Source organism: Bos mutus, chromosome 19, assembly GCF_027580195.1.
Source record: "Bos mutus isolate GX-2022 chromosome 19, NWIPB_WYAK_1.1, whole genome shotgun sequence".
NCBI classification, from domain to species: domain Eukaryota; kingdom Metazoa; phylum Chordata; class Mammalia; order Artiodactyla; family Bovidae; genus Bos; species Bos mutus.
The window spans coordinates 11,760,290-11,880,471 of record NC_091635.1 but is presented as its reverse complement, the minus strand read 5'-3'; the positions used below and the strand labels follow the sequence as shown (position 1 = coordinate 11,880,471).

The 120,182-nt window shown below is 39.6% G+C and overlaps 1 protein-coding gene and 1 long non-coding RNA gene across 3 annotated transcripts; both read left to right on the top strand.

The window, feature by feature from the left end:
- The first annotated feature begins 311 nt into the window (after positions 1 to 311).
- LOC138992074 (uncharacterized) lies at positions 312 to 6,478 on the top strand. Its single transcript, XR_011467920.1, has 3 exons — positions 312 to 614; positions 1,491 to 2,122; positions 2,870 to 6,478. It is a non-coding gene; the product is annotated as an uncharacterized lncRNA (long non-coding RNA).
- Positions 6,479 to 29,916: 23,438 nt separating this feature from the next.
- UBE2G1 (ubiquitin conjugating enzyme E2 G1) lies at positions 29,917 to 119,898 on the top strand. Of its 2 annotated transcripts, none has more exons than XM_070389251.1 (6): positions 29,917 to 30,254; positions 90,301 to 90,403; positions 100,265 to 100,362; positions 103,308 to 103,486; positions 106,220 to 106,342; positions 116,851 to 119,898. In XM_070389251.1, exons 1-5 carry the CDS (start codon positions 30,209 to 30,211, stop codon positions 106,304 to 106,306), a joined length of 513 nt encoding a protein of 170 aa, XP_070245352.1. In that variant the 5' UTR covers positions 29,917 to 30,208; the 3' UTR covers positions 106,307 to 106,342; positions 116,851 to 119,898. The 2 variants fall into 2 exon arrangements, with proteins under 2 accessions (XP_070245352.1, XP_070245351.1); XM_070389250.1 differs by lacking the exon at positions 29,917 to 30,254 and adding an exon at positions 52,915 to 53,066.
- The last annotated feature ends 284 nt before the right edge of the window (positions 119,899 to 120,182 follow it).

Here is a 120,182-nt window from a genome sequence, read left to right as displayed (position 1 = left end):
CCCTCCCATGGAAATATGACCTGTCACCTCAGCCGCTGGCTCAGACCACACACCGGGACACAGCCCAGCAGGAAAAGTCCAGAAGTGATCATCCCCACAGGCTCACGCCCCCTGGAGCATCGCGGGACTCTGAGCACCGCCCAGATCCGCATCCGGAGCCTGGGCGGCGAAGGGGCGCGGGGGGTCCCGGTCTCTAACCCCCAGGTTTCAGGAAGTCTGCCGAGAGGCTGCACGCCCCCTCCTCGCACTTCCCGTCCTCCCCTCTCTCCCCGCCTTTCCCTCCGCCCCATTCCCGGATTGAATTCCGGAAGAGTCCCCGAGCCTGCCGTGGGGTCCTGCAGGCGGTCCCTCTCCCGTCTGCTTTCTCTATTATTCTGATCGACTCTCGGGGACACCGTTTGTCAACTGTCGAGAGCTATGCATATGACCGGGGTTGGTATTGTTATTACTAAGAGGCGCTCGGTTTCGAAATCGCTTTGAATTTTCTGGCACCAAATCTTGGCGGTTCCCGTGCCTGGAAGCCTCGGCCGCGTGGGTGTTTTTTCGTCCCTGTGACTTGCGGAGTGGAAACCCACTCCTGCTTTCCTGCCCGGGAAGACGGTGGTTTGAGACGGGTGAGCAGAGAACTTGAACTTGGAGTTGGCCGGTGGGGGCTGGGACTCTTCCTCTGCGCCTGCCTTTCCCGCTGACCTTAGACAAGTCACGTCACATCTCCGAGCTTCAGTTTTCTCACCCAGAGTGGACTGAACCCCCTCCTCAGAGTGTTGTCCTGTGACCATGTGCCAAGGGAATGAAAGTAAAGCTCCTGGTGCCTGTACTCTAAAGACCTGGTTCAGTGACAGGTCAGGCATGCTGGCTGTCTCCACCGGCTGGGAAAGGGCTGGCAGGGTGGCCTGAGTTAGCATATTTTAAAAATAGGATGCCCAGTTAAAGTAGAATTTCAAATAAGAGACTTTTGTTTTTAAGTATATAAGTATGTCCTGTACAATATTGGGGATATACTTAGACTAAAAAAAGTATTCCTTATCTGAAACCCAAATTTATCTGCAAACCCTAAAAGACTAAGGTACTGATAATGGATTCTCTTGGTGCTACTGGAGAGTTTTTGTCTGAGACAGAACTCCGGGGAAGATGAGGTGAGAGTCTTTGAAAGAAATATGGGCTGAAGTAGAAAGATCTAGAACACGGTCCTAAAAAGGGTAGCAGTGGCCTCCAGGCCTGGTTCACCTTCTGCTCTCAGACCAGCAGCAAACACACCAGCAGCCTGGATGGGGGCTGGGCTTGGCGGTCCCCTGTCTCTCCTCTTCTCCCCCGTTTCCAGTTTACCTGCTCCTCCTCCAGCTCTGGCTGGGGGCTGGCCACTAGGCCAACAACCCCCTTCCCAACCCTGCGTTCCCTACACCAGAAGGACAGCAAGAGATATCACAGAAGAAGCTAGACCGAGGTAGTAAATCGGGAGTAAAGCTTGCTCTGTGTTAATTATCTTCCAGGAAACCAGGACTGTGTCGCTGCAGAAAGCCGGGAGCAAGACACGCCCCAGAGCTGGTTTAACCTGCTGTGACTAGACTGGCTGAATTAACTATCCCTCAACTGGACACATGACCACTCATTCCTATGGAGGACTTTCATCTGACAAACATTTTCTCCTCTCCTTTGTCCATCCCACTGGGAAGCATCAACTGGCTACTCCTCCTCCATCCTGACTCCGCCCCCATCACCTGTCTGCCTCTCCCTCCTCCACCTTACCTAGTCAGTCGCTTGGATCCTCCCCAAGCTCCACTGCTTAGCTCAGGCTCATCAGAGCTCACCTTAACTGCGGTAGCCTCCTCCCCATCTACCCATCTACCCCAGCTCCATTCCCCATAAAAGCAGGTCTCAGCTTGCCACTTCTCTGCTGCTAATCCTGTTTTGCATCAGAGGCCAAGGCCCAACCCTCAGGGACCAACGAGCAGGACAAACCAGGGTGCCTGAATAAAACATGCCTCTTCCAGTCAGTCACCCAGGAGAAACTTACTCATCCCAGGAGGGGAGGCGGGGGAAGAAGCTCTAGGGAGGATTCTGGCCCAGCCAACTCTCATCAACCGAAGTGAGGAAGGGGGACACGGTGGTGGCTCAGCCTGGGGTAAGGACTAGACCCCACTCCACTTACAAACTGCCCTCTGCTTTTCTTAGATGTTCAACCTCATTCATAAAATCTGCTCAGTTGCTCTGTCGTGTCCGACTCTTTGTGACCCCACAGACTGTAGCCTGTTAGGCTCCTCTGTCCATGGGATTCTCCAGGCAGGAATACTGGAGTGGGTTGCCATTTCCTTCTCCAGGGGATCTTCCCGACCCAGGGATTGAACCCTGGTCTCCTGTATTACAGGCAGATTCTTTACCATCTGAGCCACTGGAGAAGCCCCCATTCATAACATAAGAAATGTAAATTAAAACTACAAGATACCATTTTTCACCTATCAGATGAGCGAAACCAGAAACCCAGCAAAAGGGAGCTCATGCCTGTCGAGGTCAAGGTGTGTGAAAACAGTCTGAAAGTTAATTGGCACAGTCTCTTTAAAGGGCCAACTGGTAATACTTGTCAAAAAATTACATATACAAACTCTTCCTCCTAGCATTTCCACTTTCAGAAATTTACCCTGCAGGTATACAGGTGCCCTGGTGGCTCAGACGGTAATGCATCTGCCTGCAATGCGGGAGACCCGGGTTCGATTCCTGGGTCGGGAAGATCCCCTGAAGAAGGAAATGGCAATCCATTCCAGCACTCTTGCCTGGAAAATCCCACGGATGGAGGAGCCTGATAGGCTACAGTCCCTGGGGTCGCAAAGAGTCGGACATGACTGAGCGACTTCACTTTCCTTTCCTTATACAGGTGCCCCAGGGTTTTCCCAGTGGATCAATGGTAAAGTATCTGTCAATGCAGGAGACAGTGCGGGTTCTACTCCAGAATTCGGATGATCCCCTGGAGGAGGAAATGGCAATTCACTCCAGTATTCTTACCTGGAAAATCCCAGAGACAGAGGACCCTGGCAGACTATACAGTCCATGAGGTTGCAAAAGAATTGGACGTGACTGAGCAACTAAACCATAACAACACCATACAGGTGCCCTAACGTATGTATAATATGCATCAGGATATTCACTGAACTATAGCTTTCATAGTTTCCATTTGGAACCAAAATAGGAGGGTAGTTAATAAGTTCTACTTCAGCAATACAATTAAATATTATGTTCTATTTAAAAGAATGAGGCAGCTAAGTACTAAAATTAAGTGATCCTAATTAAGATTTATCATGTGCAAAAGCAAAGTGCAGAACAGTGAGTACAGCATTTAAAGCTTATGATTTAAAAAAAAAAGTAAACGTTTCATAAGTATAGAGTGTCTTTGGAAGGAAACAATCAACAACAGTGTTGTGGAGTGGGATGCTGGGAGACCAAGAATATAAATGGGAGGAAGACTTTTTGGTGTGTGCCCTTTGAATTTTGTGAAATATTATCAAATCCAGCAAAATATCATGAATGTATATTTCATATGTATATTATGTATGTGTGTGTGTATAGAATAATTTTAAGTGTAAGGGACCTTTTAAAAAATATGTTTATTTATTTATTTGGCCATGCCTTGAAGCTTGCAGGATCTTAGTTCTATAACCGGGGATCAAAACTCAGCAGTGGATGTGCACAGTCCTAACCCCTGCACCCCGAGGGAATTCCCTAAAACGAGAGGATTTTTCTACCCTGCTGCCCTCTATGGGGTCGCACAGGGTCAGACACGACTGAAGTGACTTAGCAGCAGCAGCAGCAGTGCTCCGTGAGAGATGGTGATAAGCGTACTGCATGGCCCTGCCCCTTCCAGACCTCAATTTTCCATCTATACAATGGCAGTCTCGGGGACTGCAAGGACATCAAACCAGTCAATCCTAAAAGAAGTCAACCCTGAATATTCATGGAAGGACTGATGCTGAAGCTGAAGCTGCAGTACTTTGACTACATGATTTGACAAGCCGACCCGTTGGAAAAGACCCTAATACTGGGGAAGATTAACGGCAGGAGGAAAAGGGGGTGACAGAGGATGAGATGGTTGGATAGCATCACCAACTCAACGGACATGAATTTGAACAAACTCCAGGAGATAGTGGAGGCCAGAGGAGCCTGGTGTGCTGCAGGTCCGTGAGGTTGCAAAGAATCAGACACAACTTACCAAATGAACAACAGTGAGAGTTTGAGACTAGGTTCCTGCCTTATTTCTTAATCTTACAGCTAACCAACCAAACCAGTACCGATGTAGTGGCCATAAGATGGCCTTTGATGGGCTGGGGAAGGGATGGTATAAAATGGCATTAATGAATGAGCAAAGTCCGGGAGATAGTGGAGGACAGGGAAGTTGGGCGTGCTGCAATCATTGGGGTTACAAAGAGTTGGACATGACTTAGCAACTAAACAACAACAACAACAACAATAAAAGTAGGAGGCACTGCCATCAATTGAACAGGATCACTCCTGTGGCTTTGGAGCAAGTGATCATGGGAAAGCTGCATCTGCCTGTATTGGGGACACCTGTCTCTCCTGCAAATCAGTTCCCTAGGGCTTGGCAGCTTCTTCCCTCCCATCACCTATCTGCTTCTTCCATCACCAATCTGCCCACCTGCCTCTATCCCTGAGGCCCTCAGGGAGGAGCTGACCCAGGGAAGGAGCTAGAGACAGCAGTGGAACAAGTTCTATGGGGCAGAGGGAAGGCGCCTACCTCCCTATTTATTAACTGAGGTCCTGGCCTCCCTCCGGCCCTGATCTAGGCAGATCAGGCTCTGCCTAGCTTAACCTGCCTGCCCGCTCCTCCCCACCTCACTGTGCCCATTCAAAGGAGGCAGCTCTCATATATGCTGGAGCTTGACACACCCAGCTCCTTCCACCAGTCTAGCCTTCTCCTCTAACAGAAGATGTCTGTGCCTGAGGCTGGGAGACCTGAGATGCCTGCTATGTTGAGCCTCCCTGGGAGGTGAGACCTGGCAATCTGAGCCTTCAGAGCACACCCAGAGCCCCAGTTAGCAGGCAGCCACCTCTCTCCAAAGCCTCCTGCTGGGCTCAGCACTGGCCTTTTCTCTCTCTGTCTCTTTACGAAAAAAAAAAAAGTATTTATTTATTTGGTGGTATCAGCCTGTAGGATCTTCAATCTTCGTTGCAGCATGCAAGCTCTTAATTGTGGAATTGTCTAGTTCCCTGACCAGGGATCGAACCCAGATCTCCTGCACTGGGGGCACGGAGTCTTAGCTACTAGACCAGCAGGGAGTTTCCTGGCCTTTTTCTTAATGATGAGAGCCAAAGGGAAAATACATGGGAGTCAGAGGAACTGAGGCTGGATATTTTCCTGGCCCTTATTCTCTCTCTCCGATCCACCCTGGGTTTTCTGTTCCAGATCAGCCCTAGCCCCGTGATGAAGTCACTCTCCTTCTTGGGGCCTTCTAGTCCAGCTTCAAGAAAAGGGGCTTGGGCCCAGGAAGCTGCTTGTTACCAGATGCCCCCAGGTGGTTCCAAGGCAGGTGCTGGGTGGACAGGGTTAAAGAAGCAGCTGTCTTGTACATTCCAGAAAGGCTTTGTCTTACATTCCTCCTGGATGTACCCCTAGAAGCCAAGGGTCTGAAGTGAGCAACCAAGAGGCTGGGGCTTCTGGAAACAAGGCAGATGATCCTCTTTGTGGGACTTGACTCTGAAAGCTGCTACCATCAGTGGTAAGGATTCTGAGCTTCTACTGCCCGGGGCCCCAGTTCAATCCCTGGTCAGGGAACAAGATCATACAAGCAACACATTGCAGACAAATAAATTTAAAAAAAAATTTTTTTTAAAGAAATACCAATCTTACAACCCAGCCATTGTGTCCTTCGATTCTTACCCAAGAATGAAAACATGTCCACACAAAGACGTTACACAAATGTTTGTAGGAGTTTTTCTGGTAATAACCCCAAACTGGAAACAACACAAATATCGACCATTAGAATGGATAAACAAATATGGTATATCCGTACAACAGAATGTTACTCAGCAGTCAAAAGGAACAAACGATTGATTCACACAACATGGATGAACTTCAAAATAATTATGTTGAGTGAAAGAAGACCAAAAAGAGTATATTCTGTTTGATTTCATTTAGGTAAAATTCTAGAAAGGGAATCAGTGGTTACCTGGGGCGAAGGTAGAGAGAAAGAGGGAGAGATTACAAAAGGGCACGGGACTTCCCTGGTGGTCCAGTGGCTAAAACTCCTTGCTCCCAATGCCGGGAGCATGACTTTGATCCCTGGTCTTGGTCCTGCATACTCCACAACACAGCCAAAATAATAGTGATAATGGCATGAAGAAACTTCTAGGTATGATGAGTAGGTTCGTTACCTTTATTAAAGTAATGTTTACACGTGTTGAAACCCAAATTATTTTGTGCTTTGAATATGCACCGTTTGTTATGTGTCCATTGTAATTTAAACAAATTTTATTGGAAGATATTTGCTTAGTATTGTGCTGATTTCTGCTATCCATCAACATGAACCAGCCACAGGTATACAAATGTCCCCTCCCTCTTGAGCCTCCCTCTCATCTCCCACCCCATCCCACCCTCTAGGTTGTCACAGAGTACCAGTTGAGCTCCCTGTGTCACGGCAAATTCCCACTGGCTATCTATTCTACACATGGTAAAGTGTGTTTCCATGGTACTCAATTTTTTAAAAGGTGTTAATGAGTGAACATAGGTTGAGCATATCTAGGTCCAATCAAGCATTGAAGGTGCATACAGAAATCAATCCAGATACTTTTAAGCATGAAGAACAGAAAAACCAACTTAGGTAGCACAAACATAAAATGCTTGATGTCATCTACCTGGAAGGCCAGAGGCTTCAAGTAAAGTTTGACTGATCCCTTCTGAGTACTAGACACCACCTTTACCAATATGATGGAATCCCCATAATTGTCAAGGGACTTAGCTACAAATAACAGAATATACTCTAACTGATTTAAGCAACAAAGGAATGTATTTAAAGATATACATGTAAATAGCTCACACAGTATCTGAGCAGGATAGAGAACTAAGCTTGGAGGCTGCAAGCCAGGAACAATATGTCAGTCTTACCCCAGGACTGTTATCAGCAAATCACATGCTTTTTGCCTCCACTGGGCATTTTCACCCACATAAGGGAGGAAGGATCTCTACTGAGAGTATTCACATTGCCCCACAAAAGCTCTGTATCTCTGCCACTCCCTGCAGCATCCTCTTCCCCATATAGCTCTCTTCCGAATCAGAGTCAGCTGCAGCTGATGGGGCAATCCTGGACCACATTCCTGTGCCCTAACTATACAGGAGGCTACATAGAAGAGTCTTTTACCTTATATTTTCCTAATAGGAACTCGTCTTGGCATGCATAGGAGAAGAGGCTTTCAAAAAGATACTGGGTGACCACAACATAAAAAAATGGCTCACTATAAGTCTTATTTGGGAGAGATTATTTATTTTTTTAATTTTATTTTTTTCATTTTTGGCTGTGCTGGGTCTTCCTTGCTGTGTGGACTTTTCTCCAGTCATGGCGAATGGGGACTCCTCTCTAGTTGTGGTGCGAGAGTTTCTCCTTACGGTGGCTTCTCTCGTCACAGAGCATGGGCTCTGGGGCACCTGGGTTTCAGCAGCTGGGGCACGTGGGCTTAGTGGCTACAGCTCGCAGGCTGCAGAGCACAGGCTCAATAGTTGTGGTGCACAGATTTAGCTGCTCCGCAGCACGTGAGATCTTCTTGGCCCAGGGATCAAACCTGGGTCTCCTGCATTGCAAGGCAGATTCTTAACCACTGAGCCACCAGGGAAGCCCTGGGAGAAATTCTTATTTATCACAGTTACAGTTGAGGAAACTAAGACTCTTAAGAAGTTAAGCTGCTTATCCATGGTTCATGGGGTTCTCAGTGTCATATCTTTTTGCCTTTTCATACTGTTCATGGGGACAATATGTCATGTATGGATGTAAGAGTTGGACTATAAAGAAAGTTGAGTGCCAAAGAATAGATGCTTTTGAACTGTGGTGTTGGAGAAGACTCTTGGGAGTCCCTTGGACTGCAAGGAGATCCAACCAGTCCATCCTAGAGGAAATCAGTCCTGAATGTTCATTGAAAGGACTGATGCTGAAGCTGAAACTCCAATACTTTGGCCACCTGATGTGAAGAACTGACTCATTAGAAGAGACCCTAATACTGGGAAAGATTGAAGGCAGGAGGAGAAGGGAACGACAGAGGATGAGAACGACATAGGTTGGATGGCATCACCAACTCGATGGACATGAGTTTGAGTAAGCTCTGGGAGTTGGTGATGGACAGGTAAGCCTGGCGTGCTGTGATTCATGGGGTCACAAAGAGTCAGACACGACTGAGCGACTGAAATGAACTGAACTGAACTGATCCATGGTTACCCAGCTGAGCCTTCCCAGAGGATTCAAACAAGGTCTTCCAGAGTCCATAGCTCGAGGTAGGGTAGGTAAAAGGAACGAAGACAGCTTCTGCCCCACCCTCACTGGCCTTCTCACAGGAAGACATTGTTCTTCCTTGGACCCCCTAGCCATATCTCAACATCCCTGAAGGAAAATACTGCAGTTTTCAGGGACAGGCTGGTCCATACTACAGAAGCACCTGGGGAATCACCCACATAAGTAACAAAAGTAAGTCACAGTTCTATTTGTCCCATGATAGTGTAAACATCATAGGTTTTTGTTTTGTTTTTTAAATCAAGATAGAATCTAGAAAACAAAGAAAAACCAGTTAGATATACCTCTTGATGGAAGTCCCTAATACTACATATGTAGGAGGCATATGGCAACCCACTCCAGTACTCTTGCCTGGAGAATCCCATGGATGGAGGACCCTGGTAGGCTGTGGTCCGTGGGGTCGTCAAGAGTCTGACACGACTGAGTGACTTTGCTTTCACTTTTCACTTTCACGCATTGGAGACAGAAATGGCAACCCACTCCAGTGTTCTTGCCTGGAGAATCCCAGGGACGGTGGAGCCTGTTGGGCTGCCATCTATGGGGTCACGCAGAGTCAGACACGACTGAAGTGACTTAGCAGCAGCAGCAGGAGTCTTGGACCATAAAGAAGACAGAATGCCAAAGAATTGATGTCTTCGAACTATGGTGCTGGAGAAGGCTTCTGCAAGTCCCTTGGATAGCAAGGAGATCAAACCAGTCAGTCTTAAAGGTGATCAACCCTGAATATTCACTGGAAGACTGATGATGAAGCTGAAGTTCTGGTATTTTGGTCATCTGATGTGAACAGATGACTCATTGGAAAAGTCCCTGATGCTGGGAAAGATTGAGGGCAGAAGGAGAGGGTGTCAGAGGATGAGAGGGCTGGATGGCATCACTGATGCAATGAACATGAACTTGGGCAAACTCCAGGAGATGGTGAGGGACAGGGAGGCCTGGTGTGCTGCAGTCCATGGGGTCACAAAGAGTCGGACACGACTGGGCAGCTGAACCACAGCAACAGGACAACAACAATAGAACAAAATTGAACCCCCTCTCCTCAAAAGAAAAAGAAGACTTGAGACGCAGAACCAATCAAAAATAGGGACTTTTTTTTTTTTTAATGAGAGCTTGGGAACAGGCTGTTTTATTCATTTATTTATGTTTTTGGCCAGGCACATGAGATCTTAGTTCCCTCACCAGGGATCAAACCCATGAGGGATCAAACCCTGGACCACTGGACTGTCAGGGAATTCTCTCTCTATGGGTTTTATTTTAAAATAATTGGGTATAGAGTTGGGCTTCCCAGCTGGCTCAATGGTAAAGAATCTGCCTGCTAACCCAAGAAGACTTGGGTTCACTCCCTGGGTCGGGAAGATCCCATGGAGGAGGGAATGGCAACCCACTCCAGCATTCTTGCCTGGAGAATTCCATGGTCTGAGGAGTCTGGTGGGCTATAATCCACAGGGTGGCAGAGTCGGACATGACTCAACATGCATGTAGGGACATGTTGGCTGTGAGTTGGTAGTTGTCCAATCTGATGACAGATACACAGGGGTTCATTATTCTGTTCTCTCTACTTTTGGATATGTTTGAGATTTTCCGTGGTAAGAAGCTATAAACCAAGAAACAATGAACTTCATGGTGTGAAGAATGGCATTGCTGGCCTGCCGGGTTGTATCTGCTCCTCACCACCACCAACCCTTAGGTGTCACACTCTGTCTCAGCCTAAAAAAGTTAAAGTGAAAGATGCTCTAAAGCATGCACCAAGTTTGCCCTGCAGTCCCCTTTGCTCCCACGAGGTACATGATGAGCAAGTGAAAAACTCTGAGGGAATTCCTTGTGGGTCCAATGGTTAGGATTCTGAGCTTTTCACTGCTCAGGGCCCAGGGTTCGATCCCTGGGCAGGGAACTGAGGTCTCACTGGCCCTACGGTGCAGCCAAAGCCAAAACAAACCTCTTCTGAGATTGCCACAAAGCTAATGAGGTAAGTGAGGGACTGCCTCTGATAACGAGTATCAGTTGGATTTCCAAGGACCTTTGTTGATACTTGTCAGCATGCCCCTGCCTTAGTTTGGATTCTCCCAGAAGCAGATCCTGAGACAAAGATTTGAATGCAAGAGGGTTTATTTGGCAGGTGACCCCAGGAACACCTGTAGACGAGCAAGCAGTTGAAGCAAGGAAAGGGAGGAAGCTGGTAAAAAGCAGTCAGGTAGCTTACTTCTGTGGGTAACAGTGCCTGATTCTTCAGGGGACCTTCAGGGGTCAGTGCAGAACACCCCGTTTCCCCCCAAGGAGTGATGAGCTGGAGTAAATATCAACTCTGATCAGATCAGTTGCCCATTGAGAACAACTAGAAAGGCATGTTAGATCTCCCACACCTTTGGCTGCCATTTGGGTAGAGACTCCAGGCAGGGGAAGAGATCCTCCCACAAAGAGATGTAGACGGCGGCATCCACAGTGCCCCACCTTGGCAATCTCAGTGGGGCTTTGTAGCATCAGCTGCAGTTCCTTTGGAAGAATTCCTGTTAGCATTTTGATCATCTACTTATGCCAACATACACATTGCCTAGGTATAGGGAAACAAGCTGACCAGGTGTTGTTATGCTTTTTGGGGGAGGGGAGGCGGTGGTGGAATTTCAACACACTGAGTACGTTTATGGGCCTTTGTCAAAGATAAATGGTGTGCACTTGCCCTGTGCGAATCAGCATGTGCTGTCCAGAGCCATGGGGGACACAGCCATTCAAGGTCAGCCCTACTGAAGAACCAAAGTATAATTCTATCTCAGAACGGAAGCAGAATCTTTAAAGCATCAGGATAAATGCCTTTGATTTTCCTTGTGGTTTTAAGGTTTTAAGGGCAAGATTTACGTCTGCAAGGAGGGTAGGAATTCGACCCTGAATGAGGCAAGACCACCTTTCAGCTCCAGACTTTCTCATGTGCACACACCAGTCAAATGGATGTGTGAAAAACAAGTGGGGTGACTAAGCGAGTGAATAAGTGCATTTTTAACTGTGCCAGGAGTATAACAGTGTCATTATCCATCAGTCTCCTTTGATCCCCCTGAAATAAACAATTTTTTAAAAATAGACCCTGTTGACTGGAAATGTTAACTTCAGCAGTCACAGTTCAGACTTTGAACAACTGAGAAACAACTCACAGGCTCTTCCTAGTCATCAAACTGTTTCCTTTGTGTGTGAGTGAGTGTGTATGTGTGTGTGAGAGAGAGAGAGAGCCACTTTTATCAACAAGCAAAAGGCCCTGAGATTCCAGAGGAGGGTGGACTCTGTCCAGCTGGGGCTGAGGTATTATAGAAAGTTCATACAGAGGCAACATTAGCGTTAGGCCTTGAAGGACAAAGCTAGAATGGAATTTTTGAGCATCCACAGCATGCCAAGCACCATGCTAAGCTTTTACCTACATTTTCTCATATAGTCTTCACAGTAATCTTGTGAGGTTGTATTCCTCTTTTATTAGATGAGAAAATTGAAAAATTGGCAGGCAGGGAGTAAGGGTGTCAATATTTCAGAGCCAGCCTTTGGTCCCAGCACTGCTCTTTGGGGAAAGGGAGACAAGGGCAATTTCAGCACAGGTGCTACCTTTATGGGTCAGGGCTCGGCAATCACTGAAAAATCAGAAACCCGGTAGTCCTAGGTGGGACATCCTACGCTGGGAGGATGAGGAAAACTTGGCTGTCAACACAGAAGCCAGGAAGAGCACTGTTCCTTCTTGGGCTTCTGCAGAAGTCTCCAAGAGTCAGGGTTGATTTGTAAAAATATTTCTTTGGCTGTGCTGGGTCTTAGTTGCGGCATGTGGGATCTAGTTCCCTGACCAGGGATTGAACCTGGGCCCTCTGCATTGGCAGCGTGGAGTCTTAGCCACTGGACCACCAGGAGACTCCCTGAGGTGATTTTCAAGCCCCTTATGAGCCATTGGCTTTGGTCATGTCACAGAGGCTGACTTTTATGGAGAAGTTATGTTGTCCTGCCCATGTCACCCACAGCACCAAGGCCACCTTTAAAAGTCACATGTGCTATCCTGGAGTTGGTGCTGATCACGACGAAGCCCTAAAGAGATACAGCAACTGCCAGGCAAAGGTAGCCTTGGTCAAGAATTTATACTGGAAGATTTACTGAGGGAAGAACATTTTTCTCATTCAGTCATTCTTTCATTTATGCGTGCAACCAATATTTAAATAGTGAGAGCCAGGCATTGTTCCAGGCCTCAGGGATGTGTGGTCAACAAGAAAGATGATGTCCTTGTGCTCACAGATTTTTCATTCTTCTTCTTCTTCTTTTTTTATTTTTGAGGTATGCAGGAGACCCCGGGTTGATTCCTGGGTTGGGAAGATCCCCTGGAGAAGGGAAAGGCTACCCACTCCAGTATTCTGGATCTGGACAATTCCATGGAATGTGTAGTCCATGGGGTTGCAAAGAGTTGGACACGACTGAGCAAGTTTCACTTTCACTTCACAGCTGATTTACAATATTGTGTGCATTCTTTTTTAATGAACTTTTATTGGAGTATCGTTGCTTTACAATGTTGTGTTAGTTTCTGCTGTATAGCAAAGTGAATCAGTATTACATATACATATATCCACTCTTTTTAGATTTCCTTCCCATTTAGGTCACCACAGAGCATTGAACAGGGTTCTCTGTGCTAGACAGAAAGCTCTCTGTATGCATTTCTCTCAGTTGTGGTTGGTTTCTCCAAATGATCTTTAGTTACGGACAACAGCAATAGCACTTCTTCAGATGTTTATTGACGCTTGTTTGGAAGCTTGGGTAATGTGGAGGATGAGCAAACAGCCCGGCCGGGAGGCTGTAGGTCTGCACCGCATCTACTGACAGTACTGTGGCCACTGACTAGTCTGAGTTATGTGCTTTCAGTGTTAAATACAGAGTGAATGTCAAAGACTTAGTATAAAAAATGGTGTAAAGAATATTTTCGTATACCAAACACATGTTAAAATGATAATATTTTGAATACATTGGGTTAAATAAAATATTGGTTGTTCAGTCACTAAGTCACATCCGACTCTGCAACCCTATGGACTGTAACATGCAAGGCTCCTCTGTCCCCCGATGTCTCTTAAAGTTTGCTCAAATTCACGTCCATTGAGTTGGTGACCCTGTCTAACGCCTCATCCTCTGCCACCCCCTTCTCCTTTTGCCCTCAATCTTTCCCAGTCTCAGGGTCTTTTTCAATGAGTCGGCTCTTTGCATCAGGTGACCAAATATTGATATATAAAATATATTGATATATTAAAATACACTGATATGATGGTCTCGGGACTTCCCTAGTGGTCCAGTGGTTAAGACTCCATGCTTCCAACGCAGGGGGCATGGGTTCAATCCCTAGTCAGGAAGCTAAGATCCTGTATGCTGCACAGAATGGCCAAATATATATATATATATAAAATAATAAGATGACCTCACCTTTAAAATTTTTTTTAATGTGGGGGGCTTCCCTGGTGGCTCAGAGGTTAAAGCGTCTGCCTGCAATTCAGGAGACCTGGGATCAATCCCTGGGTCGGGAAGATTCCCCGGAGAAGGAAATGGCAACCCACTCCAGTATCCTTGCCTGGAGAATCCCATGGACGGAGGAGCCTGGTGGGCTACAGTTCATGGGGTCGCAAAGAGTTGGACACGACTGAGCGACTTCACTTTCACTTTAAACAACTTAAAATTGCCTGTGTGGCTTACTCTAAATCTCTATTGGACAGCACTTCTCTAGAACTAGTAATAATATGCCAGTCATGCAGCTGGGCTGCTCTAGGAAGGAGGCAGGGCCCACAAGCACTGAACACCTGCATATTTACTCACTTAGCAGTTTCTGAGCATCCTCACTAATGCTGGGACCCCTACCCTGAACATCCTGGCAGGCAAAAGGGATTCTTCAAGGCCAGTGCCACCTTCCTTGTGACACTGAAAGGTTTATGCAGGTGCATCTGATTGGCGATCAAGTCACACTTTCAAGCCCTGGCTGCAAATGAGGTTTGACAGGCAAGTCTTGGCAACTACCTTTGGGAGGTGAGAAATTACCACCGTGTAAGAAATAGGTTCAAAAGACACTGGGGGAGCTACACATATAACAGAGTCCATTACAGGCGCCAATCACTGTTCTGCTACATTTTTGGCAGTGTGTGGATCACCAGGTATAAAGTTCCTCATCATGGGATATGTACATACATTTAAAGAACCTTGTCTGAGAGAATTCCCTGGTGGTCCAGTGGTTAGGACTCTGCACTTTTCACTGCAGAGGTTGTGAGTTCAATCCTTGGTTTGGGAAGTCAGATCCCACAAGCCTTGAACCATGGCCAAAAAGCCCCTGAGAGTTGTCTGAGAGCGCCCATCAACCTGCAAGAATGGTGCCAATAAAACAGATTGTTCTGAGTATAGCAGGTTTGTTTATTTTGTTCAATACCAGGAGTCTCTGGTTCATCACTTCAACCCTTTCACCAATGTTTTCAACTCTCTTGCACTTGTCTCTGGCTCATAGCAACCCTACATTGTTCCACCTTCCCGTCTTCTCTGGGTCTACATCTGGACAAATGGACACTGCTGAACAAAATCACATATCTGAGCAGGTTGGTGCTACTATAAATGGGCCCTCAAAATTGCCTGGCCATTTCCCCTTTTTCCCTGGTCAATTCCCCACTGTTCTCCACAATGGCTATTTCTTAAACCTCCACACCTCTTGTCCCCATGCTCTTCCTGCTTCCCCTGTGGTTTCCTGCCTCCTTCCCCCTCAAACTCACCTTCATCCACGGTAGTTCCTTCTTCCCTCCCTCTAGTTACCAATAGAGAAGTACTTCCCTTCCTGTTGTGAGTTTACGCCTCCACCTGTGCTGTGGGGCACAACTCCTCAATTTGTGACTCTCTTGTGCTTTTGAAAGTTTATCATCCTTCTTTTTTTTTTTTCTTTTGGCTGCACTACATGGCATGTAGGATTTTATTAATAGTTCCCTGACCAGGGATCGAATCTATGCCCTGCTGCAGTGGAAGCTTGGAGTCCCAACCACTGGATGACCAGGGAAGTCCCCTATTATCCTTTTCACTGACTCCTTATTGTCAACATTCCAGCGTGTTCTCAATTCCCTCGTCCTAAAAGACAACCGCAACCCAAACCCAATGGCAAAAACTTCTCCTTTGACTCTGCTGTTTCCCAGTGCTTTCTGTCTTTCGATTCCTTCCTTAATGGTCATATTTCTTGGAAAAGTCACTCAGGGTCAGTCCTCCCACACTGTCGTCTGGCTCATCTTCCCACAGCTCCATTATCAACATGCTTATTGAGATCAACAGCAACTTCCTTGTTGCAGAGGCTGGCAAACACCCAGGACCGGTGAAGGGATCAGGGCTCAGAGGTGGGTGACACCTGGGACAGATGAGCTTCCCAGAGTCCTTAATACCCAGGACAGGTGAGGAGAGGTCAGGTTTTCAGGGGAACTAGATCTTAGCAGACTCTGTGTCTCAAGTTCACTGTTTCTGGCCACTGTGTGCTTTGCAATAACAACAGGAAATGAGAACCGAGGTCTGGGTTCTGTTTCTGGATCGATCTCTGCCTCACGTGGGACCTTCCCCTCTCAGCTCTAATGGGACTCTCAGGGTTGCTGTGAGGCACCCAGCAAGCACTGAGGATGGGTGAGCTGCTCTGGAGTCTGCAGGAAGCTTGAAGTCCTGGCAATCATTTCCTCTGAGGGACCCAAAGGCCTCACACTCAATACCTTCAGGAGGCACATGGGTGCCATCCCATTTTTCAGGTGGCAGAACTGAGGCACCAAAGGCTGAAGAAGTTAATTATCATTTAAGGGGAGTTGTAGGCACTTACTATTACTCCACTGTGATCCAAAAAGGAACAGGTTTGCCGCTCAAACCTGTGAGAACAGCTGGGAGGGTAAGGTGTGAGGAGGAAGCATTAATATAACTTAAAGACTAAGTAATTGTGTTCTTCTGGGCTGGGCATTCATCAGTTCAGTTCAGTTCAGTCACTCAGTTGTGTCCGACTCTTTGCGACCCCATGAATCGCAGCATGCCAGGCCTCCCTGTCCATCACCAACTCCTGGAGTTCACTCAAACTCATGTCCTTCAAGTCTGTGATGCCATCCAGCCATCTCATCCTATACTACACTACTATACTACTACTACTACTACTACTACTACTAAGTCGCTTCAGTCATGTCTGACTCTGTGCGACCCCATAGACGGCAGCCCACCAGGCTCCCCCGTCCCTGGGATTCTCCAGGCAAGAACACTGGAGTGGGTTGCCATTTCCTTCTCCAATGCATGAAAGTGGAAAGTGAAAGTGAAGTTGCTCAGTCGTGTCCAATTCTTAGCGACCCCATGGACTGCAGCCTACCAGGCTCCTCCATCCATGGGATTTTCCGGGCAACAGTACTGGAGTGGGGTGCCATTGTCTTCTCCCATCTCATCCTATAGGGAATATTAATATTAATAAAATTTAAGACCTAGTCATTGTCTTCTTCTGGGCTAGGCATTCATGTCCCTCCCCTGAGCTGTTGCCCCACTTCTTTTCTCTTCCATAATTAAACATCTTGAAGGAGGAGAAACTCCTTCAAATGCTGCAATGACTTCCCACTGCGAATAGAATAAAATGCACTCCTTCCCTTGGTCCAGGAAGCCTAGGACCTCTGACATCACAGCCTGTCAACCTCTTCCCTCACACCATTCACCCCAGCCCCACAAGCCTTCGTTATGCTCTCACACCAGCCTCAGGGTCTTCTCACTTGCTGTTGCCTCGGCCTGGATCACTCTTCCCAAGTCAATAATACATGGCTACCTTCTTTTCACCATTCAAGTCTCAATTCAAATGTCACCACCTCAAAGAAGCCTTCCCTGACCACCTTAGCTAAAGAAATCTTTCCCATCAGCCTCTCCCGATAGCCCATTTTATTTTCTCAACAGCACTTTTCAGTATCTGCAAATATTATTTTTTTTAAAGTTTATTTATTTATATTTTGGCTGCGCCCAACAGTGCATGGGATCTCAGTTCTCCAGCCAGGGATCAAACCTTCTTCCTCTCCATTGGAAGTGTGGGGTCTTAAGCTCTGGACCACCAGGGACTTCCTGTTTATTGTTTATATTCTCAGTCTTGTGCTCTTGCTTTTATTATTTTCTTATTTCTTTGGGTATATGTATTATTTTTTATAACAGATTTGTTGCTGTTGTTGTTTAGTCACTAAGTCATGTCTGACTCTTTGCAACCCCACTGACTGTAGGCCACCAGGCTCCTCTGTCCAAGGGATTTCCCAGGCAAGAATACTGGAGTAGGTTGCCGTTCCCTTTTCCAGGGGATCTTCTCAACCCAGGGACTGAACCAGCATCTCCTGTACTGGCAAGCAGATTCTATACCACTGAGCCACCTGGGAAGCCCCAAAACAGGTTTATTAAGATATAATTTGTATGTCATGCAATTCACCTATATTAATGGTTGTTAGTATATTCACAAAGTTGTACAACCATCACCACAATTAATTTTAGAGTGTTTTCATCACTCCAAAAAGAATTCTGTACCCATCGTATGTTCCTCTCCATTCCCCTCTCTCCAACCCCATCCCCAGACGACAGCTAATTTACTTTCTGTTTCTACAGAGTTTTAACCACTGGACCAACAGGTAAGTCCCCCTATTCTAGATATTTTATATAAATAGAATCATATAATGCTTCCCTGATAGCTCAGTTGGTAAAGAATACGCCTGCAATGCAGGAGACCCCAGTTCGATTCCTGGGTTAGGAAGATCCCCTGCGGAAGGGATAGGCTACCCATTCCAGTATTCTTGGGCTTCCTTTGTGGCTCAGCTGGTAAAGAATCCGCCCACAATGTGAGAGACCTGGGTTTGATCCCTGGGTTGGGAAGATCCCTTGGAGAAGGGAAAGGCTACCCACTCCAGTATTCTGGCCTGGAGAATTCCATGGATTGTATAGTCCATGGGGTCACAAAGAGTCGGACATGACGGAGCGACTTTAACGTTTCACTTTCAGAATCATATAATATGTGGCCTTTAGTGTCTAGCTTCTTTCATTTGGAATAATGTTTTCAAGGTTCATCCATGTTGTAACAGTATATCATCTCTTTTTATGGCTGAATAATTTTCCATTGTATGGATCTATCATATTTGATTATCTCTTCATTTGTTGATGGAGACTTATTTCCACTTTTTTTTCTTTTATGAATAAAATGCTACAAACATTTGTGTACAAGTTTTTGTGTGAAACTGCTTCCAATTCTACCGAATTGGAATTGCTGTATCATAATGGCACCCCACTCCAGTACTCTTGCCTGGAAAATCCCATGGATGGAGGAGCCTGGTAGGCTGCAGTCCATGGGGTCTCGAAAAAGTTGGACACGACTGAGCGACTTCACTTTCACTTTCCACTTTCATGCATTGGAGAAGGAAATGGCAACCCACTCCAGTGTTCTTGCCTGGAGAATCCCAGGGACGGGGGAGCCTGGTGGGCTGCTGTCTATGGGGTCGCACAGAGTCGGACATGACTGAAGTGACGCAGCAGCAGCAGCAGCATAGTATTCTGTATTTAACTTTTGGAGAAACTGTCTTCTACAGTGACACTGTTTTCCACAGTGGTGCACCATTTTACACTTTCACCAAACACTTATGAAGTTTCCAATTTCCTTATATCCTCCCAAAACACTTTTATTATCTTTCAGAGGGCAATTCCCCACCCCACCCCCCACCCCCGCCAATCTCCATCGCTGTGTGCTGGCTTACTCTAGTGGCACCTCGAGAGCTTCTCATTGCCGTGGCTTCTCATCACAGAGGACAGGCTCTAGGTGCGGAGGCTTCCATCAGTTGCAGCATGTGGGCTCAGTACTTGCAGTTTGCAGGCTCTAGAGCTCGGTAGTTGTGGTGCCTGGGCTTAATTCCTCCAAGGCATGTGGAATCTTCCCAGACCAGGGATTGAACCCAGGGCCCCTGCATTAGCAGGTGGATTCTTATCCATTGCACCACCAAGGAAGTCCCTATCATCTGTCTTTTTGATTCTATCCATTCTAGTGGTTGTGAGGTAGTAACTCACTGTGGTTTCGGTCGCATTTCCCTTATGCCTAATGATATTGATATCTTTTCATGTGCTTATTGGCCATTAGTATATCTACTTCGGGGAAATGTCCATTCAGATCCTGTGTTCATTTTAAAATTGGGTTGTCTTTTTATTATTGACTTGTACAAGTTTTGTATATATTACGGATGGATATCCTATATCAGATACATGATTTGTAAAAAAACTTTTCTCCTTTTTGGAGGGTTTTCTTTTCATTTTCTCAGCCATGTCCTTAAAGCGTAAACATTTTAAATTTTGATGATGTCCAATTTATCTATGTTTTTCTCTTGTTGCATGTGCTTTTGGTGGGTTATCTAAGAAACTATTGCTTAATCCAAGGTCACAAAGATTTATGATTATTTCTTCTTGTAAGAGCTTTATAGCTTTAGTTCTTAGAATTTGATCCATTTTGAGTTTTGCATAAGGTGTGAGGTAGGGATCCAACATCATTCTCTTGTATGTGGATGTCCAGTTGGCCCAGTACCTTTCTTTGCATTTATTTTGCTATTTTATTTCTAACCTTTTACAATAAATGCTTAGCTTATTATGTTCTCCGTCTTTCTTCTTTCCTAACATAAGCATTTAAAGTTATATGCTTTCCTTTAAGTATTTTTAACTTTTAAATATCAAACAAGTTGGTGAAATTGACAATCCAAAAGAGGCTTGTTCTGACGCTTTAAGAACACCTTCGCACATCACTGTGTGACCACCCTCTGCCAGCTACACAAACCCAAATTCAAAAACAAAGGCCTACACTAGCCTTGAAAGATTATCCGATTGTTAATTTAATAGGATTGACTCATTTATTCAACGGATATTTGTTGAGTGCCTACTGCAGAGCATCATTATATTAAATTCTGAGAACAGAGAAGTAAAATAGAGTCCTGCTATCCCAAAGCTTACAGACAATTGAAAAGAAAAAAAAAATTGAAATACTGCATTGTAAATGTTAGGGTGGGGTATGTAATACATACTAGAAATAGGAAACATAGGAGTAAGATTAATTTTAAGATTGAGAAAGGTTTTCTGGAGGAAATTGCTCCCTTCAAGGACCTGAAAGATGAATTAATAGGAGCTTGCCAAGTACACAGCAGGAAAGTGTGTCCTGGGCCATTGGAGCAGCAAGTGGAAAGACCCAGAGGTGTTAAAAAAAAAACCCTTGACGTTTTGGAGGAAGGAAAAGAAACGCACTGTGCTAGGAACAGAGAGTGTCAGGGAGAGGTGCAGGATGAGAGTTAGGATAAACGTGGAGAGGTCCCAAAGACTAGACTGGAAAGTACAATTAAATCATACTGGGGAGCTTGGGCTTCATCCTACAATAGTTGAGAGGTCATTGAAGAATTTTAGGTAGGACTGGGACAATAGCAGATTTGCGTTTTGAAAGTTTTGCTGTGGCTCCAGAAAATAGATGAAGGGAGGGAAGGTCAAGACCAGTGGCCAGGAGACCCTTACAGAGGTTGTAGCAGTTATCCAGGGCTGGGTTAAGGAGTGTCCAAGGGGGTGGAAAAGAGGGAACACAGATGATGGGGTACTGTCGGTTATGTCGGAACAGGCTGGGGAGAAGATGAGTTCTTTTTTTTTTTAACTAGCCATTTTAAAAAATTGATTTACAATGGTGCATTAGGTTCTGGTGTACAAAAAAGTGATTCGTTTATACATATAAAATATACTTTTTTCAGATTCAATTCTAAGTTATTACAAGATATTGAATTATAGTTCTCTGTGTGGTTCAATAGGTCCTTGTTGTTTCTCTATTTTATATATAGTAGTGTGTATATGCTAATCCCTTACTCCTCATATTTCTCCTCCAACTCCATCCAGAGGGTGAGTACTTTCTGTACTCTGTTTGTTTTTGCCTTTTTTTTGGTTGTGGCAAGGCTTGTGGAATCTTAGTTTCCTGACCTGGGATTGAACTTGGGCTTTGCAGTGAAAGTTCAGAGTCCTAACCTCTGCTGGGAAGACCCAGCAGTGAGCTCTGGTCTGGGTAGTTTGAGGAGCTCATAGGATGCTTCTTCACCTCCTGGCCTTATCTGAACCCAGCAATCTTCTAAAGACTCAGGTTCCTTAGCCTTCTCAAGGGAAGGCTGTCTCCTTCTCTCACATTTCGTGGCTCTCAGGGCCAGCAGGCTTAGCATAGTTTCCTGGTTCCTCACTGCTGCTTCCTAATCTTTCTTCTCCTTTACCTTCCCAAACCCGAGCTCTTTTTTTTTTTTTAATATTTTTATGTGGGAGAATGGATGCATGTATATGTATGGCTGAGTCCCTTCACTGTTCACCTGAAACGTCAGAACATTGTTAATCAGCTGTACCCCAATACAAAATAAAAAATGAAAAAAAGATTTATTTGCATTCATTTATTTATTTGGCTACATTGGGTCTTAGTTCTGGCATGCGGGATCTTCGATCTTTGTTGTGGTACTAGGGGATCTTTAGTTGTGGCACGTGAACTCTTAGTTGTGACATATGGGATCTAGATCCCTTACTAGAGATTGAACCCGGGCCCCCTGCCTTGGTTACTTGCAGTCTTAGCCTCTGGACCCCAAGGGAAGTCCCCAGTCCTGAGCTCTTTGAAGTTAATGCCATCTCTGCTGTACCACTTACTACTCTATTGCTGTTATCTGTGGACCCACATCAATGACTTTGTCTCCTGGTCACAGACTTTCCCTTCATCCTACTCCAACTCCTGTCCTTGAGGACTTACCCATGTGGATGAACTATCCAGTACTTCTGCCTGCCACCCCCTTGACTTCCTCCCTTCCCTTCTCCACCAGCCAGCCTCTCTCAGGTTCACAGGAGACCTACTCACCACCCATAACCATACCTCAACTGAATTCTAAGTTTCAAGCCTACTCTGACCACCATTTCTTATCCTTCCAGGCCCTTTGGTTTAGTGTATACACCACACAACTCTTCAAACTCATCAAGACCCCATTATCTGTATCACTTTTTCACTATCTATCAGCTCCCACCCATTTTCACTTCCTTTTCTGCTCAGCTTAGAAAAGAGTCCATTACTACAGGCACTCTCTTCATACACCCTCCACAAACTCGCCGGTCTCCATCTCAACCTCCATTTACTTGACTGGCTAGCCACCAACCCTAAATGTACCCCAACTATCAGAGTTTTTCACGCCTGCAGCTGAGCAACTGAACACTGCCAGAAAAAAAAATTACTGAGCTGGACCTACTGGTTCCATTTTCTGTTCATGACCACAAACCTCAAATAAGCACTCGACACTGAGATCTCTATTTTTCCATCTTGCAATCAGCTTTCAACCCACTTTGCTCTGTCTACTGTCAAAATTGCTCCATCAGAATCCTATCAAGGTCAAAAACAGTTTCCCAGTTTCAAAATTCAGTGCATGGTTGGGGGAGTGGTGGTAGAGAATGTGAAAGGAATCAATCTGTTATACAACAAGTCACAGGGATGAAATATACATCATGCTGACTATAGTTAGTAATACTGCATTGAATACTTGAAAGTTGCTAAGATAGTACATCTTCAAAGTTCTCACTGTAAGAAAAAAATTCTTTTGTTAATTATGTGTGGTGATGGATGGTAACTAGACTTACTGTGGTGATCTCAGGGTTTACAAACATGGAATCATCATGCTGTTATATCTGAAACTAATGTGTCAATTATACCTCAATAAAAAATTCTAAAAGCACAGATTATATAGAGATTTTTCTGAATAGAGTAGTAGTAATACTGAGACCAACTGCAGGTTAATACTGGCAATTGCTTCATTGAACATTTTTCTAAAAGATATAGAAGGCAAAATGCACAAACATCCAGGTGTGAAGTGTTACTAAACTCTTTCAGGTAGTGAAATGTGAAACTAGTGGTATGGTCATGCCTGAGTGAGTTGTTAAGTAACTTAGTACATTAAGGAGACAAACTGTAGCCTCTTACACCTGCCGTGAGGGAAGGCTGTGCGCTCCAATGGGTAATAACTCAGGCTTTGGCAACAGACAGACTGGGGTCTGAATCCCAGTTCTACCACTTACTATGGTTTAAGAGTAGTCCACTGAATCTAAGCCTCAGTTTCCTTATCTTTCGAATGGAAGCAATAGGGTCAATGTACAGAATCTGTGAGCAAATGCATCAAAGTAGTTCTTTATTTTATACATAGTGAATTTCTAATAAATGCCAGTTGTATCAATCCAAAAAAAAAAAAAAGACAATTCAGTGTATCCTTTTCAGTCCTCATCTTTCTCTGTCTCTCAGTAGCATGTGGCAATTGACCATTCCTTCCTCCTGGGAACATTTGCTCCTGCCTTGGCTTTTGTAACACCACACACTGGTTTTTCTCCTTTGTGTGCAATTTTTCTGACCGTCCATTGCTGGTTCCTCCTCCTCAGCCTGACCTCTAAATGTCTGAGCAGTTCTGGATTCATTTGTATGCTTAAAATCTGAGGAGTTCCCTCATGGTTAGACCTAGTGGTTAGGATTCTGGGCTTTCACTTTTGTGACCCAGGTTCTAGCCCTGGTTGGGGAACTAAGATCCTGCAAGCTGCATTGCACAGCCAAAAAAAAAAAAAAAAAATTTCTGTTTATTCTCTCCATAGGAAGCCTGATCTCTCCAAATTTATAGCCTTGGCCTGTCCTCTGAGCTCCAGTCTTATGCATTCATATGCTAATTTGCCATCTCTGCTTGGATGTCTAATAAAGAGCTAAAATATAACTCATCCAAAATAGATCCCTTGATAACCCCTGCCAAACCTGTTGTTCTCTTCTCCCTATTTGAAATCAAGCCAGTTATTCCATAAACCTAGGAGTCATGTCTCCCCTTCACCGACATCCACCATCAAGCCCTTTGTATTTTACTTGCAAAATGTATCTCAACTTCATTCCCAATCTCCCCTCCCCATATGTGCTTTTCCATCCTTGCCCCCATTCTGGTTCAAGTTACCACTGTCTTTTGCTTCATCTTTTGCAATAGCCTTCTGACTGACCTTCTGGCAAAGTCTTCTCTTTTCTATAAGCATCAAAGGGAGCTTTAAACAATATAAATCTGATTGCCCCCATTTCAAGACTTCCACTGTAACTAAACTAAAATCCATACTGTTTCCTGTGGTCAACAAGGCTTCCGGTATGATAACCCCTATCTGCCTTTCCAACCTGCTCTTAGCACCCTTTTCATCAGGCTCCTGTAGAGCCACCTCACACGTGCTGACCCTCTTTCTAGTCTCTGTACAAGCCAAGCTCTTTCTTCCCATAGGATCTTAGCAGTAGCTTTTCCTCAGCCTGGAATCTCTTGCCCAGAATCCTCAAATGGGACCTCCTATTTGTAATTCAGAACTCAGTTCAAGTATAATCTCTTGAGAGAGGACTCCCTGACTACCTTATCAAAAATAAATCCTTTTCCTTATCCTTTTATTTCCATCATGTGTGTGCCTGAGTGCTAAGTCGCTTCAGTCGTGTCTGACTCTTTGTGACCCTATGCACCATAGCCCACCAGGCTCCTCTGTCCATGGGGTACTCCAGGCAAGAATGCTGGAGTGGGTTGCCATGTCCTCCTCCAGGGAATCTTTCTGATCCAAGAATCAAATCTGTGTCTCTTATGTGTCCTGCATTGGCAGGTGGGTTCTTTACCACTAGCACCACCCAGGAAGCACTTATCATAATCCAATGATGACTTGTTTAATATCTGTTTACCTTTTTAACTGACTGTCCTGTCCCATTGGATGTTCATCCGTGTGGGCAGGGACTTGGTCTGTCTAGTTTACTCCTGGGCCCTAGGTCTTAGAATCAACTCTCGCTCACAGTAAGTGCTCAATAAAACATTTGTTAAATCAATGAACACAGAGTTAGACAGTTGGATGTTCTGACATAAACTGGTGAAAGATCTAGGCTGAAGATACAAATTTGGGAATTATTGTAAAAATAAATCTTAATAAGTAAGGACTAGAAAAGAACTTCCTTAACCTGCTAAAAGAGTCCACAAAAAATCTACAACCTGAAAAAAAAAAAAAAAAGAACTATGCAACTGTGATGGAGATCCTAGCCAGCACAGTGAGGCAAAAAGAGAAATGATGCATCAAAAGGAAGAAATAGAAATGCCAATATTTGGACATATATTATTTATGTATAAAAACAAAATCACCTATACATAAATTGTTAATTTAGAGTTTAGTAAAGTTGTAGAATCAACATATAAAAATCAACCGCTTTTTTGGACTTCCCTGGTGGTCCAATGGTTAAGAATCCACCTGCCAATGCAGGGGACACCGGTTTGATCCCTGGTCTGGGAAGATTCCACATGCTGTGGGGTAACTAAAGCCATGGGCCACAGCTTCTGAGCCTGTGTGCCATACAGCCCACAGTCCACAACAAGAGAAGCCACCACGACGAGAAGCCAACATGCCACAACTAGAGAAAGTCCTGGGCAGCAAGGAAGACCCAGCTCAGCCACAAATAAATAAATAAAAATTAAAAAATAACCCTGCACATCTGCTTCGTGGAGCAGCCACCCACTTTCTCCTAGGTAGATGGGCTCTGCCGCCTAGTGTCCCAGTTCCTGCTGTCCATGATAGCGAGGCCCATGAGGGGTTACCACCAAGGTTTCCACTAGCCCGCAAGCTAGAGCAAGGGAGCCATCCCCCTCATGACTACTACCAGCACCTCCTTGGTTTCACTTCCAGTAACTGCTCCTGCAGAAGCCATACCCCACCACATGGTCTTCCCCCACCACCAGGGTCCCCCCAAGGCACACCCAAGACACTGGTGGGCAAGCTTCTTTTTCAGGAAGTCCACTCTCCCGTTATGGCCACAGTGTTGGAGTCCCCAGAGCACCCCAGAGTCTGCCCAGGCCTCCACCAGCATGATCACCTGTGACCTGGCTCTGTAAGCCATGGGGAAGCAGCAGCCTGGTGGCCAGCCTGGCAAAACGAACTGCAGGCCCCCCATCCTGAGTGACCACCACAGCTGTCAGGCTTCTTTCCAAGACGCTAGGTTCATCAGAGACCTCCCCATCCCCTCTCCTCCCCTCCCCTCCTCTCCCCAAGAATAAGCAGGTTGCAGCCAATGGAAGCAGTTCAGTTTTTAATATTAAAACAGCAAAACACCAAAAAGGAAGTTGAGAGACCTTACTCTTTACTATCCAAGTCACACAAGAGCCTTCTTCACATCCCATAACTCTGTGCCTTGCACCAAGTGGACAATAAATTCCAAGCAGCCAACAAAAACAAAACAAAACATAAGTTTTCCTTTAAAAATCTCGACTGCTTTTAAAAATAATTTTTATATACCAGGAAAATGCAGACCATCTCATTATTCTAAGCTTATCTCTGTATGAAAACAACCATTCTATCACCACAAAGCTCTGTGGACACAGTGAATTAAAAAAGAAAACACCCTATAGACATATGAACACATGTTAAAATACCAAAAATAACAACAACAACAAAAATCCTAAGACTAGCCAGGGAAGAAAAAGAAAAGGTCAGTGACAATAGAATAAGAATCAACAGCAACACTGGATGCTAAAAGACAATGGACCAATGCTTTCACATTTTTGAAGAAAATGTATTTGATTTTAGATAAAATTCTATACCCAGCTAAAGTGGCACTTAATTATAGCTGTTTAAAATAATGGCATTTTCCACACATTGTTATAATATTTGAAAATCTGCCTCATGTGTACTCATCAGAAGTTATGTGATAATATTCTCCAGCAAAAGAAGGGAGTAAACAAAAAAAAATTACTCTTGATCCAGAATGCAGTAGATTCAGCACCCAAGGAGAGCAGCCATGGGGGAGTCCTTAAATTCTTATCAGTTACAATAAGAATAAATATATTAGGTCTAAAATGGATAAAGCAAGAAAAAGCATTCTATCATTTAGAATAAATGAAGGTAACTACCAGAAGAAACTACTAAAAGAGTTAAAAAGGATTGCCTGTGGTAAGCAGGATTTAGGAATGAGGAAGGAACTATGTGAGAAATACATTTTTTGTTTAATTCCCCTCCCCTCCATGTTTGCTTTCCACAATAATCGTTAATACACTGATTATGAACTGTATACTTGCTTTTTTGATAAAAGTAAAAATTTACTTAAAAAGAAAGATTTTCTTGGTCCAGAAAGGACAGTTAGTGTCAGAAATGGATTTTTTTTTTTCCTTTCCGGGTAAAGCTAAAGAATCTTTAGAGTCCCTGTCAGGGCTGGAATTTGTTCTAGGTGAGAGAAGAGACCATGCTGCAGCCAAGCAGAATTTCTGATAACCTGCCTGAAGAGATCTCAGAGAAAGGGAACAATTCTCTAAGACTACAGTTATTTGTGGTTTATCTTCTCATTCTAAATAGACAGTCATATTCCAACCCTATTTAAAAATGTTTTCCCTTAAAGAGAGTCCTTCAAATGGGGTAAATGTTGCTGCTGCTGCTAAGTCACTTCAGTCGTGTCCGACTCTGTGCGACCCCACAGACGGCAGCCCGCTAGGCTCTTCTGTCCCTGGGATTCTCCAGGCAAGAATACTGGAGTGGGTTGCCATTTCCTTCTCCAATGGGGTAAATGTTACTGCTACTGCTAAGTCGCTTCAGTCGTGTCCGACTCTGTGTGACCCCCATAGGTGGCAGGCCACCAGGCTCCTCTGTCCCTGGGATTCTCCAGGCAAGAATACTGGAGTGGGTTGCCATTTCCTTCTCCAATGCATGAAAGTGAAAAGTGAAAATGAAGTTGCTCAGTCGTGCCTAACTGTTGGCGACGCCATCGCCTGCAGCCTACCAGGGCTCCTCCATTGGTGGGATTCTCCGGGCAAGAGTACTGGAGTGGGGTGCCATTGCCTTAGGCTTCACAAAATCTGGGTTAGCTTCTTGGAGTTGTTTCCCACAGGAGTCCAAACTTACTCCTTTTTATTAAACGGTCGATTTATGTTTTTATTCAGATTGTTTATTTGTTCTTTTTAATTCTTGTTCTTGCGGGGAGAGTGAGCACAGTTTTTTCAGTAATTTTTTGAGTCAATAAACTGTATTAGAACCTGCTCCTTCTCTGGCTACCTTACCTGAAGCTCGGAGACTGTAAGCCCTTTGAGGCGAGGAACAGAGCCATCCAGTTCAGGTATAAGGTTAATGCGGCTTTAATAAATATTTGTTGAAGGAACAAATACAAATTTGAGTGCCATTCAGATCAGATCAGATCAGTTGCTCAGTCGTGTCCGACTCTTTGCGACCCCATGAATCGCAGCACGCCAGGTCTCCCTGTCCAATACCAACTCCCGGAGTTCACTCAGACTCACGTCCATCAAGTCAGTGATGCCATTCAGCCATCTCATCCTCTGTCGTCCCCTTCTCCTCTTGCCCCCAATCCCTCCCAGCATCAGAATCTTTTCCAATGAGTCAACTCTTCGCATGAGGTGGCCAAAGTACTGGCGTTTCAGCTTTAGCATCATTCCTTCCAAAGAAATCCTAGGGCTGATCTCCTTTAGGATGGACTGGCTGGGTCTCCTTGCAGCCCAAGGGACTTTCAAGAGTCTTCTCCAACACCACAGTTCAAAAGCATCAATTCTTCGGCGCTCAGCCTTCTTCACAGTCCAACTCTCACATCCATACATGACCACAGAAAAAACCATAGCCTTGACTAGACTGACCTTTGTTGGCAAAGTAATGTCTCTGCTTTTGAATATGCCATTAGGTATCATTTTTTCCTTCTGCTTTGTCTGTTTATTGAGACTGTGTTATGCAAGGCTGTGGGAATAAGGGTGAGAGGAGGTAGAGTGATTTTTTCCAAACTTTAGAGCCCACACTTTGACTTTACATAATAGATGCCTTTCTGGACATTTTGTACTGTGTACAGATTTTGCTAATCTCAACTCACTTTACACATAGAGATTACTAACGATGTTTAAACATTTTGTACTATGAGATGCAGAGCATTTTTCTTGAAGAATCTGTTTATCTTTCTGTAAAGTGAATTACCAGCATATATGAAGTCTATTTTGGGGGTGTGCTTAAAATGGGGCACACCAGTACTAAGTTCGGCTTTAACAATGACTAATTCGCACACCCTGTGTGCTGTTGGGCACTCGCCAGCAACTAGGCACCTATCACTTCTCTTGGCCCTTCGCTCCCTGCTGACCACCTGCTTCGACTCGGAGGCGGCGTCTTGACACTCCGCGACCTCTCTGTCATGGCGTCCGCGGGGCGTCTGCCGCCGGGGCCAGGCACTTGGCCGGGCGGCGACCTTCCCAAGATGGCGGCGACAGAGGCCAATTCGCGTAGGGGGCGGGGTTCCGCCTCCGGAGGCGGAGCAGGAGGCAGAAGGGTCGGGCTAGCGGGCAGGCTGCTTCCGAAGTAGGCAGCCCCAGCGCGCCTGCGCGGAGCGGCCCTGCGCGCTGTGAGGCTGTGGCGGGGGAAGGCACCGGTGGGGCCGACGGGCGGGTTGAAGGAGGGAAGCGGGCGAGCGAAGTCCCAGTGCGCGCCGCGGCGGCACGGGTACCCTCCCCTTCCGGGCGTGAGGCGCTGTGAGGAAAGCTGAAGCGAGCGGACTCGCACCGGCAGCGAGGCGCCGCTACCGCCGCCACAGCCCAGCCTTCCTCGGCTTCGGCGCTCCCGTCGTGGGGGCCCGGGTTCCTCAGCACACCCAGCTCCAGCATCTCCGGAGCCTGTGCCCAGTTCTTCGGAAGCCCCGGCGCCAGCCCGGGCCCTTGGCGGGGAGGATGACGGAGCTGCAGTCGGCACTGCTACTGCGAAGACAGCTGGCAGGTGAGGGAGCGGGCGGCTGGGCGGCGGGCCGGGCCGCGATCGCGGCGAGCAGCTGCCCGCTTCTCCTCTCCTCCAGGGCGCTCCCTGGCTGGCGGGCCGGCGGTCGAGGGGAACGGCAGGCTCCGGCGAGATCGGGCGCGGGCCTGCGAGAGTGGGGAGCCTGGGCGCCGGTCCGGGCCGGGTCCATCACTTCTTCCCCGGCTTTCCGAGGGTGTTGGGGGCGGGGGCGCGCCCCAGCCTCGGCCCCCGGACGGGGCCTGGCACCACCGGGGATGGAGGGGAGCTTGTCCCCTCCCCCACTGTTCGGTGGGACGTTGCGGGGGAGGGGCTGTGGGTACCCTGTCCCGGCGGACCCTCCCTGGAGGGGCGGGTCCGGGCTCAGGTGCGCCCGAGACCGCTGGACCCCCCGAGGCAGGTAGAGCATCTGAGCCCGGCCGGCTGCGCGTCGCGGGCTCGGCTGTCTGAACCGCGGGGCGGGCAGCCGGGGGCAGGGTGGGCGAGAGGAACTGGCCGCGGGGCGGGTAGGTGAGGCGCGCCAAACTTCTGCCCGGGCAGCGCCGGGTCCGCGTAGTTGTGGCGGACAACAAAAGCGCCGGCCTCTGCGGCCTGGTCGCTGGCGCACGGGGTCTGAGAGCCCGGCGGGGCGCGGGACGCCGCCTCGCCTGCCTCCGCCTGGCACGGGCTCCGGCTGCGCCGCCCGGCTGGGGGAGGGTAGGAGCGGGCCGAGCCGAGAGCCGCTCGCTGGCCAGCTCGGGGCTTTGTGCTCCGAGCGATTCTGGCTCCTGTGCAGGCCTGCGGGGCCCCGGGGCTGCGGCCCGCGGGCTCTGGCTTGGGGCGGCGGCCGGGTCTGCCTCCCCAGAGGTGCCTGCGTCCCCCCTCCCCCATTGTCCCGGCCTCCGGCCGTTTGCGGCTTCCAGGTTGACTTTTTAGGGGGTTGGCTCCGACTCTGCTAGGACTGTGTGAGCGGAGCATGCGCATTGGAGACGTACGTGTGCGGAGTGAAAGAGGGGGAGGCGGGTTGGTGGCTTCACAATGCCTCCCCACGTGCTGCCAGATTTAAAGAGAAATGAACCAGCAGTTAGCTTCTGCTGCCCAACGCCCGGCGGCTGTCCTTCTCGATTCTGGCGGATCTTCACCTCTCCTCTCTACCGCCGGAGGCCCTGAGCCGTCGGCAGAACCTAGAGGCTGGAATGGACATCCGTTTTTGCAATAGGTTTACAAAGAGTTTGAGGTGCTGGTTAAATCACCTTTGTGACTTCTTAAGGAAAAGGTTGTCAGGGGCTGTTACAGGTTGTATAGTTAGGTTTATTATTAGACCATGAGCAAGCAAGTTTGGACACATACTGAAGTTCTGGATGGTCAGGGGGAGTGATCTAGACTGAATGGAGAAGTTCTGGTGATCTCTGTGTCCATCGCAAATAATGTATTGGACAAGCACTGAATGAATAACAACTTTATTGTATCTTGTAGTTGCAAACACAGCTTACTGTTCTGTGTTTTTTTTTGTTTGTTTGTTTTGGTGGAAGGAATTAAGATGTTATTTTGTTTCCCTAAGAATTCCTTGATCAGAATAAGTTTTAATTATGTGAACTATTAAACAGTATTAAATATTAAAACAGTACTCAACTTAAATAATGGGAAAGGTGTGTATATATATATATTTATTTAAAGGTGTAAAAGAAGTTAAGCAGTTGCTATGAAAATAAAGTATGACTAATAACAGTGTTAGCAGTAGCAGTATTTCAAAATTCTTTCCAACCTACTTGTGAACAGACTCTAAATTTTGATAGCCAGTTGGTTCAGTTTTGCACTCTTAAAAGATTAATCCCAAATATTGATGAAGACATTTTCCAAAACGCTTTCTTAACGGATGACTTTTTGTTAAGGCTTACCAAGATATGCTTTAAGGTTGGAGGACAGAATGATTTAGTTTGTAATCTTTCATGCCTTATTATAAAATTACTTAGCTGCCGATTACTTTTCTTGCCTTCTCAATCAGAAACAAGGACTGTTGTTAATATTTTCTTAAGTTTTTGAAGGATATTAATTAACATACTCAGAATATATGAAGTAGGCCAAGGCCAGTGCATTAAGCGAAATGTGAAAATATCAAGTTTATTGGAAAGACTTGATAACTACATACTGAAATAAAGGCCCTGTTTAGTCTTTAGTAGTACATTGTTTGAGCTTTTTGGTTCTTTAGATATCATTTGAAAACAGGAAAAATGGTAAACTGTTATCTCTTGAACTCATTTAGAGTGAATTTTTGAAAGGCTTAATAATAAATGCTTTAAAAATTGTGTAATATATTGAACTGAGTAGACACTCAAACCTAAGCCATTCTAGGTGGTAGAATTTTGGAAACTTAAAATAGTGGCCAACAGTGGTTAGTTTACTAAGCCCCTAGTCTACCAGTCCTTAAGGATTTTACTTTATTACTTGAGGGGAGAATTTATTTTGTGGGTTTGTGTTCTTTTGTTGGTAATTGTAATGAAGAACCCGGTTACTTTGAGAGTGAAGTGGAATGGTTCCTTGGGTTGCAGTTACTGTGGTGCAGGCCTATATACTATGTAATAGAATGTTAAGCAGTGTTCTTGGCCGCTACCCACCAGAAGCCAGTAGTATACCGCCTCAGTTGTGACAACCAGGAATGTCTCTGTTGCCAGATGTCCCCCGAGGGACAAAGTCATCCGAGGTTGAAAAACCTCTGGTTTAAGGTGTTTTGGTTAAGACCAGAATGGCTGTTGTGAAGCAAGTAAGAAATACATTCATGAAATCAGATAGGTTGTATTTCTTTGTGGGTATTATTAGACTATGACTTACTCCTTTGCGAATTCAGCAGTCACAGTTCAGCTTTTGCAGTGCATAATGCTAAATACTAAGAAATTCCACAGCGAAAGAGATGATTTAAATTTTTCAAAAAGATATAAGCAGTGGTTAAAAATACAGAGGATAGAAAAGGTATCATCTTTCCACCCTTGACCCAGACTACTTTTTTTTTTCCGGAAGCAACCATCATTGATAGTTTCTTGTGTGTTTGAGTTCAGTTCAGTCGCTCAGTCGTGTCCAACTCTGTGACCTCATGGATTGTAGCACACCATGGGGTCTTGTGTGTTTATATGGGCTAATGTTTACTGAGAACTAGTATGTACCTGGAATTGTGCTGAGAGCTTTATGTATATATCTCATTTAATCCTCCTAATAAGGAAATTGAGGCTAAGAGAGTTTAAATTACTTATCCAAGGTCACACAGGTAGTAAGTGTATGAATCTATTCATATTCAGGACCTTCCTGTTAGAAGCTTTATTTTTAATTTGCAGCGTTGTCTTCCAGGGAGCAGCGATTTAATATAACTGTGAAATACGGTTTTATAAATTTAAATATTCAAGGTTAATTTATCCACTAACTACCAAAATGATTGGGGAAATATTCCCATCTTAATAAAATTTTATGCACAAAATAATGCACCCTACAATCTAAATGATATTCTTAAGGTAATCATAAAAGGATGTTTTAGCCACTGTTAGTTTAGGAGCAGCATTCTGCAGAGTGTCATAGGTTGAAAGCAGCACTAAGCTTTTTGGTGTTAGCAGTTAACTTGGGGAACATGAATTGTACTAATTGGTCATATTCCCTACTCTAACCATACTTACTTTATGACAAGCATTTATAAAGAATAAGAGAATCTTTTTTTTTTTTTTAAGATCACTTGAGGTTTTTTAACAATGACAACATAGATTTTCAGTAGTTGCTTTCTCATAGGTACCTGTCATTCCAAAACTAGGAAGAAGAATCTCTTTATGCAGTAACAATAAATAAATTGAACTCCTTTTATTGTAGAAAGTTTGATTGTATATTTTAAAGTAATCTGGAACATTCCCATATCTCCTTGGCTACCTATGTAAGTAGGTTGTGATGAATTATATGTGTTTCTCAGACTTAATGTGCAACAAAATCACATGGGAGTATGTTAAAAATACAGATTCCTGGCTTTACCTCCACAGAATCTTAGTCTACATGTCCAGATGGGGCCCAAAAAAGCCAAGTCTTTAAAGCAGTTTTTTTTGTTGATTGTGAAACTGTGTTCTGAACCCCACACTTCAACAGTTTCCCTAAGCTATTTTGTCATCCCTCTGGAGGGCCTTCTGCAAGGAGTCCCATTCCTAGTTTTTGTGGGGTGCTGTGTTTTGTTACCCTGGTGTTCATAGGATATTGAAAGAATGGTGTTTAAAAGGAGGAATTAGATTTAATATTTCGTATTGGCCTTTCTATAATGTATTGGCACTGTGACATAAAATTTCATTAATAATCTTAAACAAGAAAAAATAGAGTATTGATTATTGAAAGGGACCACCCTAGTGGTAGAAGAAACTAAGGTGATGAGCACAATATTATTCTTAATGGTTGTAAACTCACATATTTAGAAATGGAAGAAAAGCCTAAAAGTAAGCCTTATATTGCATCAAATTACTATTTATTTTAATAGAGTTTGGGGAATTTTTAATTCCAGAAATCATTACACTGTTCCAGATATAATGCAGCTACTATATGCTGTCAGAAAAAAAGTATAAACCAAACAAACATTGTGGTTGAAGAAGGGATGTTAGATGACTTGTAAATCCCTGTAGTTGAGGGGGAGCATCAAGGAATTAAGCATCTAATGTTTTGTTACAGAATCTTACTTCAAAATATATACATATACATATATTAAATCATTATGTGTATATCTTACATACAGTGTTATGTGTCAATTCTATCTCAGTAAAGCTGGAAGGAAAATCTTTAATTCTTGACATTAAGGAGTAAATATTTTAAGTTATAATTTCTGTTGCTCAGTGAATATTTTTGATATATAATGCAATTTAGTTTTTTATAAGTATTGGTAGTTTAAAATAAATGGTAGTTTAATTTTAAATTTAGAATGAACATACTTTCTATATTGTGTAACAGTTGATTTCACTTTCTCAAGTACACTGAATATATCAAGATGTTGAGGTAAACATTTGTTTACCTATAATTTGTACATATTAGTTTATTAGTATAATCTGTACTTACTGTAAAGTAGTACTAAAGTATATGGTTTTATTATATAGTTTATATAAGTTAATATACTTTATATTTGGTGATGTGTGTGTATATAATGGTGATGTTGTGTATGTTAGTCGCTTAGTTGTGTCCGACTCTTTGCAACCCCGTGGACTGTAGCCCGCCAGGGTCCCCTATCTGTGGAATTCTCCAGGTGAGAATACTGGAATGGGTTGCAGTTTCCTTCTCCAGGGAATCCTCCTGACCCAGGGTTAGAACCCCGGTCTCCTGCATTGCAGGCAGATTTCTTATCTGAGCTATAGGGAAGTCCCAAACATGCCTTAAGTATTAATAGAGTGATACTGAGTATGGAAAACCTGAAAATCCTTTCACTACCTCAATATTACTGTTGCTTTTTGACTTTTCAGGTGAAGCGTGTTTGCAGGTATCAAAATTTTCAATCTTTGGGTTATTTGATCTTGTTTACTTTAGTGCAGATTTTATTGAGCAGGGAATGCTAGTTTATTGTAAATTGTAGCAGGCTATGCTTTTGCTTCAAGCAAATAAAATGCTAAGCATTCTTTTGTTTTAATGAACTGACTTCAATTTAGGATGAAGAATTTTTCATTTCTAGATTATTGAGAAGTATTTTTGTTAGAATTTAAAACACTAGTTGACCTCCAAAAATCTGTTGAACGGCAACTTTGACTGGTTTGTAGGAAATAACTTTTCAGAGAAGAAAGCATAGTATTAATATATGCTTATGGAACCATTCTGGCCAAGCAAACATAATATAATTATATCTTGTTGAAAGCGTTTCAACTACAGAAAATTACAAATAAGAAAAAGCAAATATTTTGCAAATTTTGGTAATGAACATGAATTTTTGGTATGAACAGATAAATGAGGGGATAAGAATAAAATGCATCTTTAGGAAATAAGATGTTATCTCTGTGTGTGTGTGTGTGTGTGTGTGTGTGTGTGTGTGTATATATATATTTTTTTTTTTGCACTAGTTCAAGATACTATTAGACTAATTCAGGTAAATCAGATTTTGTTTTTTCAGCTGTGCCATGCTTGTAGAATCTTAGTTCCCTGACCAGGGATTGAACCTGTGTCCTTGGCAATGAAAGTGCAGATCCTGGCCACTGGACAGCCAGGGAATTTCCTAAGTCAATTTTTTTTATCAGTGCTGTTCCCTTGATAGAGTTTGGCCCTCAGAGAAATTGCTAGGAAAAATTCTGTAATTTATTGCTGTTGCAGTAGACATGTGTACTTCTCTTTATGATGTGAAGTCCTAGAAAATTTTTGAAAAGTCAATTTTTGTAAGTAGAAATGTTTACCTTTTATTAAATGTTTTTATGCTTTTAATTATATTTTCAATTTTATATTCTTATATAAGATGTATTTTAACTAGGAGTTTATGTTTCAAGACAAAGTAATTCTAGACAAGGTAGACATGGCACCAAAAGCATGATCTATACAAAGTAGTATTGGTAAACTGGACATCATCAAAATAAAAAAACTTCTGTTTGTGAAACACAAAAGAAAAAGCAGGCTGTAGACTGGAAGAACAAATTACAAACTATCTGACAGAAGATTGTTCTAGAAAATATAGACCTCTTTAAAATTCAACAGTAAAAGAAAATGAACAGTCTGTTTAGAAAATGGGCAAAAGACATGTACAGACATTTCAGCTGGTAAATAAGCAAATAAAAAGATGTTCAACATCATTAAATACCAGGGAAATGTAAATTGAAACCACTGAGGTATCACCACATACCTATTTAGAACAGCTAAATTAAAACAAGTTAACACCACATGCTGGACAGGAGAAGCAGAAAAACTTCATCTCTCACATGTTGCTGGTGGGGATGTAAAATGGTACTGCCGCTATGGAAACAGTTTGCAGTTTCTTGTAAGACTAAATATACACTTACCATACAACCCATCAAGTACACATTGGGCATTTATTTCAGAGAAATGGAAACTTATATCCTCATAAAAACTTATCTGAAAATGTTCATAGTAGCTTTATTAGTAATAACTGGTAACTGGAAACAACGCAGATGTCCTTCATTGGGTGAATAAACCGTGGTACATCTGTACTACGGAATATACTACTCAGAAATAACCTGATACACAAAACAACTTGGATGATCTCAAGGGAATTATGCTGAATGAAAAAAAGCTAATCTCATAAGGTTGCATATTCTGTGATTCGATTTATATAAAATTCTTTTTTTGATGTAAAAAACATAGAATTGACAGTCAACCATTTTCCAGTGTGGTTTGGTAGTGTTAAGTTTATTCACAGTGTTGTAAAAAAACAACCCTCCATAACTCTTTCATTTTGAAAACCTGAAATTCAATAAGCAAATCTCCCTTTCCACTTTGACCCCAGCCATTGCTAACCACCGTTTTATGTTTACAGTTTCTCTGCATTTGATTCATATGAGTAAATTCATACAGTATTTGTCTTTTTGTGACTGGCTTGTTAGCGTAAGGTTTGTTGTAGCATACAGCAGGATTTCCATCCTTTTGACACTAAATAATACTCCCTCGTATGTATGTATACCGCATTTTGTTAATCCATTCATCTGTAGGTGCATTTGGGTTGCTTTCCTCTCCTGTGGTTATTGCTGCCATGCACATGGGTGTGAGATATCTCTTCAAAACCCTGCTTTCAATTCTTTTGAATATATAGCTGGAAGTGGGTTTGCTAGTTCATGTGGTAGTTTTTTTTTTTTTTTTACAGGTTTAATGGGTTTAATAAGTTTACCCCTTCAGTTCCTATTTGCAGCACCCAATATTCCTTTGAAACACCAGACAGAACCAGCGGTGGCCAACAGTCAAGGTCAGACCTCCAAAGTTTAAAAGTTCAGGTTCTCTGAGCCATGTGGTAGTTTTTTAAAAATAAACTTTACTTTTAGAACCAGTTTTATTTTTTATTTTATTATTTAAGTTAATTTCATTTCTTGGCCATGCTGCAAAGCTTGTGAAATCTTAGTTCCCCCACCAGGGATTGAACCTGAACTCTGGCAGTGGAAATGCTGAGTCCTAACCACTGGACAGCCAGGGAATTCCCTTTAGAGCAGTTTTAGATTCACAGCAATCTTTCTGTTCTATTTTTCCATTGCCCTATACAACTGTATATCAAAATAAAAAGTTTAAAAAAGCCACTTGTAACCAGAGCATTTTTATCAGTCTTTTTTCATGTAAAGAAGTCCTTTTTATTAATAAACTTACTATCATACTTAGATAAGCCTACAGTGTGCCTGCAGTGCCACCTGTGACCTGGGAGACCTGGGGTTTGATCCCAGGGTTGGGAAGATTCTCCTGGAGAAGGGAAAGGCTACCCCCCCGTGCCCCGCCCCCCCAGTATTCTGGCCTGCAGTCCATGGGGTCACAAAGAGTCCTGACAGGACTGAGAGACTTTCACATCATACTTAAAAATGTAGCAACATAGTTGCCATATTAACACTTTCAAGGAATAGGAAGCTGCAATTGAGATACATCTATAGTTTGAGGTAGAAATTCCATCTTAATTTTAAATAATCTTTGTTTAAACTTCTTGTGCTATTGTTTGGAAAATGGGAGAAAGGATCACTATAAAAGCTCATTTATTGAGCACTACTGTTCAGTTGCATTGAGAAACACGGAGAGAATGCAAAAGATAATTGACCTGGTATTCTTGCCTTGAGGTGCTACATTTAATAGGCGTTGATGGACATGTAAACAAAATTATAATGCTGTCAGTTCAGTTCAGTCCCTCAGTCGTGTCGGACTCTTTGCGACCCCATGGGCTGCAGCACTCCAGGCCTCTGTCCATCACCAACTCCCGGAGCATACCCAAACTCATGTCCATTGAGTTGGTGATGCCATCCAACCATCTCATCCTCTGTCGTCCCCTTCTCCTCCTGCCCTCAGTCTTTCTCAGCATCAGGGTCTTTTCCAATGAGTCAGTTCTTCACATCAGGTGGCCAAAGTATTGGAGTTTCAGCTTCAACATCAGTCCTTCCAGTGAATACCCAGGACTGATTTCCTTTAGGATGGACTGGTTGGATCTCCTTGCAGTCCAAGGGACTCTCAAGAATCTTCTCCAACACCACAGTTCAAAGGCATCAATTCTTCTGTGCTCAGCTTTCTTTACAGTCCAACTCTCACATCCATACATGACTACTGGGAAAACCATAGCTTTGACTAGACGGACCTTTGTTGGCAAAGTAATGTCTCTGCTTTTTAATATGCTGTCTAGGTCGGTCATAACTTTCCTTCCAAGTAGTAAGCGTCTTTTAATTTCATGGCCGCAGTCACCATCTGCAATGATTTTGGAGCCCAAGAAAATAAAAGTCTCACTGTTTCCATTGTTTCCCCATCTATTTGCCATGAAGTGATGGGACCGGATGCCATGATCTTCGTTTTCTGAATGTTGAGTTTTAATGCCAAGTTTTTCACTCTCCTCTTTCACTTTCATCAAGAGGCTCTTTAGTGCTTCACTTTCTGCCATAAGGGTGGTGTCATCTGCATATCTGAGGTTATTGATATTTCTCCCGGCAATCTTGATTCCAGCTTGTGTTTCTTCCAGCCCAGCGTTTCTCACGTTGTACTCTGCATATAAGTTAAATAAGCAGGGTGACTATATACAGCCTTGGCGTACTTCTTTTCCTATTTGGAACCAGTCTGTTGTTCCATGTCCAGTTCTAACTGTTGCTTCTTGACCTGCATACAGATTTCTCAGGAGGCAGGTCAGGTGGTCTGGTATTCCTAGCTCTTTCCGAATTTTCCAGTTTGTTGTGATCCACACAGTCAAAGGCTTTGGCGTAGTCAATAAAGCAGAAATAGATGCTTTCCTGGAACTCTCTAGCTTTTTTGATGATCCAGCGGATGTTGGCAATTTGATCTCTGGCTCCTCTGCCTTTTCTAAATCCAGCTTGAACATCTGGAAGTTCACGGTTCACGTACCTTTGAAGCCTGGCTTGGAGAATTTTGAACATTACTTTGCTAGCATGTGCAGAAGGCAATGGCAACCCACTCCAGTACTCTTGCCTGGAAAATCCCATGGATGGAGGAGCCTGGTAGGCTGCAGTCTGGTAGGGTTGCTAAGAGTCGGACATGACTTGAGCGACTTCACTTTCACTTTTCACTTTCCTGCATTTGAGAAGGAAATGGCAACCCACTCCAGTGTTCTTGCCTGGTGAATCCCAAGGACTGCGGAGCCTGGTGGGCTGCCGTCTATAGGGTCGCACAGAGTCGGACACAACTGAAGCAACTTAGCAGCAGCAGCAGCAGTTGCTAGCTAGCATGTGAGATGAGTGCAGTTGTGCAGTAGTTTGAACATTCTTTGGCATTGCCTTTCTTAGGGATTGGAATGAAAACTGACCTTTTCCAGTCCTGTGGCCACTGCTGAGTTTTCCAAATTTGCTGGCATATTGAGTACAACACTTTAACAGCATCATCTTTTAGGATTTGAAATAACTGGAATTCCATCACCTCCACTAGCTTTGTTCGTAGTGATGCTTCCTAAGGCCCACTTGACTTCACATTCCAAGATGTCTGGCTGTGGGTGAGTGATCACACCATCATGATTATCTGGATCGTGAGATCTTTTTTGTACAGTTCTTCTGTATATTCTTGCCACCTCTTTTTAATATCTTCTGCTTCTGTTGGGGCTATACCATTTCTGTCCTTTATTGAGCCCATCTTTGCATGAAATATTCCCTTGGTATCTCTAATTTTATTGAAGAGATCTCTAGCCTTTCCCATTTTATTATTTTCCTATATTTCTTTGCCCTGATCACTGAGGAGGGCTTTCTTATCTCTCCTTGCTATTCTTTGGAACTCTGCATTCAAATGGGTATATCTTTCCTTTTCTCCTTTGCTTTTTGCTTCTCTTCTTTTCACAGCTATTTGTAAGGCCTACTCAGACAGCCATTTTGCTTTTTTGCATTTATTTTTCTTGGGGATGGTCTTGCTCCCTGTCTCCTGTATAATGTCACGAACCTCCATCCATAGTTCATCAGGCACTCTGTCTATCAGATCTAGTCCCTTAAGTCTATTTCTCACTTCCACTGTATAATCATAAGGGATTTGATTTAGGTCATTACCTGAATGGTCTAGTCGTTTTCCCTAATTTCTTCAATATAATGCTGTATAAGTACATAAACACAAGTGGAAGGAGGACAAAGACTGAGGAAGGAGTATTAATTGTGGGAGGGTACAGTGAAGTTGGAAAATCATAGGGAAAGAGCTATATTTTGGATATAGCAGAATCAAGATGTCAGTTCTTTAAGAGTTTAACTTAAATATTTAAAAAATTCTTGGCATTTATCAGTGTAGAAAAATTAGTAATTAGAACTATTTAGCATGACAGAAATTTAATGTTGTGAGACTTAAAAACAAATAGGGGTTTGGAAATGCCGGGCTAAATGAAGCACAAACTGAAATCAAGATTGCCGGGAGAAATATGAATAACTTCAGATACACAGATGACACTGCCCTTATGGCAGAAAGCGAAGAGGAACTAAAGAGCCTCTTGATGAAAGTGAAAGAGGAGAGTGAAAAAGTTGGCTTTAAAACTCAACATTCAGAAAACTAAGATCATGGCATCCGGTCCCATCATTTCATGGCAAACAGATGGGGAAACGGTGACAGACTTTTATTTTCTTGCGCTCCAAAATCACTAAGATGGTGACTGCAGCCATGAAATTAAAAGACGCTTACTCCTTGGAAGAAAAGCTATGACCGACCTAGACAGCATATTAAAAAGCAGAGACATTACTTTACCAACAAAGGTCCGTCTAGTCAAGGCTATGGTTCTTCCAGTGGTCATGTATGGATGTGAGAGTTGGACTGTGAAGAAGGCTGAGTGGCAAAGAATTGATGGTCTTGAACTGTGGTATTGGAGAAGACTCTTTAGAGTCCCTTGGACTGCAAGGAGATCCAACCAGTCAATCCTAAAGGAAATAAGTCCTGAATATTCACTGGAAGGACTGATGTTGAAGCTGAAACTCCAATACTTTGGCCACCTGATGCGAAGAACCGACTTATTAGAAAAGACCCTGATGCTGGGAAAGATTGAAGGTGGGAGGAGAAAGGGATGACAGAGGATGAGGTGGCTGAATGACATCACTGACTCAATGGACACGAGTTTGGGTAAACTCTGGGAGTTGGTGATAGACAGGGAGGCCTGGTGTGCTGAAGTCCATGGGGTCGCAAAGAGCTGGATACGACTGAGTGACTGAATTGATAACTCTACTGAAGATTTCCAAGAAAATAGTCTGGACGCAGCTTTTGAGGGATGGCAGTAATTTGTAATTTAAGAAATTTTGTATAGAACCTGTCTGCTTGCTTACTTCACGAGTATATAAAAGTGGAAGGAGGGCAGAAAGGAAACGAGTCATTCTTCATGATCTTAGGACTTCCCGTATGTGGTCAAATTCAGTTCTTATAGCAAATCTTTGGAGTAAACACCTTTCTGGGATAAGGAAATTGAGGTTCAGGGCTTCCCTGGTGGCTCAGCGGTAGAGATTCCACTTGCTATGCAGGAGACGCAGGTTTGATTCCTCCGTTGGGAAGATCCCCCAAAGGAGGGAATGGCAACCCCACTTCAGTATTGCCTGGAGAATTCCATGGACAGAGGAGCCTAGCAGGCTTCAGTCCATAGAGCCACAACTGACCAACTGAGCACAACTGAGGTTTTTATTATGTCTGGTATTCCCTGGAGCTAACCCCGATGGAGCTGGCTGGCAGAAATATATCTGCTAATGAAATTGAAACCCTTTCCTTCTCAGTGGTTTCTTTAACATTTGGGGCTTCTTAGACGCCTTTGAGAATCTAGTAAGCATTAGACCTTCCTTTAGAAAAGGCACACACAGTTTTGGGTATAATTTTAGAGGGTTTTCTGATCTCGTGAATGAGACTTCTGCACATGTAATGCTGTCTCTTACATCATTCACTCAGCAAATTTGATGACAATTTTGTGTGTTATATAGGGATGCCCAAAATGAATAAATTATTCTTGTGTTCCAGAAACTCATAGTCTATGGAAAATTCTGTCAGAGGGCTGCTTTAGCACACTGTGCCAGAGGGAGTCGGGATGTTTGCTTCTGCCTGGACGTCTTCGGAGAAGTTGGTGGCATTTGTGCTTGACTTGAAAAGGATGTGTAAAATTTGATCATGCAAACTTAAGAAAGGATTTAAGGCTGAGAGAGAAGCACAAGCCAGACATAAGACTTGCGCTGAAAATAAGTCACTGTGGTTGGAGTATATGATGAACCGAACTAGTGGGAAGACAGTATTTGGAAAGGTTGGTTTCATTTGTGGAAGACCATAAAGATACTGAAGCATAGACTTTTACCAAGGAGGGGAGAAGTGATGTGATCCAAGTGTGTTGGACAAATGCTTCTCCTTATCTGTGGTGAAAGACCAGGTTTAATAAATTTTCCAATTCATTATATAATGATTCTTTAAAAAACAATAAACAAATTATTAGAAAGATGAAATAAAGATAGATTCTAGTCAGTACTTTATAATATTAGGTTCATCAGATAAAATGACTGTCATATTGTTCTCTGAGTGTCTAAATGCTTGCTGTGGCTGACGGTCACGGACCAGTAAGTTTGGTACATTGGCACCAGTTAATGGACCACGCTTTAGCACTGCTTTGGGCAGAGTAGAGAGAGATACTAGACTACAGTCTCTCCACAAGGACAATGATTTTTATTTTTATTAACTGACTTATCACAGATGCCTGGAAGAGTGAAACAGCAAGCAACCAATAAGTATTTATTGGATGGATTAAAATTACTGTACTAGATCCACCTCCACCCTCCCCCCACCTGTCTCCCCGCCCCATTACTTTGGCACATGTGAACTGAACCTTTTAAGGTAGAAAGTGAGACAGTTAGAAACGTCCATAAAGTAAACATTTAATTCCTTCTATATGCCAGGCCCTGAGGATCCAAAGATTCATGATACAATTCCTGGCTTCCCTGTCTAGTGGAGAGTGTCGAGTTTTATAAACAAATACTGGTTGATCATTAGAATATATATACTTCATCACATTTGTATAGACATTCTTACCTTTCTTACATCCCCGCCTTCACTTGTTTAAAGTATAGCTTTGACCAAATGGGGCTTCCCTGGTGACTCAGGGGTAAAGGATCTGCCTGAAAGGCAGGAGACCTGGGTTCGAACCCTGGGTCAGAAAGATCCCCTGGAGGAGGGCATGGCAACACACTCCAGTATTCTTGCCTGGGAGATCCCACGGACAGAGGAGCCTCGTGGGCTACAGTCCGTGCAGTTGCAAAGAGCTGGACAGGACTTAAGTGACTGAACAACAACGACGACAGATGTTTTAAAATATAACTTTTCTAATTAATAAAATGAACCTATTTATTATAGACTTGGAAAAGATAAAATGTGATACAAACATCAACCATCCCTTTGCAGCCTCTTAACATTTGATTCTTTTCATTGCATTTTGCTTTTTTTTGTAAATTGAAATTCTGAAAGAAGAACCTTCAATATTAAGGATTGTAGTGAAAATCACGCTCTTCAAAGTAGAGTTTGTTAAAGTTCCTTTTACATACTGATTCTCTTTAAGAAATCTTCAAGATTAAGGAGTTCTTTTTTTCCAAATTTATTTAGCAAGTAAATGACAGAAATTTTAAACTCAGATTTTAAATTCAGGTCATCTTATTACCAGGACTACTGGTTTTTATACAGTAGCATGTTTAAACTTTGAAAACTTTGTGGCTTTTGGAAGGAGAACTAATATTGCTCGTGGCCTCACCTGATATTTTGAGATTGTCTTTCTCAACTTCTATGCTGTAGGATTCTAAGACTAAAATATCTACTTCATGGCTTATGTCAGGAGGGTTGTTACTCTAAGACTTTTCTTAATACTCTTTTACTTATTACGATAATATTTATTTTTCATGTTTAGCAGTGTGTAGGATGGTTTATATTGTCATCACTAGCCGTCTAGGACTTTGGGCTGTGCTCACTTCTGTATTCAAACTGCTGTGAACATCTGTGGTGTGGTAATTCCCCAGGGAAATACTGTATTTTTTTTTTTTTCCTCAGTGTCTCTTCTGGTTGTTTTTACATCTCTCCCTTAGGATTATACCTTTGCTGCAGTTTCTGCCCTTAGCATTTGCTTGGTGGAAAAAGAACAAAACTGTCGTTATCCAGTTTGGTTTATATTTAACTCTTGTGGGTGCAGCTGTGGCACGGGTGAGGATGCTGTGCTTCCTGCTGCCCTCTTCAGGGTCTAAGGCATTCGGTGTGGCTCTTGGGGGAAGCAGTGCCATTGTGATAGGCCTTCCCCACCCCCCCGCCCCCCGCAATAAAGGTAATTTTAGAAGAGTTTTAGATTTACAGAAAAATTCTAAAGATAGAGTTCCTATATACCCTGTACCCAGATTTCCCTGTTATTAACACGTTACATTAGTGTGGTTCATTTGTCACAATTAATGAACCAGTGTTGATAGATTATTATTAACTAAACTCCATACTTCATTCAGATTTCCATAGTTATTTTGGGCTGTGCCATATGGCATGTGGGAATCTTAGTTCCCTGACCAGGGATCGAACCCATGTCCCTGGCAGTGGAAACATGGAGTCTTACCCGCTGGACCACCAGGGAAGCCTCAGATTTCCATAGTTTTTACCTGATATATGTTTTCCTGTTCCTCTTTCCTACCCTAGATAACCGCATTGCATTCAGTTGTCCTAAGTCTTGTCTGTTCTTGGAGAGTTTCTCAGTTTCCTTGTTTTTTGTGTCTTTTACAATTTTGGGGAATACCAGTCAGGTATTTTGTAGGATGTTCCTCAAATTGGAGTTGTCTAAAGTTTTTTTCTTGACTAGACTGGTGTTTTCAAAAAGAATACCACAGAGATGAAGTGCCCTTCTCATCACGTGCCAGTCGATAACCACACAACAGCACTGGTGATGTGAACCTTGATCCTTTGTTTAAGGCTGTGTTGACCAGGTTTTTCCACTGCAGAGTTACTGTTTTTCTCTTTTTCCTATCTTATCTTTGCTACTCACTTATAAATTTCATTCCCCACTCATGTGGGAAGGAAGGACTAGGCCTCACTTCCTGAAGGGGCCCCTATCTACTTATATTATTTGGAATTCATTTGTAAGGAAGATCTGTCACTTCTCCCATTTATTTGTTAATTCAATCGTTTATTCAGCATAGGTTTATATATTTTATAATTAGGGGTTAAAATATGTGTTAGGCGGGGTTCTGCAGGGAAGCGGAACCAGGAGGAGGATATACAGATATATCTGTGTCATGTGATTGTAGGAGCTGGCTAGTCCAAATTCTGCAGGACTGCTTGGAAGCCTGGAGATAAGTCTGTGTGGTAGTGCACGTCCTAAGGCAGAGTGCTGGCAGAATTTCTCTGGGGGGAGGTCAGTCTTTTTAAGAATTATGGCCTTCAGCTGAGTGGATGAGGCCCACTCACATTATGGAGGGTAATCTGCTTCACTGAAAGTCTGCTGATTTAAATTGTAATCTCAAAAAAAAAATAAAATAAAATAAATTGTAATCTCATTTAAAGAAATAAACACCTTCACAGAAACATCTGGAGTAAGTTTGACCACATAATCTGAGTACCAGAATACTAGAGTGGATAGCCTTTCCCTTCTCCAGGGGATCTTCCCAACCCAGGGATCGAACCTGGTTTTCCTGCATTGCAGGCGGATTCTTTACCAACTGAGCTATCAGGAAAAACAGTTACTCTGCAGTGGAGAAACCTGACCAACACAGCCTTAAATAGTAATCTCGTTTAAAAAAATAAACACCTTCACAGAAACAATCTGGAGTAAGTTTGACCACCTAATCTGAGTACCATGGCCCAGGAATGTTGACATAAGTTAGTCATCATACATTTATTTTATTCCTTATATCATTAATGTTGTCTCTAAATTGTTGCAGCTTTGGTCATTGGGAATTCTTCCAGGCTCGCTTCTGTGTTCCTTTGACATGCACTCAGCCTTTTAGTTTTTAAGCACTTCTTGTTTTCTGATGACTCTAGGATGTGTCAGGCCTATCTTATATTTTCTCTGCCCCAGCCTTCAAGTCAGCTGTTTCTCCATGAATAATATCCAGAAACCAAGATCTGAGCATTGAAAGTGCTCATAGCTACTGGACTTCATTACTGTATAGGTCAGAAACACACACACACAGATAACTAACTTAGGTACATACACATCTATCCTGTCTCTGTATGTCCATCTGTGTATGTATTAAGTTACCCCTAGGTTCATACTGATGTTTCTGATTTTTAGTGATTGTGAATAAAGCTGCTGTGAACATTAATATACAGTTCAACTACCTTGAATAAATACCTAGGGTACAATTGCTAATTGTATGGTAAGACTGTTTAATTTGATAAAAAACTGCTAAATTGTCTTCCACAGTGACCATATCACACATTTTGGTTTAAACATGATACTATCCTAATGTGTTGTTCTGCCTCTTGATTTTTCACTTAATCTTTATTGGTACATAGAAACTTGTTCTTTTCAAATACAGTATGCCATTCTATGGCTAAAACAAAATTCAGTTTTTATTAAAATACTTATTTAAATTATAAAAATATTGCATATTCATGACAAAAATATAAGTTCTACCAGAGAGAATAAAATGAAAAGTCAGTCTCCCATCCATTCACCTCCCTCCTTTTCCTCCTCCAAAGGGAATTTCTAGTTCATGCTTCTGGTTACCACGATAGTTTATATGATTCATGACTAATTTCTCACTATGAAAGATGAAGACTTCCCTGGTGGTCCAGTGGTTAAGACTCTGCACTTCCAATGCAGGGGGCTCTGGTTTAATTCTTGGTAGAGGAACTAAGATCCCACGTGTGCTGGCCTGGCCCCAAAATAAATAAATAATTGAGCCCCCCTCCCCCAAGATCCTTGAATAAATAATCCATTAAAAAGAAAGATGTAGACTTTAAACTCTAATTCCCTTTCCTGATTTTTGTTTTATATATGTAGCTCTTCTAATGGTTGGCTTTATTAATGATTTATCTACCTTACATAAGGGCTTCCCCTGTGGCTCAGCTGGCAAAGAATCCACCTGCAATGCGGGAGACCTGGGTTCGATCCCTGGGTTGGGAAAATCCCCTGGAGAAGGGAAAGGCTACCCACTCCAGTATTCTGGCCTGGAGAATTCCATGGACTCTATAGTCCATGGGGTCGAAAAGAGCTGGACACGATTGAGCGACTTTCATTTTCTCTTTCCATAAGAGCTCTTGCTATGAAAGGTAAAGAAATTAGTTCACTTACTGTTTAGTGGTTTCTGTCCCCCCCATGCAGCTTTTAATTGTTTTTATATTGTCAAGTTTTATAGCATTTATATTCTTTTTTTTTTTATAACTGAAATAATGTTTTATGTAGTCTTGAAGAAGAACAGAAAACAGCGTTTATGTAATTTGTCGGGGTATTCATTATAATACCAAATATGGTTTGTACCTAACTAGCTGCTGTAGTTCCAGTCACTGAAACTTTGTTAATGGAGAATCTTTAAGTATCAAAGTCTTACTTCCTTCACTTTCACTTAGTTATTCTGGCTCATATGCAACTATTGTTTTCTCATAACCCACGTTGTCCTATTCCAGTATTTCTTAAATTTATAGTGTATGGGAGGTGAATTTTGAGTCCTTGCATATTGAAAAGTGCCTTTATTTTGTTCTCACATTTGATAGGTTTTCTGGGAATTGAATTCTTGAGTTGAAAATTTTTTCCCCATGGAACTTTGATGACATTTCATTGTATCCAGAATTCCTTATGAGAAGACAGTGAAAAAGAATGGCTCATGTCAAAGTATTGTTTCTGTGTAGATAAATTTTTGAAGTTCTAAAGGATATTCTTCATACTTGGAGTTCTAAAATTTTACCCATATGTGTCTCTTAAGTGTAAATGTTTTCCATTCATTGTTTTAGGCTCTCAATGGGCTCTTTTAGGCTGAAGGCTTAGGTCTGTATTTAGTTCAGAAATTCCCCTGCGTTGTGTTTCGAGCTTCTTTGCTCCAAACACGCTAGTCAGGTGTTTGATCACTTTGTCTCCTTATTACCATTATCCATTTTCTGTTTTTTGTTATTATATCATGGAGATATCCTGCACTTTTTTTTTCCACATTAGTGACTTGGTCTTCAACCATGCCTGTTTTGTTTAGACTGGCCATTTTAATTTTCATTTGGCAATTGTATTTTTAATTTACAAGAGGTTAGTCTCTGCTCCACCTTCCCAGTGAAAGTCTATTTTTTATGACAGATTTATTGAGGCTTAATTTGAATACCATAAAATCTATTCATTTTAAGTGTACAATCAGTATGTTTAGAGTTGTGCAACCATCATCACAGTGTAATTTTAGAGCGTTTCTATCGCCTCAGCAAGAAACCTTATGCCCATTTGGAGACACTCCCCTTTGCCAGCCCCACACCCAGGCGACTACTAATCTACTTTCAGTCCCCCTAAACCTGCCTTTTCTAGGCATTTTATGTAAATGAGATAATAAGATGTGGGTTCTTTGTTACGGCTTTTTTCACTTGGCATGATATTTTTAAGACTGATGTGTGTTGTAGCATATGTTTCAGCATCATTCCTATTGAATTACCTTGGAACTTTTGTTGAAAATCTGTTGACCAACCTGTCATAGGTCTTTGGAGACTATGTATTCAGTTGTTGTTTAGTCTCTTAAGTTGCGTCTGACTCTTGTGGCCCCATGGAGTATAGCCCTCCAGGCCGCTCTGTCCATGGGATTTCCCAGGCGAGAATATTAGAGTGGGTTGCCATTTCCTCCCCATTGATACATATGTCTGTCCTTATGCTAGTATCACAGTTTGATTATTGCTGTGTAGTAAGCCCTAAAATCATGTAAGTCTTCTAACTTTGTTTTCCTTTTAAAAATTATTTAGGCTTTTAAAGGTCTTTTCAAGTCAGTTTGACACAATTTCTACAGAAAAACTTACTATGATTTTGAGTGGAATTACAGTTAACATATAGATTAATTTGAGGAGAATTGACATTTTAACAATATGGAGTCTTCCATGAACTTAGTAATTTCTCCATTTATTTAGAGTCTTTTAAATTTTTAGCATATTTGTCGTTTTTGCTGTATAGATTTTGTAGCTTTGTTAAGTGTACCCCTAAGTATTTCCTGTAGGAATACAACTGATATTTTTTCTTTTTCTTTTTTTTAAATTTTTATTGAAATGTAGTTGATTTAAAATGTAGTTTCAGGTGTACAGCAAAGTGAATCAGTTGCACATACAACCACTCTCTTTTAGACTCTCTTCCCATACAGGCCATCACAGAGGACTGAGTTGAGTGCCCTGTGCTGTATACCGTAGCTCCTTATTGGTTGTCTGCTTTGTGCGCAGCAGTGTTCACACGTTGATCCCAATCTCCTAGTTTATCCACACCCCCCGCCTGTAACTATAAGTTTGTTTTCTACATGTGTGACTATTTGTTTTGTAAATAAGTTTATTTGTACCATTTTTTTAAAAAGATTCCACATATAAGTGATCTCATATGATATTTGTCTCTGTCTTACTTCACTTAGAGTGACAATCTCTAGGTCCATCATGTTCTGGCAAATGGCAGCATTTCATTTTTTTTTTATGGCTGAGTAATATTCCATCACACATATGTATTTTTGTATTTTGACCTTGAACTGTGCAGCCTTGCTGAATTACTAGATCTAGTAGCCTTTTTATATTTTCCTTAAGAGTTTTTAAATACACAGCTGTGATCTCCGCATAAACACCATTTTACTTCTTCAATCTTTATACTTTTAAAATACTTTTTTTTCTTATGCTGGCCATGATTTGCAGTACAGTGTTGCATAGAAGCAATACAGTGGTTTCTCTTTGATTCATGGTTGTAAATCTGGATCACTGTTGCGGTACTCTGTTCTTGAGTTCTTAGCTCCAGGGCTGCTGTTAGGTCAGTTCTACATTTCCATGGTTGTCATACTGGAAGTTCTTTCTCTAACTCAAACTCTTTTAGCCATTTCAATAATTTTGTAAGCACCGAAGTTCTCATTAAGTTCCTTCTCCTTAAAGCACCAAATATATTTTCTGTTTTCTGCACCCTAAACCTTGACTGATAATGTTTCTATTTACCATATGGCTTGTTCTTAGGGTCCTTGGAGACTATTTCCTTATGGGCCAGGTAATAATTAACACTGGAGTAAAAAGATGGAATGGTCTGGTCAGTCTTCTTAATGGTTCCTTCATGATCTAATTCCACTTATGAACGAGCTGTATAGAAACTTTTTCTCTATAGAGATTGGGAAGGCAGTGTTATCTCAAAGATGATATGGTTATATTCTCTAAAGAGTGTTTTAAATAACTAACAGTGGCCCTGCCATTTAATTATAAGTTGCTTCTTTCAGTCCCTGGGTGTAAATTTTTATAAATAGTTTAATTTGGGGGAGTACAGCAGAAAGTACTCCTCAAAACCAGGCATTCTGTGAATGCTTTGTTACTTGTTTTGAAATGTTCAAGGTGGTTTCTTGACAGGGTTGTTAGCTAGTTAGCTAAGCCATACTATAAGGGATAGGAATTTGCTCATTTGTGTATAAGAAAGGATTTTGAAAAACTTCTAGGCCTAATTTACTTTTTATCAGAGGTAGTCTTGTTCTTCAGGTAAGTATTTGAATGCTGACTTTAAATATTAGTGGGCTTGGGAGACACTGAAAAAATTGTTTCTTGAACGAAGTTCATTTGTTTAGCGTGAAAGATAGTTAAATTTGTAATTGCCATCATATACAGGTTCATATAGCAGGAGTTGGGAAGAGCATTGCTGAGGAAGTACTATCCAAGCTAAGACTAAAGGATGGTTATAGGAACTAGCCAGATGTTTGGAAAGGCCAGGACAATTGAGTCAACAAAAAGAGATCCAGAATGGCTAGGCGTGGTGCTGCCATGCGTCACTGAAGCCTGTTAAGCCATTCTAAGTATCCACTGGAGTATCTTCTCTTTAGTAATAGGAGCTCATTAAGGCTCCCTAGAAGATGTGTGTGTTCTACTGTAGGTGTTTTTGCTCTGTTGGTCACACAGAGTATACATATCTGTGCTGTTTCTACTTGGTTAGTGAGTATAGTCTGAAATTTGCTGCTACCATATTCAGTTACGATAAACAAGATTAAATTACAGTTTTTGAGGATTGACTAAAGTCTCTGCAGTCTTTTTCTCTCTCTTTATTTTTATTTAAAAAACCAAAAAACCCACTCCCTGTTTATAGAGGGAGTGTTTAGAGTGTTTTTTGAAAATTTTTACTTATTAATTTTACTTAACTCCATCACCCTCCCTCTCAGCATTGGATGGGAGGAGTCTTAACCATTAGACTGCCAGGGAAGTGCAGGGGGTTCTTAAATGGATAGCGTAGTCTGGAATCCTCTGAAATTTTATATTCATAATTGTACATTTAGTGGAGGGAGAGGAAGATCTGTCTCTTAATTTAGATTCTGAGGTTTGAAACCACTTGCCTGCTGATCTCCCTTTGTCCTCTCCTCCTGCAACGAATTAAATATCAGTGTTATGGATACCCTTAGATTGTCCTCAGACTGCTGCCTCAGACACCTACCCTGCTGCACACCTACTCTCCGCAGAGGTGTTTTTCTTTACTGAACTGGGCTGGGGAGAGATCGCTCCTGTCGCCACCTGTGGAGATAATGCTGTCAGCAGCAACCCTGTGGAATTCATTGAGAGTTGTGAAGATGTTCTATAACACTGTCCTTTTTAAGGGGACCTGTAGGAGTAAGTGCATTTTTTTTGTTAGCAGTGCAGATAATTCTATTTAATCAGAAAAATAATTTTTCAACCTTAGTGGTAATTAGTTGTGTGACCATCTGATTATATTTCTTTTTTCATACCAGTTGCTAGAAATCTTGAATTAATTGAACTAGTCATTCATCAGAAATTAAGCACCTATTAGCTTGGAGCCAAAATTGTAGGCTATTAACCCTGTGAATGTAGAGGACTGTGATACGTATTTTTAATGCATTTTTTATATTACTCTTATTTCTGATTTCACTTAATGTTCCTATGTTTCCCTTTTTCTCATCTATTTCTCATTTATGTGTTCTATGTTTCTTTGTAAAGCACTTTATTCTTGAGGGCAAGACAGAATATTAAGAACAAACCCTAAACATTCTGATTTAGCAGCTTCCCTTTGGAAAAATGTTTTTTCTGTCCTGTTTGTTTCTCTATATAACAAACATACATTTTATTTGGGGGTGTTCCTATCTTTTCCCCATCTTTGCTTAGTAAAATAAACTCATCCTTTAAGGTAAAGGACCAGTTCAGATGTTTTTGTTTTTTAGAAATCCCTGTCCCTTGCCATAATAAGTTGCACTGGGTTGTTGGCATTGAGCATATGTCTCAAGTAGGGTCTGAGTATTTTTAGTGAACTTTTACCTTCTCTACTTAGTATTTTCTTTGTCCTTAAAGCACTTATCATTTTGTACTTGATGATTATTAGGTACACGTTTGCTTTTGCCTCCATGTATGATTATTAAATGTCAGTCTGCTATTAGTATCCTATTTCTTAATCCCTATTCCTGTCCTTCTCTCCTCAGTCACGTATAATTTTTTGTAGTGATTCTGTTAAGCTGCCGACAACCATGGTAACCATATGGAAGACTGGATGCTTATATAGTTGAACAGTTATAATTGTAGTGATGTTTGATTGGTTCACAAGAACCATGATGGACAGTCTACTAGTTTGCATCAGGGTTCTTAATTGATCCAACTCCAAAAAATAATCACTTGAATGAAGACATCAATATATTAAGTTCGTAGGAATCAAAGGAATTGAATAACCATTAGGTTCATTGATAAAATCAGGACTTAGAAAGTTTTCTATAGTTGGGCGGAAAATTTGCTAAAATAATAATTGTATTTGTCTTTAAAAAAAAGAAAAAAGCTTTTTCAGGGTGAAGTTAGGGAGACTTAGCTTAGCGATAAGTAGCTTGAAAGAAAAAGACTTCTATTGATCACTTTTTGTGTTAGTCAATAAATTAGGTTGTGCTGTGGTTAAAAAACACACACAGACTTGAAAATCGCAGTGGCTTCAAACACAAATGTTTATTCCTTATTGGCTCAGGTTGCCAGAGGTCTCTGCTTGTTGAGATTACTCAGTAGTGGTGCAGCTACCATCTCAAACATTGCCAGAGAGGTGGTGTTTTTCTGGAGGTTTTGTTCAATTAGCAGTTAAATGCTCTGGCCAGAAGTGAATGGAGGCACTTCAGTTAGAAGTCATTGACCAACCAATTCTAGACACAGGGGTCCTCTCAACCACTAGGGGGCCAAGAAAGGTATGTTAATTGTGTGCCTGCATGGGAAGAGAACCAGAAGTATTTGACAATAGCGTTAATGACTACTGCATTATATTACCAGCACATAACAGTACTTTGCTTGACATATAGTATACCTTGAATGGATGGCATTGTTCAAGTAGCTGCTAAGTTTAAATCTTTGGTAGGGATGTTAAGGAATTGCTAGAAGGTTAAACTCAATTTTAGAAGAGCTAAGTAGTCCTTTTCTCAAATTTCTACAGTTGTATTTCTTCCTCTTTGGTATCTTTTTCTCAGGCATCTTTCTTCATTTTCTCTGTACCTCCTTTCTAAATTCTTATTTAAAGTATGAGTTAAGATGAAACCACAGTATCTTACCTACTTTGAAGGACCATGAAAACTGAGTTTGTTGGCTGTCTACTCCATATACTTAGGATTATTTCAGTTGAGGTCTGGGTGTAATGTTCATACTGTTGACTTGCATTAATATTTGATGTTCATTGGATTAGTGTAAAGAATAATTTACACCTAAAGACTTTTCAGTAGGTAGAAAATACACCTAAGATGAGAACTAAAATTGGTCTTCACAGTTATGGCAGTAAATGCTACTTGTATTTTATATTCATTTTTATAAAGAGAATAAAGTGGTAAGTTATAAAGAAGTTCTGAATACTGTATTATTGAAACCTCAGTAGCAGATATGAGCATCCTATTAGTAATCATAATGTGAAAATAGTTTGAAAAGTGCAGTCTTGAATTATTCAGTACTTCTATTTCAAATTATGGGAAATATCTATTTTATGATTTTGAATAGAGCCATAGGTTGTTTACTTAAATAAGGATGGCTGTGTTCTTCCTCCCTCTTCTCAATTAGAGGCTGTGGAATTTGTTCTATTTTTACTTGTGGATCTGCGTACTGAAGCTGTCTCTGATTTCATGCTCTGAAGATCAACAAGAGATCTTCTCTTGTAAGATGAGAATTGTGTAATAGGTGACTATTAGACGAGTAAACAAGTCTTAGTAAGTCAGTAAACATTTATTGAAGTTTTTTTCGGTAAAAGCAATTCTGTACTGTATGTCTCTTGGTACTGTGAATAAAGATAACTGAATAATAAATTCAATGGCTAGCTTTATGCCTGATAAGTAATTTCTAGAAGTAATTTTTTATAGTATTATTGAAGCTTTATTTTCTTTTTTTAACTTTCTTTATGTTTAGTTTTTAAACTTTTTTAAAGTGATCAATGAAAGTAATACATATGAAATATTTACACTGTTGGAAATAAGCCAGTGCTACTGCTACTGCTAAGTCACTTCAGTCGTCTCCGACTCTTTGCGACCCCAGAGACGGCAGCCCACCAGGCTCCTGTCCCTGGGATTCTCCAGGTAAGAAGCAACCCACTCCAGTACTCTTGCCTGGAAAATCCCATGGACGGAGGAGCCTGGTAGGCTGCAGTCCATGGGGTCACTAGGAGTCGGAGACAACTGAGTGACTTCACTTTCACTTTTCACTTTCATGCATTGGAGAAGGAAATGGCAACCCACTCCAGTGTTATTGAATTTGAAAGAAGTCTTGCAAATCAAATTTAATCTTCATTTTCATTATAAACTGAAAGTGAAGTGGTACTGTTAAAATTCAAATTGGGCAACATTTATATGTTTTCAAGACATTGAATCTGCTTGGGGCTTGGTTTGAAAAGATCTGGGGGGAGCATGCTGCACAGCTTGTGGGATCCTTAGTTTCCCCACCAGGGATCGAACTCCGGCCCTGGCAGTGAAAGCTGTTTGGTTATTGATTGGGCTTCTTGTTTGGAGATTATTTGAAGTACAGACTGTGTTGTTGTGTGCTCAGTGTTAATAGCAATAACTAGGTACTCTTTGACTACTGTTTATTCCTCGTTAACATGCTTTACTATCAAGGATAACCTTGGCTCTGCCTTCAGTAAATGAAGGACGTAGTACTGTTTTAGAAACCAGCAGGAGCACCGGCATATTTGTTTGCCTCAGTTTTTTCTTTTGGCTGATAGTCATTGCTATTTTTTTCCAGAGACATCCCTAGAGCTTTAGTCTCTAAAGTTTATATCTGTTGAAATGAAAGAAATTTACCAGTAATATGTGCTTTTTCCCCTTCTTGAAAAAAAGGTTGAAGAAGAGTATAGTGAAATCTTACTCTCTTATATAGGAAAAGAGGACTTGGCCTTGTTTTAAAGTTTTATCACTTTTAAGTGGTTGAATCATGTGAAAGCTATCTCACATAGCACGTTCAACTCAAAGTGCTGACATATCAAATTTAATGTCTAAATTTAATTCTATAGTCATTTAGCAAATATTTGAGTGCTTGCTTTTGTAAGCATTATAGTACTTTAAAGAACAGAACATAAAAATCTTGCTGGCACAGAGTTTAACATTTAGTATGGGAAGACAGGTAATCAACTGGATAATTAAGTTAAAATGTGGTGTGTTAAATAATAAGTACCCTGAAGAGGAAATAAAGTGGGGAAAGAAGATGGAAAGTTGAGGGTGGAGCACTGGTGTCTTGGAGGCCAGGCTTCCCAGGCAGAGAGGCTCTGAGGTGGGAGGAGGGGCCTGGTTTGTCAGTAGACAGCAAGATGCGGTCTTTATAGGTAAGGACTTTGGGTTTTATGCTGAGACAGACCATTACAAGGTTTTCAGCATAAGAGTTTACATGATTGGATATACATTTTAACAGGATCACACTTGACTTGTGATGCTTACTATATAGACCGCAGGGAGACAAGGACAGAAAGTCATGAGACTTGAGCAGTAAATCAGAAGAGATAGGACATTCCCTTGGACCAGGATGGTGGCAATGGAGATGATAAATTGTTGAGTTTGGGGATGTATTTGCTAAATAGAGTGGTCAGGATTTATGATGAGCTAGATTTTAGGTGAAGTGGGGGTGTGTGTGTGTGTGTGTGAGAGAGAGGGGGAGAGAGAGAGAGAGAGAGAGAGAGAGAAAGTATCCAGGATGACTTCAGTTTTTAGCCTAGCAGCTGAAAGAATGGAGTTGTTATTAACTGCAGTGGAAAAGACTGCAGGACAAGATGGAGGGATTACAAGGGGCTCAGTTCTGAATGTACCGATTTTGATTGGGGTTCCTTTATCTTTCCTTCAGGGAACCTCAGCCCATCATAAAATCTGTACTAGTTTGTACCCCAATTTTAAACCAGGTTCACCTTTCATAGAAGGTATGAGCAGCACGTGCTTTCGTTTCCCTGAATGGTTCTTGAGGGTTAAGCTGCTGGTCTGCCTGAAGTGCAAAAGTAAGTTAGGTTTAGGGGAGTAAGATGACTTATATTGACTGAAAGTTGCTGTATTTTTGACCCAGAAAATTTAAAAAAATTATTTGCTTATTTTTTAAATCCTATTTTGCATTTAACTTTTCTAATACATCTGAAACTAATGTGACAAACATGTGACAATATTTTTGTTACAATTAGTTTTCCTAGTAAGTGTTCAATAACTCACTATTTGCCATATATATTGATATTTTCATTATTATATCGTATTAAGGTGGTTTATTTCCCTGCTGATTTTCAAAAATAGGTATTTGTTTATCTAATAACATGTTTACTTACCTATTTCTCCTTTCCTATTTTAAAATTATGAATTATTTTGAGTATACCAGAAAACTGCTGTGGCAAACAGTAATGTACCCACATTCTAAAATAGCAAATAATAACATTTTGTTGTATTTGCTTCTGATATTTTTAAGTAAAATTTGTAGTAATTTACAAAAATCACTCCTCAGTTCCATTCTCTACTTTCTCTTCTCCTCTTGAGCTAATCATTTTTGAAGCTAATATGTATCTGTGTGTTTATAAATTTATATGCATGTATAAATAAAATTTTACTTAGTATTTTGTGAGTTTTAAGATACTACAAATATCATATAGTTTACACTATATATTTTAATTTATCAGTATCTTTTACAAGTCGCTTTTTTATTTAATATAACTTTTAGTCTATCTTAATACTTATAGACCTTATTTAACTACTGTAGAGTATTTCTGCATATGAGTGACAATTGACATCTTTATATTGATGAATATTTAAATTGTTTGCATATTTACGTACCATCTTTCGTGTCATTTTCGGCATATAACTGGAATGTAGAATGTCTAATTTTAAAAATTTAATGAGTTTGTATTTTAGAATTAAGTTTAAACCATTTAAATTTATAGTAATAACTTAATATATTTGAATTTATTTTCCCACCTTCTTTTCCTTTCTGCCCATATGATCTTTCTTGCTCCTCCCTCTCTACTCTGTGTCTCTTTTCATCTCTTTTTTGTCCATTCTTGACTGTGCTGGATTGTTTTCTTCATTGCTTTTTATTTGTTTGTGTTTTCTTAGCTGATTTGGAAGGTTTAGATTTCATTTGACAAGATTGGTTTCCAAGGTGGCTCAGTGGTAAAAGAATCTGTCTGTCAGTGCAGGAGCCAAAAGAGACTCAGGTTCCACCCCTGGGTTGGGAAGATCCCCTGGAGGAGGGCATGGCAACCCACTCCAGTTATTCTTCCCTGGAGAATCCCATGAACAGAGGAGCCTGGCAGACTACAGTCTGTGGGATCACAAAGAGTCAGCACAAGCGCAATTTGACATTAAATCACTTTAGATGGTGACTGCAGCCATGAAATTAAAAGACGCTTACCCCTTGGAAGGAAACTTATGGCCAACCTAGATAGCATATTCAAAAGCAGAGACATTACTTTGCCAACAGAGGTTTGTCTAGGCAAGGCTGTGGTTTTTCCAGTAGTCATGTGTGGATGTGAGAGTTGGACTGTGAAGAAAGCTGAGTGCCGAAGAACTGATGCTTTTGAACTGTGGTGTTGGAGAAGACTCTTGAGAGTCCCTGGGACTGCAAGGAGCTCCAACCAGTGCATTCTAAAGGAGATCAGTCCTGGGTGTTCTTTGGAGGGAATGATGTTAAAGCTGAAACTCCAGTACTTTGGCTACCTCATGCGAAGAGTTGACTCATTGGAAAAGACTCTGATGCTGGGAGGGATTGGGGGCAGGAGGAGAAGGGGAAGACAGAGGATGAGATGGCTGGATGGCATCACTGACTCCACGGACGTGAGTCTGGGTGAACTCCAGGAGTTGGTGATGGACAGGGAGGCCGGGCGTGCTGCAATTCATGGGGTCGCAAAGAGTTGGACACGACTGAGCGACTGAAGTGAACTGAACTGAAAGAAGCCATATAGACATCATATATGATCAGTTTATCATATATGATCAGGAATTCAGTGAAGAGTGTGGCTCAGCTGGTAAAGAATCTTCCTGCAATGCAGGAGACCTGGGTTCAATCCCAGGGTTGGGAAGATCCCTTGGAGAAGGGAAAGGTTACCCGCTCTAGTATTCTGGCCTGGAGAATTCCATGGACTGTATAATCCATGGGGTCGCAAAGAGTCAGACACAACTGAGCGACTTTCACTTTCAGTGAAGTGTATGGCTTAGAGACATAAACTGGGGAACTGTTGGTGTATAGATTGTGTACAAACCATGAAACTTGGATAGGGTCAGTAAGAGAAGGGGATTAAGGACCAAGTTTTGGGGCACACCAGCACTAAAAAGTCAGAGAAATTATCAGAAACTAGGGAAGGAGAGTGAGGGAGAGTGGTCAGGGAGGTAAGTGGAAAACCAAAATATGGTGGCCTTATAAGCCAAGTTAAGACATTTTAGGAAGGAGGAAGATCAGCTGTGTCAAGTAGGAGATCAAGTGAGACAAGGCTTGATAAATGACTAGTAGAGGTGAGTGGAGACTTTGCAAAGGACAGTTTCAGTGCCAGTGGTGGGGCAAAAGCCAAACGGGTGTGAACTTGAGTGAACAGAAGGGGAGGAACTGGAGACCAGGAGTGCAGATAACGCCTAAAAGTTGTGTTCCTAAACTGGGGGAGCAGAGAAATGGGACAGTAACTGGAGCAAGCGTGGGCTTTTTTTGTGTGTTTGTAAAGCTTGGAAATGATTGCATGTATGTTGATGGGATTGAATTCAGTAGAGGGAAGAACTGATGACACAGGAGAGGTTAGGAATTTCTTCAGCAATGTCTGAGTGGGGGAAATTAGATGGGATCTAATTACTGCCCAGTTTGGAAGCCTTAGCTAGGAGGATGAGCAGCTAGCTCATCAGAGTTAACACCAGAGACGGTGGAGTAATGAGTCCATGGGAAGATATTCCGGGAAGAGGGTGGGTTTGTATACAATGTGGAAAATTTTAGTACTTATCTCATAGGATTTTTGTGAGTATTCAGTAGGTTAATACTTGTAAAGGGATGATTATAGAACATAGCAAAGTACTTGATAATTGTTGACTAGTATCATCACTTGTACAGGTAACTGTAAACTAGTGTGTGAAATTGTTAAGGTTGTAGTATTTGTTTATAAAGTCACAGGGTTATTTACTTGACCAGTTAATTTAAATCTCTTGTGTTTAAGAGGGACCATGTCTATAGGGTCCATCTCTAAATATTTATTTTATATCTTAGAATATTGTTGTCCAGTGTTGAACATTCAGTTAGCAAATGATGGATGCTCAAAACATAATTTTATGTTTTTATACTTTATAATTTTATAAATACAAAAATAATTTAGGGGCAAAGATGTTGGGGTTAGGTGCAAACCCTAATTCTGGAAGTTGGGTTGGGGTTAGTACTTATCCTATGAGATAAGTACTAAAATTTTCCACATTGTGTACAAATCCACCCTCTTCCTGAATATCTTCCCATGGACTCATTACTCCACCTTCTCTTGTGTTACTCTGATGAGCTGGCTGCCCATGCTCCTAGCTAAGGCTTCCAAACTGGGCAGCACCTTTAGGGTGCTTAGGGTTCCAAACCCTAACTTAGGGAAGTTCCAAACCCTAACTTAGGGAAGTTATAAACACCTAAGTGTTGGGGTTAGGTGCAAACCCTAATTCCGAAAATTCTGGCTGTTCATTTGAGCTAGATGGATCAGTTCAATAATTTCTGGTTATGCTGTCGTTTCTTTGCAAAGATGCTGGCCACTAGAGGTGCTACTCACACAGAATATTAATTTAAAGCACATCCCAGAAAGACAGAATTTTCATAGTTCTAATCAGAAACATTGTAATTTTATGTTACAGTTTTGAAAGTGGTACGCTTTCTTTAATATGTGGGTAAAAGTCCCTTTATCAAAACTGTCAAATAGAAAAATCCTTTTTATATTTTGGTTAGAAGTTACAGAGAAATAATATATATTTATATAAATTGTAATCACAATTTTAGGACTGATCGTAAAGCTGGGGCAGATAATCTAGGAATATTAGAGGGAGAACTGGATCCTGGAGATGCTTGGGAAATCTACTCAGACTCTCACCTGGCTTTAATTATGTTAATATTTTGAAAATGAGACGGAGTATGCTTAAAACAGACAAGTACATCAGTATCATTTTAGAGTGATATGGGGGTGAAAGGTTAAAAAAGGAGATAAGGAAGTCTGATCAGTGAACCCAGAGCTGCTTTTTAGAGGCAGGGTTTCTGTGATGGAGAAACAGATCTTGGCATATAGAACCCCAGATTCTGACCAGATTGTTGTGTAACAAGTAATAGAGCTACGATACATAGATTGGGAAAGACAAGACCTAGAATGTAAAAACTTTTAGAAGGCTTTTAACTGATCTGGCAAAGAGAGGAAGTTAAAGGAAGTTAAAGATTTAAATCAAGAGCCAGTAATTGGTAAGAATTTAAAATTTACTGTTTGAAACACCTTTGTACCTAAATTATTTTTGTATTTATAAAATTATAAAGTATAAAAACAAAAATATGCTTTGAGCATCCATCATTTGCTAACTGAATGTTCAACATTGGACAGTATTCTAAGATATAAAATAAATATTTAGACATGGACCTTGTAGTCAATAAAACCATATCAAGGAAGTAATATACCATAAGAAAAAGTTATTGTGCTCTAGGTTTTTATAAGAGGAAGAGGGTACCTTCAGTTAAAAAGAGTTCATGGAGGAAGTAGCATTGGGTAATGGCTCTTGAAAATGGAAGATAGAAATGTTGATGAGAATATTTTAGGTAACAGAACATATAATAATGATAGGAAAGAGTTGGTAGTGTATTAGATAGGAAAGAGTAGTCCTATAAATAGTTCAGGTTAAAATTAAATCCAAGTAAATGTCTCAGAGCAGTTTTTTCCCCGTTCTTCTTTCTTTTAATCCACCACTGAATCCTTTGGAAGTTTGTGGGTGAGGTGGGTAGGAAGTGGAAGAGGGTTGAGAGGGTGAAGCAGAAAGCTATGGTAACCATTTAAAGAAGTTACTTTTTTTAATTATGAAAGAGTATGCTTGAAAAGCATAGGAATATAGAAGTGAAGAAAAAAACTGTAAGCAGTGAGAAAAATACTGTGGCCAATTTATGTTCTTAGTTTTTAAAATTAAAATTAGTTTTGTTAAAAATTGCAACAAGACAGAAAAAGTCAAATTTTCTTGGAATAGTATTTCTTAGATTTCTTAAAAACAAATGAGCCTCCTTTGTGTTTTCTATGTTATCTCTTTCTGAAACTTATGTTAATGGGATGATAGACTTGTTGATGTTGGAAGAGTAAGGTGAACAGTGGGAAGAAAAGTAGGAGATGCAGTCAGACAGCTAAAGGGGAGGATGTGGGCTATTATAAGGACATGGGCCTCTGCTCTAAGTGAGGTGGAGAGCTGAGAAGGGTTTTCAGCAGGGGAGAGAAATGATCTGACTCTTACTGTAGCAGGCTCACTCTGACACAAGACTGCAGCTCAGCCTTTCTGAATAAGAGATGGGATTATTCAGAATTGCAGTTAGAATAGTTTTAGCAGCTAGAAAAATTTTTCTACAATTCAGATGATTTTATAGCTGTATTTTTTTAGCTCAAACTTAAAAATATTTTTCTTTTTGTATGTATTTTAAGTAAAATTTTAGTGTTTTAGTTTTCAATAGCTTATATTAATTTTATCAGTTAATAATAGTTGTATATTTAACATATATTTTAGTGAAAGTACATTTTCTTGATATTTCACAGTTAACACTTTTGCATTGAGATGATTATTTTTACAAATTCTACAAACTTGTTAAAAGTTCTGAACAGTTTAAAATGCAAATATTAATGCTGGTATTTTGATATTAAGTGAAAAAACACTGGCATCTCTTTGCTCTAGAGTCATTTTGTCAGGTTTTACTCACCACTGTCCCTCATCCTGCCCTTCAGTACTTTGCAGTTTTGATTGAGTGCATTGCATTGAATTTATAGATTGATTAAGGGTGGTTGGACAAGAACAAAAATCTGGCTTCCCATGTAATCCCAGCTTTCAGTGGGCATTTTATTTATTTTTAAGACTAGCTCAACATTTTTCTGTTAGACTTGAGTTGCTTATGGGTACAGGATTATTTTTCCACTTTTTAAAATTAGTTTATATTTATACATGTATAAGAAAGCTGTTATGTATTTAATTTTGTAATTGCCCTCTTTGTTTAGTTTTTCATTTGGTTTTGTTAGTTTTCCTAGCTATACAATAATCATATTCAAATCTCCTCTTTAAATATGTTTTTGAACCTGAATACATTGCTTAATTTTTCTAAAACTTTGCTAAATGTTTTACTATTATTTATTAATAATAGCTTTTTAAAAATATAAATGTTATATGCTTTCATTTTTATTTTTCTTTCCTCAAAAAAAATGAGTGATTTTTTTTTTAATGAATTTTATTATTACTCATCTTCAATTACTTTCATAATAGCTGTCATGGCAAGCATCCTTGTTTTGTTACTAGACTTCAGTGAGACTACTTCTAATTTTTGCCTTACAGGCTTAATGTATTATGTGTGTATGTAAAATCTTTATCATAATATACAACTTCATGTGTATTATATGGTATGTCTTTCTTCAAAATATTGGTACTATATCCACCTCTATTTTATTGGGATTCTCTTTCCTTTTAATTGGGAGTGTATATTGCACTTTTTAAAAAATAGCTGCATTTCTTTTATTTGTAAAACTTTTTTGGCCTTGCCTTGAGGCATGCAGGATCTTAGTTCCTTGACCAGGGATTGAACTTGCACCCTTTGCAGTGGAAGCACCAAGTCTTCACCGGTGGACTGCCAGGGAACTCTCTGTATTGTCATTTTATGAAAAAATGTCAACAATAAAAATGAATGCCCTTTCTCACTTGATCTCAATGTGATGTTAGCTCAAAAGATTGAGCCTCTGTTGTATTTGTGGAAGAGTGACACACCCTTTAAGTTCATTGTTGGATTGTATTTGTTCTGTTGTTTTGTCACCCAGTTGTGTCTGACTCTTTGTGACCCCATGGACTGCAGCACATTCTGTCCCTGGTTATCTCCCAGAGTTTGCCTAAGTTCATGTTCATTGCATCAGTGATGCCATCCAGCCATCTCATCCTCTGATGCCCTCTTCTCCTTCTGCCCTCAGTCTTTCCCAGTGTTGGGGACTTTTCCAGTGAGTCGTCTGTTTGCATCAGATGACCAAAATACTGGAACTTCAGCTTCATCATCAGTCTTCTAGTGAATATTCAGGGTTGATCTCCTTTAAGATTGACTGGTTTGATCTCCTTGCTGTCCAAGAGACTTTCAGGAGCCTTCTCCAGCACCACAGTTGGAAGGCATCAGTTCTTTGGTGCTCTGACTTTTTTATGGTCCAGGTCTCAAAACCACTGGGAGACGTGACCACTGGGAAGACCGTAGCCTTGACTATACGGACCTTCGTCGGCAGAGTACTGTTTCTGCTTTTCAACACTGTCTAGGTTTGTCAAAGCTTTCCTGCCAAGAGGCAGTTGTCTCCTGACTTTGTGGCTGCAGTCACCATCCGCAGTGATTTTGGAGCCCAAGATGAGGAAATCTGTCACTACTTCCACCTTTTCTTCCCTTTCTGTTTGCCATGCAGTAATGGGGAAGGGGGTGGATGCCATGATCTTAGTTTTTTAATATTTAGTCTTAAGCCAGTTCTTTATCTCTACTCATCACCCTCATCAAAAGGCCCTCTAGTTCCTCTTTGCTTTCTGCCATTCGAGTGTATCATCTGCATATCTGAAGTTGTAGATGTTTCTCCCACCTATCTTGATTTCAGCTTGTAACTTAACCCAGCCCAGTATTTCTCATGATGTGCTCAGCATATAGGTTAAACTGAGTAACAGCTGACAGCCCTATTACAATCTTTTCTCAATCTTGAACCAATCAGTTGTTCCATATAGGGTTCTAACTGTTGCTTCTTGTATTTACTAGTATTTTATTTTAGAAAGGCTGTATAGCATACAAGTTACGTGCCCTAGCCTCTCTTTTATCTAACTAATCTGGGTCTGTTTCCTCAGCTGTAAAGTGGAGATAACAAATACTTCTCAGCTCATAGGCAGGTAATGATAATCACTCAGTAGGCACTAGTACTAATGTGATGGATGCACAGGTGTTTAAACTACTTGGTCCCTTCCGTGGCTGTTACCCTTCTGCCTGTGATCTGGCCAACTAACAGGGTACTGTGTGGCAAAAAAGAGGGGCTCTAGGAGGATTCCTACATAGCCAAGGTCTGGCATGCTTCTGATGGGTTAGTGACTGTTCTGGACCTGCTGTTAAATATTTGGTTCTCCAGCTCATCAGATTGCTTTGAGAGTAAATGAGTTGATTTATGTAATTGCCCATCAGAGACCAGTGTTTAGGATATAGTAAATACTGTTAGTGTTTGCTGTTCAGGATTTTTGTCAGAGTATCCTTTGTGCTGTCTGTGCACAATTGGTTCCATGAAATGTAGAAAACTTTCGTTTCTGAATCAGTTCAGTTCAGTCGTTCAGTCGTGTCTGACTCTTTGTGACCCCATGGACTGCAGCACTCCAGGCCTCCCTGTCCATCACCAACTCCCAGAGTTTCTGGATATACTTTAATAAAGGAATTACCTTTCACATTTTTACAGTGAACATGTCTAGTACTGGTAGAATGGTTGGAGAGATAACTTACTCAGTTCTTTGAAGGTTATTGAGGTATTTACTTTCTAATTCTACTTGATTCCAATTGACAATTTGTATTTTCCAAGAAAACCATTTATTTTATCTACATTTTAACATTTAGTAACTTAAAAATTTACTGGAAGCTTCTTTTGGTTTCCTCTATCATTTTATTCCTTTTTCAGTTTTAATTTTATGTATTTGTTTTTTTAGTCTAGCTAATGGTTTGTTTGGAATTTTTCTTCCCTTCAAAATGCAGTTCCTAGGTTTTAGAGTTAAACTTACTAGCTTCTGTTTTCTAATTGAGTAACTTATAAATTTCTTTAATTACTTCTGCTTTTTAAAATTGAAGTATAATTGATATACAGTACTTTCTGCTGTACAGCAAAGTGACTCAGTTATACACACACACAGACATTTTTGTTTATGTTCTTTTCCATTATGATTTATCCCATAATGGCAGTCGTGTCCCACTCTTTGCAACCCCATGGGGTGTAGCCCACCAGGCTCCATGGGATTTCCCAGGCAAGAATACTGAAGTGGGTTGCCATTCCCTTCCCCAGGGGATCTTCCCCACCCAGAGATCGAACCCAGGTCTCCTGCACTGCAAGCAGATTCTTTATCACTGAGCCACTACGGTTCTATACAATAGCATCCTGTTATTCATACATTCTATACGAAACTGGTTTCATCTACTAACTCCCAAACTCCTAGTTACCCTCCTCCTTTCCTTCTCTCTGTTCTTTTTTTTTTTAGTTCTATTTACTTTCTAACCTTGAATGCTTATTATTTAATTTTAATTCTTCATCGGTTGATAGGATTTATTTAGTCTGTGGATCTTCCTCTTGAGTATAGCTTTGTGTATCAAAGGTTTTTTTTTAATATAGGTAGTTTTTATAATTGTTATTAGATAATCTGTATTAATTTTAATATCCATCTTTGAATGGAGTAGTTTAGGGAGAGACAGTACATAAATGGTCAAGTCTCTTCCCCTTAGTGGAAGAGACTTGACAATTTGTTTCATTTTCAGATTTCATGGTCTCTATTGTTTCTACCTTTGTAAATTTTTACATGTTATGGTCTAGTTAGATGATCAGTTTTTATAAACTGTTACATAGGAATTTGATCACATCATATGTTCACCTATTTAATCTGTTTGATTTTTAAGAACTGAAATGGTGATTGCCTTCTACTATATATCCATGTATATGTGTATATGATGTTGGGAATGAGAGAGAGAAGGTTTGGTGTATATAGTTTTATATCTTCTTTATAGATTGTAATCTTGAGCATTCTGAAAAATGACCATTTTTGCTACCTTAATGTTCTACTTTGAATCCAGTTGATGAGTGTTTATACTTGTCTGTTATACTTCTGTCTAACCTTTTAATATTAACCTCTCCAAGTTCTTGTTTTAGATTTGTCTCATGTAGACTTCATGTAGTTGGATAAAGAAAGGTTTGTTTTTTAAGACCCAATCTGAGATGCTTTTAATCATTTACTTTAATTGTTCTATGTTTGGTTTTGCTTCTTTAATATTGTTCATTGCCTATCTTTTTGTTTAGTTTTCTTTTTTCTTCCTTAAACTACATGGCTTCTTTTCTTTCCTCTCTCTCATTTTGGCAGTTATATACTGTATTTTATTATGTCTGAGGTACTGTTGATTGTAGGATGCCTTATTTAGACAACCATTAACATGGTTAAACTCTGTCAAAGAAACTGTGACATGACATTGATTGTAATATGCATGCTGATTTCAGATATTCTAAAATGTGAAAAAATAAAGTACATCTTAGGCTAGATGAAATATGGTAGTTTATAGTTCTGTGGCTATTATAAAGCTGTAGCTTTAATATACTTAAATTTATTATGTTTATCAAATAGCTTTTTCTGTTTGAGGAATGGTTGTTTAAATGCTCTATTCTCAGGATTCTTGTATGTTTAAAAATGTTGGTGGCTTTCACAAATGGAGTTATATTTTGGCTGGTTATAGAATTTTTGAGCTATGTTACCTTCCCCTTAATACCCAGTAGACATTACTCCATTATCTTCTGGCATCTCGGATTACTCTAGAGAAGTCTGGGGCCAGCCTGACTTTTTTTTTCCCTTTGTAGGTGACCTACTTCTGTCTGGGTATTGGTAGAATTCTTTCTTTATCCTTGAAGTTCAGTAACTTCATCAGGATATATCTCGGTCTTGGTGTGATTCTCTATTACATTTTCCTGTTACATGGTAAGCCATTTCAATCTGTGACTCAGGAATATTTTCATATATATTTTGTAATATGCTTTCATTTTTATTTTTCTTTCCTCAAAGGACATCAGTTTTATCATTGTGCACCTTCATTTCCTGTCTTTTGTATTATTTTTCTAAATGCTTCCTTTGTTCTCTTCTGCTGTGTTCTAGGAAATTTTCTTGAGATTATCTTTCATTTCATAAATTTGTTTTTATCAATATCAGGTCTGCTACTTCCTTTATACGACGGAGTTTTCATTGTGCCAGTGGCTTGTGTACTTGATTCAGTTTTATTTATTTATGTCTGTGAGCTACCCTTGCAACTTGTCTCGTTTATTTCCCTCTTTAAAAAAGCCTTTACTTCTTGTGGTAAAAGTAAGTAAAACCACATTGTTTTTTGAGAAGATGGATGGGTAAAACCAGTTGCAAAGCGGCTAACATCAAAATTTATTCTCAACACAAAAAACAAGTGATTAGTGAAATTGTTTTATCAAGACATGCTGTTAAATGAGCTTTATTAATGGCATGAAATATGGAAAAAGCATTTCATTTGCAGGCTCAAAGACGTTTCTTTTTGGGGTTGGATAAGCTTCTTTTGTGCTCAGTAGAAATCTGTTTTACCATGTGTGCTTTTGTGTGTGTGAGGGAAAAGTGTTCGAGGATTTTTCTTATTAATCATTGAAAATCTGTTGAAGATGTTTTTCTTCCGTCAGTGAGTTGTAATGTAGACTAGAAAAAGATTCACTGAAGAAGGAGATCATGACTGACAGGCTCTGTCGTCTGCATGTGCCACAGTGAAGACCTGCTGCGTGAATGTTTCGGGAATGCTAACTTGCTCTTTGTTTTATTCTGAAGAAGTGAAGGTGATCAACAGTGTGCCCCTTGATCTCCATTTGGGGTTGAAGGAAACAGTGAAAATTGGGAATATGTGCAAATTGTGATTACTCGAGCATGAGTCACTGTGACTTATTAAGAAAATGTACAAGACTTGTTCACTTTCAAGTGTCTGTTGTTTAGAGTAGGTTCTCCCCCCACCCCTTTTTAAAAAAAATTGCAGCTGAGATACCAGCATTTTCATTGTTACTGTTGATGTTAACAAAGGTTATTTTAATTATTTCAGTGGACTTGCACAGTCAGTATGACTCGGTATGCTAGCAACATACTCAGTATTGTGAATGACTGTACTACTTCAGAGTCTGCTGCTGCTGCTAAGTCGCTTCAGTCGTGTCCGACTCTGTGCGACCCCATAGACGGCAGCCCACCAGGCTCCCCCGTCCCTGGGATTCTCCAGGCAAGAATATTGGAGTGGGTTGCCATTTCCTTCTCCAATGCATGAAAGGGAAAAGTGAAAGTGAAGTCGCTCAGTCGTGTCCGACTCTTAGCCACCCCATGGACTGCAGCCTACCAGGCTCCTCCACCCATGGGATTTTCCAGGCAAGAGTACTGGAGTGGGGTGCCATTGCCTTCTCCACTTCAGAGTCTAAATCATAGCTTATCCTTATAATTGAAATTATCAAAACATCTTAAAGGTTCCAGACTGTTGTGCTTGATTGCCAATAGTGTGGTATCTTCATAAAATGATACATATGTTTTAACTAATCTATTCATTCAAATTTACAGAGGATCTGCTACATGTCAGGAACTGCTACATGTCAGGAACTGTAACAGATGCTGGACTACAGCAGTAAACAGATAAGAATCCATGTTCTTTTAGAGCATGCATTCTCATGGAAATGGGAGAGATAAATTTAAGAGAAAGTTGTATGCTCTGGGAGAAGTAAAATGGAATAAAGTAGGAAGTATGAAGAATAAAAGGGGATAATAATATAATAAGGAATAAGGGGGTAAAATAGGGAATCCAGCATAAGAGTGTGGGGATTATGATTTAAATTAGATGACGTTTGAGTAATTGAATTAGCTGAGGATGGGAATTGTCCAGAGGCTACAGCAAACACAAAGGCCTTGAAGTGGAGATAGACTTGAATGTCGAGGAAGACAAGGAGAGCAGTTAGCCAAATGAACGTAGAAAGTTGGATAATTCTAAAGGACCTTTTAGGCCGTTATGCAGGCTGTTCATTAGCCTGACCCAGAACTCAAAGCCGTTGGAGTTGTGACATGATCAGAATTCACAGTTCAACAGGACCCTCTGGATGCTGGGTTGAGAATAGACGAAGGAGACGCCTCACAGTGCCCTGGTAAACGCTCTTAAGTAAACATTTATAACTGAACTGAAAACGTCATCAATGATATCCCTATTTTATTTTCCCTTTTTATAAGGAGAAAGAAATGTTATTTATGTCCCACTAGATCCGTTTCATGACTGTGTAACTTATAGCTGAAAAACACTGCTAAATGAGACACAGCCTCTGCCTTGGTGGGAAGGAAGTAGAAGTAGGGTGTTGCATATTAAAGGAAAATGAACAAAGTATAAAATGGAAAAGGATGAAAACATAAAATCAGTACTCTATCAACACTTAGCTTAAAAAATCAAGTAATCAAATATCAGTGATACAAAAGGCCTAATAATGAAGAGCCCCACTCCCCCAGAGGCAACTACTTTGAAAGAAACTTTTCTGGTTCAGATTTCCTGGGGCTTAACTCCATGTTCTAAATAATATGCTTATAGTGTTTATTTTTTGGTTTATCAACTTTAGACATTCTCTGTTGACTTCTTGCTATGACAGATGTTTTCAGTCCCACTTCTCACTACTGACCTTCCTCGTACGACGGTCACAGAACTGGCGCCTCTCTGGGGTTCTGCCCAGAAGATTAGCCTTCCTCGGCTGCTGCTCCCCCTCTGTGAGTATTCTGCTCGTCTCCCTCCACTGTGCCTAATCAGTTCACATTCCTCCATCCGTTCTCCATCTTTTCAGAACCATGGGCAATCCACCTAGGTATTTTTAAAATATCTTTAAAAAGTATATTTTTTACTATAAAACTAAACAAAAAGTTATTTTTAAATTTCTTTAGAGAAGTTTATTCAGTTAAGTGAAGGAGAAAGGATAAACACTTGCTCACGCTGGCACCTTGAGCTGGAAACTAGAGGTAGAGGTTTAGGTCAAATTTTTTGGCCTCATTTTTTAAAATACATGTAGTGTATGTGTTTTTAAGAGATATACTTAATAATATTTTATTTTTCAAAAACATTATAAATATTTTCCTGTGTGGGGAAATACTTTTTCAAAGTATTTAAAATTGATATTTAGCATTCTTTCATATGTAAATATCGTAGGATTCCCCAAATTTTTGACTTTAGGTTATTTTTGTGTTACAAATTATTTAAATTATAGCTAATGCTGCTGTGGATTTTCCTTATGAATAAATGTTTATACATAGTCTTTTTATTATTTCTCTTAGGATAAATATATAGATGTGGTCATTGCTGAATCAAAGAAGATAAATGTTTTTGGGGTTTTTTTTTTTTTCTGTTTTGTTGGGATAGGATAGATATACAGTGCTGTGTACGTTTAAGGTATATAGCATAATGACTTACTATGTTGTGAAATGCTTACTACGGTAAAATAGTTAGCATTCATCATGTTGCACAGTTACTCCAGTTTCTTTTCCGCTTGTGACGAGGACTTTCAGGGCTTACTGTCTTACATCTGTCAGAAGTATAGCACACAGCAGTGCTAGCTGCAGTCGCTGTGTGGTGCGTTACACCCCAGGTCTTAGTTTATCTTGTAACTGGAAGTTTGTGTCTTTTTGAGGTTCTTAACAAATGTCGCCTAGAAGGTAATAGTCCCACTATCACTGTATTAAAATTTCATTTTTTGCTGTGTTGTTACTATTAGAGACTTCTAAAAAAGGCTTGATTCTGCTGGGTAAAAAGAATATTTTTATTTAAAAAACTTCCAATAAAATTGAATGCTTCTTGACAGTTTTGAATTGTATGTGTGGGAGAGAAGGAGAGGCTTGTTTTAAAGGTTTGTAAGAGTAGTTCTTTGTCTTTCTTTTTTTGACCACACTGAGTGGCTTGCAGGATCTTAGTTCCCCAACCAGGGATTGAACCCAGGCCCTGGAAGTGAAAAGTGTGGAGTCCTGACCATTGGACCACTGGGGAATTACCAGTGCCTTTGTAAATTTTTATGGCGCTCTTTTTCAGTTGTCCAATTAATTAGGCTTTCTTTGTGTTTTCTTTGACACTTAGAATATTTCCTGTTCCTAAAATCAGACAAGACTGGAAAATTTGAAGATAGCTCTGAAATGGGTGGGGTTGGGGGGAGAAACTTTTGAAAACAATCGATTAGAAACACTTGGCCTTCAGCTTGTATTGAGAAAAATCTATCATGATTTAGATTTCAAATTGTTGCTGCTTCTAAATATGATCAGTTGCCTTGTGCTATAAAATGTTAAATTATTAAATCTGTCCATCAAAGGACAGTATATATATGAGATGTTATTAGTACTAGTAACTCTGTGCTTGGGTAATCTGGCTAAACTAGTCTTTCCGCAAAGGGCATAATGCTTAAGCTTTCTTTTAGTGAGTCATGGAATGTTACCAGGGAATTTGTCACTATTTGGCATAATTCCATTAGGAACTTAGGCTGGCAATAGTTTAGTCCTTTTTGGGGAAAAATTAATTTCATTTTAGACAGAAAGAACTTTACTGACTTTTTAAGCTATTTATAAGTAGCTTTGTAACATTTTATAAAACAAAATTAAAAAAAAAAAAAAAAGCCCTTAAAAAAGCCTAAATGGCAGTGGACCAGACTTCATAGTAAAAGTTATATTAGGAAAAGAAAGCTTGGTTTATGAATTGACTACAGCAGATAGATCAGTGCTATTTTTGAAGGAATCCCTATTTTCTGGGATTATTGAAATCCTTAATCGTTATAAAAATGCCTTGAATTTTCATGACTCTTTAAGCTATAGAAATTCCTATTCATGAGCAGTGGATTAATTGGGGAGAGAGAAAGAGAGAAAATGTCAATCTCTTTTCACCCAAAAGCTATTACTTATGGTTTTGTTGTATTTTTTTCTTCCAACCTTTTTAATATATTTCATAATCATGTGTTACTGTACTTAGTAATATAAATATTTCTCATTTTACTACACTGGTGTCTTCACTTTCATTTTTAATGTGGCACTAGAGCCCTGTGGGAGACCTGGGTTTGATCCTTGAGTTGGGAAGATCCCCTGGAGAAGGGAACTGCTACCCACTCCAGTATTCAGGCATGGAGAATTCCATGGACTGTATAGTCCATGAGGTCATAAAGAGTCGGACATGACTGAGCGACCTTCACTTTTGCAGCCCACCCAGTGGCAATCACATAATTTTTTGTTTAGACTATGTTTTGGAAAAGTTTAGTTAAATTCTAGTTTTTCACATAGGTGCTTAGATTTCCTTTATAAATTTGAGTAAATATATTACTGGTTTCAGAGTTGACTCAGATTCTTTACCTCAAGCAGATAACTGTAGCAGAAGGTGGTGGTTGGGGCGGGGAGCCAGTGACGTAGAGGAATGAAATTGGAAGCAAAGAAGCATCCTTTCATCTTGTTCCATCCTCTTCCCCTCTCTCCAGTAGTCTGGGTACAAGGCATTGAATTCAGATCACAATCTTTAGCTTTACTGTACTCTTGTTAGCTAAATATTTGTTAATTCTCTTGGCATTTATTATGCCCATCAGAGCTTTTTGATATGTGTAAGGTACTAAAGTGCTTTGCCCCCAAAACAAAAAATCAGTATATCAGTATTTTGAAGAACATAAAATAGTTGCAATGTGTATATTTATTTAAATAATTTGTGAAAAGTATTTCTATTTTTTTTTTTTTTATTTAAATGAAGACTAGTTTATCTTCCTGTTCTAGTTCTCAGTTGGGAGAACCAGACTAGCCGTTACTTTTCTAGTCTAGGCCTCAAGTTCCCACTCCATAAAAATGATGACTTGCAATTTGATATCCCTCACAAACCTACGAAGTCTGTTTTGTGATCCATTTGGAGTTGTTTTTCATATACATGTTGTTAACAGTGAGAATGAGGGTTTTGGCTTACTTGAACCTCACGCAGACTGAAATGGCCCTTCATTGAGGAGAAGCTTCACAGAAAACAAGGGAGAAGGGGTTCACACAAAGGCAAAGCAGGGCAGATTGGTTTCCAAAGGCCACATATTAAGGCAAGGATAGCAGATGTCTTTCATCTTGTGTTTTTTTGGCTGGAGTGACTCCTGAATACTGTATTAAGAAAATTTGGGTTCCATGATTGGTTGTTAATGGTTCCTTCATTGAGTGTGGATCACATCCAAGATGTGAGAGTGATTAAGAACAATGATATCCTCAATGTGTACATAGGGATCTGTCATACAAAGTGGTTAAGAGGATGACTGTTTCTATTTGAGGTGTTCCACATTGATCTCATTTGTATATTTGGACTTTTTTGTGTTGTGATAAAATGCACATAACATAAAATTGATCATTAAAACCATTTTTAAGTGTATAGTTCAGTGGCATTAAGTTTATGCACACTGTTTAGTTACCATCACCACTGTTTCCAAAACCTTTTCATCATCTCCAATTGAAAAAACTCTGTACCCACTAAATAGTTTAACCCATTCTTGGCCTTCCACTGGCCCCTAGTAACCACCATTTTACTTTCTGTCTCTATGAGTTTGACTACTCCAGAAACCTTGTAAGAATCACAAATAATCTGTCCTTTTGTGTCTGGCTTGTCTCACCTTGATCTTTTCCAGATTCATCTGTATTGTAGCATATTTTCAGAATTTCTTTTTTTTTAAGGCTGATACTCCAGTGTATGTATATACTACATGTTGGTGTTCCCTTTCATTTTGGTTTTATTATCCAAGTAATTTTGTTGCCAAATCTAATGTCATAAAGATTTCCCTCTGTGTTTTCTCCTAAGAATTTTAGAGTTTTAGCTTTAGGTCTGTGATTCATTTTGAATTAATTTTTGCATCTGATGTGTGGAAAGAGTCCAGTTTCATTTTTCTGCATGTGGATATCCAGTTTTCCCCAACACCATTGGTTGGAAAGACTGCCCTTTCCGCATTGAATGGTCTTGACACCCTTGGCGAAAATCATTTGACTATGTATGCCAGGGTTTTTTTTACCTGAGCTCTTATTTTATTCTGTTGATCTCTTTGTGTTTTTATGCCAGCACCGCACTGTTTTGATTATGACAGCTTTGTAATAAGTTTTGAAATTAGAAAATAGGAGTCCTCCAGGAACTTTGTTCTTCTTTAAGATTGTTTGAGGAAAAGATTCAGTTGTCCATAGGTTTCTCTCTTTTTGAAATTTAAAAGTTCTCAATCTGTTTCTAATGTTTGTCTTTTTTATTCTTAAACTGTATAGGCACATCTATAGAACAGTGTATTTTGTGTGTGATGTATGCAATATAAAACATGTTTGCTTTAAAGGGTTGTTATAAAGCAAGGTGTAGCTACTACCTCGGTGAAGAAATAGTTGTGTAAAGTTTTAAAAACAATTAAACTAAAGCATGGCCAATCAAGTGATTCTGTCAGCTGAAGTCAGAAAACAGAACTGTGTTTCCCAGGGTGTACTAGGAAGAATACTGCACTGGGGGTGTGTATGCAGGGAATTGGAGCCCTGGGGACACAATAGGACAGGATTTCCTAGAGCCTGGTGGTGTAGGGAGAGTAGGGAATCTTCGAGTGTCTAAATCTGAAAATACTAAATTTGTAGTTTGTTTTGTCCAGGATTAAGAGGGAATGGGATTAAGAGTAATGTAGCTAGAAAGCAGTGCCTATTAGAGCTGAGTCATAATGTAATAAGAATTGAAGCTATTTTGAAACAGAGTAACTTGATCTGGTTGGAACACTAATCACTACTTGTCAAAACACCAAGCTCTTTACATAATCAAAGTCAAGTGTGGTTGTGTATCCAGTTGGATAGCCTAGATTTAAATGTCATTTTGGCAAACTGTAATGATAAATACTTAACAATTATTAACTATGTTTAGTATGGTTCTTATTTAAAACTACATGGTTTATACTCAGGGTTCATATGCTTTAGCTTTTTTTGTAGAAGTTTTTGTTTCTTCCCTCCCCCAAATAAATGGCTCCCTTTGAACCTCTGAAATTACATTTGAGTGATAAGGACAAACAGAATTCATATCTGAAATGGGGCAAATTCACTAATAGAAAAATACTAGGGAGCACAGATGAGAAGGTTAATTTACATCCCTGATTTGGTGGGGTTTATAGGAGGATCTGGGGCTTCCTAAGTGGCACAGTGGTAAAGAATCCGCTTGCCAGTGCAGGAGGTGCAAGAGACGTGGGTTTGATCCCAGGGTTGGGAAGATCCCTTGGAGTAGGAAATGGCAACCTGCTCCAGTATTCTTGTCTGGAAAATCCCATGGACAGAGGAACCTGGTGGGCTACAGTCCATGGGGTTGCAAAGAGCACATCTTAGGTAAAGGTTTGAGGAGGTGTTTAAGGCATGATGGTGAGATATACCAGAAAGTGGATTAATAGCAATTTATCACTGCTGCTTCTACATAACCCACCTGTTGTTCTCCTTTCTGGAAGAAAGCTTGGAATGGAACTGGAATAGCCTGCTGCTTAGATTTATTTTTTTCCCCTATGGCAAGGGTATGGGGCGAGGGATTGGGCCTACTTAGAGGACATAGAAGAATCAGAAATCACGCTTTTTAATATGCATTTGTGAGTTAGAACATCTTACATTTATGTTAACAATTCCAGTTTTTACTTTGTGCATTGCTGTTTTTGTGTCTGTAATGTAAATCTACTTATGTGCTGCTGCTGCTGCTAAGTCGCTTCAGTCGTGTCCGACTCTGTGCGACCCCATAGACGGCAGCCCACCAGGCTCCGCCGTCCCTGGGATTCTCCAGGCAAGAACACTGGAGTGGGTTGCCCTTTCCTTCTCCAATGCATGAAAGTGAAAAGTGAAAGTGAAGTCGCTCAGTCGTGTCCGACTCTTAGCGACCCCATGGACTGCGGCCTACCAGGCTCCTCTGTCCATGGGATTTTCCAGGCAAGAGTACTGGAGTGGGGTGCCACTGCCTTCTCCGATTCTGGTACATATCCCTCTTTATTTTAGTTACGCTATTGTAAAAATGGTAAAGCTTTCTGATTCATTTTGAGCCTATGTCCAATATCAAAATCTGACAGCACACAGAAATACTCTGGACCAATCCCGGTTATAGATGCCAATGTCTTCTAATACATTAAGGAGGAAACAGTCCCATGATTGTGGATCACTAATAATATATGTTGAAAATGCATTTGAAAAAATTTGGCTTCCATCCTTTACCCTTAAAAACAAACCAGGTTAGGGCTGGTCCAGTGGTTAGGACTTCATACTTCTTGTGCTTACCTGTTCTTCATTTATGAGGAAGACTATGAAAGGATTTTCTTCTTAGAGTACAAGTAAGCACAAGATGGATATGAATTTTCATAATTAAAAACTAAATTTGATTAAGCTATCAGTCATTCAGGTTGATAATACACCGATATGTAGATTTTTTATTTTTAATGTGACAGAATTAAGGACACAGCAAGAGAATGTTTGACTTTTGCATGCTAGCATATAATAAGATCTGTATAATGAATCATTAGCTTCTTACTTAAGTAAATGATGAGAGTTTGACTGTTGTAAGTATCAGATGCATTTGGCCCTAAATATCACACAGTCTTGTAACTTTGTGTTTAGAGTTTATCCTGGAAATGAGATGGCAAGGGGACACCACATGGTTCAGTTAGTGTATTCTTCTAACCTTCATCAGATGGCGTATGTCACTGCATCTCATTTCTCTAAGAAATTGTTTTCTGTCATTCTTTGCAAGCCATTGGGATGCAGTTAAGTCAAACCATTAGTTAGCATAGGAAACATTTTCTATTCCTTAGAGGTCAGCTCTTTCCTTAGATTGCTTTAATAACTACTTAAACTTTCCATCTAGATGGACCATCTACTTATAGTCTTGGTGCTTCTTTCTTTTTCATTTTCTGGGTTTAAGTCCGTTTTTGTTGTTTTTTTTTTTCCTGACTAAGTCCACTTGTTCCTTGTATTGTTTTAGGGATGTGTTCTTCATGCAGTTAGAAATAGTCTGTTTTACTGTCTCTCAGTCATTTTATCTGAGTTTTATTTAATTTTTGTTTTTTAAGTTTCTATCATAAGCTCGCTCAGTCGTGTCTGACTCTTTTGTGACCCCATGGACTGTACCCCTCCAGGCTTTTCTGTCCATGGGATTTCTCAGGCAAGAGTACCAGATTGGATTGCCATTTGCTTCTCTAGGGGATCTTCCTGACCCAGGGATCAAACCCGAATCTCTTGTGCCTTCTGCCTTGCAGCCAGATTCTTTATCTCCTGCCATTCACAAATGACTGGAGACTTTGAAATACTTTTGTGAACGTGTAGGCAAAGTTTACTTTTATTAAAGAAAAGGCTCATTGCCAATAAACTCTTATTTTCTCTTTACCTAAAACAAGCTTTCCAAATCATAAAAATCAGTATTATAGAAAATTTGGAGAAATGTAGGGAGTTTAATTTTTAATATTGGCATGCTTTCTTTCTATGTGTTCTGTAGCCAATTTAGAAATTTATCTATGTGTATAACAAATAAAAGAATGGAACTATCAATTTGGGTGCTTTTCTTTTCTTGGTAGATTTTAAGGTGAGTCAAACACTTTATAAGGAAATGCTGTTATATACAAACATGAAACCAAAGTCAGAATTCAGTGCCATAGTGGAAAGAAGCAGTGAATTTAGATTTCACTGACCTTTAACTCTTGGGGGAAAAGTGGATTATTTGATAAAATGCCTTGGAACAACTGGTTTATCATACTGGGGATAGGTGGAGGGGAAGATGATTTATGTGTTTATGTTTACATGAATTATAAAAGGACCGGGATAGTTTCTGAGTGCTGACTTACAGTGTGCCAGGTGTACCGTGTGCGTGAATATGTTCCTCAGACAGACCTTCTGAAGTGTAGACAGTGTTATCCTCACTTTACACAGGAGGAACCATGGTCAAACAGTTGGCCAAGAATTGAAATTAAAGATAAAATCATAAAGTAAAACCTATCGAGAATATTATTTTAGTCTGGGCTTGAGGGAGTTAGGCTTTTTTCTAAGCAAGACAAACCAAAGAGCTATGAAAAAGATTGATTTTTTAAAAAACTTGCACTCTTTGAACTTATTCTTAAATGAGAATTTAAAGAGGTAACACAAGAACATTTTAAAACAAAAATGGCAGTATAACTGCCATAATGCTTATAAAACTCACCCAAATCAATAAGAAAAAAGCTGAATCACTTAATGTAAAAAAAAAAAAAGGGCAAAAAATACAAGTAGGTAATGCATGTAGGGAGTTGTCAACAGGAAAAGGATAATATCCAAGGCTGTAGAGAAATATATACCTATAGTGTTTCTGGAAATACAAATTGAACTTTTGATGGATGATATGTATGTTCCTTTGACTCACAATTCAACTTACAGGAGCTTGGATTCTAGGTAGTACCTCCACAGATGTACAGGACAGTACAGAAGTGTTTTTGGCAGTATTATAAATGAATGAAGGGGGTAGAAACTGTCTGATGTTCGTAGCATACTTGAGTGACTAAGGTATAAAACGATACCTCATTTTCTGTACTATGTGGCATAAATTTTTAATTTAAGTTGGTTGCATTTGACTAAAAAAAAAAACCAAAAACTCAGATACTATTATAAATATGATTGATCTGTGTTACTACAAACATGTTTTTTACTGCCAGAAAGAATTCCTGAAAGGGTTCTAAAGCTGAGAGAAGAAAATTCTGAAAACCTCTAAATAGTTTTGAGTCCCTTTTAGTATAACCCATTGACTTATTGATAAGCCAGGATGAGGGGAGAAACAATACATATATATACATCCCATGTATTGATATATGAAGCAGAGCAGTTTACCTAGTTTTACACAAAACACATAGATAAGGTGATAGGAACTGTCAGAAACCTTAATTTAATTTTGAGTAGTACTTAAGGAAATCAACATGAAGTGAAGTAGTTAATGATTCTCACCCTCAGCTGGTGGCAGAGTGAACAGATTACCCCATTCATCTACCTCTGGGGGTGATCACACCTTACCAGCTCTGCTGAGAATGTTTGTAACCTCTGTGTAATGTGGTTTGAGAGAGTAAAGGAAAGCTAGGAACTACTGCTATACAGAAAGTATTAGAGGCGAAACTGCCTAGAGACCAACTGGGATGTAAGCTTAAAAATATGACTCTCTGAATAGAGAAAAGGGTACTCTTAGCAAGAGGAATTGAACTAGGATAAGTTTAGACAGTGTTTTAGACATAAAGTAAGTTTAGACATAAAGCTGAGTGCCAAAGAATTGATGCTTTTGACCTGTGGTGTTGGAGAAGACTTGAGAATGGACTGCGAGGAGATCCAGCCATTCAATCCTAAAGGGAATCAGTCCTTGAAAATTCATTGGAAGGACTGATGGTGAAGCTGAAGCTGCAATACTTTGGCCACCTTATATGGAGAACTGACTCACTGGAAAAGACCCTGATGCTGGGAAAGATTGAAGGCAGGAGGAGAAGGGGACAACAGGATGAGATGGTTGGATGGCATCACCAACTCAATGGACATGAGTTTGAGCAAGCTCTGGCAGTTGGTGATGGACAGGGAAGCCTGGCGTGCTGCAGTCCAGGGGGTCGCAAAGAGTCAGACACGACTGAGCAACTGAACTGAAGTTTGGACTAAACAGGAAATTTGATGCTTAATTTATGGAAGAGGGCAGGAGTGGTACCAGGTTTAAGGAACTAGAATTCTGTTAGGACCTTTCTCCTTGTTGCTTGCTTTTGTTCATTTTCGCGTATCTGCTTTCTCCTTGAGATCTGAGCTGTGGGCCTACCCCATGGATTGGAGTTCCTTTTGTTTAATGCCAGTTTGAAAAATTCTCAGCAAGATCTTATTCTCTTGGCGTGTCAGGTATTCCTTCACTCACTTGTGTGTCCCAGCGGTACTGTGTACAGAATAAACTGGTACAGAACAAGCAACAGCAAAACAAGTAGTTGTGTGTGATATTCAGGGGAAGGTAGTATTTCCCAAAAGAAGTACTTAAAGTATGGCTTGTTCTTGAGATTCTGAAGAAGACTGTATTCATTTTATCGCCGAGTCTAATGAGCAATTTTAAAGGAGAATAACAGACACTTGACATTCATTGTACTCTAAGGTGGATGGTCTTGCAGTATTGCTCCTCTGTCCTGCAGCACTGCCATGGGATTTACTGTACTTTACTGACGAGCAAAAGGACATCAAAAAAGAGTCATGACGTGTTTAAGACGCTAAGGATAGTGAGAGAGTTGGCATTCGAACCCAGGTGTTACTGACATAGGACCGTGCTCTGCGCCCAAACTGTGGCCCATGTTTTCTCTTGTGAGATGAAATTCACATGCCTCTCCTCCCACCTCTGCATCGTGTCTTTATCAACTTATTTCTAAAAAATAAATGAGAAGTTTATATAAAACAGTAGACTGTAGTTGTAGTGTCAGGGCCTAACAATTTATGCCCTGGGGGAATTCCTGCCATACTAAATCTTGGCAGGGACATATGAGACAGCTGCTGTACTTAAGCACAAGCAACACCATATTTAGGGCCTACTGTTGAAGAGCCCTTAGATAATAAGTGTTTGAAGAGGATGTAAGCAAGGTGAAACATTGCAGGTAGCAGAACTTCCCGAAGTGCTGTTTTAGGAGTGTGGTCCGGAATTCTGCCCAGCAAATCCTTTCAGAAGCATATTGCCAAATATTTGCAAGATAGGATCTCCGGACTCTTCTGCTCCTCTGCTTCATATTCCTTATGTGCTTGAGGCACAGTAAAAGAAATTCATCTAGGCTGAAAATGTTTTCGATTAGGAAATCAGCTTGCCTTATCCAGCCCTAGCCTTGGACATATAGTGTAAAGAAAAAAATTCTGATTTTAAGCAAACTTTAAAGTTTACCAGAAATCTGTTGATTTAATTGATGCATTTATAAAATCTTTAGAGGAAATATGAGCAAACCATTGGTTGTTTGCTGATAACACTACTTTTTTCAGTATTGATTACTTAATGGAAGTTTGTAAGACCAGGGATATTTTCCCAGTTAATTCTGGTAACTAGCTTTCTGGCGATATATGTGTTTTAAAGTAATGTGGCAATTTATTCATGTAATAATGAGGTCAAAATTATTTTGACAAACCATCTCAGTGCTTAGGAGTAATTGGATAGTGTCTGGATAAAAGGTTCTATCTGAGACTTCAACAGTTTGAAAGAAAGCCAGTGTAAAAATAGTCACTTTGCAGATATGCACCTTACAACCAGCTGTGTGTTACATAAATAACCTTGACAGGAATGCACATTCCCAGGAGCAGAAGACCACAACCATCAAGACACAAAGGAAAGTCATTGCTGTGCTATAAATATGTTTGGCTTTGTAACTTAACTTAGTCAACTGTTGGTCTTGGCAAAGTGTATTTACGATTAAAGTAGGTTATTTTTTCTTAATAGCCAAGTATAAAATGACATACACTTGAGCCTTTGAATGTTGTTATCCTGAGATACCTTGTATTTTTGATAAAGCCCAGTGAAGGTTTATTTTCACATGGTTGACCAAATATTGTAAACCATTATTTTAGACTACATTAAAACTGTCTTTTTAGCATTTGAAAAAAAAACTTTTATGGAGAAAAAAAATTTAAGAATATAATAACACCAAAGTTGACTGACTGTACAATGAACCTGCATGTGCTTACCTAGACTCAACAGTTGCTCGGTCACAACCAGTCTTGTTTTATCTGTCTCTGCCCACTCCCTTGTGATTTTGAAGCACAACCCAAACATCATCATCATTTGTCTGTAAATGTTTCAGTAACTTTAAAGATTTATGTACCTCCTAAAAAAGTGGGAGTAAAAAACCATGTGGCATGACCACACTTGAAAAAATTAAAAATAGTTTAATATTGTTAGATGTAGTTAGCCTCTAAATTTGTGCATGTGTCATACATTTTTTAAAAGTCTGAATTCAGTCTTCTCTGTTGTTGCTCCTTGCAGTATACTTATTGAGGATTCTAGACCTTGCCTTTTAGAATTTCCCAAAGTATAGATTTTACTAATTGTATCTTGGGAATATTAAATATATTTCTCCGTGTTTTCTGTAAATTGGTAATTGTGTCTAGGGGTTCTGGTTTGTGAGTCAGGTGAGATCACTTCATAAGTGGTGGTGTATTTATCAGGAGGCATGTTAATGTCTGCTTGTCCTTTCTAAAATGCCTAGGTTAAAATGACAAAATGGCAAGGTTTCAGTAAGTTTTCATTTTTCAACTGGACTGTCTCTGTAGGGAGAGATACCTCATTTGATCAAATAGTAGTTACTGTTTGATTTCCTGACAATGCTATTTGTATAGAAAAGGAAGACTAAATCTTGTGTTTTTGTTTTGTTTTGTTTTTTTTAAAGGAGGAAAAAAAAAAAGTGGTTTTCAAAATAACAAAATGGTTTACTAGCATCCTGTACTGGGATCAGTCAATTTGTTGTTTCTTGTATCAGTTTATAAACTCATGGGTTGAAACATATGTTTCAGTCCTTAGTGGTTATTAACTGTTGATACTCAAATTGTCCCCTGTGGGCCAGTGGAAGTCTCTTCAAGTTGTCTGAGTTCTTTTAACATGACCATGGAATTACTTGATAGCTTCGGTTTTATCTGTTATGAAAGTTGAGCCTAGAACACTTCCTGCCCCAGACCTGGAATCACCCATTTTTATGAAGAGCCCTGCTCCATTTAAGTGTAGCTCATATATGGAACGGAGAAGGCAATGGCACCCCACTCCAGTACTCTTGCCTGGAAAATCCCATGGATGGAGGAGCCTGGTGGGCTGCAGTTCATGGGGTCTCTTAAGAGTCAGGCACGACTGAGCGACTTCACTTTCACTTTTCACTTTCATGCATTGGAGAAGGAAATGGCAACCCACTCCAGTATTCTTGCCTGGAGAATCCCAGGGACAGAGGAGCCAAGTGGGCTGCTGTCTATGGGGTCGCACAGAGTTGGACATGACTGAAGTGACATAGCAGCAGCAGCAGCATATATGGAGACTATATTCTGGGCGCTAGAGACACTCATTGCTGCAAAGTTGGTCATTTTTCTTGATTTTTTTAGTGGACAGAGCTCTGCATTTTTAAAGCTTTATTGTGGGTTCATATGGATACTTTTGATTCAAATTTAGGATTGAAGAGTTTTTACTTTTCATGTGTTTTCCTTTTTCTCTTTTATTCTTGAATAATGATTATATCATAGCAAGCCTGCTCATACTTTATTTTCCACTACTTATACCTATCTAAATCGTTATTCTCAAGGACATTACCTTGTCCTTGATTTCATTTTTAATTCACGGTTTATAGACCCTCAGTGATTTTCAGATTCACAGCATGCATACATAACTCTCATTTAGCAATCAGCAATACTTTGGGATTATTGAGTTTTAGAAATTGAAGTATAATATGCACAAAGAAAAATGCATAAATATTATGTACAGCATGCCATTACTAGCATCCCAGAATCTCTTTCTTTCTTCTTTCCGTATACCACTCATTCCCCATTGAAAGAAAAAGAAGAAAATGTGACTGTTGTCCTGACTTCTAATGTTACTCATTAGTTTTGCCTGCTTTAGAACTTTAAAATTTTGTCTGAGCATTCATGATATGAGAAAAAGAGAGCTCTTTCTAGCTGTTTCCAACTTTACTCATGTCCAGGTAGCATCCAGAAAAAAAGTATCATTATCTTTTTCACATTCAAAACTTCTCTGTAATATCTTAGGAATCTAAGTAAAAACCCAGGCATATACAGTTCTTGGTTTAAATATTTGTCTTAAGCAGGCTAGATTTTTGTGTATGTTAGCAATTTCCATTTCCCCTCATTGTATTTTTACCCTTTGCATGTTTCCCCTTTCTTTTGATTAACAGGAAATCTATCTGTATTAGGGATATTAGACTTTTACCTATTGTGCTGTAAACATACGCTCCTAGTCTCTCATTTGTGTTTAAACTTAATTGCCCTGGTAAATTTAAAATACCTTGTATAGTATGTTCTGACTGTTGAGTTTTGTGTTCTGCTTAGGAATGCCACCTCCAACTAAAAGTATGTTAAAAAATAAATCTGCATCTTTTTTTTCCAGCTGACTTTCATTATTTACTTGTATTTGTATTCAAATACAGTATGAGGTATCTCTGTTAGCATTTAAATGTAGTAGGCTGTTTAAACATCTTTCCTTGGACTTTCCCATTAAAAAGGGGATTTAAAAATGGAATTTCGCTGGAATTTCATCTACATATGGCTACTACACTTTTCATCACAAACTTCTGGAGGAAATTTCCACCTTCATTTGTTACTTCACCTTCTTTTTGTCAATTGACTGTTATCTGCATGGCTTTACAATTACACTGAAACCACCTATGCCCAGGGCAGCCTTGCCATTCTTTGAACTGAACCCAGTAGACTGAATTTAGGCCTCCTCTTTCCTAAACAGTGTGCATTTATTGTTGGCAACTTTCTCCTTGGAACACATCTTATTTGGCTTCTTTGATCTAGCTTTTTCCTGGTTTTCTTCCTACTGCTGTCTTATTTGTAGCTGTTTCTTTTTTAATCTCCCTGATATTGGTATTCTCTAGAATTCCTTCAGTTAGATTCCACAGTTCACACTTAGGCTCATCCTTGGGTAATACCATCAGTCTTATGGCTTCAGTTATCAGCAATATTCTGATAATCCCCAGGTCTCTAGCTGAAATTTCTTTTGGAAACAATGTATTTATGTCCTATAGGTACATAAAACCAAACCTGTCGTTTCTTTCCCTCCCTCTAAATTCAGCACATCTTTATTATAATTCCCATTTCAGAAAAAGAATAGACTTCTACCCAGTTTCTCTGCATAGAAACCTCTATTTGTCATTTTAAAAAGTTGAGTTGAAACTCAGATAACATAAAACTAGCCATTTTAAAGTGTACAGTTCAATGGTATTCACAGTGTTGTGCAAACAACCACTGTTACTCTCTTCAGTTTCAGAACACTTTCATCACCCCACAAAAACTCCCAGACTAATTAAATAATTGCACTCACCGCCCACCCCCCACCCCCTGTTCTGCTTTCTGTCTGTGGATTTGTAGATATGAAAGGAATCATACGGTATGCGGCCTTATGTGTCTGGTTTCTTTCGCTTAGCTTGATGTTCTTGAAGTTCATCAAGAAGCAACATGCCACAATCGAAGTTGTAGCTAGTTGTAGCATGTATCAGCACCTAATTCCTTTTCTTATGGCTCGATTATATTCCATTGTATGTATATGGTATATTTTGTTTATTCATTCATTGATGGACATTTGGATTCTACTTTTTGACTATGCTGCAGTATAAAACATTTGAGTATAAATTCCTATGTGGATAAATGTTTTCATTTCTCTTGGGAATATACCTAGAAGTGTAATTACTGGGTTATATGGTAACTATGCTTATAAACTTTTTGAGGAGTTATGTATTGTTATTGACTTTTTAAACTCCCTATATCACCAGTCTTGGTTGGTTGATTCTACCTCCTATGTATCTGTGTTTTCCATCATTATTCCCACTACTATATACTGAACATACACTTTCCAGGATTACTTTAATAGCTTCCTTTCCTTTTTTGGCTTCTTTGTCATCACATGGCCTTACTCTATCACATACTTTTCACATTCTGAGAGATTGGTTTTTGAAAATGTAAATTTCATGAGATGACCTCTTTGTTTTAAAAACAAAGCAAAATAAAACGCAAACAAAAATTGTTCTCTGGGTAAAACCTAAACTAACATGGCTTACAAAGCCCCTTTGCTGTCCTCCTCCTGACATGCTGTCTAGCTTCAGCTACATGGTGTGTTGCACCCCTCTGCCGCCATGCTGATCTCCATATTTCAGATTTTTGTAGTATATATTCTTCTGTCTAAGCCTTGCTGTTACTCTACCCAAATCCTTTGTCTTATTTCAGATATCTCTTCTCTTTTTAGAAGACTTTTTGTCTCTTTTTGATTGTATTGTGCCCTTCTTTGTGCCCCTCCAAATTCCTGTGCTAATGTTGGACCATTTAATACATATTGTAATCGCCTTTTTACTTCTGTGAGAATCAGGAGCTAATAGTCAAGTGCCAGGGGATGCACTACAGACTATAAGTATGATTAATAGGAATTTAGCAGAAGACAAGATTATTTGGTAAATTGTTTAGGGAAGGCCTCATGGAGGAGGAATATGGTACTTGAATTGGACCTTGAAGGGAGCGTTCATAAAAAGTATGATAATGGTTGGCCTCTATAGGTAGATTAAATCTGTTAAATGTCCATGGATCTAGGCTATGAGGAGCCATGCTGGGGGCAAAAACCATGACAAAACCGATATGGATGGACATCTTTCAGCATTACTTTTGTATTACTTAATGAAACAAGCAGTAGGCACAGTCACTCCTGTAGAAGAGAAGAATGCAAAGAACATGTAAAAGATTTTTCTAGAACTTGTGTATTGATGAAATATATAATGAGAAGCAATAATATACTTTATGGAAAGTATAAGGAAGTTTTCAAGGGTAGTTTTGACCATATATGCTAATTTAAGAATCTATCCACCTATGTTTATAAAATTCCACTGGACTTCTAATGCAAGATTCAATAACTAGGTGATTTCTGGACAAATTATAAAATCTCTGCAAGACTCTTACAGCTATTGTTGGAGAAAGTGGTCTGAGTAATATACTAGTGTTTGTCCAGAGAAAGGTTAGAAATGAGATAACTCAGTGTAGAAATTTCCTGTCCAGATAGTGATTGTGCTCTAGTCGCCCCTCAGTTGACAGTAAAAATGGGACTTGCAGATCTTTTCCGGAATGTCTGCAGCATATTGACACTCAGTGAATGTTTGCATTCATAAACAAAATAACCAGATTGAAATACAACTTCGTTGCATTTTCAGTATTTAAAGAATGTCTTAGAATGGCTGTTTAAAAGTAAAACTGCATTTCTTATATTTTGCAACACGGTACTGATTTAAAACTATTTATAAAAGTCTGCTTTGCCAGTTAGGCAAAAATATTAGACTTAGAAATTAAAAAAAAGAATTTCCTTCAAATTTTGAGAAAAGAAGCCATTCATGTTTAAATGTAAATAAACTTTCACTTTTGGCTCTCTCTGGGTTTCACTGGCATGTTGGGGTGTTAAATCTTAGTTGTTGAAATAAACACCTCTGATTCCTCAAAAAATTAAATATTTTCTTCTCAGTTAATAACACACTTTGTTCAGTTTTTTATGGCACTCTGAGTTGTGTTGCACTTACTTATCATGAGACCAAGCTTCTTGAGGAGGATGGCAGGAATTATGTGAGAATTAGAAACCTGTTCAGCCACCTAGCAACTTCTCTCTCAGTTGCTCTCTTGGGTGCTTTGTCCCCTCTTCTCAGTTTGAGCCAACCAGTGCCTCTTGTTGGTGATTCATATATTTATACACAACACACACACACTCAATCATGACAGTGGTGATGACTTCACAGCTGTGTATATATATCAATGTGTAAGAAATTATATAATTTAAATGCCTACAATTTACTGAATGTCAATTATATCTTGTTAAAGCTTTTTTAAAAATCCTAACATGATGCCCACCATCGATGGGTCATTACTTTATTAAGCCCCGTGTCTCCAGGAACTGTTCAGACTTTGCTCTCTTTCTCACCTGCTCCTCTCAGGGGCCCTCATGGCCTGCGTCCCCCTACCTCACTAGTTCTCTGCCTTTGTTTTTATCCCCAGCCCCCATCATTCTCTATCCATGCTAGCGCACTGTCTCTGGAAGAGGAAGATCTCATGTTGCTAGTGTTGTTCCTGTAGGCCCCAGCTATTATTCTTAAGCCATTCCTGAATGCTGGAGATTGTGGCAAAAGGTTCAACATACACAGGCAGGACAGAGGGAGTCTGTCTTCTCTGAGAACTCAGTCTGTTGGGGCACACATGGACGCCAGCTGCAGACATGTATCCCCAAGAATGCAGAGGACTTAGTCATGCAGATACATAGTTACTAGTATAAATTAAGATTGGTTATATAGCAAGTTCCATTGAAAAGGTACCAGGCACTCTATTGGTATTTCTGAAAGGCCAAAGACCCTAAAGACCATACCATAAGAATTATCAGAAATACTGGTTTGATTTTCCTCTGAACCAGAATCTCTGGGGAATGAGTCTGACAACTGCATTCTAATAAGCTCTCTGTCCCACTATACCTATATACCACCAGAGAGCTACTTAGAATGGTAGGAACCTTGCTGGAAACCAGGGTAGATGTAAAAGGGGGGTAGAAGTTGATCTTCTGGATAGCTTGCTTTACCTATTGCCTCCTTGTGTTATAGAAATGAAAGGTTTTGACATCAGGTAGCATTTTGCTAATGGGTCCAGGTGTATTCATTTAATAGTTTAGAATTTTTAATGGTCTGTAATGAATGTTGGGTGAAGATTATGTACTTAAATTTTGTTATAAAACTATTCTTTTTCCACAGAGCTCAACAAAAATCCAGTGGAAGGCTTTTCAGCAGGTTTAATAGATGACAATGATCTCTACCGATGGGAAGTGCTTATTATTGGTCCTCCAGATACACTTTAGTAAGTATAATGGAACTGACATCCAAGTGGAACTCTTTTAATAATTAAAATATAAACTATTTTGACAAACTGAAGTTTCCCAGTTTATAAGAATGATTGTTAATCACTTAATTAATCACTATTAACTGATATAAAGATAGACAGCAGAGTGTGGTGTTATCAAAAAGCAAAGAAAAGATGGACTTTCTTATATATGTAGTACATTTTTAGATTCAGAGACCACACACAGTCTGATTTTCTGTTCCAAGTGTTTGCAGGTCAACTTAAACTTACTAATATTTAATGTTCTGTAAGATGGATCATGACTGTCTGATGTCAATGACTAGTACAAGTTGCATGCTTTTTATAGAAGTTGAGGTGTTGGGAAAAAATGCAGCAACCTTCTCAAAGCCATGCAACTGAGGGATAGTAGGGTCTTTCTTGGGAGATTCTTAGTCACTCAACCTTGGTCCTTGATGGTACTAAGCAGCAAGGATTTGGATACATAAGACTTTTTTTCTTTTTTTTTTTTACAATGAGAGTTTTATTTTAGATGTTCTGAATGGTAACTCCTTTGCCTCCCCTCTGCACCTCCCCAACCTGATGGAAGAGAAAATCCAGAGCTAGTTCTATACCAGAGCAAACTGATATATGACATACACAGTTGAGCTGTAGTATTGATTGGGAGGTTTTCTAAGGTCTGAAAATAAATGATTTAGGTTTTGTCACAACTATTGCTGATCAAAATTTTTGCTGATTTATTTCCCAATGGTACATTTGCATTGGTAATTGTTACAAGCTAAGATAACTCAATCTAGTCACTCTATCTACAGTGATAGTTTGGTAGATAACAGTATTCAGTGAAAGCCATCCTAGAGGTCTTCCCCCACAACCTTAATATTATTTGAAAGTAAATTTCTTACCAAGTTTTGCACACAAAATCATACTTGTGCCTGGCTTCTGAGCCTGATGAGGTTCTGTTCTGGGTTTCTAAATCAAAACACATTGCATGAAGGTTTACTCAAGGAAGACACAGCAGCATTCCAGTGACAGAATCTTGTTGATCTTAAAGTTGGTTTGTGATAAAAAGAGAAGTTCTTCTGAACTAATGTCTGAGTAGAAAATGAAGTGAGGCATCCAGGTTTGACCTCCCGTCTCTAAGGACCTCACATGATTTTTATACTTTTTTCATGAGATGGTGGCAAGCACCGCTAAATGTTACTAGCTGGTCCGTATACATGTTGTGTCCCTTCAGCTTCATGAAAGAGAGACACTTTAATACTCATTGTACTAATTAACAGGCCATCCTTCCTACCAATGAAAACCTGTTTCTGGCATTTCATATACATTTTAAAAGTGCTGACTGTCTATCTGAGGCGTGGATAACAGAAGCGTTTGTGGCAGCTCCTCTGGAGTTGCTGACTGGCTGCCACTTCCTCACTGTCCCTTACTGATGAGAGCACTGACTGCACCCAGGCTACAGTTTAACCTCAGTGCCAAATATACTTTGAGCATCCTGTGAACAATGAAGACTTAATGCCGTTGACAGACCTTATAATAATCATCCAAATTTACCTGGGTATGATTCCTTTTTATGAATGACCTTTTCTAAAACTCACATGCTAGAAGTTATGAAATTCTTTATAAAGCCTTCAGGAAGTGGGTTTAAGATTTATTGAGTGTTGGCCATCCCTTTTAGCAACTTCCCATTTAGAATTGTTTCAAAAATAAAGCATTGTAGGCATTTACACTACTCATTCATTTAGTTTCCTAATGTTTTGAGCACTCTTATGCTAGATGCTACAAACATGGGCTTAAATCACTTAATAGGTGCTGCTCCAAAGCGGTTACAGTTTAGTTGGCAAAGCTGCTCATTGTGTAGTTATTTAATACACTTTGGGGACAGCCATGATGGAGGGAGGCATTGGGATATGGTGAGAACTCACTGGGTGTGTGGCAAGTTTTCAGTGTATTGGGGAATTTTTCCCAGAGGAGGAGATGTCTAAAATGAGAACTGAAGAGTTAGTCACTGTATTAGTAGGCTTCTGGCTATAAGCAAAAGAAATCTGATTTTAGCTGGCTTAGAATATAAGAAAATTTGTTTTCTTGACAGAGATAGTAAAATGGTTACAACAGTTTTGAGCATTTCAGAGTATGCTGAAAAGGAAGAAGTGAAAGTAGTTTCTGCTTGTGTTTTATGTATTTCTTATATAGAAATAAGAATAGAGCCTCCAATTAAAATAACTCAGTTTTTTTTAATATAAATTTATTTATTTTAATTGGAGGCTAATTACTTTACAATATTGTATTGGTTTTGCCATACATCAACATGAATCCGCCACGGGTATACACATGTTCCCCATCCTGAACCCCCCTCCCACCTCCCTCCCTATACCATCCCTCTGGGTCATCCCAGTGCACCAGTCCCAAGCATCCTGTATCCTGCATCGAACCTGGACTGGTGATTCATTTCATATATGATATTATACATGTTCCAGTGCCATTCTCCCAAATCATCCCACCCTCTCCCTCTCCCACAGAGTCCAAAAGACTGTTCTATACACCTGTGTCTCTTTTACTGTCTTGTATACAGGGTTATCATTACCATGTTTCTAAATTCCATATATATGCATTAGTATACTGTATTGGTGTTTTTCTTTCTGGCTTACTTCACTCTGTATAATAGACTCCAGTTTCATCCACCTCATTAGAACTGATTCAAATGTATTCTTTTTAATGGCTGAGCAATACTCCATTGTGTATATGTACCACAGCTTTCTTATCCATTCATCTGCTGATGGACATCTAGGTTGCTTCCATGTCCTGGCTATTATAAACAGTGCTGCGATGAACATTGGGGTACACGTGTCTCTTTCAATTCTGGTTTCCTCGATGTGTATGCCCAGCAGTGGGATTGCTGGGTCACAAGGCAGTTCTATTTCCAGTTTTTTAAGGAATCTCCACACTGTTCTCCATAGTGGCTGTACTAGTTTGAATTCCCACCAACAGTGTAAGAGGGTTTCCTTTTCTCCACACCCTCTCCAGCATTTATTGCTTGTAGACTTTTGGATAGCAGCCATTCTGACTGGCGTGAAATGGTACCTCATTGTGGTTTTGATTTGCATTTCTCTGATAATGAGTGATGTTGAGCATCTTTTCATGTGTTTGTTAGCCATCTGTATGTCTTCTTTGGAGAAATGTCTGTTTAGTTCTTTGGTCCATTTTTTGATTGGGTCTTTTATTTTTCTGGAATTGAGCTGCAGGAGTTGCTTGTATATTTTTGAGATTAGTTCTTTGTCAGTTGCTTCATTTGCTATTATTTTCTCCCATTCTGAAGGCTGTCTTTTCACCTTGCTTATAGTTTCCTTTGTTGTGCAGAAGCTTTTAAGTCCCATTTGTTTATTTTTGCTTTTCTTTCCCATATTCTGGGAGGTGGGTCATAGAGGATCCTGCTGTGATTGATGTTGGATAGTGTTTTGCCTATGTTCTCCTCTAGGACTTGTATAGTTTCTGGTCTTACGTTTAGATCTTTAATCCATTTTGAGTTTATTTTTGTGTATGGTGTTAGAAAGTGTTCTAGTTTCATTCTTTTACAAGTGGTTGACCAGTTTTCCCAACACCACTTGTTAAAGAGATTGTCTTTAATCCATTGTATATTCTTGCCTCCTTTGTCAAAGATAAGGTGTCCATAGGTGTGTGGATTTATCTCTGGGCTTTCTGTTTTGTTCCATTGGTCATTATTTTTGTCTTTGTGCCAGTACTACACTGTCTTGATGACTGTGGCTTTGTAGTAGAGCCTGAAGTCAGGCAGGTTGATTCTTCCAGTTCCATTCTTCTTTCTCAAGATTGCTTTGGCTATTTGAGGTTTTTTGTATTTCCATACAAATTGTGAAATTATTTGTTCTAGCTCTGTGAAAAATACCGTTGGTAGCTTGATAGGGATTGCATTGAATCTATAGATTGCTTTGGGTAGTGTACTCATTTTCACTATGTTGATTCTTCCGATCCATGAACATGGTATATTTCTCCCCTATTAGTGTCCTCTTTGATTTCTTTCACCAGTGTTTTATAGTTTTCTATATATAGGTCTTTCGTTTCTTTAGGTAGATATATTCCTAAATACTTTATTCTTTTCATTGTAGTGGATAAATGGAATTCACGGTGAATGGAATTGTTTCCTTAATTTCTCTATTTTCTCATTATTAGTGTATAGGAATGCAAGGGATTTCTGTGTGTTGATTTTATATCCTGCAACTTTACTATATTCATTGATTAGCTCTAGTAATTTTCTGGTGAAGTCTTTAGGGTTTTCTATGTAGAGGATCATATCCTATGCAAACAGTGAGAGTTTTACTTCTTTTCCAATTTGGAATCCAATCCCCAATATGGATGGGGAACATGTGTACACCCATGGCGGATTCTTGTTGATGAATGGCAAAACCAATACAAAATTGTAGAGTAATTAGCCTCCAATTAAAATAAAAAAAAAAAGTCTCAGTGAGCTAAAGTCAAAAAAGTAGAAAAAAAAAGTAATTTTTTATGTATTTCAATGTAGAAAAGCCTTTTTTCTGGAAGCTCTCCAGCAGACTCTTGTCTCATTTGTTGGAATCAAGTTGCTTCATTCCTTACTTGGTAACTGGCAAGATGAATGAGATTGCCACATTTGGTTTAATTATTCTGGGATTGAAGAGATTTTGGATTGTCAATAGCTAGGGTAAGGATTAACTAGACAGATACTCTGGCATAGCAGTGGGATTTAGGAGATGGGAATAAGTAGGAGATGGGGGTAAGTGGAAGGGAAGCTGGGGATTGAGCATTTCATAGGGAGAAAGAAATGTTTGTGTACATAGGCCTGGAAAATAAGGGACAGAACAAGGGGATGGCAACTGAGCAAAATGACTATAAGGAATTTCAAAGAATGAGGTTGGCTAGAGAGTTGAGGGCTAGAAAATGTTTGTAAACACTATTAAGGAGTTAGAATTTTTCTTTTGTCCTGAGGACCAGGCATAACCATTGGGGAGTTTTACATCAAGAATTATAAGATTTATATTTTAGAATATGCATCAGATTCTAAGTATCATAACTTTGAAATTATAAATTTTATTTTCCCTCAGCTTGTATTTTATTTCTGTAGTAAAATGTTTTAAACTATTGTTAAAAAAATTAGGGGGGGCGATCTATAGTGTAAGAAGGGGCTTCCTTGATAGCTCAGCTGGTAAAGAATCACCTGCAATGCAGGAGACCCTGGTTTGATTCCCAAGTCAGGAAGATCCCCTGGAGAAGGAATAGGCTACCTACTCCAGTATTCTTGGGCTTCCCTGGTGGCTCAGACAGTAAAGAATCTGCCTGCAGTGCGGGAGATGTGGGTTCAATCCCTGGGTTGGGAAGATATCCTGGAAGAGGGCATGGCAACAGACTCCAGTATTCTTGCTTGGAGAATCCCCAGGGACAGAGGTGCCTGGTGGGCTACAGTCCATGGAGTCTCAAAGAGTCAGACACAACTGAGCAGCTAAGCATGCGTGCATGCATAGTGTAAGAAATGGACTGAAGTAGGGAGATCAACAGCCTTTCCCAGGGGATGACACACATGTGCCTAGGCCAGGGCCCTGAGAAAAGCAGAGGAAGTTAGCCAGACATCTAATAGAAGGTTTTATAGAAGGAAGCTTTCTAAAATGCCACCAAGAATCAAGTATTTAATGCTGTTTGTTGATTTAACAGTAAGGAAATTTCAGTGGAGTGAAGAGGGCAGAGGCCTTCTCGTGGTTGTTGGAGGGAGTGTTACTTGAAATGAGACACAGATCTTAAGTGTAAGTAAGAGGAGAAACAGAGAGGCTGGTAATGGGAGGAGGGGTTATAGTATTGAAAGTAGTTAATGTGAGCAAACCTAAGTGATTGATCCATCACTTAGTAATTAATTAGGTCATTTCTGTAATAATAGAATGATTGCTGTACTAAAATTCTTTAAAAGCTAGTGTAGTTCATGGTGGTGTCATTAACCCTCATTTAGCCACTAGAGGGCACCCCACACTCCTTACAATCCATGTGTCAATAACTGGTATATTCAGGCATTACTTTATTGATAGTTGCTTTGAGTATTAATTTAGCTGTTACATTTATCTTTACACAGTATTAACTTTTTATTGCTGTTCTTGTCATTGGCTCAGACAGTAAAGAGTCTGCCCACAATATAAGAGACCTGGGTTCGATCCCTAGGTCGGGAAGATCCCCTGGTGAAGGAAATGGCAACCCACTCTAGTATTCTTGTCTGGAAAATTCCATGGATGGAGGAACCTGGTGGGCTACAGTCCATGGGGTCACAAAGAGTTGGACACAAACTGAGCAACTAACACTTGCCATTAATTAATGTTTCTGGAGATATTAAAAATAGATTCTTGAGGCTTTCTCTCTATGAAAAGTAATCTGAAACTGGTGTGACAACCTGCTATTTTCAGACTAATGATTATCAAGTACTGTGACTAGCTGCCCATATCCAGAGAAAGAATAATATCAGGTAGGAACGGCAGTAGGTTTTGAAAGAAACTTTAGGAGATATGGGTTTCACTGTTGAATTATAAATTTTATAAATTTGTATTAATAAATGATATGTAACTTTTGCTGTATCTCTTTTTCATCACTCATGGTTGGTGTGCTCAAGAAGTATGTTTTATATTGTTTCCTACCTCTGGCAATGGTGTGAAAAATTTGTAGAATCTTGGAAGATTATATGTATCTTGTTATTGCCTTACCTTGATGGATATAGAAAGCGAAGAGTTGACTAACCAAATTCTTGGATTAATATTCTTTTACAGTAACAAAATTCTTATACAGTCTGTTTAAAACTTAGCTGCACAAGCTATATATTTTGTATGAACTTTCGGAAGGAATGAACCTGGTGCCTGTCTGACTTAGAAATTGATTGATCCATGGCAGTACCGTATCATTTATCATTTAGTGCTTAAGAATGTGAGTTTTGGAGAATATCTTTGTTTACCTCCCTGAGTCTACTACTGTTATTATCCATGTGACTTTTAACAGTTATTTAAACTTCATCTTGTTTCATTTCTAGGGTAAAACCTTGTGCCTAGAAAGTGTTCAGAATGGTCAGTGTTTTATTGTTTGTAGTAGCAAAAACATTGGAAGCCATCAAATATTTTATGAAGGTAATAGATGAATTGTGACAGGTAAAAATGAATAAACAGAAGACAGATGTGAAAAGGAATATATAAAAGAACAATGTTGATGGTACATATGGTATATCATTTAAAGAAAGTAAATATGGCTGAATGATAGGATCTGACAAGGTAGAATGATAGGCTCTTATCCTTGTAAGACTTTTATACATTTAATACAAAGACAGTAAGGGAAGTCTAATAGAAGAAACTTGAACTGGCCTAGAATATCATGCTAGTAATCATATATGTAATATGATATATCTGTAATATATAGCAGTTATACTCTTACACTGTTAATATCTGTGAAGAGAAAGTAGGAAAGCATCATTTGAACCATTGATGCTTTTCATAAAACTTTGATTTTGCTCATCATAGTAGCATCTTTATGTATTTGAAAAATAGTGAATATGTGACATTTTAATATTTATTTAACCATGTTTTGTACACTATGTTTTGAGTTTTAGGCTTAAAAACAAGTATGATTTTCACAGGTGTTAGAGAAATTAAGGATTCCACCTATAGGAAAAAAAAACTAAAGACTTGCATGATTGATTCAGAATGGATGATGAGGACATTGCAGACAAAAAAAAATTGTGTACTTTAAACTTTTAAGGATAATCCAATTAATTAAATTTGATCAAAATTTTTAATAGACTAAGGTAATCTTTCATGGTAGGGATTTCAATCAGCTGTTGTAAAGCTTTTAAGTGGATCTGATATCAGTCAAAATTTAGGGATCCGGGAAAGCTAACTTAGTATCAGGGAATAGCCTTACCAGTGGTTTAAAGTACATGGGCTTTGTGGTAGCTGTTCTGATGTTCTTTTACATGGATTCTTGCCTAGTTTTTGTATTTGTGGCTTTCAAAGTGTTTTTTTTTAAACCACAACCCATAATCAGAAATATTTTACATTATGACCCTCTGTATACTTAATACACTTCATAGAAAGAAGCATGTATGTAAGCATAAAGAGAAACATGTTCCTTACTCGGAGCCCAGTGGCCTTTCCTAAGTATTCAGAAGTATTTGGTGTTAATGATCTACCTTTCTTTAACACCGTCCTGCCATCTTGCTTCTATGATCAGAAAAAAGTAATGAGAATACATACTTGCTTTGGTTAAAACTTCAAGTGATAGCAAAATGTACAAAGCAGAAAGTAAAAAATCTCATAATCCCATGCTTCAGAGTTAACCATTTCGGTGTATTGGTATCATGTTTCAGACATTTCTATTTCTATACAAACATACCCTCACTTTTTCTTCTTAAAGACAAATGGGCTCATTCTGTAGATACTTTTTTAAAACTTAACAATAGATTGCTCATTTCATTCCAGTATTTATTACTGGTACTTTTCTTGCTATTATTCTCTGACCCTAGAATGGTAAGTGCTGTAAATCAGTGATCTCTGATGTCCTGTTCTCTGTCATATCCTTTTACGTACAGCAGTGCCTTCTCTAGGTAGATAATCAATGTCTGTTTGTTTAATGAATGAAAACCATTTAATGAGCTGAGAATTCTGTTATTTACTGATCTGAAACAAACACAGTCAGATGACGCTGCATCTGACCCTGCTCTATGGGGTATTTATCTTATAATAAAAGAATCAGAGGTGTGAATTCCTTTTGCAGTAAAGAAATGGAAAAGAAGTCCACGTGATAGAGGGACACAGGGGCTAGTTAGAATTGGGTAGCCAAGTGAAATCTTTCTCAGAGGTAACATTTTGGCTGAGTTCTGACTATAACAAAGGGAGAAGCGCCTTTGAAACAGAGGAAACAGCGGTACCAAGGTCACTAGTCAGAAACTTTGTCATTTTTGCCCCATAAGGCTGACTTTTTTCATTGGTTTTCTGCAACATTGACTTGCGTTGTTTTGACCGTTGTTTAGCAACAGTTCCTAAGCATAGCAGTCACTAGTCACTTGTGGCTATTAGAATTAAACAAGATTAAAAATTCAGTTAATCAGTTGTATTGGGTTGGCCAAAAAGTTCTCAAACTTTTTGAGAACCAAGTACTAGCCATATTACAAGTGGTTGGTGGCTACCATGTTGGAGAACGTAACTATAGACCATCTCCAATTGCAGAAAGTTCTGTTGCACAGCACTACTTTGAAACACACCAGAATATAAAGTACTTGAGAGACTTTGTTTTGTTCACTGCTGAACTCCCAGTGTCTCCACATAAAGACTGAATAAATACTTGTTAAATGATAAGATGAATAAATGGATGGATGGATGGTTGGAGGTCAGCACAACTGTTCCCAGAGAGGCAATAAGAAAATGCATAAGCTCTCAGATGAGAAAAAGCTTGTTGTGTTTAAAGAACAGAAAGAAGAATGACTGGGATGAGAGAGAAGAGTGACAGGTTGAGATCAATATAGAGAAATTGACAACTTGACCCTGATAGGCAATGTTAAACATTTGAGTTTTAAGTGCAGTGGGAAGCAATGAAAAGATGTGTGTAGCCAATAGTAGCGTGATCTCATCTGGATGCCTTTTTAAAGCTGTTTCTTTCATTTTACTGTTTTTTGAGAGTTTAATAAGGTGGTAGGCAGGACAGTTTATTAAACTTGGTATTTGAGTAAGTAAACTGCTTGAAATCCAGATTATTTCGTTTATAATGTTAGCACTAGCATCCTTGTTTTATGTTTGTTTTAATAATCATCTTACTTATAAGCAGGAACTTATAGGCAAGAACTTGTTTTTGTTTTTCCAGTGAAGGTGGTGTTTTTAAAGCTCATCTCACTTTCCCAAAAGATTATCCCCTTCGGCCTCCTAAAATGAAATTCATTACAGAAATCTGGCATCCAAATGGTAAGTTTATCTGGTTTTACATTTGCAAGTATGACAGCCTGTCACTGAAGTTTTCAAGGTCATAAGATGTAGTTCTCAGTGAAATTGTGTTGGAATTTTTATGATAGGTTTATTGTGTTTGTTATATACATGGTCTTGGATTAGATTCCTTCTAAAAGAAAGAGTAACGGATCAAATGGAAAAAGTTTGTTGATTTACTTAGTTCTCAGCTATGATGTTCACAGCTGAGATGTTCATGAGTTCATGGGTGATACTCAGCATTTAATAGGGCTCTTAAAATTGAGATTATTTCTAAGGTATGATGTGATTCATTGGCTATTACAGAGAACATAGAAGTAGTTAAACTTGGATTTTTAATTATTATTTTCTCATCTTAGCTCCTAGACTATGGACACTCTTAACTGTTTATGTATATTCTTCATAAGGAAAAGGAATGTTTTACCTATGTCATAAGATGATTGATAGGGTCAAATGAGATAAAACTCTGTGTGTTTAGATCTTTGGAAAATATCTAACAGTGCTGTGCATCAAATGGTGACATTGACTTTTTTACCTGAAGTTGTACAACCATTTAAAATTCACTTTGTGAGCCAAAGGCTAGTCTAGATAAACTATGTTTATACATAGTCTCTCTGAACTTTTGGCCTTGTTTTGTATGATTGAGCTTGCAAGAATTTCTTTCGTAAGTATTTTGACTATAAGTATTTTGTAATCAGTGTTGTTTTTTTAGACTATTACACCAGTCTGCGTTCTACTTCTCATAACCCAGACATTGTGTTGCAAGGAAGAGAAACCCTTCTATATTAGTTTAAGCAAAAATCAGTGAGAGTAATGGATGCATGAATAAACCAAGGCTTTGTTACAAGGAAATGTAATAGAACTCAGTGACCTGAAAAACAGTTGAGTCTTAGAAGAGACTAGAACTGATGAATGGAAAACTATTGGGAATCAAGGAGGCCACCATATTTCATCACATCTTAGGTAGCAGTGATCACAGAAGACATAGTATGCACCAGTATGAAGGGGAAAAAAGAATTTCTTTCTGGTAGAACACGTTAATGATAGCCCTGCACAATGTATGGGTGCATGAATCGACCACATCTGCCCATTGTTGCTTGGGCATATGTTCATTTCTTCCTAGGCTCTTGGCAGTTTCCCCTGCCTTCTCTTGAATTATTCAGTGTGTAATAGTCAATTTTTTTGCACCCGTTTGAAAGGAAAATGTAACAAAAAGTTTCTGAATGCTGTCTTTTGCGTGAATTAGGCAATTTACCAAGAGGTAAAGCCTCTTGGAGCCTTAGTTTCTTTGTGAGTTACATGAGAGCATATAGAAAAGCAATACATGGACTCTAATTATTAAGAGGAATGATAGCACTGGCCTTTTCACTCAATTATCAGCTCAATTATTTCACTCAGTTATCTTGCCTTTAAAAAAAATACTACAATTTTAATAGGTAATAGGTATTAAGCATAAAAGCCTCATTCTAAGAGGTTTAAAATGTTTTCTATATGTTTAAAATGAAATGACATGAGGTTAAAATTTTAAAGATGCTAAATTATAACAATTTCTATAAAAGGAAAATGGATCTTAAATCGATTCTCTGATAGAATTTTGTACAAACATTTGATATTAAATGTTCTCAAAAACATATGACTTCCTTTTCTCAAGGAAAAATTTATATTATGTGGTAAGTGAGGAAAATATCTTAACACTGTATTATCATTTTCTGTTCAACTTTATAGTGCTGTTACAAGTTTTACTGTTGTTATTCTTGCTTCTTGATCTGGTTATTTCATTTTAGTTAATAGATTATATTAGAAGGTGTAGGTGAGTTGGGATAAGGAGCGTTAATTGTAGAATAGCTCATGTACAGTACACTGAAGGCATGGGTCTTAAATGTTGCATTCACTGCTAAACTCTCTGTGTCAAGTGTGGGTGCCTGGCATACAGCATGCATTCAGAAAGCATTAGTTGTAGAGCCACAATGCATACAAACTTTGATGCTGGTTCCCCAGAGGTGAAAAATACGCTTTAACATTATACCTATCATAAATTTGTTGGACTTTAGGTAGGAAGTCAGAAATGAACATAAGTATTATTATTGGTTTTTATAGGATTTGCAGATTTGGTTGTGTAATGTAAAGAGGTTAGTAGAATATAGGACTCCATTCCCCCTTTTGATCAACAATTAATTTATGGCTTGGATTTTAAAATAGGTTTATAGATTAGAGACCTAATGAATGTATGCTGATGAGTTTTCACTGGCAATATAACATGGTCTTTTTGGAGAAGGGAATGGCAACCCACTCCAGTATTCTTGCCTGGAAAATCTCATGGGTAGAGGAGCCTGGCAGGCTACAGTCCATGGGGTCGCAAAGAGTTGGACACTTCACTTTGTGGATTTGTGTGTGTTTTTTTCCCTGAAAATATAATTTTGCCTTTATGTGATTTAAAAAGTATTTTATGATGTTATTTTTCATTTTTTTCTTAGGAAAGTCTTAGACCTCTGACTATCAACAATTTCAATCAGTAAGTTGCTAGGGAAACTAGGAAATCATACAGAAACTCAGTTCTGATGTTTGGACCATATACTTTGTATAAATGAACAGATTCAATAGATACCATTTATTTCATTATATTTATTACATGTAAATGCTAGGTACCATCTACATATTAACTTGAAATTTTGCAGAAATGAAAAACATGGCTTACATTTCTTTTGGCTTTGTCAGGTGGATCCTATTTGGTAAAATCTCTGGTCTTCCTAAAAGGTTAACAGGTTCCATTTTGGACATTAACTTCTGTATGTATTCAGTGGAACAGTGTGGTACTGAATCTTACACAGATACCATGGGAATCAGGATCATATCAACTAATATGTATTTTATGTATAGCCAATTTTTTAAAGTATTTGAAACTGGAATCTTACTCTCTAATTTTGCAGTTGATAAAAATGGTGATGTATGCATTTCTATTCTTCACGAACCTGGAGAAGATAAATATGGTTATGAAAAGCCAGAGGAGCGCTGGCTGCCTATTCACACCGTGGAAACCATCATGATTAGTGTCATTTCTATGCTGGCAGACCCCAATGGAGACTCACCTGCCAATGTTGATGCTGCGGTAAGGACACATCTGCTCTCCCCTTTAATTAAGCTTGATTTAAACTATATACTTTTATATGTATGTGTTTGTGGACGTGTATTGATATATCTGTTTATTTTCATTTATTTTTCTCATAAATCTTATTTTACTGCCAAATAGTTGTACCTTTTAAGAATAAGGATGCTATCCTACATAATTGTAAAACTATTATTATACTTAATATCTAGTCGCTATTAGGTCCATATTATTTGCAAGCATTTATTTTTGAGACTTTGAGACCTAACAAAACGTTGGATTACCCTATACCCTACACATAGATTTACCATTGTGGAGATTTTGCAACGTTGTTGTTATTATTAACATTATTGTCATTATTATTTGCTAAACTGAGAAGGCTTTACAGATCTTTATATTTAAATACTTCAGCATGTAGCTCTTAAGAACAAAGAGAGGGGGCGAGAGAGAATCCAGAATTTAGGAACTTATTGTATTTTGTATTCATGTTTTATTTATTTATTCATTTATTTTTACTTAGTTTTTATTTTTTAAAGGATGGTGTTTCCTATCATTTTATTATAGGTTTCTCATTTTTACATTATTGCTTTTATTTTATTTTTCAATCTTCCTTCTTTTCCTTTTAAAAAAATTATTTGTTTTTTGTTCCTGTTTTTTTTGCCTGCACCATGTGGCATATAGAATCTTAGTTCCCTGATCAGGGATTGAACTTGTGGCCCTGCAGTGGAAGCGTGGAGTCTTAACCACTAGGGAAGTCCTGTATTCATGTTTTATTAGTCTTTTTTTTAATCTAGAATAGTCCTAGTTCCTCAGTCATCTATCCCTCTTTAAAAATCCTTTTGTTCTAATTCTTGGAACCTTTGTTAGGATATGTGAAAGCCAGCAGGTTAAATTCACCTTTTTTTTTCCCTCTTGTTAATTCAGGTCTACATAAAAACTTGGGGGTAAAAATCTTACTTGTAGAAAAACACTACATATATAACCACCTTTCATTTGATCTTAGCCAAAAGGCCAAGAAGCGCTATAACCACCCTTCAAATCTCTGACTTTGAATTTTTGAATTTAGTAATTGAAGTAAACACTGACAGAAAATCATTCTAACTTTATGCTTAGTCAAGTCAACATAAGGGATGTATGTGTGCAGAATTGGTTCTCCTTAGGAGTGTGTGAGTGGTAAGCCAGATACTAAACTAAGAGTGAAAAAAAAAGTAAGAGTGAGTTGGAGGAAGAGAGGTGTCAAATGCCAAAATGAAGAAGTAATTACTTTCCATACCGAATACCCATACCTGGAGCTCAAATTCTAGTGGTCTTCAGATATTTTTATAAAATCTGTATATCATCATTATTACTTTAGGAAGGTATTAAAATTTGGGGTGTGTGTAGAAGGAAAGGCCAAACTTTCTGTCATTCAGTTTTCAACCCCACTTTTTAGTGGCTTCAAGCTGCCATTCCCAAACTTTAACTTTGGGGCTCTCTTCAGTAGGTCCTTTCCCTCTTTGCTGGGGTCCCACTGAGACTTCCCTAGGCCGCTGCTTTCTCTGCTCTGCCGCACGTTTCATTGTTCTTTCATCTACCTTTGGTCTTCCAGGAAAAATTTCTCCCCATTATTAGATGACTTCACTGCCATTTTCTTTGGTCGTGAGGATTTATATCTTACAAAAGTAATTCCAGGGACTTCCCTGATGGCCCCAGTGGTTAAGATTTCATGCTCCCAATGCAGGGAGCACAGGTTCTAGAATTAGGATCCCACATGCTACATGGTGCACTCAAATAATAATAATTCCATATGATCTTTTTAATACCTTTCTACCTGATCCCCCTTGCTCTCAGTCTTAATTCTCTCTGCTGAGTGTGCTTTTTAGGTGATTTTTTTTCTCCTTTGTTTTGACCTCCCCTTTTTACTGGAATTGCTCTTCCTTAAAATGTCTTAGAAATGATAATGAGGTAATTAGAGACAATAACATTTTATTCACAAATACTTTATCAAATATCTACAAATCTCTCTGCATTTCCACATTATAGTTTACCTCATCATTTACTATAATGATTGGCTTACTGGGGTGCCTTGCTTTGAGGGGAAAAAATTGTTCAGATCTCTTCCTCTGCAAGAACAAGTGTTGAAGGTTTCTACAGTCTTTGCTGTCCCTACATGGATGATACAGGGAAAAAAATAGGCCGGGCATTTTAGTGAGAAGTTCCTGCTATTTACATGCTAAATACAAATCAGCTCTCTTCTCATGTGAAAGTATGCTGGTGCTCTTTTGTGTTCCCTTTTCATGTGCCTGGCAGTAATAGTGTTATTGTTACTGTCATGTCCTGGCCCCTCCCCCACTAGAAATACTACTCAGTATCATCTCAATATGATGCACTACACCCATCTACTTGATATAGGAGGCACAGTTCTGTCTACTTTATTTTCTGGGTGCTTCCAGTAGAGAGTTGGTGATCCTCCAGATAGCCTGGATATCTTATTTGTAAGCAGCAGCTTTCTTTTCAGTGTAATACAAAATTGCTAAAGCTTTTTAGGGCCCTTTCCTTTTTCAAAGAGACTTTGCCTATAGAAGTAATTTGTATGTATCCTGGCAGAGTGCCTTGCAAAAGTGTTTTCAATCTTATCAACTGTTTAACATTTTAAACGTGTTCACATTGCCAAAGCATTACATTCAGAATTAAAGTAGGTATTTGAGGTAAGAGGAGTTTGCATAAAATCACTTGCTATTACTTTTGTACTTACAGAAAGAATGGAGGGAAGACAGAAATGGAGAATTCAAAAGGAAAGTTGCCCGCTGTGTAAGAAAAAGCCAAGAGACTGCTTTTGAGTGACATTTATTCAACAGCTGTAACTTCACTTATTTCAGGGTAAGTTCATTTAAAAAAATCATCCTACTCTTTTACCTTTTTTATACATGACATAGTGTTTTTAGAAAATGTGTGATTTGGGGATTTGAATTGCTTGTTTACATTGGCTTCATTTTTCAGTGGTAGTGTCCAGTAATCTGCTGTTTCTCAGCAGATTAGTGTCATCTACTTGCTTTTTCCTTCAGTAAATCTAGCTGTTTTTAACTAGATATTCCGTGTTAAACTGATTTAGTATGGTAGTAGTTCACTGTTGGTAAAATTTCTCATTATAGAGGGTTTTTTTGTTTTTGCTTTTGTTTTTGCTACATTTTCTTTGTTTTTACCTTTTGGTCTGCCATCTTTGACTAAACTAGGCACTGAAATTTCTTATATTTTCTCATACTGTGCTGTATATGGTAAAGATTGACTTAAGTTTTTCCTAGTTTTTTTAAAAAAAGAAAGACCATAGTTTGTAATATATTGATAAGACCATTAAATATCTACCTTTCTTGTTTTAATTGGTCTTTATCTCTTTGCTCATTACTTACAGGGCCAGTAGGAAAATTTTTCCTTTTCTTGTATACCATCTGTCCACAAGTCTGCTTTAAGTCTATCAAGGAGCCAAAGATAGTAGGTACCCATCTGGCTTAGCAGAAGACACGGTGTAGATGAATTGACCAAATGTGTGATATTTAAGTTCTTTGGCTTTTCTTTCTTTAAATTAAATATTGAGGTGATAAAACCTACTTATGAAACGTAGCATCGAAAAAAGTCAGAGTACATGCTATATATCTTTGTACCGGCCACCTATTTTAAGAAAAAGAGCTTTATTATTAACTTACATCTCCTACATTCCCCTCCTCTACCAATACTTTTTCCATATTCCCAATTCTGTGTTTATCATTGTTTTTCTTCACAATTTCATCAATTTTTATTCCTAAACAACATATTGCATGTTTTTGAGCTGAATATATGTGGAATTATAATGTCTTTTTTGGGTCATATTCTTTTGTGACTTTGTTGCTCAACATTATATTGTTGCAATTGTCCTTTGTTATGTACAGTTATATTCCATGTTCTCTGTTATGTAGTATTTCATTAGATAAATTTACTCTTGGTTCTCATTTCATTATTTCTCTAGAGTGGGGTTTTTGTTTGTTTTTTTGTTATTGTTGTTTTTGCTTATTCTTGTTTCTGTTTTTGTTTTGTTTTTATTTGGGGGAGGCTGTTTCTTGTTTTTGGCTGTACTGCCTGATTCCTAGGATCTTAGTTCCCCAGTCAGGGATTGAACCTGGGCCTACGGCAGTGAAAACACTGAGTCTTAATCACTGGACCACCAGGGAATTTCCCTATTTTGCTTTGTTTTCGCTATTACAGAGAATGTAGCTATCCTTGTTTCTTGTAGATGTACTAAAAGAGTTTCTCTGGGGTGTATACCTAGGGGTGGAATTAAGTTAAAGGTGTATACACATCACTTTAACTAGATAATGCCAAATTATTTTTAAAAATATTGGATCTATTTATACCCCTGTTGGCAAGGACAAGGGTTCTATTTGCTCCATATTGTCTTTAACATTTGATATTATCAGACTTCTGCAAAGTCTTGTTTGTTTTCCCAGTTTTTTCTTTTGGGTCTTCACTGCGGTGGACGGGCTTTCTCTAGTTGTAGCGTGCAGGCTTAGTTGTCCTGCGGCATGTGGAATCTTCTGTAACCAGGGATCAAACCTGCAGTCCTTGAATCGGAAGGCAGATTCTTAACCACTGGACCACCAGGGAGGTCCTTCCCCAAAGTTTTTGATCTAGTATCAGATGAGATGTCATTACAGACTTGATGTGTGTTGCCCTAGTTACAGTGCAGTTGCATGCTATAATGTGTTTGACCATGGATACTTCCTCTGTGAAGTGCTTTTTCTGGTCTTTCCTATTTTTCAGTTAGGTTATTGATTTCTATCCTTGTCAGTTTACTTTCTTTATAGTATCTTTGGGTGAACAGAGGTGCTTAATTGTAATGCAGTTGAATTTTAATTTTTTCCTATATGGATTTTACTTTCTGTGTCTTAGATTCTTCCCTGCCACCAGAAAGTTATTATTGTAGGATGAAGTAAGAGGACAAAGGGAGAAACAAAATCTTCCCGCTCCCACAGATCAGCTACATGGCCACATTCTGTACCACCAGGCAAAAGGATTCTGTCTTTTGGTTCTGTATCAAGGGTAGAGGGACTGTATTAATTCCCTTGCTATTTTACAAATTACCCCGTTCAATGACCTAAAACAACATCTGTTATCTCGTCCACGTTGAATCTTCTGGCTCTGGGGTCATCATAATGCTGCAGTCAAGGTGTTGGCTGGCACTGTAGCCATCTATCTCAGGGTTCAGCTGTGGGTGGATCTGCTTCCAAGTTCAGTCATATGGTTGTCGGCAGGTTTCTGTTCCTCACAGGCTGTTGACTGGGTTCTTTCTAAGTTTTGTCACATGGGCCTCTTCATAGGTTAGCTCACAGTATACTGGTTGGCTTCACCAGGAAATAAATAAGATGGTAAGAGAAGATAAGGTCTCTGGGTGTGGTGGATGTTACTGCCTGTCCAGAGGGAAATAATCATACTCCAGGCTGTTGGGAATGTTGCCTGCTGATAACTCGTAGCTGACTTGCTTTCTAGGAGTTAAGAGATCACTTGCCCAAGTTAGTCCCTTTCCTCAGAAGCCACTTGCATCCATGGACTGTTTGGTTTGGAGAAAGAATGGGTTGGTACAAAGACTTGGGCTTTTTTCTCAATTTGGGGATTATCTGAAAGGCCATTCCAGTGTTGGATTGCCTGAAGTCTGTATTTCAGCTGCGCTACCCCCACCATCTTCTGCTTAGATCTGTTTCCCTCACTGTTGCTCTTCAAAGCACTTCCCAGTAAACCTTACACAAATACCTGTCTCAGAATCTATTTCCTAGGCAACCTGACCAGGACACAAGGCATTGTGTAACCCAAGACAGTAATGCTGAAGAATCTGAGTTGAACGGTTCAATGAAGACTATAAGACCTTCTAGAACTAACACCCCCAAAAGATGTTCTTTTCATTATAGGGCACTGGAATGCAAAAGTAGGAAATCAAGAAATACCTGGACTAACAGGCAAATTTGACCTTGGAGTACAGAATGAAGCAGGACAAAGGCTAATAGAGTTTTGCCAAGAGAACGCGCTGGTCATGGCAAACACCCTCTTCCAACAGCACAAGAGAAGAATCTACACATGGACATCACCAGACAGATGGTCAGTACCAAAATCAGACTGATTATATTCTTTGCATCCAAAGATGGAGAACTCTATACAGTCACCAAAAACAAGACCAGGAGCTGACTGTGGCTCAGATCATGAACTCCTTATTGCCAAATTCAGACTTAAATTGAAGAAGGTAGGGAAAACCACTAGACCGTTCAGGTATGACCTAAATCAAATCCCTTACCTTTACACAGTGGAAGTGACAAATAGATTCAAGGGATTAGATTTGATAGAGTGCCTGAAGAACTATGGACGGAGATCATGACATTGTACAGGAGGCAGTGATCAAGACCATCCCCAAGAAAAAGAAATACAAAAAGGCAAAATGGTTGTCTGAGGAGGCCTTACAAATAGCTGTGAAAAGAAGAGAAGCGAAAAGCAAAGGAGAAAAGGAAAGATAGACCCATTTGAATGGAGAGCTGTAAAGAAAAGCAAGGAGAGATAAGAAAGCCTTCCTTGGTGATCAGTGCAAAGAAATAAGAGGAAAACAATAGAATGGGAAAGACTAGAGATCTCGTCAAGAAAACTAGAGATACCAAGGGAATATTTCATGCAAAGATGGGCACAATAAAGGACAGAAATGGTATGGACCTAATAGAAGCAGAAGATATTAAGAAGAGGTGGCAACAATACACAGAAGAACTATACAAAAAAGATCTTCATGACCCAGATAACCACGATGGTGTGATCACTCACCTAGAGCCAGACATCCTGGAATGCAAAGTCAAGTGGGCCTGAGGAAGCATTACTATGAACAAAGCTAGTGAAGGTGATGGAATTCCAGTTGATCTATTTCAAATCCTAAAAGATGATGCTATAAAAGTGTTGCACTCAATATGCCAGCAAATTTGGAAAACTCAGCAGCGGCCACAGGACTGGAAAAGGTCAGTTTTCATTCCAGTACCAAAGAAAGGCAATGCCAAAGAATGCTCAAACTATTGCACAATTGCACTCATTTACACGCTAGCAAAGTGATGCTCAAAAGTCTCCAAGCCAGGCTTCAACAGTATGTGAACCGTGAATTTCTAGATGGATGTAGAAGAGGCAGAAGAACCAGAGATCAAATTGCCAACATCCATTGGATTGTCGAAAAAGCAAGAGAGTTCTAGAAAAACATTTACTTCTGCTTTATTGACTATGCCAAAGCCTTTGACTGTGTGGATCACAACAAACTATGGAAAATTCTTAAAGAAATGGGAATACCAGACCACCTGACCTGCCTCCTGAGAAATCTGTATGCAGGTCAAGAAGCAACAGTTAGAACTGGACATGGAACAACAGTCTGGTTCCAAATCGGGAAAGGAGTACGTCAAGGCTGTATATTGTCACCCTGCTTATTTAACTTATATGCAGAGTACATCATGAGAAATGATGGACTGGATGAAGCACAAGCTGGAATCAAGATTGCTGGGAGGAATATCAATAACCTCAGATATGCAGATGATACCACACTTACGGCAGAAAGCGAAGAAGAACTAAAGAGCCTCGTGATGAAAGTGAAAGAAGAGAGTGAAAAAGTTGGCTTAAAACTCAACATTCAGAAAACTAGGATCGTGGCATCCAGTCCCATCACTTCATGGCAAAGAGATGGGGAAAAAATGACAGACTTTATTTTTTTGGGCTCCAAAATCACTGTAGATGGTGACTGCAGCCATGAAATTAAAAGACGCTTGCTCCTTGGAAGAAAAGTTATTACCAACCTAGACAGCATATTAAAAAGCAGAGACATTACTTTGCCAACAAAGGTCCATCTAGTCAAAATCTATGGTTTTTCCAGTGGTCATGTATGGATGTGATAGTTGGGACTATAAAGAAAACTGAGCACAAAGAATTGATGGTTTTGAACCACGGTGTTGGAGAAGATTCTTGAGAGTAAGGACTGATGCTGAAGCTGAAACTCCAATACTTTGGTCACCTGACGCGAAGAACTGACTCATTTGAAAAGACCCTGATGCTGGGAAAGGTTGAAGGCGGGAGGAGAAGGGGGCGACAGAGGATGAGATGGTTGCATGGCGTCACCAACTCAATGGACATGAGTTTGAGTAAACTCCAGGAGTTGGTGATGGACAGGGAAGCCTGGCGTGCTGCAGTCCACGGGGTCGCAAAGAGTCAGACACAACTGAGCAATTGAGCTGAACTGAACTGTACCCAAGACAGCAGGACAGAAGACTCACTGCTTTACCTAGTTGCATATGTGTACATGTGAATCTAGAGTCATTGGCTCACAAGTAGAAGTACAAATGGATCTGTATATGGCTTCTGTTTGTCCTAAGCAGCCGTCTTCTCTCCCCTGCTTATTTGAGACCACATTCACAGTATGTGGTTATCTCAATAGGACCACACCCTTGATGGGTTTCCTATTTGGATCATTTAAGGATTGGCCTCCACATCTCACCCATATCTCCTTAAAAATTAAGGCTCCTGAAATGCTGAGCCTTTCTTATCGCCTTTGCTACAATAAGATTATGAAGAAAAGTGAAAACTCTCCTCAGTGGGCTTCAGGACACACCCATCTCACTGCCAATGATACAGGTGATCTGTAGTGGTCTTGCTGACTGAGAAAGGGAGGAGGCTAAGCTGTCTCCAGTAAGTTTTAAAACATAAGACAGATATGAAAAACAAAACTACTAAAACAAAATACAGGAGAATATCAAAGTAGAGAAGTTAGGCACAAATAACACCCATAAAAGGGAAAAATGATAAATTTGGCTACATCAAAACCCAAAACTTAAATATTATGACAAGACAAAAGAAATAAAAATAAGTGGCAAACTGGGAAAATATTTCTCTAATCTAATATTTAGGATTTCTATCTACTGTCTACAACAAAATTTTGAAAATCAATGAGAATATCAGCACAAAGTAAAATGATATGAATAGATAATAGAAGCAAAAGAAAGCTGATAGTTGTTATGCATGCCACAAGTAACTCAGCTGCATTTATAAGCAGAAATACAAAGCTGCAGGGGATGACATCAAATTCATCAGGTTGTCAAAATCAAAATGTCCAAGAAACCCAGGTGTTGGTGAGGATTTCAGGAAATGGTATATACTTGAACTCCTTCCTGGCATGTGAGGCTGTTCTGTCAACACTGGAGAGTGATTTGGTAATACCTAGTCAGTGTTCTTGCCTGGAGAATCCCAGGGACGGGGGAGCCTGGTGGGCTGCCGTCTCTGGGGTCGCAGAGTCGGACACGACTGAAGCGACTTAGCAGCAGCAGCAGCAGTCAATTTGAAAACACATATCCTGCAATTTAGGTGTATAGGTTAAGAGAAACTCTAGCACATGTATACAAAGAGACATGATACAAAGATATTGCTTATAATACTGTGTGTAATTTTTAAAAGCCCCATCAGAAGTAATCAGTTATTATTAATATCAGTTACAATATTGTTAATCAACGAAAATATATAATGTAGACTTAGTTATATGTAATCACATAGTTAACAGTCTTGAATAGGAGAAGCAATGTGATAAAAAGAAAAAAGAATGATACCATTTATATATAAGTAAAACCCACCATTCTGTTGTAGCTATCTGACAGAATGAAAGTTTTTTAAAAAGAAAGGACTAGAAGAAATACATAAAATTCTTAAATTTTGCAGTAGTACTTTAGGGAGGAAGAGAGGGACCTGGGAAACAAAAGGACTTTGCCTTGTTTTTTTAACTGTCAGTCTTCCAGCATGTTATGCTCACCTTCCTTCTCCATAGAATACTAAAGTAGTAAGGAGACCAGGGGCTGCCTGTTTGCCACATTCAAAGGCTTCATTTCAGTTTTGATGAGGGTATTTTTGTTGTTTGTTTTTTGCCTGTGGCATGAGGGGTTTAGTTCCCCAACCAGGAATGCAGTGGAAGCATGGAGTCTTAACCATTGGACCTCTAGGAAAGTCCCTTAGTTTTGGTTTTTTAATTTCTGTAGCATTTGAACTGAATTGACTTGATCTCCCTTCTAGAAACATCTTCTCTTACCCATAAATATCATGGCTGTCTCTTGGTTTCCTCTGAATCTGACTGCTACCTTTAGAGCTGCAGCTATATGTAAGGAAAAGTAAACCTCTTTCCCATCTCAGCCCACCAGTTCTCAGAAGTAACCATTGCTTAATCTTTCAGAAATCTAATCTACCCCAACACCCATGTACATACAAGTGTGATTTTGTCTGTGTCTATAGCATACATGTATACATAGTGTCCACTCTGAGCTTTCTGGTTAATGTTGTCTTTTGATATTTTATTAATATCAATTGTCAGTAATATATATCTGCTTCCCTTTTAACAGTTGCATGTTATTAAGGTTTAAGATTTATATCTTGGAATGAGAGGTAACACCAAGAACAGCACACCTTGAACTCATTTCATTTCTTATTTAATGAATATTTCCAAAGGCACTATTCTCTTGGGAAAGAAGGGGTTCTCCAGAGTACCATAGATACTATCCAGGCCAATAAAGAACTGTTCACCTGGCTAGTTAGACCAGGCACAGGAATGTTAAACCACATGGAAAGCTTTAGTGGGAGTAATAGCAGAGCATGGCTTTAAGTCAGCACATGCCTAGTACTGAATGGTTAAGATAGAGGTTAAACGTAGGGCTGTGAGTGAGATTAGAAGTCTCCAGAGTAGAGATGTCCATTCATTTGGTACAGAGAGCAGTACTTACTAGGGCCAAGGACAGCATCCTTCAGACGCTGGGGACAGAAATACGTGGGCTGGTTCGTCACCAGGAGAAGAGCTAGGAGAGTGAGCTGTTAGACCTCAGAAAGGAAATGTGTGAATGGTCCAAAGTGGATAACATAAAGAAAAGAATAAGAATAGTTCAGTTTGGGGGAGAAGGATGGGTTGGTGATGGGGGAGAGTTGTTTAGTGCCACCACACTTGGTGGCAGTGTAGAATGAATTGGAACTTTTGGAAGAAAGGTAATGCCCTGATATAAACCTATTTAACTTATGGACTGCTTTCACTTAAGAATGGTTGAGATTATTGGGACACTTACCCTTGAGTGAGAAATTACTTTCATTATTGCCTTTTAACATCAAAAAGTATTTTTTGTGTGTGTTGTTTTTTTTAAAGCATGCTTGTCTGCTTTTTATTTTTTAGGCCTTTTAAAAGATTAAAATGTGTAGCCACTTGGAAAATTAATGATATGATTCTAGTTTTAGAAATAAATGGAATAAGACACTTTGAAGCTAAACCATCTCCAGATTTGTAGGTTAGGAATCAGGAATAGTTAAGACTTAGGTTTAAGGCAAAAAACAGATACTTATTTCATAAAGTTGATATGAAAACAGTGTGATTTTTAACACCACCACACAGATTTTAAACCAGAAATAGGATATATATATATCCTATATATGTAAATCTACATACATATATATATGTATATATATCCTATATATGTAAATAGGATATATGTATATCTTATATATGTAAAATGACTATTTTAGATCAACACCATTTATTTGAGTATTAGGTAAATTCAGCTTCTAGAATTTTTCTTTCTAGAGCAAAGAACAGCAAACTTGCTTTTGCTGTACCAAGGCTTTTTTTCTGTTTAGAATATATTTTATTCAAAGGAGGGGAAATAGATTTTTTTTTTCTCTGCCTGCAAGAAGCTAAAGCTATTTAAAGCTGGTTCCTCACTATTAAAAGGCTTGAATGTCTGATATTAGATAATTAATGAGTTTCTGTAGTCAGTCTTCTCTGGGGTATTTTTCTTTAAAACCTCACCTGGAAATGGTTTTTAAATGATTGTTTTGTGGCCCTGAAATTTCTTGTTCATAACATAAGAGAGTGATTACTGAATGCCTAAGTTCTATACCCAGTTCTTTTTCAGCCCTGAGAAGTTAACTGACCAGGGGTTAATTTGAGTGTGGTATATAGTCTTTGGAAAAACATTTTAAGTAACATAACCTGGAATTACAATCCTATTCATTACAATTTTTCTTGAGGATCAGTCTGTGCCTTTAGATTTTCTAATAAAATATGTACATATATGTGTATCTGTGTGCAAAGGATAGAACCTGGTGCTGGTGAAAGGTTTGGTGGATTCAGAGCTTTGCTGGGGATCATTTACATTGGTTGGTACGAGCCCTTTGGGGAGAAATTTAGCAGTCATTCTACTTCTCAGGAGCTGTCTTAGGAGGTAGTCTAGATTCTAGAAACAGGCACATGTTTGACCATAAATATCCCACAGTTTTCTTCCTGCCCACTGCAGAGCTTTGGTATGGTTGAATTTGGGTGACTGTAATATTGATAACTTCATTTGGGGATTTAGAAGACACATTGAACTTTTCCCATGTCTGGTATAAGTTAAATATTTGCCATGCTGGCTCTAATAAGTACATTTGGCTTCTTTGTTAGGAGTTTAAAATTATATCCCTTGGATTCCTAGTTATTATGTATGAGTCTTCTTGTGACCAACAATGGCTTGGCAGGTGATACAGACTCCCGAGTTTCGAAGCAGTTGATCTGATGTAACACTAATAGGCATTTTTCTCCCTTGCCCCTTTCTTGTGCTCCCCTTACATATTTCAAAGGACACATTCATATAATAAAAGCTCTAAAAAGTTTAATCATTTCACTAGATTTTTTTTTTTAACTGAAACAAGTGTTTTGTTAACCTTTTGAACAGAAAACTCTGCCATTTATTAGCTCTGTGACCTTGTCTTTCTTTTCTCTGTAAAATGGGGGAAACCCCTTTATATGGTAATTATGAACATTACATGAGATGAGTTTTTAAGGCACTTTGTATACTGCTTGGCACATAATAAGCACTCCATAAGGTGACGGATGTTTTTATTTAGCTGTGGTTCTTCTAGTCTAATTGAAGACAGGAGATCAGCAGATACAAAACAATAGAAAACTCTAATTGGGAGAGAAGATCATTTGTTGGAGCCTGGATGGATAAAATAGGTTTGGGCTGAACTTAGAGAAGTCTCTAAGTTAAGTCTGTGTGATACAACTTTCTTCACTGGTGGATATAATCTATATTTGCAGTATCCAGTATGGTAGTCACTAGGCACACTGAGCACTTGATATGTGGGTAGTGTTACTGAGGAACTAAATTTAAAACTTTATGAACTATTATTTGAATTTAAAATGAAATGGTTGGATGTGGCTACCATATTGGACGTGGGCAAAAGTGAGCTTAAAGTGAAATGAAGAATTTGTTTCCCAAGAAGTGGAATACAAATAAAAATTGCTAATCAATTAATCCTTCTGTAACTTTTAAATTCACTATATAATGCTGTTTGCTTTCTTGTAGGTCTCCAATTGAGAAACATGGCACTGTTTTTCCTGCACTCTACCCACCTATTGCTGGACTTCTGTTGTAACAAGTTGGCAAACACTGGCTGGAACTGGGCTGCAATAAAACATGCCAGTATCAATGCTGACAAGAGCCTAACAAGTGCCAACTTACAGATGATTACGCATTTTGAATTCTAATGAACTGTTTTAACCTTCAGGAAGAATTGTAAAGACCTGTACATAGCACAACATGATCCGGATAATATATATACTGTTCATGTACATCCACAAATACACCTTGTACCAAATAATGCTTTCTTGTAGTAGAATAAGAATCGTGTAAATTCTAAAAAATTTTAGCAGGTTTTCTTTCCCTATTCATTGTTTCTTATCAGTTTTAAAAGACTCCTTAAAGCATGTCAGATAAAAAGCAATTAGGATTAAAAGTTTCCATTTAATTTCCTTTAAACCATTGAGGCTTCATTAAACTCTTTCCACTTACTAAACTTTTGTATCTTCTTTGTTTTGACACACTCCCCTTTACTTTTATCTCTTGTGTCTGCCAGGAAGTTTTCAAATCATTTAGTTCAAATACCGAAGTACTCAATAAGCAACTACTTGATTTTTAATGATGACTTCAGAGGAGCGGTCATCACTAGGTGCTTTGTCCCTTTTGTATTGTACCTGCACCCATCTCTCAGATTGGATACAGCAATAACATTTTCTTGTCGTTGAGAGCTCTTGAATTCAGTCATTATCCCTAGGAACTAAAATGAGTTAGTTCTGGATTCAATTCAGATTTAAAATGATTGAAATTTACTCCCAACACAAAACTCTGATTTGGTTTTATTTTTGCCCTCAGTTACCTAATGTGAAGGTTGGATGAATAAAGCATGCACAGCTACAGGCTTTCTACTTAACTTCTGGGTTTGCTATTAAAAATGCTGTTTACCCTCGTACCCTTCCCCTTAGCCCTTCATATTTCTTTGCCTCTATTCTAATACTGCAGAATTTTCTCACCTATTGTACAAAGAAATTGCGATGTATATTTTCATGTAATTTGATTTTGGAATTCTGTCACCTTATGTAGTGAGTTCTTCCAAAATATAATTTTTTTCCAATAATTTGTCAAGTTGTTGGCTTTTATTGTATTGAATGAAGGTTATAATAATGAGTGTCAGAGAAGTGCAGTTTAGAAAAATCTCAGGTTGATTCCTTATGCAAACAAACTTAATACTTGAAAATCACACGGCCATCAGTATATATATTGGACTCTCTATGGATTCTTATATGAATCTCAAAGCATTACAGGGCTATAAATGCTTTGCTGTTTGACATATAGATTCTGTCACTGACATAGTCCACTTGGGTTTTTCTTACTGTTTGAGCATAAATATATTTCATACTATAAGTTTTCTAAAACAGTTTTCAGGAAGTGGTAAAATAAGCGTGTGCAGTGTTAAAGGCAGGCCCAGGTTTCTGTGTTTGGTATAAAGTTGGGACTGGGACAGTGTCTGGCATAGAAGGGGCAGAACTTAAGACAGTACCTGATGAGACATGGTGTTTAACTGTTGAGAATCAGTGAGAACTGGTACATCTCTGCTTTGTGGGGTTTGGAGAAATTTTTTGACAGAATGAAAGGATTCCTGCAAGTAGCCAGTCCTTTACAAACTTTGCGTGTGTCTTTTTTAAAGTGAAATAATTAAGGATGTAGTCAGAGTAGAGAGTGATTTTTCTAAATCTCAGCCTCTTCTTCACTCTGAAGCATTAAAAAACAAACAAAAAGCCTGTAAATGTATGATGGCTGAATGTGAAACTGTTTTGAGTCACTGCAGCCAGTTTTCTCTAAGAACTCTGCTTGTGACTTTACTTTTTTTTTTTTTGTGACTTTACTTTTTCAAAGACTCTGTCAGCACTGTTTCCCCAAAGCACCAGTACTGCATACTTACCTGGGACTTTGAATGCCATCCCTTTTATTCTTAAATTGTCCGCGTGATGGTGGTTCGTGGCAAGATGGAGTCTGAGTTTTGCTCTCTTGTGGCTGTAATTCTCCTAGCAATCTCTTGAGTTAAAACCTGGGATTTGACTCTTCAGGGAGGAGCAAAGGACCAAGTAACTCAGGGACAACTATTCTTAAACTCTTAAGTGCCACTTTAATGCAGTTACTTTGGTGTGACTGTGTGTTTTTTAGGGCTAGATCTTGGGGAGTTGGAGAGCCAGAAATGAGCAAACCTCTTGATGCCCTTTACCACCTGGTGCCCTGACCATGCTACATATGGAAACACAAACCTCGAGAGATGTTTCGGCTTCCTCTGTCAGAGGTGTCATCTGTGCCTTTCCCAGTGTTCATCTGACAGTGTGAATCTAAATGGCTCTACATTTGATATTAAACCACACTCAGGTGACACTAATTCTGGTGGCTTTTGTCCCAGCAATGCCTCATCATTTGTGTGAGGTGAGTCCTCTGCTTTAGGGAAAGGATTTTTCTCCCTGACCACGTGCCAACTATCAACAACACCTGTATAGTCTTATGGATTGTAGAACTGTTGGCTGTTTCCTAAATTTACTCCAATTTCTTGTAAAGGCTTATCGATTTCAGTCTGGGCTCATAATGAGATGGACTATTTCCGTGGCTTTCTGGCCTCTTCTGGTGAGCTTAAAATCCAAATGAGGTTGGTTTCCGTGTCATTACAAGGTAATATCTTTGTGAGGTTTTTCGACTAGTTCTGTGATCACTTGGGTGTCATAGTATCTTTAATGGCCTTCATTCTTGGTTGTGAAATTTTATATGCTCATTCACCCTCTACAAATCTGCCCATTTGGGATTGTCATGCCTGTGTATCTTTGCCCATCTGGTCTCCAGTTGGTGGAATTACCTTTTGTGTACTGCCACTTCTCAGCATCTTTGAAATTTGACCTAATGTTGCTTCATTCCAGTTTTTTTTTTCCTGTAATTTGTTGATTGTATTTATATGAGAGTTCTGTTGTGATGTTTACTGTATGTAAAGCACCTGGATCATGTGATGGGTGCTCTATGAATCAATAAATGATGACTTAGAGGCTGTATCATGAGCTGTTTTGGTTTTAGGATGTAGGTCTCCAAAGTAAGTTATGGTATTCTTTCTATATAAACAGCACATGATACCAAAGGGTCCACTGGGGAATCTTGATAACTAATTTTTAAAACTTCATTTAAAGAAGGAACCAGAGGGTAGGAAGTTCACTTGACTTCCAATCTCATATAATAGTCTTAAAATTTCCAGTATGAGGCCAGCCAACCATTCTTCATCAGAATTTCATGCATGCTGATTTAGAACCTTATGTAAAATAAAATGAGCACCTGTTAGA

Excerpts from the sequence above, each read along its gene's own strand:
- UBE2G1 (XM_070389250.1), top strand. The coding sequence starts at position 52,982 with ATGCTGTCAGCAGCAACCCTGTGGAATTCATTGAGAGTTGTGAAGATG. Across the intron at positions 53,067-90,300 it reads TTTTAAGGGGACCTGTAGGA|AGCTCAACAAAAATCCAGTG; the intron begins GTAAGTGCATTT and ends CTTTTTCCACAG. Across the intron at positions 100,363-103,307 it reads AGAAATCTGGCATCCAAATG|TTGATAAAAATGGTGATGTA; the intron begins GTAAGTTTATCT and ends CTAATTTTGCAG.